This window comes from Chanos chanos, chromosome 16 (genome assembly GCF_902362185.1).
Source record: "Chanos chanos chromosome 16, fChaCha1.1, whole genome shotgun sequence".
NCBI lineage: Eukaryota > Metazoa > Chordata > Actinopteri > Gonorynchiformes > Chanidae > Chanos > Chanos chanos.
The window spans coordinates 15003982-15114863 of NC_044510.1; the positions used below are offsets into that span (position 1 = coordinate 15003982).

Below are 110882 nucleotides of genomic sequence, written 5' to 3' on the forward strand. Positions count from 1 at the left end.
AATGGATTTTTGGGGGAATTGTGTAATTTGATTTGCACAACATGCCTACCATGTTGAAGATGCAAAATGTTTTTTATTGTGAGTGTGGGAGAGACTGCCAAGTCAGGGCCAGATATGACCGAGTCCCTTCTCCACACTAAGTGCTCTACTTCCTACACTAAGAATTTATTTTTTTAAAAGGATGAACTAGGATTCAAAAAGCAGTCAAAGTCTTCAGGAGTCCGATGCAGGGTAAGTTTATTGCATTCAGTAGTGAACAAAATACAACAAACTGAGTCAGGTCCCAGGGAGTGACTGAATATAATACAGAAAATCATGGACTTGTATCTAAAATTTTACCTTCATGCTAAACCTGTGTATAAAATAAGCGCATAACACGGTTGTATGGTAACACCCCTTACATCATCCGTTTTTGCATGGTCCAACCCATTCGCTTCCAGAAATTTCCCCAAATTTTCCCAGAATTTCACTATTCCATACATTACTGTTTCCGACTTCCTTTTTTGGCTAAGTAAAAATGATGAATCAGCCATGTCCTTACTTTGCTTTGGATACTCAACCATGTCCCCAATCTCACCTCAGATATTTTACCCCTTTGACACAGGTGTTCGTTATCAAGCGATGGGCTAGTCCATGCAAGGCGGACACTGAAGCAACTACGCCCCGGCCATTACTTATGCTTCCCTGTCACTATAACCTAGATTTTACCCTTTTCATATTGCCCTTATGTTTTGCTGATTTTGCATCTTCCTTTTTTGGTATACCGAGGCCCTCTTTCGTTGGCTTCAACTTACAGAGGCCTTCTTCCATTTCCCCAACATGAGACAAACAAGAAATAAGACAAAAAAAACTCCCTAGAAAACTTGAGCATGCATAACTATTCACTCCCCAAAGTCAATACTTTGTAGAGCCAGCTTTTGCAGCAATTACAGCTTGCGAGTCTCTTGGGGTATGTCTGTATAAACTTGGCACGTCCAATGACTGGGATTTCCCTCTACTTAGCACCATCCCTGTATTTAGCACCATCCACAATTTCTTCAGTTCTGAGCGGCGTCCCACTCCCTGTTGATGAAAAACATTCCTATAGCATAAAACTGCCACCACCATGCTTCACTGTGGGGATGGTGTTCTCGGGGTGATGAGAGTTGTTGGGTTTGCGCCAAACATAGTGTTCAATTTTAGTCTCATCTGACCAGAGCACCCTCTTCCATATGTTTGGTGAGTCACCCGCATGCCTTTTTGTGAACGCCAAATATGTTTTCCTATCTTTTTCTTTAGGCAATGGCTTTTTTCAGGCCACTCTTCCATAAAGCCCAGCTCTGTGGAGTGTATGGCTTAAAGTGGACCTATGGACAGATACTCCAATCTCCGCTGTGGAGCCTTTCAGCTCCTTCGGGGTTATCTTTGGTCTCTTTATTGCCTCTCTGATTAATGTCCTACTTGCCTGGTCCTTGAGTTTTGGTGGGCAGCTCTCTCTTGGCATATTTGTCATGGTGGCATTTTCTTTCCATTTTGTAATAATGGATTTAATGGTGCTCTGTGGGATGTTCAAAGTTTGGGCTATTTATTACAACCCAACCCTGATCTGTACTTCTCCACAACTTTGTTCCTGACCTATCTGGAGAGCTCCTCGTCGTGCTGCTTGCTTGGTGGTTCCCCTTACTTAATGGTGTTGCAGACTGCGGGGCCTTTCAGAACAGGTGTACATGAATATGAGTGTGACAGATCATGTGACACTTAGATTGCACACAGGTGGACTTTATTGACTAATTATGTGACTTCTGAAGGTGATTCAGGGGCTTCATAGCAAGGGGAGGGGGAGGGGGAGGGGAAGGGGTGGTGAATACATATGCACACATCACTTTTCAGTTTTTTATTTTTTAAGTCTTTTTCCCCATTTCATTTCACTGATTTGGAATATTTTGTGTGGGTCCATTACATAAAATCCAAATAAGAATCTATTTAAATAATGCAACAAAACAAGAAAACCACCAAGGGTGGTGAATAGTTTTGCAAGGCACGGTAACACAAAAATTCAATTTGTCAGTTTTATAGGATCAGTATTTAGTTTATACAATGTTCAGTGTCAATTTGCTATTTAGTCTTTGTTAAAGTTGGGAAGTAATGTACATTTCTTCGTAAAAATATAGCCAGTACGGTTGTTTCAAGATTATTGCAAGAATATCTTCAATTACTGATCACTGTTGATATTACTTATATTTTATTAGATTTTTATGATATAACATTAGTTTTCAATCTTGCATTCTTCATTAGTTGGATCAATCTTGCATTCTTCAACTAACAAATCTACGAACCAAACGCAGTTCAACACTGTCATCTACTAACCCCATCTAAACTGCATTGTGACATTAAAATGCTCCACTCAGAAAAATGGTTCTGCGCAGAATAATAACAGTATACGGGATCTGATGGTAGAAAACAATGGAGGCTCCTCCTAGTGGAAGATATCAGGAGTGCACAGAGCAGAACTGGGGGGGTTATTCCAGAAAGCAGGTTTAGTGAAGTAGTAAACTTCCTAATAGAAGAGCCCTATAGCTTCATCCTCCTAGCAAAACAAAGCCAGAAAGTATTCGCTTTCTGGAATACTCCCTAGATATGCAATACCCCTACCAGTGCTTTGTGTTTATTTGATACAGATGACAACACACAGAGCCCATGGCACTAGCTGAGAGTGTGCTCTTGTCAGACTGGAGCAGTTAAAAAGACAAATCTATCATGTTTTCGTCCTGTTACAGGGTCTCAAGGTTTTTATTAAAAAAACAGCTAGTGATTCTCAGACAGTGCTCTTCCTTTTTTTAATCACTCTTGAACAATACATAGCAGCAGTGTTCTTTTAATAAAATGTGAAGACAGGGAAACCATCCTAGAATTTTGTCACGGGCTAAAGGAGATTCTGGATGCATGTGCAGGTTCCTCAGTTTATTAGAATGAAACAGGCTTAACAAAGGAACTTACAGGTCCAAGATTCGAGTATACACAAGATACAATTCAATTCCACGCAACCAAAGAGGGAAAAACTGGGCGTATTTATACAGAACAGAAAAAGACTAGGCTAACCAAAAACAGGTTTGACTAATGATATAATTAACAAGGGGAGGCATAGGAACCCTGGTAGTAACACAAAAACGAGCAGCAGAGAGGGAGAGAGAGAGAGCAAGGGCTTGACAGATTTAAATCTCTGTCAAAAACAGAAATTAAACTAATAGAATACATACCCCCGGTAACCTAAAAAGATTGCAATTAATAATGATGCAAATGATTAGAGTAAAATAATGGAAATTCCACAGGAATAGAGAGGTAGAGGGACATTTAAATTGACTGTGTATCGTGTTATTGACTGTGTAAAAAAAATGTAATGCGAATTCTTTGACTGAGTTAAATACTTCCATGTATCGTTACTTGTTTTGACTAAATATGTTCAGAATTTTATGTTTTATTTCTTTTGTTTGTAGGCCATAGATAACAGGGTTCAAACCAGTTGGAATAACATGAAGCATGATGGTAGCCATCTTCCTGTAGAATGTGTAATCAGGGAAACGGTGCAATACAATAGCAAAGCATGCGCAGGTTAGGACGATAATGTACACTAGCAAATGAGTACTGCATGTTGTCACAGCTTTACTGTTCAAAGCACTGTTCTTGCTGCGCAAACACACCTCAGCTATTCTTACATACGTGAGAGCGATGCTACCCACTGAGAAAGCCCACAGCACCGCAGTAAAAGCTAAGCCATATATCTGGTTAATTAACAGGTCCTCACAAGACAGCTTAAACAGAGATGGGTTATCACAACTGGGATTTTCAATGGCTGATCTACAGTGGGAGAGTTGAACGGTAAGGCCCAACAGAATTCCCACCAAAACAAATGCCACTCCCCAGGCAAATACAGTCAGTTTAATCACCATTTTGTTGGTCATGATAGCGGGATATCTTAAGGGGTTGCATATGGCCACATATCTGTCATAGGCCATGATCATCAGCACAGTGTGAGAGGTTGTCCCAAACACATGGGTTCCATACGCTTGAATTACACATTCAGAGAAGGTGATGTATCTCTCGGATGCTGGCTTGACAACATCATAAAGCAAACGAGGTATCATGACAGAGGCACCCAGTGCATCGTTTACTGGTAGATTACACAGTAGAATATACATAGGCTCATGAAGGGTTTTCCCCATAGTGATGAGGACAAGCAGTCCAATATTAGACACCATGATGAAGACATAGGCTAGGAGAAAAAGGATGAAGGCTGGATAGAAGGTTTGTTCTGTAACTATCAGTCCCTCAATAAACAAGATGTTATGGTGAAACATTGCTATCTCTGTTTTGTTTTCCATCTGGTTTCAAAAACAACCTGCAGAAGAAGAAAGAACACATTAACCACCGTTGACAAAATACCTGACTGGAAATTCTAGAGAAGTCTAAAAACAAATCAAGGCCAAATTTTTTAAGGCCGCATAAATCCAACACCAATAGTGAATCTCAGAGCTTTACAAAAAAGCTCTGAAAATCATGCACTCATAAAAACCAAACTACTGAAATAATCTACAAGTTATACTCTACCACCTGAAACAGGTGTAACAGGTTGTATGTATATCTTTAGTTTAATGAGTTAAATGCATAAGTAACTAAATGAATGTTTCTTTATTTAAGTTTAAAGTTCTCTATAAAATAAAGTCTGCACTCACCCTAAAACATTGACAACTCTTACTGAAAGCAAAACTTTTATATGGGGGCATCAGACTGTCACCATCATTAACATAACATTACTCAGGGGAGCGGATACAGTTGTAACCCACATGAATTAATTCCACACTCTGTAAGCCAGTTATAGATAGCTCCTTTAGAGGGCGCACTTCCGAAAAGAAAAAAAAAAAACCGACAGCACAGCAGACATGCAGGAGTTGAACTGATCTGGCGCAGACACTAACGGACATTTCAGAACAAAGCCTATTAGTATGACTTACAGGAGTCAGTAAATTGATTCAGTCAGTTTTTTTTATTTCATAATTCACGATTACTCTGTGTCAGAGAAACGTGTAAATTAACTTTTCTCACGTCTGCATTTGTTGAGCGAAACTCCGGTGAGTTGTTTCTTTTCTTGTGCTATGCTAGCAAATTCGCTAGTCATGTTAGCATGGTATTAGTATAGTTAAGTGAATGATAGACCTGGGACTAAATTCGTTGCGAGTTTTATTTTGGGGAAAAAAACATTTGGAGTAGTGTTGTATGATTGTCGATTGTATGAACTTGTGTAAGACTGGTAATCTTTATGCATGTGTGTGCTAGTGCGTCGAGTGATCAGATGTATGCTACTGTAACAGACCCTTTTGAATGTGTAATTCGATACTGTGCTCTCTTATTGCTACACTGTATTTGAATTTCTGTTATGTTACAGGAAAAAAATGCAGATTTTCTAAGTGTACGTTACAAATGTGAATTTAGGTATTTCATTAATTAAGTTTTCCTGCATTTTGTTCTTTCTAAGTGCATCCCTTGTTCAGTTAAAGAAACAGCGAGGGAGTTTTTTGTAACTAGGTTGTAAGGTTGCAGAATTAACCATAATGAGCGTATTCTGTGCCATTTAGATTGGTTTTTTTTTTTTTTTTTTTAAAGGAGACTTTTACCACAACTAGACGGTATATTAGATGGCGAGCCAGACCTAGCGGTGAGCGCATGCTGAGATAGTGTGAGGAGTTCCTGTCAGCAGACAACTTCCGTCAGCTAAGAGACTCAGACAGTGCACTGCAACTCTATCTTTTTTTTCTTTTTTTTTTCACACACAATCACATATACATTTCCACATACACTTGGACTTGTGTCTACAGCAAAGAAGCCTACTCGGGTAGCAACTGTGGGACTGAAAACAGTTATTCTTTTGTGTTTATTTTTTTTGTTTTGTTCCCTGAGGCCTCATTGTCAGTTTTGTAACCTGTTGTGCAATTCATGCTTAGAAGTGAATATATTTCTTTTCCTTTAATACATACTTACCTGTTTTCTACCAAACCATATTCTTGTTGTGCTTTTCTGCCCGCTTACTATCCTCCTTCCCGAACCTAGAGACGTGGTGTTAACTGTGCTGTGCCCATTAGTTATCAATTAGAGAGGAGACCACCACGTTACACAGTCATAGTCTGTTATTGTCTGGATTGAATCTTGAAGGTGTCAGGAAATCGCATAAACCGTATGCATATTAATAGATGCGGGCGATCAACCCACTGACGCAACACAAGTTAGCAGACAGAGTCAGGTTAAGACATTTTCAATCTTAAAAGAAAAAAAAGTACAAAAGTGCTTTCAGTAACAAAACAACACAAAGACTTCACATGACTAATGAACTTTCTTGTAACTTATAAATGTATTGGCATAGTGCACTGCTGAAGGCACATCAAATGCTAGAATGAGTATTCTATATAACATCTATCTAACTTGCCCAAATCTTTTCTATTTGTTTGTTAAGACACCAACGAACCACATTCATCGTTTTAATACTCTGTGGGTGCAAGCTAAGAATTGTGATAAAATCTAATTTGAAGGAACCAGCCCTACAACCCAACACCCAAATACAATTTGTTCCAGAGAAAGACTGGATTAAAGAGTGGTAGCTGACCCTCGTTACAGAACAATATCAGAGTAAACAAGGCGGACACTGTGATGAGATGGCTCAAGAATCAGTAAAGAAGAGGTCATGTCTCTTAGAGTAATGAGAAGATAGAAAAGTTCAGGCAAGGAAAGAAGAAATACTCTCTTTCTTCTAGTATATGGAGAAACAGAAGTGCAAAGAGAGGAGAAAAAAGAGGCATGGAACAGAAAGAATCAAGACAAAAGGGAGGCCCTAGGAGCCCAACAACACCAGTTAGACACGAGGAAGTTGAAGAAATGGGTCGTCCACCACTCTATACAGACAGCGCTGAGGCTTGGATGCTTCCCAGCTTTGCTGATGGCAAAGATCATCCAGACAGCTACTTGCAATGTTTAGAGAGGACTTAAGATGCAGTAAACAGACTTAAGGCTGAATGGATTTCAAAGCCAAGCACATTTCAGAGGAAGAGATGTATCTGAGGCCTCTGAAAATGCAGCTGTGGACTACAACTGAGTTAACCCATTAAGGCCGGATACAACATTTGTGAGATCCCTTTAAGACCATGTGCGACGTTTGCATGCTTCTACCTTTAGAGCTGGATGCGTTTTAGATGATGTCATCGTTTTCAAGACCCGTTACCAATGAAATGCATCGTGATTCGCTGAAATACATGTGAGGAAGGCAAAATACTCTGTTTGTTTTTAGCCCGTCTTAGCCTCTTAGTCTCCATTTGGACCACAAAAACGTTTCTAAAGTTACGCTTCAGACAGTGACAATGGCTTAGTACCTGAGCGAGAAACATTGATGTGCTGTCCTCGCTCAGGAAAACAAGCAAAGCATTTTGTGCTGAAAACAAAGAAACGAAAACAAGCATTTCACCTTCCGCACGTGTATTTCAAAGAATCATCGGTCAGGGCTCTTGAAAACGATGACATCACCTAAAACGCACTGACATCACATCCGACTCTAAAAGGAGATGAACAACATGGTCTTAAGGGGATCACGCAAATGTTGCATTCGGCCTTAATGGGTTAAAGAACCCATACTATGGCAATGTGATGTTACTGAACATGGATCCTGGAAACCGTTCCACAGTACATAGCCTGAGACTAAGGCGAGAGAGGATCATCAACTACTTGCTCAAGTGGACAGAGTTGTCAAAGACTGAGAACATCTTCTGGAGACAGGTGTTTTCATCACATCACATCACATCACATCACATCCCTACAGATAAACTTAGCAGTTCATCTCATGGCTCTACAGAAGCCCAACAAAAAGGCACAGATTTCAGACCATTTACTGACAGCACATGTAAGGCAGCTGGCTATCAAACACTGACCAGCAGGATGCCTGAAAATTCAAGAACTAGAGTCCACAGGCAAAAACTACCTAGAAAGACAGAGTAGCAAAAATTGTCCCATTTTGTGCTACGTTTGTGACAAGCTAGTATAGGTCATTTTAATATCAGGAGGAAATGTGTTTCAGAATCCTTAGAGGGATATAAACAACATGTTGAAAACTGGAATTATCTGGGAATCTTCGTCAGCATATTTGACATCTGTTGTGATTTTTTTTTTTTTGCCAGAAGGATAGCTAAAACAGCATCTTGGTGGACTGCATTGAACTCGATCACATTATAGTTCCTGGCCAGAGCCTTTTATCCCAGTTGTCAGTTCTGTTCCCAAAAGGTTTGTCAAGACTTTACCGACACATTATCAAACTGGACCAAAAGTAAATATCCACAAAACAGAGTTATGAGGACTCTTCGTACATGAATGAATTTGGGAGAACCACTGATATGTGCGTTGGTGGTATAGTGGTTAGCATAGCTGCCTTCCAAGCAGTTGACCCGGGTTCGATTCCCGGCCAACGCAGCTGTTTTATGCTCAAGATAGCACCGTGCTTCCAAGAGCCTGTTGTAGCAGCTCCATGTGTCTTTGTCCTTTTTATTGCATTTTTATTGTTGTATTTAGTACTTGTGTTCAAATAGATTGTTTTATGCTACTGGACATCATCCAACACCAAGATGCTTTTTCAATGGTTTGGATACATTTTATTGCTCTCCTTTGCCCTTGGACCACTTCTAATGACTGGAAGCCTCGCCTGCAACTCTGCTGGCATTATCTACACTTGCGATCAGCTGATTGCCCTGCAGTGGTTGACTACTGTGGCCGGAGGAAAGCCCTAAATTCTGGAGGAAGTATGGAGAAGACAGCGGGGATGCAGAGCCGGTGTTAAATGGAGAATGAAGAGAAGGAGAAGCAGCATGTGACGTAATTCACTCAGTAATTGTGAGACTGCAAACAAAATACCCAGGCGCCTTCAATCACAGGTGATTTTAATCATGCCTCTTTCTCCACCGTCCTTCCCTCTTTCTACCAATTTGTCAAGTGCTCAACTAGAGAAAGTAAGACTACTGTATGCAAGTGTGAAAGATGCCTACAGCTCCACTGCCCTGCCCCCTCTTGGCAGATCAGACCATAACTCAGGGGCCATCCACACGACAACGGTAAAAATGGAATTTTTGTGAAAACAGAAAAGTTTATCCTTATGTCCCAACCCTTATGTTGCCGTGTAGACAGGCGAATACGGAACCTTTAGAAAACGATGACAGCACTGGCACTCATTTACGAAACAAACGTACGACAGAAAACTGGGTATACGGTCATTTCCACGCAAAGCTCGGCATTTATCAATATGGATGTGAGCGGATGCTACGATCAAATCTCACGTCAAATCTCAACTCACGTACGCAAGTTTTGGAGTCACAGATTTGCGGTGCAGCATAGTGGCAAGTCAGAGAATTGCTATTAGACCATATATTCTGACTTGCACCTAAGCATATACATCACTTAAAAATATGTAGCCTATGGCAAAATATCTTATTCCTCAAAGTCATGGAAATTTATTGATAAAAATGTGTATGAACCCTGACTTCCTGAGGAGGCTCAGGTCCTTCAATGTTTGCAACACGATGCTCCACATGTCCTATCAGTCTGGTGTTACGAGCACCATCTTCTGTGCTGTGGTGTGCTGGGGAGAAGGCATCACAGCAAAGGGCACCATCATACTGAATAAACTCATAAAGAAGGCTGGGCCTGTCATTGGATCCAAGCTGGTCACACTGGAGGAGGTGATGGAGGACACAATGTTGGCAAAACTGCTGGTGATCCTGGGCAATGCCTTCCACCCCGTAAACAACATGTTAGCCAAGCTAAAGAGCACCGTTTAACAACAGAGTTACTCAACCTCAGTGTGTAAAGGAGGGATGCAGGAGGTCATTCCTGCCGGGTGCTCTCAGACTCTACAGTTCACCTGCTTTTGCCAAGCCTGCCGACACTGAACTGCTCCTGGACTAAACTTGCAACACTATCTGTACCTGACACTCTGCTCTTTGCACATCAGGACTTCCAGAATACTATAGAGATATATCTGATCACTCAAATATGTCAGGACTGATTTTTAACTGGGACTTACCTTTTTTACTCACTATTCTAATCACTTTGCTCTCTGCACACTACAGGATTGACTGTTCCTGGACGTTATTTATCCTCAGCACTTTATGCCTTCATCTGTGCCTTATTCATAACCGGACTATCAGTCGATATCCCCACTTACCCATTCATTACTCTTTCTGCTTATTCATCTTAGCCAGATATTACTCAGACTTCCTATTTTGTTGCCTCCCAACCTGGAATTAAAATGGATTTTTGGGGGAATTGTGTAATTTGATTTGCACAACATGCCTACCATGTTGAAGATGCAAAATGTTTTTTATTGTGAGTGTGGGAGAGACTGCCAAGTCAGGGCCAGATATGACCGAGTCCCTTCTCCACACTAAGTGCTCTACTTCCTACACTAAGAATTTATTTTTTTAAAAGGATGAACTAGGATTCAAAAAGCAGTCAAAGTCTTCAGGAGTCCGATGCAGGGTAAGTTTATTGCATTCAGTAGTGAACAAAATACAACAAACTGAGTCAGGTCCCAGGGAGTGACTGAATATAATACAGAAAATCATGGACTTGTATCTAAAATTTTACCTTCATGCTAAACCTGTGTATAAAATAAGCGCATAACACGGTTGTATGGTAACACCCCTTACATCATCCGTTTTTGCATGGTCCAACCCATTCGCTTCCAGAAATTTCCCCAAATTTTCCCAGAATTTCACTATTCCATACATTACTGTTTCCGACTTCCTTTTTTGGCTAAGTAAAAAATGATGAATCAGCCATGTCCTTACTTTGCTTTGGATACTCAACCATGTCCCCAATCTCACCTCAGATATTTTACCCCTTTGACACAGGTGTTCGTTATCAAGCGATGGGCTAGTCCATGCAAGGCGGACACTGAAGCAACTACGCCCCGGCCATTACTTATGCTTCCCTGTCACTATAACCTAGATTTTACCCTTTTCATATTGCCCTTATGTTTTGCTGATTTTGCATCTTCCTTTTTTGGTATACCGAGGCCCTCTTTCGTTGGCTTCAACTTACAGAGGCCTTCTTCCATTTCCCCAACATGAGACAAACAAGAAATAAGACAAAAAAAACTCCCTAGAAAACTTGAGCATGCATAACTATTCACTCCCCAAAGTCAATACTTTGTAGAGCCAGCTTTTGCAGCAATTACAGCTTGCGAGTCTCTTGGGGTATGTCTGTATAAACTTGGCACGTCCAATGACTGGGATTTCCCTCTACTTAGCACCATCCCTGTATTTAGCACCATCCACAATTTCTTCAGTTCTGAGCGGCGTCCCACTCCCTGTTGATGAAAAACATTCCTATAGCATAAAACTGCCACCACCATGCTTCACTGTGGGGATGGTGTTCTCGGGGTGATGAGAGTTGTTGGGTTTGCGCCAAACATAGTGTTCAATTTTAGTCTCATCTGACCAGAGCACCCTCTTCCATATGTTTGGTGAGTCACCCGCATGCCTTTTTGTGAACGCCAAATATGTTTTCCTATCTTTTTCTTTAGGCAATGGCTTTTTTCAGGCCACTCTTCCATAAAGCCCAGCTCTGTGGAGTGTATGGCTTAAAGTGGACCTATGGACAGATACTCCAATCTCCGCTGTGGAGCCTTTCAGCTCCTTCGGGGTTATCTTTGGTCTCTTTATTGCCTCTCTGATTAATGTCCTACTTGCCTGGTCCTTGAGTTTTGGTGGGCAGCTCTCTCTTGGCATATTTGTCATGGTGGCATTTTCTTTCCATTTTGTAATAATGGATTTAATGGTGCTCTGTGGGATGTTCAAAGTTTGGGCTATTTATTACAACCCAACCCTGATCTGTACTTCTCCACAACTTTGTTCCTGACCTATCTGGAGAGCTCCTCGTCGTGCTGCTTGCTTGGTGGTTCCCCTTACTTAATGGTGTTGCAGACTGCGGGGCCTTTCAGAACAGGTGTACATGAATATGAGTGTGACAGATCATGTGACACTTAGATTGCACACAGGTGGACTTTATTGACTAATTATGTGACTTCTGAAGGTGATTCAGGGGCTTCATAGCAAGGGGAGGGGGAGGGGGAGGGGAAGGGGTGGTGAATACATATGCACACATCACTTTTCAGTTTTTTATTTTTTTAAGTCTTTTTCCCCATTTCATTTCACTGATTTGGAATATTTTGTGTGGGTCCATTACATAAAATCCAAATAAGAATCTATTTAAATAATGCAACAAAACAAGAAAACCACCAAGGGTGGTGAATAGTTTTGCAAGGCACGGTAACACAAAAATTCAATTTGTCAGTTTTATAGGATCAGTATTTAGTTTATACAATGTTCAGTGTCAATTTGCTATTTAGTCTTTGTTAAAGTTGGGAAGTAATGTACATTTCTTCGTAAAATATAGCCAGTACGGTTGTTTCAAGATTATTGCAAGAATATCTTCAATTACTGATCACTGTTGATATTACTTATATTTTATTAGATTTTTATGATATAACATTAGTTTTCAATCTTGCATTCTTCATTAGTTGGATCAATCTTGCATTCTTCAACTAACAAATCTACGAACCAAACGCAGTTCAACACTGTCATCTACTAACCCCATCTAAACTGCATTGTGACATTAAAATGCTCCACTCAGAAAAATGGTTCTGCGCAGAATAATAACAGTATACGGGATCTGATGGTAGAAAACAATGGAGGCTCCTCCTAGTGGAAGATATCAGGAGTGCACAGAGCAGAACTGGGGGGGTTATTCCAGAAAGCAGGTTTAGTGAAGTAGTAAACTTCCTAATAGAAGAGCCCTATAGCTTCATCCTCCTAGCAAAACAAAGCCAGAAAGTATTCGCTTTCTGGAATACTCCCTAGATATGCAATACCCCTACCAGTGCTTTGTGTTTATTTGATACAGATGACAACACACAGAGCCCATGGCACTAGCTGAGAGTGTGCTCTTGTCAGACTGGAGCAGTTAAAAAGAGAAATCTATCATGTTTTCGTCCTGTTACAGGGTCTCAAGGTTTTTATTAAAAAACAGCTAGTGATTCTCAGACAGTGCTCTTCCTTTTTTTAATCACTCTTGAACAATACATAGCAGCAGTGTTCTTTTAATAAAATGTGAAGACAGGGAAACCATCCTAGAATTTTGTCACGGGCTAAAGGAGATTCTGGATGCATGTGCAGGTTCCTCAGTTTATTAGAATGAAACAGGCTTAACAAAGGAACTTACAGGTCCAAGATTCGAGTATACACAAGATACAATTCAATTCCACGCAACCAAAGAGGGAAAAACTGGGCGTATTTATACAGAACAGAAAAAGACTAGGCTAACCAAAAACAGGTTTGACTAATGATATAATTAACAAGGGGAGGCATAGGAACCCTGGTAGTAACACAAAAACGAGCAGCAGAGAGGGAGAGAGAGAGAGCAAGGGCTTGACAGATTTAAATCTCTGTCAAAAACAGAAATTAAACTAATAGAATACATACCCCCGGTAACCTAAAAAGATTGCAATTAATAATGATGCAAATGATTAGAGTAAAATAATGGAAATTCCACAGGAATAGAGAGGTAGAGGGACATTTAAATTGACTGTGTATCGTGTTATTGACTGTGTAAAAAAAATGTAATGCGAATTCTTTGACTGAGTTAAATACTTCCATGTATCGTTACTTGTTTTGACTAAATATGTTCAGAATTTTATGTTTTATTTCTTTTGTTTGTAGGCCATAGATAACAGGGTTCAAACCAGTTGGAATAACATGAAGCATGATGGTAGCCATCTTCCTGTAGAATGTGTAATCAGGGAAACGGTGCAATACAATAGCAAAGCATGCGCAGGTTAGGACGATAATGTACACTAGCAAATGAGTACTGCATGTTGTCACAGCTTTACTGTTCAAAGCACTGTTCTTGCTGCGCAAACACACCTCAGCTATTCTTACATACGTGAGAGCGATGCTACCCACTGAGAAAGCCCACAGCACCGCAGTAAAAGCTAAGCCATATATCTGGTTAATTAACAGGTCCTCACAAGACAGCTTAAACAGAGATGGGTTATCACAACTGGGATTTTCAATGGCTGATCTACAGTGGGAGAGTTGAACGGTAAGGCCCAACAGAATTCCCACCAAAACAAATGCCACTCCCCAGGCAAATACAGTCAGTTTAATCACCATTTTGTTGGTCATGATAGCGGGATATCTTAAGGGGTTGCATATGGCCACATATCTGTCATAGGCCATGATCATCAGCACAGTGTGAGAGGTTGTCCCAAACACATGGGTTCCATACGCTTGAATTACACATTCAGAGAAGGTGATGTATCTCTCGGATGCTGGCTTGACAACATCATAAAGCAAACGAGGTATCATGACAGAGGCACCCAGTGCATCGTTTACTGGTAGATTACACAGTAGAATATACATAGGCTCATGAAGGGTTTTCCCCATAGTGATGAGGACAAGCAGTCCAATATTAGACACCATGATGAAGACATAGGCTAGGAGAAAAAGGATGAAGGCTGGATAGAAGGTTTGTTCTGTAACTATCAGTCCCTCAATAAACAAGATGTTATGGTGAAACATTGCTATCTCTGTTTTGTTTTCCATCTGGTTTCAAAAACAACCTGCAGAAGAAGAAAGAACACATTAACCACCGTTGACAAAATACCTGACTGGAAATTCTAGAGAAGTCTAAAAACAAATCAAGGCCAAATTTTTTAAGGCCGCATAAATCCAACACCAATAGTGAATCTCAGAGCTTTACAAAAAAGCTCTGAAAATCATGCACTCATAAAAACCAAACTACTGAAATAATCTACAAGTTATACTCTACCACCTGAAACAGGTGTAACAGGTTGTATGTATATCTTTAGTTTAATGAGTTAAATGCATAAGTAACTAAATGAATGTTTCTTTATTTAAGTTTAAAGTTCTCTATAAAATAAAGTCTGCACTCACCCTAAAACATTGACAACTCTTACTGAAAGCAAAACTTTTATATGGGGGCATCAGACTGTCACCATCATTAACATAACATTACTCAGGGGAGCGGATACAGTTGTAACCCACATGAATTAATTCCACACTCTGTAAGCCAGTTATAGATAGCTCCTTTAGAGGGCGCACTTCCGAAAAGAAAAAAAAAAAACCGACAGCACAGCAGACATGCAGGAGTTGAACTGATCTGGCGCAGACACTAACGGACATTTCAGAACAAAGCCTATTAGTATGACTTACAGGAGTCAGTAAATTGATTCAGTCAGTTTTTTTTATTTCATAATTCACGATTACTCTGTGTCAGAGAAACGTGTAAATTAACTTTTCTCACGTCTGCATTTGTTGAGCGAAACTCGGTGAGTTGTTTCTTTTCTTGTGCTATGCTAGCAAATTCGCTAGTCATGTTAGCATGGTATTAGTATAGTTAAGTGAATGATAGACCTGGGACTAAATTCGTTGCGAGTTTTATTTTGGGGAAAAAAACATTTGGAGTAGTGTTGTATGATTGTCGATTGTATGAACTTGTGTAAGACTGGTAATCTTTATGCATGTGTGTGCTAGTGCGTCGAGTGATCAGATGTATGCTACTGTAACAGACCCTTTTGACTGTGTAATTCGATACTGTGCTCTCTTATTGCTACACTGTATTTGAATTTCTGTTATGTTACAGGAAAAAAATGCAGATTTTCTAAGTGTACGTTACAAATGTGAATTTAGGTATTTCATTAATTAAGTTTTCCTGCATTTTGTTCTTTCTAAGTGCATCCCTTGTTCAGTTAAAGAAACAGCGAGGGAGTTTTTTGTAACTAGGTTGTAAGGTTGCAGAATTAACCATAATGAGCGTATTCTGTGCCATTTAGATTGGTTTTTTTTTTTTTTTTTTTTAAAGGAGACTTTTACCACAACTAGACGGTATATTAGATGGCGAGCCAGACCTAGCGGTGAGCGCATGCTGAGATAGTGTGAGGAGTTCCTGTCAGCAGACAACTTCCGTCAGCTAAGAGACTCAGACAGTGCACTGCAACTCTATCTTTTTTTTCTTTTTTTTTTTCACACACAATCACATATACATTTCCACATACACTTGGACTTGTGTCTACAGCAAAGAAGCCTACTCGGGTAGCAACTGTGGGACTGAAAACAGTTATTCTTTTGTGTTTATTTTTTTTGTTTTGTTCCCTGAGGCCTCATTGTCAGTTTTGTAACCTGTTGTGCAATTCATGCTTAGAAGTGAATATATTTCTTTTCCTTTAATACATACTTACCTGTTTTCTACCAAACCATATTCTTGTTGTGCTTTTCTGCCCGCTTACTATCCTCCTTCCCGAACCTAGAGACGTGGTGTTAACTGTGCTGTGCCCATTAGTTATCAATTAGAGAGGAGACCACCACGTTACACAGTCATAGTCTGTTATTGTCTGGATTGAATCTTGAAGGTGTCAGGAAATCGCATAAACCGTATGCATATTAATAGATGCGGGCGATCAACCCACTGACGCAACACAAGTTAGCAGACAGAGTCAGGTTAAGACATTTTCAATCTTAAAAGAAAAAAAAGTACAAAAGTGCTTTCAGTAACAAAACAACACAAAGACTTCACATGACTAATGAACTTTCTTGTAACTTATAAATGTATTGGCATAGTGCACTGCTGAAGGCACATCAAATGCTAGAATGAGTATTCTATATAACATCTATCTAACTTGCCCAAATCTTTTCTATTTGTTTGTTAAGACACCAACGAACCACATTCATCGTTTTAATACTCTGTGGGTGCAAGCTAAGAATTGTGATAAAATCTAATTTGAAGGAACCAGCCCTACAACCCAACACCCAAATACAATTTGTTCCAGAGAAAGACTGGATTAAAGAGTGGTAGCTGACCCTCGTTACAGAACAATATCAGAGTAAACAAGGCGGACACTGTGATGAGATGGCTCAAGAATCAGTAAAGAAGAGGTCATGTCTCTTAGAGTAATGAGAAGATAGAAAAGTTCAGGCAAGGAAAGAAGAAATACTCTCTTTCTTCTAGTATATGGAGAAACAGAAGTGCAAAGAGAGGAGAAAAAAGAGGCATGGAACAGAAAGAATCAAGACAAAAGGGAGGCCCTAGGAGCCCAACAACACCAGTTAGACACGAGGAAGTTGAAGAAATGGGTCGTCCACCACTCTATACAGACAGCGCTGAGGCTTGGATGCTTCCCAGCTTTGCTGATGGCAAAGATCATCCAGACAGCTACTTGCAATGTTTAGAGAGGACTTAAGATGCAGTAAACAGACTTAAGGCTGAATGGATTTCAAAGCCAAGCACATTTCAGAGGAAGAGATGTATCTGAGGCCTCTGAAAATTGCAGCTGTGGACTACAACTGAGTTAACCCATTAAGGCCGGATACAACATTTGTGAGATCCCTTTAAGACCATGTGCGACGTTTGCATGCTTCTACCTTTAGAGCTGGATGCGTTTTAGATGATGTCATCGTTTTCAAGACCCGTTACCAATGAAATGCATCGTGATTCGCTGAAATACATGTGAGGAAGGCAAAATACTCTGTTTGTTTTTAGCCCGTCTTAGCCTCTTAGTCTCCATTTGGACCACAAAAACGTTTCTAAAGTTACGCTTCAGACAGTGACAATGGCTTAGTACCTGAGCGAGAAACATTGATGTGCTGTCCTCGCTCAGGAAAACAAGCAAAGCATTTTGTGCTGAAAACAAAGAAACGAAAACAAGCATTTCACCTTCCGCACGTGTATTTCAAAGAATCATCGGTCAGGGCTCTTGAAAACGATGACATCACCTAAAACGCACTGACATCACATCCGACTCTAAAAGGAGATGAACAACATGGTCTTAAGGGGATCACGCAAATGTTGCATTCGGCCTTAATGGGTTAAAGAACCCATACTATGGCAATGTGATGTTACTGAACATGGATCCTGGAAACCGTTCCACAGTACATAGCCTGAGACTAAGGCGAGAGAGGATCATCAACTACTTGCTCAAGTGGACAGAGTTGTCAAAGACTGAGAACATCTTCTGGAGACAGGTGTTTTCATCACATCACATCACATCACATCACATCCCTACAGATAAACTTAGCAGTTCATCTCATGGCTCTACAGAAGCCCAACAAAAAGGCACAGATTTCAGACCATTTACTGACAGCACATGTAAGGCAGCTGGCTATCAAACACTGACCAGCAGGATGCCTGAAAATTCAAGAACTAGAGTCCACAGGCAAAAACTACCTAGAAAGACAGAGTAGCAAAAATTGTCCCATTTTGTGCTACGTTTGTGACAAGCTAGTATAGGTCATTTTAATATCAGGAGGAAATGTGTTTCAGAATCCTTAGAGGGATATAAACAACATGTTGAAAACTGGAATTATCTGGGAATCTTCGTCAGCATATTTGACATCTGTTGTGATTTTTTTTTTTTTTGCCAGAAGGATAGCTAAAACAGCATCTTGGTGGACTGCATTGAACTCGATCACATTATAGTTCCTGGCCAGAGCCTTTTATCCCAGTTGTCAGTTCTGTTCCCAAAAGGTTTGTCAAGACTTTACCGACACATTATCAAACTGGACCAAAAGTAAATATCCACAAAACAGAGTTATGAGGACTCTTCGTACATGAATGAATTTGGGAGAACCACTGATATGTGCGTTGGTGGTATAGTGGTTAGCATAGCTGCCTTCCAAGCAGTTGACCCGGGTTCGATTCCCGGCCAACGCAGCTGTTTTATGCTCAAGATAGCACCGTGCTTCCAAGAGCCTGTTGTAGCAGCTCCATGTGTCTTTGTCCTTTTTATTGCATTTTTATTGTTGTATTTAGTACTTGTGTTCAAATAGATTGTTTTATGCTACTGGACATCATCCAACACCAAGATGCTTTTTCAATGGTTTGGATACATTTTATTGCTCTCCTTTGCCCTTGGACCACTTCTAATGACTGGAAGCCTCGCCTGCAACTCTGCTGGCATTATCTACACTTGCGATCAGCTGATCGCCCTGCAGTGGTTGACTAGTGTGGCCAGAGGAAAGCCCTAAATTCTAGAGGAAGTAAGGAGAAGACAGCGGGGATGCAGAGCCGGTGTTAAATGGAGAATGAAGAAAAGGAGAAGCAGCGTGTGACGTAATTCACTCAGTAATTGTGAGACTGCAAACAAAATACCCAGGCGCCTTCAATCACAGGTGATTTTAATCATGCCTCTTTCTCCACCGTCCTTCCCTCTTTCTACCAATTTGTCAAGTGCTCAACTAGAGAAAGTAAGACTACTGTATGTAAATTGCATCACAGCAAAGGGCACCAACATACTGAATAAACTCATAAAGAAGGCTGGGCCTGTCATTGCATCCAAGCTGGTCACACTGGAGGAGGTGAGGGAGGACAGAATGCTGGCAAAACTGCTGGTGATCCTTGGCACCCCGTAAACAACATGTTAGCCAAGCTAAAGAGCACCGTTTAACAACACAGTTACTCAACCCCGGAGTGTAAAGGAGCGATGCAGGAGGTCATTCCTGCCGGGTGCTATCAGACTCTACAATTCACCTGCTTTTGCCAGGCCTGCTGACACTGAACTGCTCCTGGACTAAACTTGCTGCACTATATATACCTGACGCTCTGCTCTTTGCACATCAGGACTTCCAGAATACTATAGAGATATATCTGATCACTCAAATATATCAGGACTGCTTTTAAACTGGGACTTACCTTTTTTCTTACTATTCTAATCACTTTGCTCTCTGCACACTACAGGATTGACTGTTCCTGGACGTTATTTATCCTCAGCACTTCATGCCTTCATCTGTGCCTTATTTATAACTGGACTATCAGTCAATATCCCCACTTACCCATTCATTACTCTTTCTGCTTATTCATCTTAGCCATTGTGTTCATGTACCTGTTGAGATTTGTATTTTAATGTATCTGGCTGCTATGATGATTTGATTTCCCTCCGGGGATTAATGAAGTCAACTATCTATCTATATATATGTATAAACTTTATTGAAGCTCACTGCAGGTCTGGACAATGTTGACTTCTACATTGATGACATCCTTGTACTCAAACGGGCAAACTGGGTTAACAATGTGATGCACTAAAGAAGCTGTTCAAGTGTTCAAGTGTTTGGGCTGTGTAAAGACAAGATCAAGAATGCACCGAGACCAGAAATCCTTCTGTGGTCCCATCAGATACCATGCCACTAATGGATTTAACAATGAAAAAACAGACAAATCCTTTACCATGGGAGTCGGCAAACAAAAAAAGCATGAGCAACCCTCAAACATGCTTTCCTCCAAAAATGTGTTCTGATACTGCAGATGGATCATAGGCCCCTGCTCTACTTCAGCAAAGCCGAATTCCCTAACAATTGAATTATGAGATAAGCCATGTATTTACACATCCTCAGCATTAAGAGATGGTCCAACAAAAGGAGTGGACAAGTTTGGCATTGATCACTGAAGTAGTGTTGTGAAGATGTTGCAATTTGAATTTTCAAATTTTGTACATTTCTCTTTAAGGGGGGAGATACAGTGCCTTGCGAAAGTATTCACGCCCTAAGCATTCTTCCTATTTTGTTGCCTCCCAACCTGGATTTTTGGGGGATTTGTGTAATTTGATTTGCACAACATGCCTACCACGTTGAAGAGGCAAAATGTTTTTTATTGTGAGACAAACAAGAAATAAGACAAAAAAAAAAGAAAACAGAAAACTTGAGCATGCATAACTATTCACCCCCCAAAGTCAATACTTTGTAGAGCCAGCTTTTGCAGCAATTACAGCTTGCTTGCGAGTCTCTTGGGGTATGTCTCTATAAACTTGGCACGTCCAATGTCGGGGATTTCCCTCTGCTTAGCACCATCCCTGTATTTAGCACCATCCATAATTTCTTCAGGTCTGAGCGGCGTCCCACTCCCTGTTGATGAAAAACATCCCCATAGCATAACACTGCCACCACCATGCTTCACTGTGGGGATGGTGTTCTCGGGGTGATGAGAGGTGTTGGGTTTGTGCCAAACATAGTGTTCAATTTTAGTCTCATCTGACCAGAGCACCCTCTTCCATATGTTTGGTGAGTCACCCGCATGCCTTTTTGTGAACGCCAAATATGTTTTCCTATCTTTTTCTTTAGGCAATGGCTTTTTTCAGGCCACTCTCCCATAAAGCCCAGCTCTGTGGAGTGTATGGCTTAAAGTGGACCTATGGACAGATACTCCAATCTCTGCTGTGGAGCCTTTCAGCTCCTTCGGGGTTATCTTTGGTCTCTTTATTGCCTCTCTGATTAATGTCCTACTTGCCTGGTCCTTGAGTTTTGATGGGCAGCTCTCTCTTGGCATATTTGTCATGGTGGCATTTTCTTTCCATTTTGTAATAATGGATTTAATGGTGCTCTGTGGGATGTTCAAAGTTTGGGCTATTTATTACAACCCAACCCTGATCTGTACTTCTCCACAACTTTGTTCCTGACTTATCTGGAGAGCTCCTCGTCGTGCTGCTTGCTTGGTGGTTCCCCTTACTTAGTGGTGTTGCAGACTGCGGGGCCTTTCAGAACAGGTGTACATGAATATGAGTGTGACAGATCATGTGACACTTAGATTGCACACAGGTGGACTTTATTGACTAATTATGTGACTTCTGAAGGTGATTCAGGGGCTTCATAGCAAGGGGAGGGGGAGGGGGAGGGGAAGGGGTGGTGAATACATATGCACACATCACTTTTCAGTTTTTTATTTTTTTAAGTCTTTTTCCCCATTTCATTTCACTGATTTGGAATATTTTGTGTGGGTCCATTACATAAAATCCAAATAAGAATCTATTTAAATAATGCAACAAAACAAGAAAACCACCAAGGGTGGTGAATAGTTTTGCAAGGCACGGTAACACAAAAATTCAATTTGTCAGTTTTATAGGATCAGTATTTAGTTTATACAATGTTCAGTGTCAATTTGCTATTTAGTCTTTGTTAAAGTTGGGAAGTAATGTACATTTCTTTGTAAAAATATAGCCAGTACGGTTGTTTCAAGATTATTGCAAGAATATCTTCAATTACTGATCACTGTTGATATTACTTATATTTTATTAGATTTTTATAATATAACATTAGTTTTCAATCTTGCATTCTTCATTAGTTGGATCAATCTTGCATTCTTCAACTAACAAATCTACGAACCAAACGCAGTTCAACACTGTCATCTACCAACCCCATCTAAACTGCATTGCGACATTAAAATGCTCCACTCAGAGAAATGGTTCTGCATAGAATAATAACAGTATATGGGATCTGATGGTAGAAAACAATGGAGACTAGGCTAACCAAAAACAGGTTTGACTAATGATATAATTAACAAGGGGAGGCATAGGAACCCTGGTAGTAACACAAAAACGAGCAGCAGAGAGGGAGAGAGAGAGAACAAGGGCTTGACAGATTTAAATCTCTGTCAAAAACAGAAATTAAAGTAATAGAATACACACCCCTGGTAACCTAAGAAGATTGCAATTAATAATGATGCAAATGATTAGAGTAGAATAATGGAAATTCCACAGGAGTAGAGAGGTACAGGGACATTTAAATTGACTGTGTATCGTGTAATTGACTGTGTAAAAAAAATGTAATGCGAATTCATTTGACTGAGTTAAATACTTAAATGTATCGTCACTTGTTTTGACTAAATATGTTCAGAATTTTATGTTTTATTTCTTTTGTTTGTAGGCCGTAGATAACAGGGTTCAAACCAGTTGGAATAACATGAAACATGATGGTAGCCATCTTCCTGTAGAATGTGTAGTCAGGGAAACGGTGCAATACGATAGCAAAGCAGGCGGAGGTTAGGACGATAATGTACACAAGCAAATGAGTACTGCATGTTGTCACAGCTTTACTGTTCAAAGCACTGTTCTTGCTGCGCAAACACACCTCAGCTATTCTTACATACGTGAGAGCGATGCTGCCCACTGAGAAAGCCCACAGCACCGCAGTAAAAGCTAAGCCATATATCTGGTTAATTAACAGATCCTCACAAGACAGCTTAAACAGAGATGGGTTATCACAACTGGGATTTTCAATGGCTGATCTACAGTGGGAGAGTCGAACGGTAAGGCCCAACAGAATTCCCACCAAAACAAATGCCACTCCCCAGGCAAATACAGTCAGTTTAATAATCATTTTGTTGGTCATAATAGTGGGATATCTTAAAGGGTTACATATGGCCACATATCTGTCATAGGCCATGATCATCAGCACAGTGTGAGAGGTTGTCCCAAACACGTGGGTTCCATACGCTTGAATTACACATTCGGAGAAGGTGATGTATCTCTCGGATGCTGGCTTGACAACATCATAAAGCAAACGAGGTATCATGACTGAGGCACCCAGTGCATCGTTTACTGGGAGATTACACAGTAGAATATACATAGGCTCATGAAGGGCCTTCTCCATAGTGATGAGGACAAGCAGTCCAATATTAGACACCATGATGAAGACATAGGCTAGGAGAAAAAGGATAAAGCCTGGATAGAGGGTTTGTTCCGTAACTATCAATCCCTCAATAAACAAGATGTTATTGTGAAACATTGTCATCTCTGTTTTGTTTTCCATCTGGTTCCACAAGAATAAAACCTGTAGAGGAGGAAAGAATATAGTAAGTCCTGTTCGTAAAATATCTGAAGGAAAATTCTTGGGAACAGGTCTGACAAAAAGTTCAAGATCAAATGTTTTTAGATGCCACAAATGAAATACTTATAACAGTGTATTAAAGATCTAAGAAACTCATCCACAAAACCCAGCTATATCAAATTATGTTGCACCACATGAAAGTGTAAAAGGTTTGGTGTATCACTTACGCTTAATAATAATAATACATGAATGTATTAAGTTCTTAACAATATGGCACTAAGTAAAATGTAAGCTATACTCCCACCTCTCACTAAAACAGGACTTTATATGAGACTGTTGAACTGTCACCGTCCTGTCAGAACATTCCTCATGGGCACATGCTCACTTCGAAGCTATTTTTGTCCGTATGGACCTTTCTGGTGTGATTGGTATTACAAAACAATGATGCCACACAACAAAGGTTAATAGATGAAGTCAGATCAGGCAATACCTGCAATCTTAAAATCTTTTACATTTGATAATCAAACTGACTGATGATTCAACCTGACTTCAATGTTTCACATGTTTTACACACAAACACACTTTGGAACATCTATCTATCTATCTATCTATCTATCTATCTATCTATCTATCTATCTATCTATCTATCTATCTATCTATCTATCTATCTATCTATCTAATGTCCTAAGGAGGAAACAAAAACAAATGCTACAATTAGGGTTCTGATTTCATCTTAGAACACATTCCTGTTTACATGATTCGTAGTATTCCAGTTAAAGAGTATATCACTGCCTGTATGTGGAGTGACTTCTCCATATTTGACATATATGACATGTACCTTAGAGAAAATGTTACTTGTTATTTTTTACTTATTATTATTACAAGTTACTTACTTATTTGGGTCTGCCCTTTTCTCTTGCATTTGTAGAGGACTCGAGAGATGCCGTAAGACTTTTATTCTGAAATTTGCATACCCGCGCTGAATTAGCCGAATATTATATTTCGTGGTCGTGTCATCAAGAGGTATAGAATTTGGGCTGGATAATGGCAAAAGAGAGAAGAACGCTGCTATGTATTCGGTCATAAAACGAGAAGTTTTTTTCTTTCGAAATCCTTAAATTGGGACTTACTAGCGAACAATTCCCGGAGTTGAGTGGACTTGGTAGTTACAGTCTGCAGTGCGTAGCATGGTTCTGCTTTAGAGTCATGGGAGATTGTTTACTGGGAGCCTAGCTACGTCTTGTAACAACGGATCTACAGGGAGTGGACTTCGGACTGATAACGGCTGCGGTTTCATGTCCAGTCAGTGCTGAGAAGTATATCCCCTAATGCTGAAAAGCAAAGGATACGCTTGTTTTCCCGTTTGTTAAAAATATAAGACCCACGGCGTGCTCGGAAAATTCTGAAACTAGGCTCCTAGTTCGAACGAACTGTCTGCGTGTTAATCCAGTGAGAAAGAGAGCTGTGCTTTGTGTTGAACTGTTTGGGAGAAGTGGGTGCTTTGGACATCGTGGGTGGTTGATGGGGACTGTGGTGATGGCCACGCTACCGCGCTCGCCATTTTGTGAATTTGGGATCGTGCAGAGTTCTACGCAGGCATCCTCACACCAGCCCCAGTGAGAGAGTAACCCTGCCATCCGCACACCTTCCAGCATCTCACCCCGACGCGACAGACTGGTAACTGAGTTCCATTTATTACTGGCTATTAGATTCAAGATTCAAGAGTTTTATTGTCATGTGCACAGCAAAACAGGCAGTTACACTGTACAATGAAATTCTTACTTTGCTCATCCTCCTTTACCAGACGAGTGTGAATAGACAATGTATAAATAAGTAGAAAAAAAAAAAATCTTATATGTAAGATGATATAAATAGCAAAAGAACTTATAGAAAAACAAGAGAAGTGAGGTAGATGAATGAATGTGCAATGTCGCAGTATGTGCAAGGGGGCAGAGAGCAGCAGTCATAAAGTGCATTGTGCAATATTACATGATGTCAGTGGTGGGACAGCAGCGCTAACAGCTGTCTTGTGTCAGCAGAGTTAATGTTCGTTGAGTAGTGTGTGTTTTCAGTAGATGGCCCACCAGTCAAAGAGGTTGGAAGGTTAATGTTCGTTGAGTAGTGTGTGTTTTCAGTAGATGGCCCACCAGTCAAAGAGGTTGGAAGGGGCCATGTGTGAAAGAGTCATTCACAAGCCTGATTGCCTGTGGATAGAAGCTGTTTGTCAGTCTTGATGTTCTGGACTTCACACTTCTATAGCGCTTGCCTGATGGTAGAAGTGTGAATAGGTGATGTTGGGGGTGTGTTCTGTCCTTGATGATGCTATGGGCCCTCCTGATGACCCTGGTGTTGTAGGTGTCCTGCAGCAGGGGGAAGGCTGCTCCTGAGATGGACTGAGCAGATTTAATCACGCGCTGGAGCGCCTTCCTGTCCTGAGCAGTGCAGTTTCCATACCAGACTGTGATGGAGCTGGTAAGGACGCTCTCGATCGTACTCCTGTAGAAGTTGCTGAGAATTTTGGCTGGCATGCCAAATTTCCTCAGCCTTCTCAGGAAGTACAGTCGTTGTTGGGACTTCCTGATGATGTGCTGTGTGTTGTGAGACCAGGTGAGATCCTCACTGATGTGAATGCCGAGGAATTTGAAGGTTTTCACCCTCTCCACCTCAGTCTCACCTATGTGAAGCGGTGTGTGCAGCTCCCCTCGCCTCCTTGGGTCAACAATCATCTCCTTTGTCTTGTCTGTGTTAAGGGAGAGATTGTTGTTATGACTCCAGGCCACCAGATCTGCAACCTCCCTCCTGTACGCTGTCTCGTCCCCCCCAGTGATCAGTCCTATGACTGTTGTGTCATCAGCAAACTTGATGATGCTGGTGTTGTTCTGGGAGGACACGCAGTCGTGCGTGAAGAGAGTATACAGCAGGGGGCTCAGCACGCAGCCTTGGGGGGTCCCAGTGCTTACCGTATTAAGGACTGAGCTATTGATACAGTTTGTGGAAACGGGAGGTTAATGTTTTAATGATTTATGGAATGTTCTACTGTGAAAAGGGATTGTGAAAAGATTATGTTATTGTTATTTTGGAAAAGAGTAAAAGGTAAAATTTTGGGGAATACATTGGAGTGGAGTCATTAGTTAGCATTTAGATATTTTGTCCTTCTGTGAAAGGAGGAATGTTTTGTTTTGATTTCTTGTTTAATACTGTGATTATTTACAAGATAACACCCTCAGTTCATTTTTTTTATTTCACTGGTATTGGCTCAATTAACCCCTTTTCTGAAAATACACAGAGACTAAGGAAAAAATACTGAAATTTGTGTTCATTAATTATTGTAGTTTTGCTTTTAATTACTGTTCATGTGTTTTTGTGATATCTTTACCTAGGAGTAGGGGCGCCTCACCTGTCTTGCTAGATCTGGGGAGGGCGGGTCTATTGCTAGGTTTAACTCACAGTTCACTTAACAGGCACTGTACACTTCAGGTTGCCACCATGTCACAGCTATTTCCTGAAGCCGCCCTTGTCACATCTTCTAGCATAAACACTAACTACTCTTTGCAGTAGGATAGGTACAAACATACTTACACACGTGGGTACTGAGGCTAAAAGCATTGGGTGTGGGGACCCAGATCCTGTCACTACTCAGTCTTCCTAGGTAAGGTCTTACAGATATCCCCTACAAGGCAGTGGCATAATCCCCCCCACTGCTACACATTTCCCCACCATTGAATGACCCCAACACCAATTTGGGAAGGTGAGGACTATGGCATGCATCTGAAATCTGATACCTGCCAGTGAAACAAATTGCAGGTTCATCAGGAATTGAACCCAGGAAGTGAGAGAGTTTGGTAATGCTAAAAGTTGAATAGGGAGCGACTGGATGAACTTGAAAAGGTGGACCTAAACGCTCAATACACAGTAAATAAAATAACAAAGTAAGCTTTACTGAGGGGCTACGGGAAAATGGAGAGGCTTGATCTCAAGATGTCCACAGAGAGGTAAGAAATTCAAGACTGGGCAATGAAATACAACAAAAGCAGCACGTAAATACACAGAGTGAACAAAAACACAGATGCGAGGTTATTAACACATGAGAGCGCAAATGAATTAAACACAGGAGAGGAACATAAAATCAAAACAAAGTACTAAACACAAAAATCTGTTTTGTCCCATGGCAACCAGCAAAGGGGAACAACAGCCAGTGTACAAGCAAAAACCTGTCGCTGAACGTGACGGTGCGGAGCCCTGATCCAGTTGACCCTCCAAAAATGCAGCCAATTGTCTTGTTTCACTGTGCCACCAAGGCACCTGACTAAACACAGGAGAGGAACATAACAGAAAAAACAAAGTACTAAACACAAAAATCTGTTTTGTCCCATGGCGACCAGCAAAGGGGAACAACAGCCAGTGTACATGCATGTCACTGAACGTGACGGTGCGGAGCCCTGATCCAGTTGACCCTCCAAAAATGCAGCCAATTGTCTTGTTTCACTGTGCCACCAAGGCACCTGACTAATAAAGTTTTAAACTGAGATTAAAGAGGTGTAGTCTGAAAATGATCTATAAATGTTCCTTGCAGTTCTTGCATACATCCTGCTGCGGTTACTCATCAAATTTTTTTCAGCCTGTGTAATGCACACGGACATGGCTTCACTTCTTCCCACTCCAGGGGCGGATTTAGGCATGGGCGACATGGGCACCTGCTCATGGCAGCATCTTGCTGGGGGCGGCATGAGGCACCCGCACAAAAAAATTCGGAATGGTAACATTTGAGCGATTGGTTTTCTATCGCTAATTTGCATGTCTCGTCAATGATACCATGTCACTGTGTGGGTCAATTAACCTTGTTGGAGTGGGCACCCTGGTTCGCCTAGGGCCCCATACAAGCTAGAACTGCCACTGTCCCACTCCATATTCTTCTTTATTGATTTCTTAATTTTCAGTGTTGGGAGTAACAAGCTACAAAGTAAAGTGTTACTGTAATTATATTACTTGTAATAAAGTAATTGGTAACATAACTAATTTTTTTTTTTTTGAGTAACTTTTCATTAACTCTAGCCTCAGACAGTCCAGCTCTCTTCACTCAACCTTCCATGTCTGAAATGCATAGTTACAGATAAAGACAGCATCATAGCTGAGAACTCCCTGGTATGCTCTGTGAACCATCATACCAGAAAGAGAATGTGTCTGAGCCTGTTCCCTGAGCCTGTTTCACCTGAGTCTCTGGCTGCCTTCTAGGCTTCTCTGTCTTACTTGGCTTCTCACTGTGGGGTCATAGCTGCCACTGCCACTTCTGAGGGTACCAACACTTGCTTATGATCTTAGAGTTCACCTCTTTGAGTAGATCGCTTCCAGGGGGCATGGGAACAATGGTGTTCTCCTGTGCAGACATGGAGCACCAGTTTCTGTGTTTCTCATGCAGATCGTAAGCTCATAATTGCTACCACGGCACCTTGTAACACCCAGGACAGCAGCTAAGTCAGCTCAGCTGATCACTGTTGATTTTAATTATATTAATTCGATTTTTATAATATAATATTAGTTTTTCCAATACTTCAGTGTGAATCAATCCTGCATTCTTCTACTATAAATCTACAAACCAAACCCAGGTCAACATTGTCATCTACTATTCTAATCTAAACTGCATTGCGACAATAAAATGTTCCACTCAGACAGATGGTTCTGCACATAATGATAACAGCATATGGGATCTGATGGTAGAAAACAATGGATGCTCCTCCTAGTGGAAGACATCAGGAGTGCACGGAGCAGAACTGGGGGGTATTCCAGAAAGCAGGTTTAGTGAAAACTCTGAGTTAGCTCCGAGCAAGTAGTGCTCCTAATAGAAGAGCCCTATTGCTTCCTTCTCCTAGCCATAGGGCTCTTCTGTTAGAGGGTTTACTACTTACTACTTACTGTGAGTTAACTAACTCACAGTAAACCCGCTTTCTGGAATACCCCCCAGATATACAACGCCCCTACTAGTGCTTTTGTGTGTGTGTGTGTGTGTTTATTTGATATAGATGACAACACACAGAGCCCATGGCACTAACTGAGATTGTGCTCTTGTCAGACTGGAGCAGTAAAAAGACAAATCTATCATGTTTTCTTACTGTTATAGGTTCTCAAGGGTTTTATTAAAAAACAGCCTAGTGATTCTCAGACAGTGCTCTTCCTTTTTTTAATCACTTCTGAACAATACATAGCAGCAGTGTTCTTATAATAAAATGTGAAGACAGGGAAACCATCCTAGAATTTGTCACGGGCTAAAGGACATTCTGGATGCATGTGCAAGTTCCTCAGTTTATTAGAATGAAACAGGCTTAACAAAGGAACTTCTTGGAACATACAAGTTCAAGATTCAGACTTTGAGTATACACAAGACATTGACAATTCAGTTAACCAAAAACAGGTTCAACTAATGATATAATTAGCAAGGGGAAGCACAGGAAACAAGGGGAGGCATAGGAACCCTGGTAGTAACACAAAAATGAGCAGCAGAGAGCAAGAGAGAGAACAAGGGTTTGACAGATTTAAATCTCTGTCAAAAACAGAAATTAAACTAATAGAATACATACCCCCTGGTAACCTAAAAAAGACTGCAATTCACAATGATGCAAATGAATAAAAAATCATATTACTCTTTTGTTTGAATGTCAGTCATCTGACTCTCTGTCATCATACACATTTTAACCACTGCCTTCAACTACCTGGAAATCTGACAGAGTAAAATAATGGAAATCCCACAGGAAAAGAGAGGTAGAGAGACATTCAAACTGACTGTGCATTGTGTAATTGTGTAAAAAAAAAAGGGAATGCAATACAATGCAAATTCATTTGACTGAGTTACATACTTAAATGTATCGTCACTTGTTTTGACTAAATATGTTCAGAATTTTATGTTTTATTTCTTTTGTTTGTAGGCCATAAATAATAGGGTTCAAACCAGTTGGAATAACATGAAACATGATGCCAGCCATCTTCCTGTGGAATGTGTAGTCAGGGAAACGGTGCAATACAATAGCAATACAGGCGCAGGTTAGGACGATAATGTACACAAGTAAATGAGTACTGCATGTTGTCACAGCTTTACTGTTCAAAGCACTGTTCTTGCTGCGCAAACACACCTCAGCTATTCTTACATACGTGAGAGCGATGCTGCCTATTGAGGAGGCCCACAGCACCGCAGTAAAAGCTAAGCCATATATCTGGTTAATTAACAGATCCTCACAAGACAGCTTAAACAGAGATGGGTTATCACAACTGGGACTTTCAATGGCTGATCTACAGTGGGAGAGTCGAACGGTAAGGCCCAACAGAATTCCCACCAAAACAAATGCCACTCCCCAGGCAAATACAGTCAGTTTAATAATCATTTTGTTGGTCATAATAGTGGGATATCTTAAAGGGTTACATATGGCCACATATCTGTCATAGGCCATGATCATCAGCACAGTGTGAGAGGTTGTCCCAAACACATGGGTTCCATACGCTTGAATTACACATTCGGAGAAGGTGATGTATCTCTCGGATGCTGGCTTGACAACATCATAAAGCAAACGAGGTATCATGACTGAGGCACCCAGTGCATCGTTTACTGGTAGATTACACAGTAGAATATACATAGGCTCATGAAGGGTTTTCCCCATAGTGATGAGGACAAGCAGTCCAATATTAGACACCATGATGAAGACATAGGCTAGGAGAAAAAGGATAAAGCCTGGATAGAAAGTTTGCTCCGTAACTATCAATCCCTCAATAAATAAGATGTTATGGTGAAACATTGCCATCTCTGTTTTGTTTTCCATCTGGTTCCAGAAGAACAAAATCTGTAGAGGAGGAAAGAATATAGTAAGTCCTGTTCATAAAATATCTGAAGGAAAATTCTTGGGAACAGGTCTGACAAAAAGTTCAAGATCAAATGTTTTTAGATGCCACAAATGAAATACTTATAAATGTGTATTAAAGATCTAAGAAACTCATCCACAAAACCCAGCTATATCAAATTATGTTGCACCACATGGAAGTGTAAAAGGTTTGGTGTATCACTTACGCTTAATAATAATAATACATGAATAAATTAAGTTCTTAACAATATGGCACTAAGTAAAATGTAAGCTACACTCCCACCTCTCACTAAAACAGGACTTTATATGAGACTGTTGAACTGTCACCATCCTGTCAGAACATTCCTCATGGGCACATGCTCACTTCGAAGCTATTTTTGTCCATATGGACCTTTCTGGTGTGATTGGTATGACAAAACAATGATGCCACACAACAAAGGTTAATGGATGAAGTCAGATCAGGCAATACCTGCAATCTTAAAATCTTTTACATTTGATAATCTAGCTGACTGATAATTCTAGAGTGAAAAAAAACACAGATGCAAGGTTATGAACACATGAGAGCGCACATTTGATAATCAAACTGACTGATGATTTAGCCTGACTTCGATGTTTCACATGTTGTACACACAAACACACGTTGGAACATCTATCTATCTATCTATCTATCTATCTATCTATCTATCTATCTATCTATCTATCTATCTATCTATCTATCTATCTAATGTCCTAAAGAGGAAACAAAAACAAATGCTACAATTAGGGTTCTGATTTCATCTTAGAAGACATTCCTGTTTACACGATTCATAGTATTCCAGTTAAAGAGTATATCACTGCTTGTATGTGGAGTGACTTCTTCACATTTGACATATATGACATGTACCTTAGAGAAAATGTTACTTGTTAGTTTTACTTATTATTATTACAAGTTACTTACTTATTTGGGTCTGCCCTTTTCTCTTGGATTTGCCCACCGTTGAATGACCCCAACACCAATTTGGGAAGGTGAGGACTACGGCATGCATCTGAAATCTGACACCACTTGTTTTTGCCTGCCAGTGAAACAATTTACAGTTTGGTATTTGGCAGACGCTTTTAGCCAAAGTGACTTACAATAAGTGCAACAAAGTGCAGGTTCCTGAGGAATCGAACCCAGGAAGTGAAAGAGTTTGGTAATGCTAAAAGTTGAATAGGGAGCGACTAGATGAATGTGAAAAGATGGACGTAAACGCTCAATACACAGTAAATAAAATAAAGTAAGCTTTACTGAGGGGCTACGGGAAAATGCAGAGGCTTGATCTCAAGATGTCCACAGAGAGGTAAGAAATTCAAGACTGGGCAATGAAATACAACAAAAGCAGCACGTAAATACGCAGAGTGAACAAAAACACAGATGCGAGGTTATTAACACATGAGAGCGCAAATGAATTAAACACAGGAGAGGAACATAAAATCAAAACAAAGTACTAAACACAAAATTCTTTTTTGTCCCATGGCGACCAGCAAAGGGGAACAACAGCCAGTGTACAAGCAAAAACCTGTCGCTGAACGTGACGGTGCAGAGCCCTGATCCAGTTGACCCTCCAAAAATGCAGCCAATTGTCTCGTTTCACTGTGCCACCAAGGCACCTGACTGATAAAGTTTTAAACTAAGAGGTGTAGTCTGAAAATGATCCATAAAGGTTCCTTGCAGTTCTTGCATACATCCTGCTGCGGTTACTCATCAAATTTTTTCCAGCCTGTGTAACACACATGGATATGGCTCCACTTCTTCCCACCCCAGGGGCGGATTTAGGCATGGGCGATATGGGCACCCGCACAAAAAATTCGGAATGAATTTGAGTAATTAGTTTTCTGTCGCTCATTTGCATGTCTCGTCAATGATACCATGTCACCGTGTGGGTCAATTAACATTGTTGGAGTTGGCACCCTGATTCTAGTTTGTGAGCTAGGTAGGTTACTGCCTGGTAAAGTCTCCCACTCAGAAGTACGAGATGGGGAGGGGGGTGGGGTTCGGTTGACCTCAGGTCTCGCCTCTGGGAGCCCGAGGTAGGGAGAGCGGGGGAGTCCCTAACTTTGTGCAGTGCAGGCAGCCTGCGGGTTACGAACGAGATCCGTTCCCTAAGTCTGTCTTTAAGTCAAATTTGTAGCTAAGTCAGAACAGGTACATACACAGTATGAACAGCAATGTGATCCGACATATATTTCTAAGTTTTGGGGGGTGGTGCCTTTCTTTAGCTGATCCATATAAACTCTGGACAAGAGTAAGCAGAAACACATTCCCGCTCATAAATTGGGGAGCTCATAGCCAGCCCAATCCACATTATTTTTGGATTAATGTTCGACTCCTGGTTATGATGTCACTCCTTACCTCCAGCAAATCTTATGTCTAGTTCGCAAGGTACGTAACTTGATAATGTTTATTAAGAAGGGGGCGAAGCGTACACTGGCTGTGCAATGTACAAGATTTACTGGACTATTAAAACATCCTTTCCTGAGTTACAGATGGCTCTCCAAAAAAATCTTTTTCATGCTGAATATTTAAATTTAACCTATAAATGGATAGTTCCGGTCTTGGGTGCTAAACGGTCAATAGAGTCTTCCAGTGATGTTAAAATACATGATTATATAAGTAGCTATGATGCGACACACACCTGTTCACCTTAATTGTGTATCTGTAATATGACCCCCCCTACTTTCGAGAAAACCTGAAAATACAGTGTAGCCAACCAGGACAATAATGAGAGCTTTAATGTTACTTTTACTCACAAAATACAGACAACACAACTATCAGCCAATGAAGATACCAAAACGTATTACTAGCTACCTCAGAAACTACTAGTAGATAACCATTGAAGCTAAGTGACAACATCTCGATTAAGGTAGCTAGCTACACTAAACAAAGTAATTTATCGTTAGATGGCTAAGCTTAAGTCTTTACCTGTGTTCCTACTTTGCACCAGGCTATTGCATTGAAAATAAAGTAATGAGAGCACTATGTTGTTTGTCCTTGTATTTTTATGTAGTAAATTGGGGGGTTCGTAATTTTAGAGAGCAACTCAAAGTAATGAGTAGTGCAATTACTTTTCAAAAGGAATAACAAGTAAAGTAATCCCATTACAATTTAAAGAAGTAATTGGTAACTTACAACTATTTTTTTTTTGAGTAAGTACCCCAACACTTAATTTTTCATTACTCTAGCCTCAGACAGTCCAGCTCTCTTCACTCAACCATCCATGTCTGAAATGCATAGTTACAGATAAAGACACCATCATAGCTGAGAACTCTCTGGTATGCTCTGAGAACCATCATACCAGAAAGAGAATGTGTCTAAGCCTGTTCCCTGAGCCTGTTTCACCTGAGTCTCTGGCTGCCTTCTAGGCTTCTCTGTCTTACTTGGCCTCTCACTGTGGGGTCATAGCTGCCACTGCCACTTCTGAGGGTACCAACACTTGCTTATGATCTTAGAGTTCACCTCTTTGAGTAGATCGCTTCCAGGGGGCATGGGAAGAATGGTGTTCTCCTGTGCAGACATGGAGCACCAGTTTCTGTGTTTGTCATGCAGATTGTAAGCTCATAATTGCTACCACGGCACCTTGTAACACCCAGGACAGCAGCTAAGTCAGCTCAGCTGATCACTGTTGATTTTAATTATATTAATTCGATTTTTATAATATAATATTAGTTTTTCCAATACTTCAGTGTGAATCAATCCTGCATTCTTCTACTATAAATCTACAGACCAAACCCAGGTCAGCACTGTCATCTACTATTCTAATCTAAACTGCATTGCGACAATAAAATGTTCCACTCAGACAAATGGTTCTGCACATAACAATAACAGTATATAGGATCTGATGGTAGAAAACAATGGATGCTCCTCCTAGTGGAAGATATCAGGAGTGCACAGAGCAAAACAAAGCCATAGGGCTCTTCTGTTAGGAGGTTTACAGCTTACTCTGAGTTCACTAAACCCGGTTTCTGGAATACCCCCCAGATATACAACGCCCCACTAGTGCTTTTGTGTGTGTGTGTGTGTGTGTGTGTGTGTGCATTTGATATAGATGACAACACAGAGCCCATGGCACTAACTGAGAGTGTGCTCTTGTCAGACTAGAGCAGTAAAAAGACAAATCTATCATGTTTTCTTACTGTTATGGGTTCTCAAGGTTTTTTTTTTTAAAAAACAGCTAGTGATTCTCAGATAGTGCTCTTCCTTTTTTAATTACACTTGAACAATACATAGCAGTAACGTTCTTAAAATAAAATGTGAAGACAGGGAAACCATCCTAGAATTTGTCACGGGCTAAAGGAGATTTTGAATGCATGTGCAGGTTCCTCAGTTTATTAGAATGAAACAGGCTTAACAAAGGAACTTACAGGTCCAAGATTCAGACTTCGAGTAAACACAGCACAATCAAAGAAGAGAAAACTGGGGGTATTTACACAGAACATCCGGACCTGTACCAGCAGGTTCAGAGATGGCTTTCCCCCCCAAGCATTCAGGCTACTGAACTGTTGACAGTAACACCTGGACACACTCCATACACACATATTACACACTCCCCAATGCTTGGACCCTTAAGACCGATTACTGTTTACACTGCTGACATCAGGCACTTATTTCAACTTATTGCACTGTACACCTGCACCACTTCTCTCACTGTTTACACTATGACTGTTTACACTCTTGCCACCTGGCACTTTAAAATTGTTACACTCTCATCAGGCACTTTAACTTGCTGTAATATTGCCTGTATATTTTACTGTATTTTTATCTTTCTATATATTGTACATGTACATTTTTTGTATTATCTTATTTGTTCTATCATTTTATTATATTGTCTATTCTACTTTTTTTTTTTTTATTATGCAAAGTTGAGTTGGCTCCAAGTCCAGAAATTTCATTACTGATATTGATATCTGCATTGTTATCTGCTACATGGCAATAAACTTGAAACTTGAACAGAACAAGACTAGACTAACCAAAAACAGGTTTGACTGATGATATAATTAACAAGGGGAGGCATAGGAACCCTGGTAGTAACACAAAAACGAGCAACAGAGAGGGAGAGAGAGATAACCAGGGCTTGACAGATTTAAATCTCTGTCAAAAACAGAAATTAAACTAATAGAATACATATCCCTGGTAACCTAAAAAGGATTGCATTTCACATTGATGCAAATGAATAAAAAAATCATATTACTCTTTTGTTTGAATGTCAGTCATCTGACTCTCTGTCATCATACACATTCTACCCACTGCCTTCAACTACCTGGAAGTCTGACAGAGTAAAATAATGGAAATTCCACGGGATAAGAGAGGTACAGGGACATTTAAATTGATAGTAAAAAAAAAATGCAATGCAATGCTAATTCATTTGAGTTACATACTTGCATGAATCGTCACTTGTTTTTACTAAACATGTTCAGCATTTTATGTTTTATTTCTTTTGTTTGTAGGCCATAAATGATGGGGTTCAAACCAGTTGGAATAACATGAAACATGATGCTAGCCATCTTCCTGTGGAATGTGTAGTCAGGGAAACGGTGCAAAACAAGAGCAATACAGGCGCAGGTTAGGAGGATAATGTACACAAGTAAATGAGTACTGCATGTTGTCACAGCTTTACTGTTCAAAGCACTGTTCTTGCTGCGCAAACACACCTCAGCTATTCTTACATACGTGAGAGCGATGCTGCCTATTGAGAAAGCCAAGAGCAACGCACTAAAAGTTAGGCCACATATCTGGTTAATTAACAGATCCTCACAAGACAGCTTAAACAGAGATGGGTTATCACAACTGGGATTTTCGATGGCTGATCTACAGTGGGAGAGTCGAACGGTAAGGCCCAACAGAATTCCCACCAAAACAAATGCCACTCCCCAGGCAAATGCAGTCAGTTTAATCACCATTTTGTTGGTCATAATAGTGGGATATCTTAAAGGGTTACATATGGCCACATATCTGTCATAGGCCATGATCATCAGCACAGTGTGAGAGGTTGTCCCAAACACATGGGTTCCATATGCTTGAATTACACATTCGGAGAAGGTGATGTATCTCTCGGATGCTGGCTTGACAACATCATAAAGCAAACGAGGTATCATGACTGAGGCACCCAGTGCATCGTTTACTGGTAGATTACACAGTAGAATATACATAGGCTCATGAAGGGCCTTCTCCATGGTGATGAGGACAAGCAGTCCAATATTAGACACCATGATGAAGAGATAGACCAGGAGAAAAAGGATGAAGGCCGGATAGAGGGTTTGTTCCGTAACCATCAGTCCCTCAATAAATAGGATGTTATGATGAAACATTGTCATCTCTGTTTTGTTTTCCATCTGGTTCCACAAGAACAAAACCTGTAGAGGAGGAAAGAATATAGTAAGTCCTGTTCATAAAATATCTGAAGGAAAATTTTTGGGAACAGGTCTGACAAAAAGTTCAAGATCAAATCCTTTTAGATGCCACAAATGAAATACTTATAGTGTGAGTGTATTAAGGTTCTAAGAAACTCATCCACAAAACCCAGCTATGTCAAATTATACTGCACCACACGAAAGTGTAAAAGGTTTGGTGTATCACTTACGCTTAATAATAATAATAATAATAATAATAATAATAATAATAATAATAATAATAATAATAATACATGAATAAACTAAGTTTTTAACACTTTGGCTCCATGTAAAATGCAAGTTACACTCCCACCTGTCTCTAAAACAGGACTTTATATGAGACTGTTGAACTGTCACCATCCTGTCAGAACATTCCTCATGGGCACATGCACACTTCGAAGCTATTTTTGTCCGTATGGACCTTTCTGGTGTAATTGGTATGGCAAAACAATGATTCCACACAACAAAGTTTAGAAGATGAAGTCAGATCAGACAATACCTGCAATCTTAAAATCTTTTACATTTGATAATCTAGCTGACTGATAATTCAAGAGTGAACAAAAGCACAGATGCAAGGTTATGAACACATGAGAGCGCAAATGAATTAAACACAGGAGAGGAGCATGAAAGAAAAAACAAAATACTAAACACAAAAATCTGTTTTGTCCCATGCCGACCAGCAAAGGGAATAACAGCCAGTGTACATGCATGTCACTGAACGTGATGGTGCAGAGCCCTGATCCAGTTGACCCTCCAAAAATGCAGCCAATTGTCTTGTTTCACTATGCCACCAAGGCACCTAACTGATAAAGTTTTAAACTAAGAGGTGTAGTCTGAAAATGATCCATAAAGGTTCCGTGCCGTTCTTGCATACATCCTGCTCAACAAATTCTTTCCAGCCCGTGTAATGCACATTGACATGGCTTCTCTTCTTCCCACTTCATATTCTTCTTCACTGATTTCTTAATTTTCAGTGATGGGAGTAATGAGTACCAAAGTAACATGTTACTGTAATTATATTACTTTTCTTCATAGCAATGTAAAGTAGAGTATTACAGTTCAAATGTCAGTAATCACATTACAGTTACTGGATTTTTAAAATGTCTTTTCTTAATTTGCACGCGCCTTTTCAAAAGAATGTTTTTTGTGCTGAATATTTAAATTTTACTTATAAAACAGATAGTTCTGGTCCTGGTGTGCTAACTGGTTAATAGAGTGTTCCAGCAATGTCAAAATACATCGTTATAGAAGCAGCTATAACTAGGGATGGGTATCGTTCAAAAAATTCGATACCGGTACTGGTACCGATACTTTGACTTCAGTACCGGTTCCTGAACTATACTTTTTTTGATACCAATTTTATGAAATCCATTTCAACTAAAAGAAAATTACATTACATATCATGGTACAAATCTTTAGTTTTATTTTACAAGTACTTCGTATTTTTACACATTCAAAGCTGCTTCATATCATATAAATCTGTTTACCACAGTGTGGTGTCTGTTTCTCTTTAGTTTTATGTTTCAGCCCCTTGGCATTCTTCCACTCACAGCAGTTTTACAGCATAAAAAATAAACCTATTTACCACAACTTGAAGTTGTCTGTTAACATAATATCAATAAATAAAAATGTATAAAAATCGAACTGAGAACCTTCAGAGTACCAGACGACTGCTGTACCTCCTGAACCACTGCTGCCCCAACAGGAAATATTAGTAAAGTACAAAGCGCTCTACGTCAAGCCCTTTTTGGACAGCTGACCAATCACAAGTGAAGTAGTGAGATCTGTCGTTTCTCATAATAACCACCAAAAATGGATAGGGTAGTGGTGGAGAAGTTAATTGTGCCAGTCTCTGAGCACAGTGAACTGTGTGACATGACAGTTCAACTGTATCACAACATTCATCATAAAGAGGTGGTTTGGAGTCAAATTGGATAGTTCCTAGGAGTTTCTGGTAAGTGTTTCTGTTTAACTTGTCATCTCCCGCCTGGACTACTGCAACGTTCTACTGGCTGGTTTGCCGGCCTGCGCCATCAGGCCGCTCCAGCTCGTGCAGAACGCCGCTGCACGCCTGGTATTCAACCTCCCTAAGCACTCTCATGTCACTCCACTGCTTACTGCACTCCACTGGCTTCCGGTAGCAGCCCGCATCCAGTTCAAGACACTGGTGCTGGCCTACCAGGCCACAAGAGGCTCTGCCCCATCATACCTTCAGTCTCTTATAACGCCTTACACCCCAACTAGGACCCTCTGCTCCACGTCCTCCGAACAACTGACGGTCCCCTCACTCCGGGAACCCGGCAGCCGCTCCTCCCGACCACGCCTCTTCTCTGCCATTGCCCCGAGGTGGTGGAACGACCTCCCCCATGCAGTCAAGACTGCGGAGTCTCTTACCATCTTCCGCAGGAAACTGAAAACCCACCTCTTTAGAACACACCTGTTCCCCCAATGCCTAACCTCCCTTCCATAGAGAAAAAAAAAAAAACCAAAAAAAAAAAACCTTTGTCTTGTATTTCTGTTTGTAAAAGTATTCCAGGGGCGCAATGCGAAATGGCAATTTGACGCTCAGTCTTATTATGATCTCTGTTGAAGGTATTAGAAATCCGACTGATGCACCAATTGTAAGTCGCTTTGGTAAAAAGCGTCTGCCAAATAACTAAATTGTAAATTGTTTACTGCTTGTCATTAGCAAAACTAGCCTGTTAGCTGTTGTTGTTATGGCAACAAAAGACACTCACAATTGCTTTTTGGAACAAATGCTGCCAGCGTTTTTTTTTTTTTTTTCTACCTGAAAAACTGCATCTGGCAAGCATTTTTCATCCAAAGAGAAAAAAAGACACTATGTTGTGGGTGAAATTCTCAGCCTGGGCCAAATGAGACTGAGTCTAACATTGAGTCAGATGCAGTGTAAGTTTATTGCATAGTTCAAAAGGCATACAACAAACTGAGTCAGGTCCCGGGGAGTGACTGGCGCCTTCTCACAAAGCACCGGTTTTTATACACGTTATCTCAAAAAAAAAGATACACATTATGTTGTCTCTTTGTAGGTGGGGCGCCTCTGCCAGCCCATCTTCACAGACCCCTCTCATCGCTGGTTTATGTTACTTTATTATTGTTTAGTTCCTTTACGTTTACCATACGTCATCACCAATATTTACTGCCCTGCTAAGTGGTGGAGTAAGATATATCACAAACCTGGAATATTTCACCTTCTCCATATATTATGACTGACCACAACACTCTGGCAGAGGTGCCATTCTTTCCCCATATATTATGACTGACCACAACACTCTGGCAGAGGCGCCGACTTTATCTCACATGCTGTCCCCTAAAGGGCCACACAGGTCTCTTCTTTCTGAACAAAGAGAACTTGATGTTTCTTACCATACAAAGGATTGTATAGTTATAGTTGTTAATATAAACGATTACATTGATTGACCCCTGTAATAATGAATACATTATTGTTACATTGTTTATCATGGTTACTACAGTGGTTATCTTAAAGGAGAGTAATATTTCTCCAACAATGTGTGAACATGCCGTAGACATTTTTACACCTATTATGCGACGCACGCTGTTGATTGGCTTTGCACGCGAGGCCACTCAAAATACAGTGACACATACACAGGGGAGCCCTGTCTCTGGGTGTAACGTAGCGTTTTTCCTGCATGCCTCTGCAACGCGTTTGTGTAACGTTACGTTACCCGGCAAATCACCAGCATCGTTAGATCTTGGTATAATTATGCTGTATGCTTATTGGCTCACTGATGCTGATGAGATTTACTCCTTAGATATCGAAATTTGGTACTGAATGACCCAGGCATTTTTCGATACTTGATAGTATCTAAGCAGTTCGGTCGGTACCACGGCACCTTGTAGTAGCCACGACAGCAGCTAAGACAGCTCAAGTGGATCAGTATTTAGTTTTTACAATGTCCTATATCCATTTGCCATTCAGTCTTTGTTAAAGTTGGGCAGTAATGTGTACATTTCCTCATAGAAATATAGGCAATATGGTCGTTTCAAGACTGCTGCAAGAATATCTTCAATTACTGATCACTGTTGATTGTAATAATATTTTATTAGATTTTTAGAATATAATATTAGTTTTTCCAATACTTCAGTGTGGATCAATTCTGCTTTCTTCTACTACAAATCTACAAACCAAACTCAGGTAACGCTGACATCTACTAATCCAATCTAAATTGCATTGCAATAATAAAATGCTCCACTCAGACAAATGGTACTGCACATAATAATAACAGTATATAGGATCTGATGGTAGAAAACAATGGATGCTCCTCCTGGCAGAAGATATCAGGAGTGCACAGAGCAGAACTGGGGGGTATTCCAGAAAGCAGGTTTCGTGAAAACTCAGAAGAAGTAGTAAACCTCCTAATAGAAGAGCCCTATGGCTTCATTCTTCTAGCAAAACAAAGCCATAGGGCTGTTCTATTAGGAGGTTTACTACTTACCAGAGATGGCAAAAGTAAAAGTAGAAGTACTCTTGTTAAAAAAAAAGTGCTCTAAGTAGAGTTAAACTGACAACCGTTTTTGAAAAAGTGTGAGTGACTATTTTACTCTTACTTAAAGATATTTCAACACTACCTGGAATCATTTTTTTTTCTTTTATCAAAAGTACTTCAATTTTTGCTTTTGCCATCTCTGCTACTTACTTACTCTGAGTTAACTAACTCAGAGTTTTCACTAAACCTGCTTTCTGGAATGTCCCCCAGATATGCAGCACCCCTATCAGTGCTTGTGTGTGTGTGTTTATTTGATATAGATCACCACAACAAGCCTATGACACTAGCTCAGTGTGTGCTCTTGTCAGACTAAAAGGAGAAATGTATCATGTTTTCTTACTGTTATGGTTTCTCTGCAAATTCTAAAATATCACTGCATGATGAATGATTGGAACAACAATTCAGCATCCATCGCAGAGCCAAGTATCGCATAAAGTGACTCACACACATAAATAAAAGCTACAACTTCATACATACAAAATCAAAGTACACATGGAAACAATATCTAGATTTTACTTTTACAAGTTGGTCAAGGTTCTTTAAACAACAGCTAGTGATTCTCAGATAGTGCTCTTCCTTTTTTTAATCACTCTAAATGATACATAGTAGCAATGTTCTTAAAATAAAATGTGAAGACAGGGAAACCATCCTAGAATTTGTCACAGGCTAAAGGAGATTTTGAATGCATGTGCAGGTTCCTCAGTTTATTAGAATGAAACAGGCTTAACAAAGGAACTCACAGGCCCAAGATTCAGACTTCGAGGAAATACAGCACGTTGACAATTTGAAATCTACACAATCGCAGAAGATAAAACTGGGAGTATTTATACAGAACATCTGGACCCGTACCAGCAGGTTCAGAGATGGCATGGGTTCACATGGGTTCCATATGCTTGAATTACACATTCGGAGAAGGTGATGTATCTCTCTGATGCTGGCTTGACAACATCATAAAGCATTCAGGCTACTGAACTGTTGACAGTAACACCTGGACACACTCCATAATCACATATTACACACTCCCCAATGCTTGGACCCTTAAGACCGATTACTTTTTACATTTCTGACATCAGGCACTTATTTCAACTTATTGTACTGTACACCTGCACCACTTCTCTCACTGTTTACACTATGACTGTTTACACTCTTGTCACCTGTCACTTTAAAATTGTTACACTCTCATCAGGCACTTTAACTTGCTGTAATATTGCCTGTATATTTTACTATATTATCTTTCTATATATTGTACATGTACATTTTTTGTATTATCTTATTTGTTCTATCATTTTATTATATTGTCTATTCTACTTTTTTTTTTTTTTTATTATCCAAAGTTGAGTTGGCTCCAAGTCCAGGAATTTCATTACTGATATTGATATCTGCATTGTTATCTGCTACATGGCAATAAACTTGAAACTTGAACAGAACAAGACTAGGCTAACCAAAAACAGGTTTGACTAATGATATAATTAACAAGGGGAGGCATAGGAACCCTGGTAGTAACACAAAAACGAGCAACAGAGAGGGAGAGAGAGATAACCAGGGCTTGACAGATTTAAATCTCTGTCAAAAACAGAAATTAAACTAATAGAATCCACACACCCTGGTAACCTAGAAAAGACTGCAATTCATATTGATGCAATTGAATATAAAAATCATATTACTCTTTTGTTTGAATGTCAGTCATCTGACTCTCTGTCATCATACACATTCTACCCACTGCCTTCAACTACCTGGAAGTCTGACAGAGTAAAATAATGGAAATTCCACAGGATAAGAGAGGTAGAGGGACATTTAAATTGATAGTAGAAAAATGCAATGCAATGCTAATTCATTTGAGTTACATACTTACATGTATCGTCACTTGTTTTTACTAAACATGTTCAGCATTTTATGTTTTATTTCTTTTGTTTGTAGGCCATAAATAATAGGGTTCAAACTAGTCGGAACAACATGAAACATGATGCTAGCCATCTTCCTGTGGAATGTGTAGTCAGGGAAACGGTGCAAAACAAGAGCAATACAGGCGCAGGTTAGGATGATAATGTACACAAGTAGATGAGTACTGCATGTTGTCACAGCTTTACTGTTCAAAGCACTGTTCTTGCTGCGCAAACACACCTCAGCTATTCTTATGTACGTGAGAGCGATGCTGCCTATTGAGGAAGCCCACAGCACTGCAGTAAAAGTTAGGCCACATATCTGGTTAATTAACAGATCCTCACAAGACAGCTTAAACAGAGATGGGTTATCACAACTGGGATTTTCGATGGCTGATCTACAGTGGGAGAGGCGAACGGTAAGGCCCAACAGAATTCCCACCAAAACAAATGCCACTCCCCAGGCAAATACAGTCAGTTTAATCACCATTTTGTTGGTCATGATAGTGGGATATCTTAAAGGGTTGCAAATGGCCATGTATCTGTCATAGGCCATGATCATCAGCACAGTGTGCGAGGTTGTCCCAAACACATGGGTTCCATATGCTTGAATTACACATTCGGAGAAGGTGATGTATCTCTCTGATGCTGGCTTGACAACATCATAAAGCAAACGAGGTATCATGATTGAGGCACCCAGTGCATCGTTTACTGGTAGATTACACAGTAGAATATACATAGGCTCATGAAGGGTTTTCCCCATAGTGATGAGGACAAGCAGTCCAATATTAGACACCATGATGAAGAGATAGACCAGGAGAAAAAGGATGAAGGCTGGATAGAAGGTTTGTTCCGTAACTATCAGTCCCTCAATAAATAAGATGTTATGGTGAAACATTGCCATGTCTGTTTTGTTTTCCATCTGGTTCCACAAGAACAAAACCTGTAGAGGAGGAAAGAACATAGTAAGTCCTGTCCATAAAATATCTGAAGGAAAATTCTTGAGAACAGGTCTGACAAAGTTTAAGATCAAATGCTTTTAGATGCCACAAATGAAATACTTATAGTGTGACAGTGTATCAAGGTTCTAAGAAACTCATCCACAAAACCCAGCTATGTCAAATTATACTGCAACACATGAAGGTGTAAAAGGTTTGGTGTATCACTTACGCTTAATAATAATAATAATACATGAATAAGTTTTTAACAATTTGGCACCATGTAAAATGCAAGTTACACTCCCACCTCTCACTAAAACAGGACTTTATATGAGACTGTTGAACTGTCACCATCCTATCAGAACATTCCTCATGGGCACATGCACACTTCGAAGCTATTTTTGTCCGTATGGACCTTTCTGGCGTAATTGGTATGGCAAAACAATGATTCCACACAACAAGTTTAGAAGATGAAGTCAGATCAGGCAATACCTGCAATCTTAAAATCCTTTACATTTGATAATCTGGCTGACTGATGATTCAAGAGTGAACAAAACACAGATGCAAGGTTATGGGCACATGAGAGCACAAATGAATTAAACGCAGGAGAGGAACATAAAAGAAAAAACAAAATGCTAAACACAATAATCTGTTTTGCCCCATGGCAACCAGCAAAGGGAATAACAGCCAGTGTACAAGCAAAAATCTGTCGCTGAACGTGATGGTGCGGAGCCCTGATCCAGTTGACCCTCCAAAAATGCAGCCAATTGTCTCGTTTCACTGTGCCACCAAGGCACCTGACTGATAAAGTTTTAAACTGAGACTACAGAGGTGTAGTCTGAAAATGATCCATAAAGGTTCTGTGCAGTACTTGCATACATCCTGCTCAACAAATTTTTTCCAGCCCGTGTGATGCACATGGACATGGCTTCACTTCTTCCCACTTCATATTCCTCTTCATTGATTTCTTAATTTTCAGTGATGGGAGTAATGAGTACCAAAGTAACATGTTACTGTAATTATATTACTTTTCTCCGTAACAATGTAAAGTAGAGTATTACAGTTCAAATTTCAGTAATCACATTACAGTTACTGGATTTTTAAAATGTCTTTTCCTGATTTGCACGCGCCTTTTCACAAGAATGTTTTTTGTGCTGAATATTTAAATTTTACTTATAAAACAGATAGTTCTGGTCCTGGTGTGCTAACTGGTTAATAGAGTGTTCCAGCAATGTCAAAATACATCGTTATAGAAGCAGCTATAACTAGGGATGGGTATCGTTCAAAAAATTCGATACCGGTACTGGTACCGATACTTTGACTTCAGTACCCGTTCCTGAACTATACTTTTTTCGATACCAATTTTATGAAATCCATTTCAACTAAAAGAAAATTACATTACATATCATGGTACAAATCTTTAGTTTTATTTTACAGGTACTTCATATGTTTACACATTCAAAGCTGCTTCATATCATAAAAAATATAAATCTGTTTACCACAGTGTGGTGTCTGTTTCTCTTTAGTTTTATGTTTCAGCCCCTTGGCATTCTTCCACTCACAGCAGTTTTACAGCATAAAAAATAAACCTATTTACCACAACTTGACGTTGTCTGTTAACATAATATCATAAAAATGTATAAAAATCGAACTGAGAAACTTCCAGAGTACCAGACGACTGCTGTACCTCCTGAACCACTGCTGCCCCAACAGGAAATATTAGTAAAGTACAAAGCGCTCTACGTCAAGCCCTTTTTGGACAGCTGACCAATCACAAGTGAAGTAGTGAGACCTGTCGTTTCTCATAATAACCACCAAAAATGGATAGGGTAGTGGTGGAGAAGTTAATTATGCCAGTCTCTGAGACAGGGAACTGTGTGACATGACAGTTCAACTGTATTAGAACATTCATCATAAAGAGGTGGTCATGAAAGGTGGTAAAGAGGTGGTTTGGAGTCAAATTGGATAGTTCCTAGGAGTTTCTGGTGAGTGTTTGTGTTTACTGCTTGTCATTAGCAAAACTAGCCTGTTAGCTGCTGTTGTTATGGCAACAAAAGACACTCACAATTGCTTTTTGGAACAAATGCTGCCAGCGTTTTTTTTTCTACCTGAAAAACTGCTGTGGCAAGCATTTTTCATCCAAAGAGGAAAAAAGACACTATGTGTGATCATGCCATAGACATTTTTACACCTACTATGCGACGCATGCTGTTGATTGGCTTTGCACGCGAGGCCACTCAAAATACAGTGTCACATACACAGGGGAGCCCTGTCTCTGGGTGTAACGTAGCGTTTTTCCTGCATGCCTCTACAACGCGTTTATGTAACATTACGTTACCCGGCAAATCACCAGCATCGTTAGATCTTGGTACAATTATGCTGTATGCTTATTGGCTCACTGATGCTGATGAGATTTACCCCTTAGATATCGAAATTTGGTACTGAATGACCCAGGTATTTTTCGATACCTGATAGTATCTAAGCAGTTCGGTCGGTACCACGACACCCTGTAGTAGCCACGACAGCAGTTAAGACAGCTCAAGTGGATCAGTTTTTAGTTTTTACAATGTCCAATATCCATTTGCCATTCAGTCTTTGTTAAAGTTGGGCAGTAATGTGTACATTTCCTCATAGAAGTATAGGCAATATGGTCGTTTCAAGACTGTTGCAAGAATATCTTCAATTACTGATCACTGTTTATTTTAATAATATTTTATTAGATTTTTAGAATATAATATTAGTTTTTCCAATACTTCAGTGTGGATCAATCCTGCATTCTTCTACTACAAATCTACAAACCAAACCCAGGTAAACACCGACATCTACTAATCCAATCTAAATTGCATTGCAACAATAAAATGCTCCACTCAGACAAATGGTACTGCACATAATAATTACAGTATACAGGCTAGGATCTGATGGTAGAAAACAATGGATGCTCCTCCTAGCAGAAGATATCAGGAGTGCACAGAGCAGAACTGGGGGGTATTCCAGAAAGCAGGTTTCGTGAAAACTCAGAAGAAGTAGTAAACCTCCTAATAGAAGAGCCCTATGGCTTCATTCTCCTTGCAAAACAAAGCCATAGGGCTGTTCTATTAGGAGGTTTACTACTTACCAGAGATGGCAAAAGTAAAAGTAGAAGTACTCTTGCTAAAATAAAAAGTGCTTTAAGTAGAGTTAAACTGAGAACCATTTTTGAAAAGTGTGAGTGACTACTTTGCTCTTACTTGAAGATTTTTCAGGAGGGATATTTCAACACTTCCTGGAGTAATTTTTTTTTATCAAAAGTACTTCAATTTTTGCTTTTGCCATCTCTGCTACTTACTTACTAAACCTGCTTTCTGGAATGTCCCCCAGATATGCAGCACCCCTATCAGTGCTTGTGTGTGTGTGTGTGTGTTTATTTGATATAGATCACCACAACGAGCCTATGACACCAGCTCAGTGTGTGCTCTTGTCAGACTAAAAAGAGAAATGTATCATGTTTTCTTACTGTTATGGTTTCTCTGCAAATTCTAAAATATCACTGCATGATGAATGATTAGAACAACAATTCAGCATCCATAGCAGAGCAGAGTATCGCGTAAAGTGACTCACACACATAAATAAAAGCTACAACTTCATACATACAAAATCAAAGTACACATGGAAACAATATCTAGATTTCACTTTTACGAGTTGGTCAAGGTTCTTTAAACAACAGCTAGTGATTCTCAGATAGTGCTCTTCCTTTTTTTAATCACTCTAAATGATACATAGCAGCAATGTTCTTAAAATAAAATGTGAAGACAGGGAAACCATCCTAGAATTTGTCACGGGCTAAAGGAGATTGTGGATGCATGAGCAGGTTCCTCAGTTTATTAGAATGAAACAGGCTTAACAAAGGAACTTACAGGTCCAAGATTCAGACTTCGAGTAAACACAGCACATTGACAATTTGAAATCCACACAATCAAAGAAGAGAAAACTGGGGGTATTTATACAGAACATCCGGACCTGTGCCAGCAGGTTCAGAGATGGCTTTCCCCCCCAAGCATTCAGGCTACTGAACTGTTGACAGTAACACATGCACACACTCCATACACACATATTACACACTCCCCAATGCTTGGACCCTTAAGACCGATTACTGTTTACACTGCTGACATCAGGCACTTATTTCAACTTATTGCACTGTACACCTGCACCACTTCTCTCACTGTTTACACTATGACTGTTTACACTCTTGCCACCTGGCACTTTAAAATTGTTACACTCTCATCAGGCACTTTAACTTGCTGTAATATTGCCTGTAAATTTTACTATTTTTTTTATCTTTCTATATATTGTACATGTGCATTTTTATATTATCTTATTTATTCTATTATTTTATTATATTGTCTATTCTACTTTTTTTTTTATTATGCAAAGTTGAGTTGGCTCCAAGTCCAGGAATTTCATTACTGATAATAATGTCTGCATTGTTATTTGGTACATGGCAATAAACTTGAAACTTGAACAGAACAAGACTAGACTAACCAAAAACAGGTTTGACTAATGATATAATTAACAAGGGGAGGCATAGGAACCCTGGTAGTAACACAAAAACGAGCAGCAGAGAGGGAAAGAGAGAACAAGGGTTTGACAGATTTAAATCTCTGTCAAAAACAGAAATTAAACCAATAGAATACATACCCCCTGGTAACCTAAAAAAGACTGCAATTCATAATGATGCAAATGAATAAAAAAATCATATCACTCTTTTGTTTGAATGTCAGTCATCTGACTCTCTGTCATCATACACATTCTACCCACTGCCTTCAACTACCTGGAAGTCTGACAGAGTAAAATAATGGAAATTCCACAGGATAAGAGAGGTAGAGGGACATTTAAATTGATAGTAGAAAAATGCAATGCAATGCTAATTCATTTGAGTTACATACTTACATGTATCGTCACTTGTTTTTACTAAACATGTTCAGAATTTTATGTTTTATTTCTTTTGTTTGTAGGCCATAGATAACAGGGTTCAAACTAGTTGGAACAACATAAAATATGATGGTAGCCATCGTCCTGTGGAATGTGTAGTCAGGGAAACGGTGCGAAATAAGAGCAATACAGGCGCAGGTTAGGAGGATAATGTACACAAGTAAATGAGTACTACATGTTGTCACAGCTTTACTGTTCAAAGCACTGTTCTTGCTGCGCAAACACACCTCAGCTATTCTTATGTATGTGAGAGCGATGCTGCCTATTGAGGAAGCCAACAGCAACACACTAAAAGTTAGGCCATATATCTGGTTAATTAACAGATCCTCACAAGACAGCTTAAACAGAGATGGGTTATCACAACAGAGATTTTCGATGGCTGATCTACAGTGGGAGAGTCGAACGGTAAGGCCCAACAGAATTCCCACCAAAACAAATGCCACTCCCCAGGCAAATACAGTCAGTTTAATCACCATTTTGTTGGTCATAATAGTGGGATATCTTAAAGGGTTACATATGGCCACATATCTGTCATAGGCCATGATCATCAGCACAGTGTGGGAGGCTGTCGCAAACACGTGGGTTCCATATGCTTGAATTACACATTCAGAGAAGGTGATGTATCTCTCTGATGCTGGCTTGACAACATCATAAAGCAAACGAGGTATCATGACTGAGGCACCCAGTGCATCGTTTACTGGTAGATTACACAGCAGAATATACATAGGCTCATGAAGGGCCTTCTCCATAGTGATGAGGACAAGCAGTCCAATATTAGACGCCATGATGAAGAGATAGACCAGGAGAAAAAGGATGAAGGCCGGATAGAAGGTTTGCTCCGTAACTATCAGTCCCTCAATAAATAAGATGTTATGATGAAACATTGTCATCTCTGTTTTGTTTTCCATCTGGTTCCACAAGAACAAAACCTGTAGAGGAGGAAAGAATATAGTAAGTCCTGTTCATAAAATATCTGAAGGAAAATTCTTGGGAACAGGTCTGACAAAAAGTTCAAGATCAAATGCTTTTTTGTATTAAAGATCTAAGAAACTCATCCACAAAACCCAGCTATGTCAAATTATACTGCAACACATGAAAGTGTAAAAGGTTTGGTGTATCACTTACCCTTAATAATAATAATAACAATAATAATAATAATAATAATAATACATGAATAAAATAAGTTTTTAACAATTTGGCACTAAGTAAAATGTAAGCTACACTCCCACCTCTCACTAAAACGGGACTTTATATGAGACTGTTGAACTGTCACCATCCTGTCAGAATATTCCTCATGGGCGTATGCACACTTCGAAGTTATTTTTGTCCGTATGGACCTTTCTGGTGTGATTGTTATGACAAAACAATGATGCCACACAACAAAGGTTAATAGATGAAGTCAGATCAGGCAATACCTGCAATCTTAAAATCTTTTACATTTGATAATCAAACTGACTGATGATTCAGCCTGACTTCGTTTCACATGTTGTACACACAAACACACTTTGGAACATCTATCTATCTATCTATCTATCTATCTATCTATCTATCTATCTATCTATCTATCTAATGTCCTAGGGAGGAAACAAAAACAAATGCTACAATTAGGGTTCTGATTTCATCTTAACACATCCCTGTTTACATGATTCATAGTATTCCAGTTAAAGAGTATATCACTGCCTGTATGTGGAGTGATTTCTCTACATTTGACATGCATGATATGTACCTTTGAGAAAATATAACTTATTACTTGCACTTATTATTATTACAAGTTACTTATTTATTTGGATCTGCCCTTTTATTTGGATCTGCATTTCCCCACCATTAAATGACCCCAACACCAATTTGGGAAGGTGAGGACTACGGCATGCATCTGAAATCTGACACCACTTGTTTTTGCCTGCCAGTGAAACAAGGTGCAGGTTCCTCAGAAATTGAACCCAGGAAGTGAAAGAGTTTAGTAATGCTGAAAGTTTAATAGGGAGCGACTAGATGAACATGAAACATGAACATGAAAAGATGGACATAAACGCTCAATACACAGTAAATAAAATAACAAAGTAAGCTTTACTGAGGGGCTACGGGAAAATGGAGAGGCTTGATCTCAAGATGTCCACAGAGAGGTAAGAAATTCAAGACTGGGCAATGAAATACAACAAAAGCAGCACGTAAATACGCAGAGTGAACAAAAACACAGATGCGAGGTTATTAACACATGAGAGCGCAAATGAATTAAACACAGGTGAGGAACATAACAGAAAAAACAAAGTACTAAACACAAAAATCTGTTTTGTCCCATGGCGACCAGCAAAGGGGAACAACAGCCAGTGTACATGCATGTCACTGAACGTGACGGTGCAGAGCCCTGATCCAGTTGACCCTCCAAAAATGCAGCCAATTGTCTTGTTTCACTGTGCCACCTGTGGTATCTTAGGAGAGATGACCGACGCAGACAGTCTTTTATGATATTTATTTTTCTCTTCTGAACGGGAGTACAAATGCAAAAGTGGCACTTCGACATCCAATTACTATCTCACTCAAAACTTTCTTCTTTTTCTCTTTTAGGTTTCACAACGAACATCAATACAGGACAGCGCCACCCGGTGATTACACCAGGTAAGGTGTTTTACATATACATATTCACGATATTATATCTCCCCCCTCTTTAGGCTAAATGATTTCCTAACACAACTTTGCAGTTTCAAATAATAACAAAACAAGAATAATCCTCAATTCTAACAATCTCATTCATTAACAAGTGTACCCATTACCATCTATAAAGGTGTACCGCTTTTTATATATATATATATATATTTGTACACATATCAAAGGCGTCCACTTTGCCAAACACCAATGACAAAACAAAAGTTACAGTATGATAACGGTTGCCTTACAACTAAACCTTATGTAACACATCAATTTACAAACAAAAATTGTTCTGAACATTTTGCTGTTGTACTTTTTTTTTTTTCATTAGGTTATGCACTTATCTCGCAAAGTCTCTCAGGTAAGCTGGAGAATTTCTCTCTCTCTCAGACCGTCTCAAGGTTGTAGTTTGGGGGTTGCCCTGGACTCACAGCTTTTCCAGGAACAGTTTGTACTGTCTCCCTCGACTCTGCCTCCATGGAAAAATCCTTAGTTGCCAGAGGAGTCAGGGTCACTGAACCCTCGGAACCGTTTGACACTTCTTCTGGGACCCTCTCTGGATCCGGTTGCAGAGGTTCCTTAGTGTACCTTGCTCTCATCTGGTCCACATGCCTGCGCAGACTTTGACCATTACTGATGACCACGCTGTATGACACTGGACCTGTACAACTGTTAATGACTCCGGGAACCCACTTCGGACCATAACTGTAGTTTCGGATGAACACTTCATCACCAGGTTGGAAATTTCTCAGTTTGGTGCCTGGATCATGAATTTGTTTCTGCCTCAATTGCCTCTCTTGTATCTTTGCTTTTAGATCCGGTATCAACAGGTCAAAGGTCGATCTTAGTTTTCTGGACATGAGCATCTCAGCTGGAGAATTTCCTGTTGTGGAGTGAGGGGTAATTCGGTAATTGAACAGGAATCTGGAAAGCTTTGTTTCAACTGTCTTGCCTGGCGTTTTCTTTAGTCCATCTTTTAAGGTTTGTACAGCCCTCTCGGCCAATCCATTCGATGAGGGATGGTATGGAGCTGATGTGAAATGGCGGACACCATTTTGCTTCAAGAATCCCTCGAATTCAGCACTAGTGAAACATGATCCATTATCTGTGATGAGATATTCCTGTATTCCATGTGTGCTGAAACTTTGCCTTAGTTTCTCAATAGTCGCTTGGGAAGTGGATGAGTTCATGGCATAAGCTTCCATCCATTTTGAATGTGCATCCACAATCACCAAGAACATCTTCCCTAGGAAAGGGCCTGCATAGTCTGCATGTGGTCTAGACCATGGTCTCTCAAGCCATTCCCATGGATGAAGTGGAGCCAATGGTGGACTCTTCGCATTCTTTTGGCATTCCCCACAACTGCTCACTTCTCTCTCCACCTCTTTGTCCATCCCTGGCCACCATACATATGATCTTGCCAATCCCTTCATTTTGGACATTCCTGCATGTGTGCAATGTAACTGTCTCAACAGGATTGTTCGCCCTTGTTGAGGTACGATCACTCTTGCACCCCACAAGACACAGCCCTCTCTGACACTCAAAGCTAGCCTTCTTGCGTAGTATGGTTGCAACCTGGAATCTGTTACTACCGGCCATCCTTTCAGAACATATTCACGCACCTGTGACAAGATCACATCTTGAGCTGTCCATTTCCTAATTTGTTCTGCATTCAGGGGAGCGGTGTCTAACAACTCAAGCATCAACACCTTGTCCTCCTCCTGCTCTCCCTCATCCCCCGACTCAGGCACAGGCAGTCTGCTTAGTGCGTCCGCATTTGCGTGCTGCTTTCCCGTTTTGTACACAATTTTGTACTCGTAGGCTCTAAGCCACACAGACCAGCGCTGTACCCTTGGAGATACCATTTGTGGTACTTGTTTCCTCTCATTGAACAAGGTTATCAGGGGTTTATGGTCAGTGACAATAGTAAAAATCCATCCGTACAAATACTTGTGGAATCTTTGGACCCCGAAAATCACTGCCAGTCCTTCTTTGTCTAGTTGGGAATAGCGTCTTTCTGCTGGCGTCAGGGTACGTGACATGAACCCCAACGGTCTTTCACTCCCGTCCTCCATCTTGTGCGATAAGACCGCTCCTACCCCATAAGGAGAAGCATCACATGAAAGAATAAGCTCTTGACTGGCTGAGTAGTGCACCAACACATCTGCAGATCTCAACAGCGCTTTTGATTTTTGGAAAGCCTTCTCTTGTGGTTCATTCCAACTCCATTTTTCATCCTTTCGCAGGAGCTGATATAGTGGAGCTAACAATGTGGCCAGATTAGGTAAGAACCTGCTATAATAGTTAAGTAAGCCTAAATATGCCTTTAACTCTGTGATGTTTGTTGGAGCAGGTGCTTCCTCGATGGCCTTAACTTTGGTCTCCATAGGGCGCAAGCGTCGTGCATCCACAATGTGTCCCAGGTACTGCACTTCTGTTTCCATAAACGTGCACTTGTTTCATCTCAGTCTCAGGCCGGCTTCTTCCAGCCGCTTCAGTACTTCTCCCAAGCTCCTCAAATGGTCTTCCTCGGTTGTCCCTGTGACTATGATGTCATCCAAGCAACTGCTACCTGTGTTACCCCTTGTAGCAGACTCTCCATTGTCCTCTGGAATATAGCTGGTGCTGAGGAGACCCCATACGGTAAGCGACTATATGTAAAAAGTCCTTTATGTGTATTTATGGTCACATATTTCTGGGACGGCTCATCCAACGTAATCTGTTGATATGCATGACTCATATCTAGTTTGGAAAACTTCTGTCCTCCTGACAGCACTGCGAACAAATCTTCCAGCTTGGGGACTGTGTATTGCTCTAATGAAGCCACCTGATTAACTGTCAATTTATAGTCCCCACACAACCTGACTGTGCCATCTGGCTTCAAAATGGGAACTACTGGGGCCGCCCATTCGGAATATTTAACAGGTGTGATGATGCCCTCTTTCAATAATCTATTAATTTCTTGCTCAACTTTCGCTCGCATGGCATAGGGGACAGATCGGGGCCTATAAAACTTTGGGGTGGCATTTTCTGCCACATGGATGACTGCGGAGTTTCCCTTCAGTGTGCCCAATTCTTCTTTAAAGACTGAGGCATGTCTCTGAAGTACCTGCTGCAGTGTCATTGATTCATTATGGGTATACTTTATTTCTACCCAATTTAACTGAATTTCTTCCAGCCAGTTCCTGCCGAGCAAATTTGGCCCTATACCGTTGACCACCACTAAGGGTAAGGATGTTGTCTGCTTTTGATAAGTAACTTTGACCCTAGCTACTCCCAAAATATGGATTTGCTCCCCCGTGTATGTTTTTAGACACATCTCAGTTTTCTCTAATGTTGGGCTGACTTGGGTCTTGCATATTTTCTTGTACTCCGTTTCATTCATGACTGTGACACTACTTCCAGTGTCTAGCTCAAATTTGACTGGATGCCCTTCAATTTTCATGTCGACCTGAAATGGCTTCACTCTCTTTGTGCTTGAGGCTGTTACACTGTTCAGCGAATAGGTAAGCTCTGTCTCATCTTCTTCTTTCTCTACAGCTAAGCTATGTGCTCTGTGAGTATTAGATTTTTCAAAGGCATGCTGTCTCTTACTCATTTATTTCTCGGGTTTTGCATGCCCTTGCAATATGACCTATTTTTGCACACTTATGGCATTTCTCATTCTTGAATTTACATTCCGTCGCAACATGTCCCTTGCCTTTGCATCTATAGCACTCAACAAGTTTCTCGTGCTCCATTTTCTAACTCCCGTGCGAGCTTTTACTCTCTGCATAGATCTTATTGCATGTCATGGCTGCTGGCTTCCCTTGTATGTCTTGTGCATGTTTATTTGCGGTTTCCATGGCCAATGCGATTTTCGTAGCGTTCTCAAAAGTTAAGTTTGGTTCCGACAACAGCCGTCTTTGTATCTGATCATCATTTATGCCACACACTAATCGATCTCGAAGCCTTTGGTCCAGAGTAGCTCCTTAATTACAATCGTGAGCAAGCTTTCTGAGTTCAGCCACATACTCCATTAAGGTTTCAGTGGGTTTACGGGAGCGAGAGTCGAATTTAAATCTTTGCACGATCTCACTAGGTCTGGGGTTAAAATGGTTTTGGAGGAGACTCACCAACTCTTCGTATTTTTGGTCACTGGGTTTTGCGGGGCTCAGAAGATTTCTCATGAGGCTATATGTCGGTGCTCCCACTGCACTGATGAAAATAGCTCTCTTCTTGTCATCATCGTCAATTTCGTTAGCGATGAAAAACTGTTCCATAATTTCGCAGTATTCTTCCCAGGTCTGTAACTTGGAATCAAATGTCGAAAGAGTCCCTATCGTACCCATCTTCTTTCCCTCCTTTTTTTTTTTCGAAAGAATCCTAAATTGTCTACCTAGCGTTTTATCCTACCCTCACTTCCAGCCGATAACTTCCACTGCATTCACCGTTTATCTCGTTGCCAATTTTATGTGGTATCTTAGGAGAGATGACCGACGCAGACAGTCTTTTATGATATTTATTTTTCTCTTCCGAACGGGAGTACAAATGCAAAAGTGGCACTTCGGCATCCAATTACTATCTCACTCAAAGCTTTCTATTTTTTCTCTTTTAGGTTTCACAACGAACATCAACACAGGACAGCGCCACCCGGTGATTACTCCAGGTAAGGTGTTTTACATATACATATTCACGATATTACAGCCACCAAAGCACCTGACTGCTAAAGTTTTAAACTGAGACTAAAGAGGTGTAGTCTGAAAATGATCCATAAAGGTTCCTTGCAGTTCTTGCACACATCCTGCTGCGGCTACTCAACGAAGTTTTTCCAGGCTGTGTAATGCACATGGACATAGCTTCACTTCTTCCCACTCCATATTCTTCTTCACTGATTTCTCACGTTTTGATGTTACCTTTATTCACAAAATACAGATAACACAGGTATCAGCCAATGAAGATACCAAAACGTGTTACTAGCTACCTCAGAAACTACTAGCATTGAAGCTAAGTGACAACATCTCGATTAAGGTAGCTAGCTACACTAAACAAAGTAAGTTATTGTTAGATGGCTACGCTTAAGTCTTTAACTGTGTTCCTACTTTGCACCAGGCTATTGCACTGAAAATAAAGTAATGAAAGGACTATGATGTTTGTCCTTGTATCTTTATGTGGTAACTTAGGGAATTTGTAGTTTTAGAGGGTAACTCAAAAGTAAAGTAATGAGTAGTGTAATTACTTTCCAAAAGGAATAACAAGTAAAGTAATCCCATTACAATTTAAAGAAGTAATTGGTAACTTACAACTACTTTTAGGACCAGCAGTTCTGCGGTGCCGTGCCGGTGCCAGTTTTTTAGCACCGGCACCAGTATTTTTTAAGTGGAAAAGCGCAGCCCCGGTGCTTGATTAGGCACCGGCACCGGCACCGCGTTAATGGAAAAGGGGTATGTGGAGTCACAGCTGCCACTGTCACTGCTGAGGGTACCAACACTTGCTTATGATCTTAGAGTTCACCTCTTTGAGTAGATCACTTCCAGAGGGCATGGAGAGAATGGTGTTCTCCTGTGCAGACATGGATCAACAGTTTCTGTGTTTGTCATGCAGATCGTAAGCGCATAATTGCTACCACGGCACCCTGTAGCAGCCAGGACAGCAGCTAAGACAGCTCAGGTCTTAACCTTTGCTTGGTGCCCTGCTTCTCTCCTTCTTTGTCTCCTTCAGCGAGACCATCTCTCTGGAGAAAACATCCACAGACCTAGAATTTCTTGTACAGTCAGAGGATTTCCAAGTGTCCCTGATGAGACATTGCTGCATCTTCTGATGTTTGAGCTACTAATTTAGTGACACTGGAACAGGTATAGTTTAATGACATGTCCCTGATTTGGACATGCACTGCCCCTCCTTTGGGCCTCGCTGAATTTTACAAGGCCCGCTGGTTTACGGCTGGGATATTTGTGCTCATTACCCTTGAAATCTGCATCCTACTTGAACTGTTTGGCATCACTGCCAGATCTTTTCTTTAGGCATCACTTTAGAAATCAAGATCTGCTTTCACTCAGACTGTCACAGCAGACAACAGTCAGCACAGTTAATGAGGCCTGCACTCCTCGTGCTGTTATGGTACTATGTCTGGAATTCTACCCGTTATCACCATCGAAGCGACATCTTCAAGGTATTCCACAAGATCAAGGCCCTACTTCCGTAACAAACAAAAAGGCCACGCCCACCAAATCCTTCCCCGTTGGCACGGGAACAAGACTTACAAACATCTCTACGTAATATTCCAATGCAACCAAAATTTAACGCCCATGGTGATTGTGCACCAAAGGTGGTGACTGTGCACCTTTTCATGAGAGATGAGTGTATAGTGTCTGTGAAACTTATTACAATTATAAAACATATGTAGATATCAGGGCTGTCACTGGTGTCATGAATTTGAACTTGAATCCCCACAATCTTTTTCAGTTTGCTTTCAAATGTTTATTTTTAAACTAGGCCAAATATGTGATGGGGAAACCATATGGTGAACACACAGGCATGACGTATACAAGTTATTCAGCACTATGTTGGAAGACATGATATTGAAAATGTAACTTATTAGACATTTAAAGGAAGATATATGTCTAATAGTTAAATCCATGGTTTATCAGTCGCATGTTTGTATTTAGGAGAGTTTTCACATATGTATATGTATATATACACATAAATAACAAACTAACAACACTTAAGCTTAAACCACTTAATATTCATGTTTAGCAGGCATTAAGATCCAGTTAACACTTCCTGAGTGGATTTCTTTTGAAATGTCAAGATTCAGAGGCAAGCACACACAGTAGCTGGTAGGACAGTAATGCATAAGGGGTGAAATAAATGAGCTATTTGTGCAAAGATGGTTTTCTCCCATAGCAAAGGAAGACAATTTCAGCTGAATAAAATTCCTGACTACCTCACTACCTTTATCTTGGAAAAAGAAAAAGAAAAAAAAGAGCTGTAGGACTCTACTATAGTGTTTTGTCCTCAAGGAGGGAATTATACTAAGGCTTTGTTTTGGTGGTGAATCTGTGCAAACGTATTGTAACTTATGAAATTATAAACTTATAAAATTATACTGTAACTTTGTTTCTACAAAAAAGATGGGTAAACTTTTGTCTTATTTCTTTGGTTTGCAAACCATATATTATGGGGTTCAGGCTAGGTGGCACAACATGGAACATGATACTAGATAGTTTTCTTTCATCAGAATACTGAGGAAGCCGGTGAAGAAAAACTACAGTGAATCCAGACACCAGCAAGATTATATAAAGAGACAAGTGAGTGCAACATGTTTTCAGAGCCCTGGTGTTTAATACCTTGCTTTTACTTTTCAGGCACACCAAAGCAATTTTTAGGTAACTAAATGCTATACCTCCTATAGCGAAGACAGCCCCAATAAATGTAAAAACGAGCCCATACACATTATTGATCAATACGTCTTCACAAGACAGTTTATATAACGATACATTGTCGCAAAAGGGATTTAGGATGGTTGACCTACAGTGAGACAAACGTACAGTGAGGCCCAGTAAAATTCCCACTAAAACTAATGCCACTCCCCACACTGATGCAGACATTTTAATCACTGTTTTGCTGGTCATGATTGTCGAGTACCGTAAAGGGTTACATATGGCCACGTATCTGTCAAAGGCCATGATCATTAATATACCGTGAGATGTTGTGGCAAACAAGTGAGCAAAGTAAGCCTGAATCACACATTCAACATATGTTATATATCTGTCTGAGGTTTCCCTGAAAATGTCATTCAGTAAACGTGGCACAATGACAGTGGTGCCCAGTGCGTCATTCACAGGTAAGTTGCAAAAGAGGATGTGCATGGGCTGATGGAGACTCTCCTCCATTGAGATGATCATGATAAGTCCAATGTTAGATATCATGATGAAAACATATGCCAGAAAAAGAAGAATGAAAGCTGGATAGGCTGACTGGTCTGTCACTTTTAGCCCCTCCACAAGAAGAATATGGTGTTTGAATGTTAGGTTCTCCATCTGATGTTCTGTGGTGTCACAAATCCTCAAAGTAGAATAGCATCAAAAATGGGAGGAAGAATGCTACTTGTGGTAATGTCTACGTATGTTTATAAATACACACTCACAAAGAACTGAGCTGTTCAGTTATATGCCTTTGCTTATACTTCCACTATGCAACAGAATAGTAAGTACAGTAAATTCTCAAATAGTGGCCTTTATTTACCTCGGCCGAAGAAAGAACCAGGCCTTTATTTGAGACAGGATATTATTAGAGACACGCCATTATTTATTGTTCTTCTGTTTCCAGCTCACTGGCCGACATGTCCCTACCATACCTATGCCATCTAAAATCAGAAATTTTCCCTTCTGTAACTTTTTCCAAGTACCATTAAGATGTGCCGTTATCTGAAATAACTCACAGAGATGATGAAATAACACATCGTTAGAGCATAATTACCGTATGTTGTACTGATGTAAATAATGCTGTGGAAATATGATGAATTTACCACCTGAGCCTTTCTGTAATTTTTTTTAATCCAGTCTGTATTTGGAACCAGCCATTATTTGCCCAAACAAGCAGCACCCCTTACTATAATTAGAAACCACCGTAATTTGGAAGCCATTATTTGCCCAAACAAGCAGCACCCCTTACTGTAATTAGAAACCACCGTAATTTGGAAGCCATTATTTGAGAATTTACGGTATACTACCGTTTACATTTTGTCAGGAATAAGTTGTATTAATTTCTCAGCCACTTCAATACATATCATATCTGGCTATGATCAGTGTTGTTGAAAATCATCCTGGATTGGGTTCTATTTACATTATAATCTAATATAATATAATATAACCCAGTAGAATAGAATAGAATCTTACCATGAGCTAAGACTGAGGAGTCTCAACTTAGTCTAGTATTCAAGCTTCACTGTGCACTTTCTACTCTGCTGTTATCTATATAAACCAACATCAGCCTCAAGGGATGTGGTTTGGTAATGTGCGTCATACGTGACGTGTCTTCACAGAGTGAAAGATCACATTAACCCATTAAGGCCGGATGCAACGTTTGTGTGGTCCCATTAAGACCGGGTGCGACGTCTGCATTCTGTAAGTGCTCGATCCGTCCCGGCTACCTGATCTGTTCTGCATATGCACGCGTTTAGGGTTAGGGTAATGCTGCATTCCATTTACCTCAGAACTCGGAGCGGGGAATGATGTCATGCCGGAGTTGACTGCATTCCCAAACAACAACTCGGAAAACCGTTTTAGCCAGGTTAGCTGTCGTTAGCCATTGTTAGCAATACCAGTTGATAACAACACATTATTTTGTGCATGCAAACACCGTAGCAACATGTCCACAGTCGTATTGTATGTACCACTGATTTAATGAGACACGACTAAGACAGAAGTGTCATTAAACAGTAAACTACTACAGCTTTCACTACTTCACCACTGGGGGCAGCCATCTTGGATTTTTAATTTGGGGTTGGTGAGGTTCCTCTGACTTTCTGATTTGGAAATCTGACTTGAGGGGGCGTTCCCGTTGAAATTTCCGACTGGGAACTCGGAAATTCCGACTTCCGAGTTCAAATGGAACACATCATTAGGGTCAGGGTTAGTTGACTTTTGCGCCAGTGAGCACATGTGCAGAACGGATCAGGCCACCGGGACAGATCAGGTCACACACTTGTGTTTTCCTTAACAAACAGATACACTGAAAATAAATACGAAATAAGAGGAGACAGATGCGTTGACAGGGTTCATAAAGGGAGGACATGCTTAACTTATTTTCTACTGTATACTGGGGGATGGATTGGTATTTTCTCAGTATTTGGAGGGACACAATATGTTCATATGGGGGACACCCCATATGAACAGAGGACTTATATCACTCCTCCTTAAACCTAATAAAGACCCAGTTCTTTGCTCAAGCTGTCGCCCATTACCTCTCATTAATACAGGCATTAAATTCATCACTAAGGCACTAGCTATAAGAGTAGAAACCATCATTCCTTCTATAATACACCCTGATCAAACAGGCCTCATTAAAGGCAGGCATTCATCAAATAACATGCGCTGCCTGTTCAGTCTAATCAGTATAGCCAAAAACAAAACAAAATAAAAAACAATACAGTTACCTTGTCATTAGATGCCAAAAAGCATTTGACTGGCTTAACTGGACACTTCTGTTCTCCACATTAGAAAGATTTGGTTTTGAGGAGTCATTTATTCAGTGTATAAAATTTTGTACAACTTACTCACACCATCAGTAATCACAAATAGTATAATTTCACAACATTTTACACTTCACAAGGGTACAACACAAGGATGCCCAATCTCACCCCTACTATTTGCACTGTTTATTGAACCCCTAGCAGCTGCCATCCACCAAGAAACCCAAATCACTGGTCTCACCGCTCTGAACACAACCCACAAGGCCAGTCTATATGCAGATGACCTACTAGTATATACATAAAATCCTCTAACAGCACTTCCAGACATTTCCAGTCTGACTGAGACATGTTCCATCATCTCGAAATATTCAGTCAACTGGTCTAAATCCATTATTCTCCCAGTTAACCAGGACTTTTACTGGAAAAATAAAAAGCCAAGATTTAACTCTCAGTACTTCAGGAAAGCAAGCTGCTTAGCAGCTTTAATGCTCCAAACTTTTCCCATTACTTCTGAGCTCATCAGTTAAAGTACATAATGAAATGGACATATTCAGATATGTAACGAGATCCTTGGCTTAAAATTGAACAGTCAGTATATGAAGAACTCTCCATTTAAGACCTACCACTCCCAATAAATCAAAAAATATAACTGCTATAAGATCATCACCATTTCAACAACTCTGGAAGCCTGGTGGAAAATCAATAAGATGATCAGCCATCCTGTGTGTGTGTCTGTGTGTTAGCTGACTTTAGAAAATGAGCATTTCTGATAAAAAAAAAAAAAATACAAAAACCTAAAAATGAAAAAAAAAATGGACATGCACTCTTCTGAGGCACATAGGTACTTGTACTGTAGTGAGGGCTCAGAGGTGAATGAAAGTTGGAATTCCCCTTGCTCTGAAGTTGAACCTTTTTTTTACATTTTACCGAAATGCCGTTCTCTTCTCTTTGCCATTGTCCATCGCTTGTACCTAACCTATGTTTTTTGGCTATTGTATTGTCACATAAAGTGCCCGTTTTAAAAGTTTGGCTCCGTCTGCAGGCCAGATTATCTTGAATTAGGTGTGGTTGAAATTTGAGCCTATGTAGGAAAAACACAGAGGGTCCTTTAGCTGAAAGTAACATACGTACCAAAGACAAGTGTAATACAGTGGCTTTGCATGTCAATGCTTCCTCTTCATGGTAGATGTACACTGACTATGTTCAGATGCCGTGAATTAGAGGGGACAATAGGGTACAATATAAACAACGTCACTGAAAGGCCTTAATCAAGAAATGACCTGAGGTTTTTTTTTATTTCATGTCTGAGTTGAATTTTTGCTTCATGCTAATTTGTAACACTCCCAGTTAGCAGACAGTCTTATCCAGAGCAATTAACAGTGGGGCCAATTGCCAGGACAATCTCAGAATAAAGTGCCTTGCTCAAGGACAGAATAGAGGTAGTCCCTGGGATCGAATGCCTAACGTTTCTCTTGGAAGCCTAGATTAACCACTAGGCTGTCACCAGCCCAACTTTTTTTTTTGTAACAACGGACTTCTTACTGACTTTCTGTTTTTCTTGCCTTGAAAAGGCTTTCTGTTGTGTTATTATGCACGATCACCCTCTTCGAATTATGTGAACGAGGCAGGCAGGGCTAACATATTGAATCTTAGCTCTCTCGACTCCACCTACCCTGACATCACAGACCAAGTGACAGAGCAAAGGGCACCTTTTTACCCCGAAATAGCCAATGAACACTTTGTTGTTTACTTAACTGGAAACGTTGTCATACCTTAAATGAGTGTAATGGAGATTCTTATTTCAAATGTAGCCTACGTGCCCAGAGTTCTCCCACGGTGGTCCGTCATTCTAACAAAGTCTACAGCAGTGAAGTGAGCTGAACGAAATGCACTTTTTGAGAGTTGCTTCCTCCAGTCAGCTGAACAAAAGGCCAAAGTAGACCACAGTGAAGACATGATGAAAGAGTACCCGCAGTCTTGTGTAACGTATAACCAATTAATTTTATAAAGGTAGCCTATTTAGAAATGGGAGGAAAAAAAACGCAGTTATCACAACGCTTGAATATCTGAGTCACTTCACTTTGGGTGGAATTGTAGAAATTTTGCGTGTACAAACATTGAGCGATTACCATAAAGGAAAAAAAAAAAAATCTAATCCTTGACTGCTGAGCTGAACACTTTGATATTCTTTGTTATAAACTAAACCCCTCTGATCCCTCCATCTTTGACAGTCCTCCAAACTTCCAACCAGTCTCTGACCTTGACGACCCCCCCCAGAGTTCACAGAGATCCTCTGGGCAATCAGAGGCCTAAATAACTGAGGCGCACTGAACTGTAGTGACTCTTCTTTCTTTCTTTCTTTCTTTCTTTCTTTCTTTCTTTCTTTTTCTCATTTCTTATCTATTTATTTATTTGTTATGTCATTCTCTCTTTTTTTTTTTTTTTTGGTTGTCTTTTTTTCCCTCATTCGTCCATCCGTTAAACTACTGATGTGTCCTACATGTTCAATTTGTCTTACATGTTTTAATTTGTCTTTTCCACTCACCTCATCCCTGTGTCATCCTGTAGATACAATGTTTGAAATCGAGGACTTGGTGTTTGGTGATTGAATGGGATGGAGGGAAACTGCCATACATTCCTAAGATGTAATACCAGCCAACACGTTTATGTGGGCCCCACATGGGTTATGCTTGGGCTACATAGGTACCAAATGGACATGGGCCCAAAATGGGCATCTTATTGGGGGCCAACTTGGGTCAACTAAGTAGGTCCCACATGGGCGAACCCAGGTGGGCTCCCTGTGTGGGCCCTAGTTGAGTCACCTAATGGGAAATGAGTACATGGGCTCAGAATGGGCAACATAAATGGGGCCCATTTGGGTTTATCAAATGGGTTAGACGTGTGCAGTCAGTCCCATATAGGCAGATTACATGGATCCAAGGTAGTACACAAATAGGTAATCAGTATATGGCTTCACTGTCCTCCTGTAGGTCCACAAGGTTCTCATGTTGAGACCACCACATTAGTCTACGAAACTTGTCATTTCTACAGGAGGACAGTGTGTTGTGATGGCTCAGTGATATAAGCTGCTGCCCCCTTGCTCAGAACATTACAGGATTGAATCCATGTTGTACTTTCTTTTTTTTCTCCCAAGTTATTCATGCACACATATAAGGCACCAGTTTCACTTTCACGCGCTATAAGGCACAGATTTACTATTGGTCAAGGTTAGGTTTAGGATTTGGGATGGGTTAGGGCTAAGGTTAGGTTTAGGGTTTGGGATGGGTTAGGGCTAAGGTTAGGTTTAGCTTCTCTTTAGCACCCATAGTGCAAAACATACCCGAGAGTACATATTTGTGTCTCTGCAGAAACGTGGTCAGAGGTATGTATATCCCGTGAGATTGTATATCCCATTGACCTCCTCAGAGGTTTCACTGATCTGTACCTCACTCACTCATTATCTAAGCCGCTTATCCTAGTTGGGGTCGCGGGGACCAACACATTCCACAATGTTTTGAAGTTAATAATGTGTTAGGGACCTGAATAACAATGTGTTGGTGTTTGGGGGAAGCTGTAGATGAGTGTGGGGTTTGTGAAGAGCAGAGTGATCATGTGTTCTGTGTTCCTGTTCCTCTTCCTCTTTATATAGGCTGAGATGCAGTGAAGTCTCTGACCACTGCACAGTGGAGAGAAAAAGGCCCGGGCCATCATTTTGCCATTTTGCAACAGGCTTCAGTTCTGTGGGAACTCTTACACTGAGGTAGAGCTTCAAAGTCACCAGTCATTCTAGAGAGAGAGAGAGAGAGAGAGAGAGAGAGATGTGGAGACAGTCCATATTCACACAAAGCTACTGAACAATCATATATAATCACCACGTCATACAGAAGGCGAGAGGGGACAACACTAGATTTTTTTTCTCTCAATCCTTTTTTCTCAGCACTTTTTTTTTTTTCACCAGAACAGTAACATGACCTCAACACAGGTCAGCAAACAGCCAGATGCTGCACTCACTCTAACACAATTAACAGTGGAGGATTCCTCAGACTCCACAGTTGATTCATTCATAAGATCACTCACACCACTTTCACTGAGGACTCAAGCCATCAGAAATGGCTCCGTGTCTCTCTGTACTGAATAAATTACGCATCAGGGCGCAGCCTGCAGTCCTGGGTGCGTGAACAGAACGAGTGAGTCATGACATACAGCAGGAGAGAAGAGAGAAGAAAAAACAGTTGTGCAGAGGAAAAAACATCTAGAGATGGCCATGATACAGTTAATGCACGACTTCATATTAAAACATACAACCACAGTAAGCTTTACTGTTTACTACTGTTACTTAGAATACCATTACTATTTCTCATGATTACCCACCAGTATGTAACCTATGTTACTGTAACTATGTTCTGTAACTAACCCTGTACTCTGTCTGACATTGCTATGATGGTGGAATGATTTCTTGCATTGTGATTGAGTAAACTGGAGCTTGTCCATTGTCAATGTGTTTTTATCATGTGCTTTATCATTCTGAATGTTCTCAAAACGATAAAGCATTAGAACATTCGTATCATTATTCTCATCACCCAGTAAGCTTCACCAAATGTGCTGAAACTGTGTGTATTGCCATAAACCTTTCTTAAAAAGATTTCAATTCTTAATAATAAACTGAATCACGAAACCAGTGTCACTGTTACTGTTCATGGAATCCACTTGGAAATCATGTCCAAAAATTACTCACCATTACTGCAAATCCAATTGAACGTAATTCCAATTACAAATCTAACATTTCAAAGTAATTCTGTGTGTGCTTATCTGAATCTGTCTGCATGCAATACCACTCTGTGGCCACTGGGGGCGCATGTGTTGATTCTGTCTGATGAAACCCCTCCCTCTGGCTCTACTCTATTTATAATCCTGTCACAGCCAAGCAGCTGATCTGTGGCTCCAGAGACAGACTGTTGTGATTTAGCCTTACACACAGTCATGAGTTAGCATGCTACTACAGTTAGCTTATCCACCAGGCCCTTACACAGGTATGTAGACTACATATTATCACAGTGTTTCAGACCATTACAGATCTCTGCTATCACATAAAGTACCTGAGCACTCAGAGTTCTAGATTATGTTTTGTGAATGCTAGCAGCTATATTAGTTAGCTGCTTCACTGGTTAGCAGCTGTGATAGTGAGTTGCTTTATGTGTTGGTAGCTACATCAAATAGCTGCTTTATGAGTTGGCAACCTTAAAAGTTAACAGTTACATCAGTAAGTTGCTTTATCAGTTAGTTGTAGATGCTGTTGCACTGGTATGAGAGAGCAGCTAATCACAATCTTGCTACAGTCAGTTCAAGTCACAGCTGTAGCACTAGATGAACTGTACTGCAGAACTAGAATGAGAAACTGAATGTATACATATACTGATGTTAGCTAATTTACAAATGTGATCACTGCTAAAACGTGTGTGTGTGTGTGTGTGTGTGTGTTGATACACACCCCCTCCAGCCCCATGTCAATCTCCCAGATTACTCCCACTCTGTATCTGAGTGGCGTGGAGGCCCTCAACCAGTCAGCGCTGACCCACAGACGCATCACTCTCCTGGTGAACGCCAGCGAGGAGTACCCCTGCCCCGAGTACCCGGGGGTGGAGTGTGTCTCCGTGCCCGTGCAGGACCGGCCCCAAGCCCGTCTGGACCCGCACTTCGACGGCGTGGCCGAGCGGATCCACCTGAACCGCGGCGGCAGCTCGCTGGTGTACTGCTCCGCGGGGAGGAGCAGGTCCCCCTCCCTGGTCATGGCGTACCTCATGAGGTTCGAAGGAGCCTCGCTGCTGGAGGCTCACGGCCGGGTGCTGGCCGCTCGGCCCTTCATCAGACCCAACGCCGGCTTCTGGAGGCAGCTGCTCCAGTACGAGAGCAGGCTGTACCACATTAACAGCGTCAGGATGGTGGCCACCTCTCAGGGGGTCCTACCAGAGGCCGTCCAGCCCACACAGGACTCTACGTACCTCCTCAACCTCTAGATTATGACTCTAAAGACCAATCACACCAATGACTGGAGGATAATGGACATGAGTTGGTTCTGAAAAGGGCATGTGTGTGTGAGTGTGTGTTTGTGGGGGTTTTTTTCTGTGTGTGTGTATGTATGTCACTTTCTGTAATATGTCAAAAACACAGAGAATTCCTGAATATGCTAAAGACCATGTGAACTGATGAATTTATAAGTTATTTGACTGTAATTTACTTCCTGATCACGCTAACATATAAAACACTGCTATACATCATACTATGTCATCTTGAGCCCTATTTATTTGTTTGTTCAGTTATCAGAGTATTCATTTATTTGGAGTAGTCCCCGTACTGTAGTATAGAGATTGCGGAAACCTTTGGGGGTGTCTCACAAGCTGGGTCACACCTTCTTTCATTATATGGGGGACACAAGAACGTGTGTGTGGTGGAATATGTGGACGACATGGACAGTCCAGGAAGTGGGCACCCATAACTCCTCAGCACAGTAAGTGACTTTGTGTGTATTTGCTAATGTGTATGCATGAGTATGAGAGCTGTGTGTTTGCTGGCTGGCTGAGCTGAGTTTGATGCTCTAGATGAGATTTACTGCACCTCTCTCTCTCTCACATGAGAGCTGTTTGCACATAGAAAGATGACGGTGAGGCTACAGACACCACATTCTGGGCCACCGGTTTGATTGTATAGCTTTACAAAGGGACTGTTTGTTAGTGAAACATTAACCCCAGTCCCAGAGCATGGTATAACTTTAATCACTGACAAATCTTCATTATCAGATATTATCGGGACGCTATACAAATACAAGATCAAAGCGGTTACCCTGGCATATCGCGCCGCCCAAGGCAGTTTTCCTAGACTGATTTGATTTCAGACTTCTCATTTGAAATCTTAATTTTGATTCTCAGATGATTTCATTTTTTTTTCCTGCATCCTTTCCCCTTTTAACAGAGACTGAGCATTAATGGAGTCTGTGAACTGTAAGTCAGATGTTTACTTTTATGAAAACAGTGCGAGCTGCTGTCAGAGCCAAGGGCTGAGCACAGTTTTGGTAGAAAAGTGTATTGTATCCTCAAGTCACACAAACCCATTAAAGAGCCTGTCTCTGTAGCCCAGTATACTCAGCTCTTATATGGCAAAAGACAGAAGAGACTTTTGCGTTGATCATGAGTTTGGCATTGTCATAAATCTGACATGGTATGTTGTGGAGACAGTAGAGTGTAGGGTGATTATACTATATTGCAGAATGACAACGGAAAAGCCTTCACAATTTACTGTGTTCTGATACACCTTTGTTATGCAAACAGTCAGAGTTTCAATGCCAGTGGATCTTCATCAGGTCCTGTGCTATAAAGCTGTGCTCGCTCTTCCTTCCATATTCTGCCTAAGGGCTTTAGCCCAGCACCCACTGATGTCTCTGCAGATACTGAAAATTCGGCCATGTTATCCGTCTCCCTGTTCATGAGCGCAAGAGGGTTATGGGTAAGATTTTTGTGTTGCAGTTGGTGAGTGTTAGCGAGCAGCACAGCTGTAAAAAATGCTCTTTGAGACTTGAGGGCCCTTTTGCGGTCACCAGCTGTGAACAGCCTGTGACACACAGACAGTAACTCTCCGTTCATTGCCTCCACTGTGTTCTGAGGCTGCTTAGATTTTGCAGAATGATGATGTGGAGCCTCAGTACTAGAGACCTCTAACAGTGACAGTGCCTGTCCAGACCCATGAGTCACGTGGGCAGAAGTCATATTGGAAGGCACCCACTCACCAATACAACATACAGAGACAGAGAGACAGAGATGTTATGTTCATCCTTTTATTCATATATTTACGTGCAACACCCTACAATATTCATTTTGGCTCGACCCAAGTGTCTCTCACTCAAAGGTATGTGGGGGTAACAAAAACAAAATATTTAGTTCCTCTTGTTACGAAAGAGAGAGAGAATCACAGTCACAAGCTGAGTGGTTCTTCTGGGGCTAAATTACAAGTTTCAAGTTTCAAATGTATTTGTCGGGTGTCAATAACAGCAGCAGAGCAGGGTTATGACAATGAAATGTGTTTGGTTCCAGGCATCCTCAATCTGAATTAAACATAAGTAAAAATAGTAAAAATATATAAACTATAAACAATAAATAATGACATATAACTGTTAGTAAGTAGTAAAATATACAATAAGGGAAAAAAAAAACTGTAACGGTAAGATCCAGTGAGTAGCGGTAGCAGGTGAAATAAATACTCTGTAAAGTAAAAGGTGGCGAGAGGGAGAGAGAGAGAGAGAGACTGACTATTCCACAGTCCAGGGTTGGAGGGGGGGGGGGGGGGGGGTAATGAAGTCCAAATTATTGCCTCATTCAAATTTAAATTATTTAACGTTTTTGCTTGATTTTCTTTGATTGTACTGTAAGATTTTACTGATGCTCACGTTAAACTTGTTTTGCTCACTCAGTCACCTATGAAGAAAAAAAAAGAGAAATTATTTTAAAAACGAAAAACGACTGTCTTGTGATATGCCTGCGTGTAAACTAACTTTTATATATTCAGAGTTACTTTAATATCTTCAGAATTACATTTATATATTCAGCTTTATATTTATATAGTCGGAATTATATTTATATATTCAGACTTACTTTTATATATTCAGAGTTATCTTTATATATTTGGAATTACATTTATATATTCAGAATTACATTTATATATTTGGAATCATATTTATATATTCGGAATTACATTTATATATTCAGAATTATATTTATATATCCAGACTTGCATTTATATATTCAGCTTTATATTTATATATTTCCTGTTTGGCCCCTCATTTTATATATATATATATATATATATATATATATATATATATATATATATATATATATATATATATATCTTGCTTTTTATAACGCCTTGATCCTGCTGCCTGGTTAAAGCAGGAAAGCCCATGACAAGGACCATAAAGCACCAGACCAGCCGATCGGACGATGTCTTGCATCACTGTTTCAGCAACACAGACTGCGATATGTTCCGAGAGGCATCAAACAACAACATTGAGGAATTCCCTGAAATGGTAACTGGATTTATTTCTAAATGCATCGATGACGTTGTGCCGAGAGTTACTGTGCGAACTTTTCCTAACCAAAAACCGTGGGTAAATGGTGAAATTCGTGCGTTGCTTAAAGCGCGGACTGCAGCCTTTGACCTACAGGACTGCAAGCGACCTCAGTATGAACAAGAAAATCTGATGAGAGACAATGCAGGGACAAAGTGGAGTCTCTCTACCAGGGTCCCAACACAAGGAACATGTGGAGTGGACTAAAAACGATCACTGACTACAAAGGGAAAACTAGCAGTGTTGGGGAAGTGTCTGCTCCTCTCCCTGAGGAGCTGAACGCTTTTTAAGCACGCTTTGAGAACAACGCCCCATGCCTGGCTGTGGATCTGAACCAGGATGCTTACACACTGCAGGTGTCTAGGGCAGATGTGTGCGAATCCTTCAGGAGGATAGACATACACAAAGTTCCCACATCCCAGGACGTGCTCTCTAGGTATGCACAGACGAGCTGGCGGAAGTGTTCACTGACATCTTTAACCTTTCACTGCTGCAGGCTGCTCTCCCCACATGTTTTAAGAAAACCACCATAGTTCCCGTACCCAAAGTTGTCTGCCTACATGACTACTGCCCTGTTGCACTTACATCTGTCATCATGAAGTGCTTCGAGCGGTTAGTCAAATCACACATCACAACCTCTCTGCCAGCCAAACCTGCTCCGGTTTGCCCACAGACCTTACAGGTCTACTGACGATGCCATCGCCCTCACCCAATGCCTCAGACTACAAAGCCCTGCAGAGAGTGGTCAAGACAGTGCAATGCATCACCAGGACTGATCTGCGGGCCCTGCAGGACGTTTACGCCCACACCATCTTAAAGGACCGCAGTCTCCCCAGCCACAAACTGTTCTCTTTGCTCCCGTCTGGAAAATGCTTCAGATGCATCCGGACGACAACAATCAGGCTCCTTCCTCGCTTTAAGAGTGCTCTGGAACCAAACCCATGGCCAAATACAAGCATTTACCGCCGACACTGAACCTGACCTGCGTCACGACACTATGATGTCACACAGCACCTGCTACGCTGCAACAAAACCACGCCACCTCACACACTGCGCTTGACCGTCTGTAAATACCTTTTATATATATCAGGGATTTCGCTAGGATTTTTTTTGCAGGTCAGGTGTCGGGGAAAGAATTTACTTTACCAGTCAAATATGAAACTTACCGGTCACGCTTCAATAACAGGTACATGTTACAAACGCAAATATAATGTAGGATTATACCTAGGTTGATGAAAGAATGACAACAACCTCAAATCCGTTTGAGAATTTAATGAACACTAACAATGAAGCATAACGAACAGTACCGATTGAGCAAAACCTCAACATTGTTGGCTATGTAGGCTATTACAAAACATCTGTAGCCTGTTTTTTTTTTTTTAAAAAGGCTAGGCCTACATGGCATCAAATGTAGCTCATAGGCTACCAGGTAAGAGTCAACCAAGACTAGCACCAATTCACCTTGGTAGTGTGCAGATTAGTGGTGCTGGAGTTTCACAGTGGGGGAGGGGGGGGGGCAAGAACACAAGGCTTATAGTCAGCTCAATCCACCTTATTTTAGGATTAATATTTGACTCCCAGTCATGGTGTCACTCCGTACCACCTTCCAATCTTATTTCTAGATTGCAAGTTAGGTAACGTAATAATGTTTAAGAAGAAGAGTGAAATGTACACTGACTGTGTGCGGTGTATTTTGTTGATTTGTGAAATCGGAATGACCAACAGAGATTACTTGACTGTAAAGCACTTCCATCTGACATAGGCTCCCTAGATGCTGAAAATACATTCCTGTCCCACTGGTGCTTTGAAGGCTTCAGCTCTCCAGCTCCAGTGTCTGTGTTTTGGCAGTTTTGATTGCATCAAATTAGAAGTTGTGAAGTTGCAGTGTAGCATACACTATGACATTCTGGTATCGCCATTGCTTTTAGGCTTTCCGTTTCTTTCGGAAACTGCGGGAAAATGGTGCATTTAGTTGCCAGAATAAAGAAAATTTTCCCCAGTGGAGGAGGCCCCCGGACCCCCCTACAGGTCTGGGTTTGGCCCGTGTTCTTGCCCCCCCACTTTGAAACTCATTCCGCCGCTACTGGTCTGCACACCACCAAGGTGAATTGGTCTTGGTTCTTGGTTGACAGTATTGGGGAATGGGTAATGTGTTGATGCTCGCGTGCCAAATCAATGGATATTTATCTTTGTTATTCCTTTTGATATGTATGAGTCTTATATTTGTATATATCTTTTATATTTATACAGTTTTAAATGTTCTGATTATTTATATTTGTTGTCCCAAAATTCTGAATAAAAATTACAGTTAGTGCAGAATGGGGCTTTTTCTTTCTGGTAGGGGTGGAGGGTTCACCCAGGGCACCATACAAGCTAGAACCACCACTGTGTATAAGGATTATTACCAGACATTTTGACCGGCAAGTTGTTCATTTATCATTTTTTAAAAATAAATTTTATCAGGCAAAGACCAGTAATTACCAGCTAACGGAAACCCTGACACACACACACACACACATATATATATATTCAAAATTCATTGTGCTTTTTTTAAAAAAAACTGCATACTCTAACTGAGAATCCATTATAGCGAAGGTGTACACAGAAAAAGAACTTCCAAACAGACCTCCTGGTTAAGACTTTTTTTCTTTTTTTGTTTTTGGTTTACAAGACAGAAGATGATTTCCATAGGTAAATTAATATATTGATTTGTGTTAGACTGGACCGTACTGTCATACAATACACATATAACAGTTTGCACTGATGCTCATTCAGCTGGTGCTCTTATCACTGTAAGCTGTACAATACTGTATTACAGTACAATACAGTACAGTACTGAAAGAGGTATAATGTTGAAAAGCCATGATTTATCATTCAGATGTTTGTCTTTTTCAGATTATACTTTATTCACAGAAAAAAAAACAAAATAATAATGAACCAGCAACTCTTTAGCTTATATCACTTAATATTTGTATTCTGAAAGCTCTAAGATCCAGGAGACTGTTACTGAATGAATTTCTGTAGAATGTCAAAACTCACACTAGCAAATCCACACTAGCTGATCTTGGTAGGATGTGAAGGCTAAGGGACAAGAGGGGAAATAACTGTACCCTTTGTGTGATGGTGATGTTCTCCTATATCTAAGCACAGCGGAAGGAAGGGCATTTCAGCATTTCCCTTTATTTTGAGAGGAGTCTACTAACATGTTTGCCCCCCGTGACAAAATTATACTGTAATTTTATTTCTATGAAAAACATGGGTAAACTTTTGTCTTATTTCTTTGGTTTGCAAACCATATATTATGGGGTTCAAAAAAGGTGGCACAACATGGAACATGATACTAGATAGTTTTCTTTCATCAGAATACTGAGGAAACCGGTGAAGAAAAACTATAGTGAATCCACACGTCAGCATGATTATATAGAGAATCAAATGTGTGCTGCATGTTTTTAAGGCCCTGCTGTTCAACACCTTGTTTTTACTTGTTAAACACGCCAAAGTTATTTTTAGGTAAGTGAGAGTCACGCTTCCGATAGAAGAACCTAGCAGTATCACTGTGAAAGTTAGCCCATACACATTATTGATAACCACGTCTTCACAAGACAGTTTAAATAATGATGCATTGTCACAAAAGGGATTTAGGATGGTTGATCTACAGTGCGACAAACGTACAGTGAGGCCCAGTAAAATTCCCACCAAAACAAATGCCACTCCCCACGCCGAAGCAGACAGTTTAATCACTGTTTTGCTGGTCATGATTGTCGAGTACCGTAAAGGGTTACATATGGCCACGTATCTGTCAAAGGCCATGATCATTAATATAGTGTGAGATGTAGTTCCAAACAAGTGAGCAAAGTAAGCCTGAATCACACATTCAACATATGTTATATATCTGTCTGAGGTTTCTCTGAAAATGTCATTCAGTAAACGTGGCACAATGACAGTGGTGCCCAGTGCGTCATTCACAGGTAAGTTGCAAAAGAGGATGTGCATGGGCTGATGGAGACTCTCCTCCATTGAGATGATCACGATAAGTCCAATGTTAGATATCATGGTGAAAACATATGCCAGAAAGAGAAGAATGAAAGCTGGATAGGCTGACTGGTCTGTGACTTTTAGCCCCTCCACAAGAAGAATATGGTGTTTGAATGTTAGGTTCTCCATCTGATGTTCTGTGGTGTCACAAATCCTCAAAGTAGAGTGGCATTAAAAATTGGAGCAAGAATCCTTATAGAGTAAAATATAATACAATGCAGTATCACCGTAAACCAAGACTGAAACGTCGAGGCTCAGTTTACTGAGTCAATTTCTGCCCTGTTTCAATTTATATAAACCAACGTGAGGGATAAGGTTAGGTGATGTACATGTCAAGGGACATACTTCTTCACAATGAAACGTGAGATCGGTTTCATCATGATTTCAACATCAATATTCATTTAATAGCTTTCACACAGAGATTGAATTTAACCACTTTATTTTGTACGATGGACTATTAGGGCATTATTGAGGGGGGAAAAAAATTCAGAGATTTCAGGGATAAGGTTGTTATATTACGAGAATAAAGTCGTAATTGAGAAAAAAGACATACTATTACAAGAATAAAATTGCAATTTAATGATAATAAAGCCATAATATTTCAAGAAAGAAGTCATAATATTATGAGAATAAAGCCATAAAGTTTAAAGAAAAAAATCCTAACAAAAGAGGCAATTTGCTCCAAGTCTGTGTGGTTCTTTGTTCGGTAAACACACAGTTTCTTGCACAATCTTTTCAAAGTTCTGATACTTATGACTATGTGGTGCTGATGTGCCAAAAGATTAAGTATTCCCTATACTAGAGTATAACTTCACAAGATGCTCCATGTTTCTCATTTTAATGCAGGCGGCAGGCTGCTCTTCAAATATTTTCCCTCTAAAATAACACGTAGCCTAAAATGACTATTTTCTCGTAAAATTACGACCTGTTTCTCGAAATCTCAGATTTTTTTTTGCTCAGTGTGGTCCTAATACTCCATCGTAATTTTGATTTAACCACCTTAGTATATCAACAATTTCCTCACTGTCTGCAGTCATTTTCTCACACCACACAGTTTCTGTTGTTGTGTCATATCTTGATGGTGCAACCGAAAAATACATCTATTAAATGATTGGCTGTTTGCGTGTCACTTGAAGCACGCTCCATTATCAAGGGATATGATAGGCCGTTTATGAACCGGGAGGGGAGGGGTATCATGTTTGGGGTTTGTTCATGCAACCAAACTTTGCATATTAGTTATGTGCTTTCCTGGCGGTTTGCATTTAATGCATTTAAGTGAAACTATCGAACAAACCATCAAACAGATTTCTTATTGCTATTGGTGAAGTGCCAATTGCGCTACATATCACTATCGTTTTATTGCCGAGGCCGAATCAGGCTATAGTTAAAACTGAGGGGACAAAAATTGTATCTGGGGACCCTTTATCAGTAGCCCCTTCTGCCCCCCCTCACCCCACCAACCCTGGCACCAGCCCTGCAGAAAGCCTGTTCACTTCCTAATAATGCTATTGTACTGAAACCGGCTGCAAGTCACCTAGAGGGCGGTCACGAGATATTCTTCAATGAATGGAAGAGAATGGAGTTAAACAGCTAAAATAATTATTTAAACCTGCTTCTTGACAAAAAGCCCAAATTTATTTAAAACTTTGCAAATACAGTATCGATTATATATCAGAATTGAAATGAAAAATTCTAGTGTCCATTCGTTTTTCTTACAGGAAAGATTTTGCCTATAAAACGCTAGCATTCTGATAATGTACGTTGATTGGTGGGTTAAGGATTTATGACTGATCACAACAGGACATTCTCCCTCAATGGCACCCAGAGTCTTCGGAAGTTTTTGAAATGAAGTCCAATGAAAATCGAAAGGAGGACCAGGAGGATCTTCGTATTTGACAGCTAAATGTAGATCTGGCTAATGTAATAGTATGCTAACTAGTCAAGGTGGTGAATGCCGTAAAGTAGCTCATCACAGATACTCACAGAAAGGTATTTAACTACCACTTAAAAACTGTAAAAAAAAAAAAAAATCTAAAAATGGAACTATGTCTGTCGTCTCGGCCCCTTACATCAAAAACATAATGAAAATTGCTAGAAAAAATTTACTCTGTGAATGTTACATTTTTGATGCTACAGCGCCATAGGCCCTCATTCATTCTGGACTATCTTGTGGACGCCACCTATGGAACAGGAAGCCCTGAGAGTGGAAGTTCGCTCCTATTTAGAAATTCTCTGTTGCTACCGATGGGGCGCTGTTGGACAACAGTAACGTTTCCAGAGTAGACACAGAGTTAAAATTCACTGCGCATAGCTTCATTTCCCGGGGGGATGCTCACCATTTCCCGTCGGCGCGCGAACTCCCGAACACCAATGGAGACGGTGCCTATGGTCGGACCCAAGGAACGGATGCAGGCCAAAGCCGATCAAAAGTGAACTTCGAATCTCCACGAATTATGATTTGTCATGCAATGATTTGTCTCTTTATTTGTGCTGAAGGACAAAGCATTGTTGGAATCAGTCAGGTATTGTTGGTTCACATCTGTAATCAAAGCACAGCGAAACCTGAGCAGAGACACGCGAGGCTTCTGAGGAACTAGTGCAGTATAGCCATGGTGGCAATTAAACAGCCACCAGGTGTGAGAACAAAAGAGGCTCCCTCCTCTGACAGAAGTTATGGCAAAGACTCTTAATGCCACCCAGGCCTCCACAAGCAAGGAAACAATGCTGTAAACAGGAAAAACTGCTTTCAACACCGAGCAAACTTGGATAATTAGTCACTTCCTCTTGATTAAAGATGTCACTGTCCCTACCTCTTGATTAAATGTGTCCCATTTTAACAATTTATTAAAATTAGAGGTCTATTTATTGCACTTACAAGTTTGCACATTTTGATCACATGGAGTCATACGTTTGCACATACAATTAATGTTTGCCAATATCAATATTTGAGTTTTCAGATATCAAATGTTATGTTTGCAGATATAAGTTTATGAACGTGTTCGCATCAGTCTGCAGGTCCAGATTCAGCATTGGCATGCAGAACACAACATGAATGTAGGATAGGAAAGAGCACATGTAGTTTTGGCAAATTTAGGTGAGTTCTGTTATAAAAAAAATAAAAAATTGTGTGTGTAAATACTTGTCCTTAAACATTTGAATAATTATGCATTCATGAATTTTACATATGGGACAGTATGTTTATCCACTTTGATCAGAATGAACTCTTTCCAAACCATCCCAGTTTAACAAACAGCACATAATAAAGAACGGGTACTTTGTGCTTTGAAATGGACAATTCATTGTTTAGGCTATGTCACATCCATAGAATGAATCATTTGGATGTGAAAGCTGAAGTGCAAACACCCACTACTGATACTACTGGGCTTTTAGTGGTTACGAGGTGAAATAACTGAACTATTTGTGTACTGGTGACCTTATGCACTACGCAAGGAAGACAATTTCAATTAAAGACCATTTCTGATGTATTCTCACCCTCAAGAACAGTTTATTTAGGAAAGATGTTAGATGAACCTATTAAAAATTATGCTGCCACTTTATTTCTTTGGAAAATGTGAATGAACTTTTGTCTTATTTCTTTGGTTTGCAAACCATATATGATGGGGTTGAAAAAAGGCGGCACAACATGGAACATGATACTAGATAGTTTTCTTTCATCAGAATATTGAGGAAACCGGTGAAGAAAGATTATTGTGAATCCACACGTCAGCATCATTATATAGAGAATCAAATGTGTGCTGCATGTTTTTAAGGCCCTGCTGTTCAACACCTTGTTTTTACTTGTTAAACACACCAAAGTTATTTTTAGGTAAGTGAGAGTCACGCTTCCGATAGAGGAACCTAGCAATATCACTGTGAAAGTTAGCCCATACACATTATTGATAACCACGTCTTCACAAGACAGTTTAAATAATGATGCATTGTCACAAAATGGGTGTTGGATGGTTGATCTACAGTGAGACAAACGTACAGTGAGGCCCAGTAAAATTCCCACCAAAACAAATGCCACTCCCCACGCTGATGCAGACAGTTTAATCACCATTTTGCTGGTCATGATTGTCGAGTACCGTAAAGGGTTGCATATGGCCACGTATCTGTCAAAGGCCATGATCATCAGAGCTGTGTGAGAGGTTGTCCCAAACACATGAGATCCATACGCTTGAATTACACATTCGGAGAAGGTGATGTATCTCTCTGATGCTGGCTTGACAACATCATAAAGCAAACGAGGTATCATGATTGAGGCACCCAGTGCATCGTTTACTGGTAGATTACACAGTAGAATATACATAGGCTCATGAAGGGCCTTCTCCATAGTGATGAGGACAAGCAGTCCAATATTAGACACCATGATGAAGACATACGCTAGGAGAAAAAGTATAAAGGCCGGATAGAAGTTTTGATCTGTGACTGGCAGTCCTTCCAACAAAAGGATGCTATTTTTATAAATAAGAAGTTCTGTTTTGTTTTCCATCTAGTTTCCAAAAACCTGCAGGGGTGGAAAGAATACTTTAATTACTGATAATACAACACCAAAATATTACTGCAGTGTGAGAAGATGCACCAAACAGTTCAGCAAAATAAGCTTTTTTTTTTTTTACACCCATTACATAAATGATTTATCTATAGCTTCCCTAAAAATAACTTTCAGCTAGCAAGGTATAAAGAAAGTGGGGCCTACTGCATCATCCAAGATCTCTTGAAAAAAGAGAAAGTACATGGGCTCATGGAAAGTCATCTCAACTAACATCAGAAGGAAAAGTTTCATTGCGAAGACATAGACCAAAATGAAATCAAGGCAAGGCTGACCACTCTGTCAGTGTCAGTCCCCCTCCCCCCACAAACAGAATGCAGTCTGATAACGAATACGTTCTGAATGTCTGAGAACAAATACGTTCTGAATGTCTGCAAACGAACAGGTTCTGAATGTCTGAGAACAAATACGTTCTGAATGTCTGAGAACAGGTACGCTCTGAATGTCTGCGAATGAATAGGTTCTGAATGTTAGGTTTTTCACCTGCTGTTCTACGGTGGAAGGAGAGTAGCACTGAAAACTGCAGCCAGAATCCTCCATATTGCAAAGAAGATGTTTTTTTCTCTCTTTAATTATCCTATCTATCTTTCCTCTCAGTAATGAGATGATCATTTAACCGCTGTTGTGGAATCAATTTGTATTGTTTTTCTGTCATTCCAATAATGATCACATATTTGTCTTAGATTTGAGTTAGTTTTGTGACTGGTTATTATCAGTGTTGTTGATTTTAACAAAGAATGAGTGATTGAAATGGTGAAAACACAAGAAGTGCAAAGCAGCTATACTGTCTACAGTAAAACAACTGGCATGAAATACATGAAGTTCATTACTCTAAGATATTACTTCATAATGTGACCACATGGAGGTTGTTCATTTTCAAAAATTGATATTAATCTATTCTTACTGTTAAATCTACATAAAGACATTTTGGATGGAAATTAAAATTGGTAATGAAGCAAGATTTTTGAATTTCCACAAACACTTTCAGCAAACCTAGGTCTCAATTTCCTATTTTATTTTTTGTATAATATAATATAATATAATATAATATAATATAATATAATATAATATAATATAATATAATATAATATAATATTACCATTGACTGACACCAAACTCTCTTTACTTACGAGTTTTACCTCCCTCACTGCGGGCCATGCATTCTGACACTGCCTTTTTATTGATAAACCTACACCATCCCCAAAGAGACTAGATTCATAGCAAACCATGCAGGACAACATTTCCTATGATACATCTCTGTTTAATTAACTGTTAGAGGAAAAAAAAACACCCAGACTTTTCAGACTGTCTATCACTCCTCAGTGGAAACTGCGGTGCAATAGTTATTCTCTTGACTTATTCTCTTGACTGTGTAAGTACTCCCACATCAGTCCCTTACTGCTCGCAGGTTCTGTTCACCTACCGTATAGGTTTTCACCTCTTACTCCTAACATATATTAACATATATGCAATAACCTTAATAAATGGCAGACACGTATGTTGCAGAGATAGATTTTCATCGTTACCATTTTTTATGATAATATGCTTCAAGTTTCTATTTTTTGTCTCACTGGGGCTGCCAGAATCCATACTCCTTTCACCAGGTACCTACGTGAATAAGTAAAAGGGGTGATTATAATTCACTTACTTATTTATGATAAACTGAGAATGATTTATTTATTTATTTATTCATTTTTAATAGATGCTTATCTTTTAATGGACGCACACTGAAGGTGGGGAAGAACATAGAAAAACGATTTTGAAGCTATTTTTTTATTTTTTTTATTTTGATACATAATTCACTCTTTTAGGAAGGTAAAATAGTATTCAATGTTTTGATGTACTGTACTCAACTGTAGAAATACTACAATGTTAAAAGGAGTGTTCTGCCATTGCTCATTTGTTGAGCAGTTTTCTACGCACACATCTGCTATCTCTCTCAATATGCCAAGTGAGGATGAACTCACCTTGCTGACTCACAGACAGACCTCCAATACTCTGATCTTCAAAAATAATTATATCAGGAGATCAGTAGCTGAGCTGTAGTGTATCACACTATGGCTACTGCTATGGTAAAAGATTTCATCCAGACTCATAGACTAAACTTTGACCCTGTCACCAGGACTACCGTTTAAGTGTATTCATGCAGTTTTTGTACAAATGGTTTCTTTCTCGCAACCCTGTCGCAACCCAGACTATATCTGCAGAATATCCTCACTGTTATATAACCTGATGTCATTTTAGCCAGAGATATCTTTTTGCAACATGAATTGCCACATAGACCTCACACTTTCCCCTCAGCAGTATTTCTCTTCCATTGATGCTTAGTTTGACAGAAAAGCCAGATACAGGTACAATCTGAATGATTTACTGTTAGCACTGCTTATGGACTGACCATGTTACAAAAGATACTTTTTGTTTTTGATTCATTCTTCATGATTAACTGCATAAGCATAAACTATGTTGCTCAAAAGTGTGACATTTATCATAGTTTGTGTGTGTCACTGTTCGGGTTATCTTCTGTAATTGGGCAAACGGGTTGTGTGACTAAAACAGCGCAAAAAAGCAGAACTACATTTAACAGACAAAGCTAGCTCAATAAGAGAAAGATTTACTACAGTTAAATCTTATGCCCATCTGTGTCAGGGCATCACCTTCTTTGAACTACATATCTGCACCATCACACGTCTGATCTCAGTAGACTGCAGTCCATAGATAACAGGATTTAAAATCCCAGGAACGATGTGAAAGAGAAGGGCCGCCAGTTTTCTATATTCTGCATACTCAGGAAAGCGATGGAGGGTAATTATAACAAACCCAGAAACCAACATAATCAGATATACAGCCAGGTGAGTGCTGCAGGTTTTCAAAGCCCTGCTATTCAATGTTCTGTTCTTACTGGTCAGACAGACAGCAGTAATTTTGATATAGGTCAGTGCAATGCTGCCCATTGAGGAAACAAACAGTAAAACAGTGAATGCCAAACCGTACACATTATTGATGAACACAGGTTCACATGATAATTTGAACAGCGACGCATTATCACAGAAAGGATTCGTTATCATTGTCCTACATCGGTTTAGTCTTAAGGTAAGCCCCAACAAGACAGCGACAAAAAACATTGCCACTCCCCAGGCTGATGCAGTAAGTATGACCACCATTTTGTTGGTCATGATCGTTGAGTATCGTAAAGGGTTGCATATGGCAACGTATCTGTCAAAAGCCATGATCATCAGCACAGTGTGAGAGGTAGTCCCATACATGTGAGTACAGAATGCCTGAACAGCACATTCAGTAATAGTGATATATCGCTCAGATGGCGGCGTGAGAATGTCAACCAACAAGCGAGGAACCATGATAGAGTTCCCAATCACATCGTTGAAAGGCAGGTTACAGAAGAGAATGTACATTGGCTCATGCAGGTTTCTCTCCACTGATATCAGAATGACAATTCCTACATTAGTCACCATGATGATCACGTAGAAGACTAAGAACAACAGAAAAACAGGATACGCGGATTGGGCATTGACCTGCAGTCCTTCAATTTGCAAAATTAAGCTGTTATATGTCATGTTCTCCATCGAGCAGGACAATGGATGAAAGGTTGGAAATAAATCTTTTTAACAAAACTTTCCTTTAAAAGAAGATGAGAGAAGACAGAAAACAGAAAGATCAATAATAAGTTTGAAAAGCAAAGTTAAAATGCCTGTTGAATGACATTCATGTTTTACTGCGTCAGTAATACCCAAATGTAAGCTACAAAGCACTGCAGAAAAATTCTTTAAATATAAGTGACACCCTTTCTTCACCCTTTCTGGTGGTTGAAGTCTAAAGAGAGTCTAGAGAAGCTGATCAGATCTGAAGGCAGATATGCAACAAAACGCAGAATGACACGCTTTCTGAGCTGGGCCATTTTATTAGCAGCTGCTGTCCTTTGACAATTGATCACTCCCAGGTCGTTGCCATGTTAGCTGACTCAAGGGTGAGGACGTAGGCGTGGCATTGTAACATATTTAGGGGCCAAGCGGCGAGGCTGCTGGAACCCTATTGCAATTGTTAGTAAGTTCCACTATTATTATACTTCGTCACATGCGGGTCTATGGCAGCCCCTAGAACCCCTTGGTAGATTTTTGTGAAATTTGGCACATTGATAGAGGACAGTCCAAGGTATCCAGGCACCAAATCTGGGGTCTCTCCATCCATCCCTTTAGCGCCACCAACAGGCCAAATATCAAGGTACTTTTGTGGTACTTAATTGCTCATAACTTTTGATTCGTTTTTCCTAGAGTTGTGATCTTTTTTTTTTTCCTGATGGCGAGTTGAATGCACCCATTGCCGTCAATTTCCGCCTCACTAGATTTTCCGCCAATTTGAATTTTTCCAAAAACCTACTTTTGCGAACTAGTCCTAGACCGTTGATCCTATCACCACCAAATTTGGTTCATATCATCTCGAGCCCACTCTGGCCAATAATCATCAGGTCAAATGGTATTGCCGCTGTCGTCCAATGAATTTCGATGGCGAAAGCTCCAAACAGGAAGTGAGCATATCTCAGCAATGCTTGCATGGATTGATACCAAACTTGGTACCATTCATTTACATGTCCCCACCGAGTTTCATAAAATTTGGCCACATGGTGGTGCTACAGCAGACAAACACGTAAAAATGTATTAAGATACCCATAACTCCAAGACAAAAAGCCGATATTTCAGCCAAACGTCTTGTGAGTTATCACATTAAAGGACCCTAGTTGAGAAATTATGAACCCTCTGTGTTGTATTTTGTTCTGTAGCAATCTTGGTATTATCCTTTTTTTCTCTGATTTTCTATGGCAGGCCATGGGAGTGCTATGTGGATTTTCTTGGCATCTGCTAAGGCTCTAAGAGTGGGGGTCAGCCTGCCCACACTGTGATGGCCTTGTGTCTTGTTTCAGGGTCGTTCTGATTGCTTGTCTACGTCGTGCCTATGAGCTGCTTGGCCCCGGCAATGCTGCTTGCAGCTATATTATTATTATTATTTTTTATCTCTTTTGTTTGAAAAATGCCCATGAAGTTCTTTTCATTTCCCTCTTGCCAATTAGCTGGTGCTGAGTGAGAACCAAAATGGACAGAGCTGTGTGTCCCCTTACACTGAAAATACATCAGTGTGTTTGTGACAAGCAGAGACCTGTCAAAATATGTTGTGTCTTGATTGGAAAAAGTGAGCAAAAGTCCTTCAAGAGGGTTCTAGAACGCAAGAGCCACTGAGATCATACGATACCTGAATCCTCACATACAGTTTATCATACAAGTTACAGTACCACTCTTGGCATAGCTCCAAAATAATGCATCTACACTGAGGACTAAGACACCCCCTCCTCCCATCACTATGTTTGTATTCTCTACAATGTCCAGCAGGGGGGGGGGGGGCGGCAGGGGGCCGGCACATCACAGAATCATAAACAAGTTATGAGTGCTGGACTCGTGATAAACAACCAGTCTTCGTTAAAAAAAAAAAAAAAGAGAAAAAAGTACATTGAACTCACTGTGGAGTGTGAAAGAGCCCTCTTTGGGACTGTCTCAAACGTGAGAGGTGACATCATTGGGCAGAGTCACAGTCACAGGGCCACAGGAGCACCAATGACATGAAGCAGTGACTAAATTCGGTGTCTTCTCATCGCGATAAAAGGAGACAGAAACAGAAGGCAGACGGGCTGAATTATGTTCTTGCATTAATGTTCACTCATGCCTAGTTTTAAATACACATTTTGTGAACATATATTCTGTAAACTGTCACTGGATAGAACATTTAACACTGTCCACCAAGAAACAAGACCTGGTCAACAAGAGTTGGTAGAAACTGTAAAGGGAGCTCATGCAGTCAAATGACTCAAATGTTTTGTCTCTTTGGCGCATGGAGTCTCTAGGCATACCTCCATCAGGGACCTACCCTGTATTCATAGCAGGGCTCTTCACCTACTGCTTCATCCTAACCTGTAACATCACTGTTCTGTTGGCCATCAGCCTGGACCATCAACTGCACAAGCCTATGTATGTGCTACTCTTTAACCTGACTCTGAACGACATGATGGGGGCTTCAGTCCTCTTTCCACAGCTCATCTCCAGCATCTTATGGCAGAACCGTGACATTTCCCCAGCAGCGTGCCTGATCCAGGCCATACTGGCTCACCTCTATGGTGCAGGCACCTTCATAATCCTCATTGCTATGGCTTACGATCGCTACATTGCCATCTGCCGCCCACTCAGCTATCATTCAGTCATGACTCCAAGCAACCTGAAGAAGATCATAGTGGCCATTTGGGCCACTGACGCCACCGTCATAGGCATTCTGTTCCTGATGTTGTCACGCTTTCAGTTCTGCCGAAACCAAATCGTCGATATATACTGTAACAATCCCTCCATTGTGAAGCTGATTTGTGATAATACCAGTGTTAACAATTATTATGGTCTGGCTCTGACAATAGTCCTGCAGGGAGGAGCAGTCACCGTGGTGATGTTTACCTATATCCAGATCCTAATTACTTGCTTATTCAACAAGCAGACAGACACAAAAAGCAAAGCCGTCCGTACATGTGCAACCCACCTTCTGGTGTTCATTTTGTTTGAAATCGTGACGTTTTTTGCTATCATTTCTCACAGATTTGATCGGACATCACCCTACCTACGCAGGTCTGTGGGAGTTTCCATCTTAGTATTTCCACCCATTCTGAACCCCCTCATATATGGACTTAACACTAAAGAGATCAGGAGTAAGGTCATATATATGCTCAGGAAACACCGTATCTCCAACCAGAAATGATGAAAGTCTCAGTTGTTTATTCATGGTACAAAGAAATTTGTCATAGTTTGCTTTTGTTATATATAACCACACCGATAAAAGGTAAAAATATTTCAAATTTTCTTGAACAAAATGTAATAGTTTTGTTGCCTAAGTACACCATCACCAACTTCAATTTTATGAAGTATCAGTCATTAAGTCCGCATGCATTTTCCCAGACAGACGCATGATTTATATGTTGTTGTGTTTACTGATGTTCTGATGTTGATTAAACCTTGAGATAAAGATATATTAATTTAATCTGGAGAAACAGAGCTATAACCTTTATTATATGTAAGTGGTAGATGCTGTGAGTCAAGTTGAACATGTCCTTTGTGAAGGGGTGGAGTAAACTCTACTTGAAATGTAAAAATAAATACAGTACTACCAACTGTTTCAAGCAAGCCAAGCTAAATAAAGACAAACTGAATAAATAAATGAATAAATTAATAAACCTCATCAGACCACTCTGCCTGTCTCTCAGCCCTTAACCAAGGTATAAAATATGTTCTATTACCACAAAAGTATTACTCACTCAGTTTAAGACATAAATGTTTCATGTTGAGAAACTTTCTCATGAAATGGAGTAGCTCGGTACCAAAAAAAGTGATTACTAGAGTAAATGTTCAAATAAATAAGAGTGAAAATTTTAGAAAAAAATGGAAGTACAAGACATTCCTTAGATGTTCTGTTGCTCAATGTTTTTGACTTTTGCCCCAACTCATCTAAATTTACAATTTTTTAATACTGGGAACCCTCATCAACACTACACTGAACATGAGTAGCATACAAATTTGATAAATGTTAGTAAGATTAAGAGATAGAAGTGCTGTCCCCATCAGTGTATTAAGAAGTGTGCGTTGAAGTATGGTGTGAGCATGTCTGCAGAGCTCATTAACAGATAGTTTGAGTGTGTTTTTAATATTCTGAGGCAACATTCTGGTACTCCTTCATCCGAGTTCTGATAGATAACTAGGAAGCTTGTTTGTTGCCTACTTAGTGTGAGCCAAATGTCTGGAGTTCACGTGAGCAAAAAAGTAAGCTTAAGCTATGGCTCTTTTAGGATGTCTCATTTTCAAACTCCATTTTGGACTGTTTCACTAACTGACAAAATACATGTTTTTTTTTTTATCCAAACACCAAAGCATGAGTTATCACAATTACTAATCTTGTGAAGAGATCCATTTTCACTGGTGGTTTGCTACTTGATTGACAGATGTCCTATTTTACTTTTAGAGACTTTGAGTCCTACTTTGTTGTATGTCGGCATGTTTCATACATGGACAATGGAAATAAATAAAGTACAAATGAAAAAAAGTTAATAAAACAATGATTTGATAAATACATATCTGCAAACATATCACTTCTGACCTCTGACTTCATTTTTTCAGATTAATTCATTTACATATTTTTGTACAAAATGTATTTATTCTGTTCTTATGACTCGAGTAATTTGAAGATGATTTGGGGAAATGACAGTACTAACAATCAGTACGGTTAGGCCCTGACATCTGTCTTGCAGAGCAGTACAGCAGCAGTTGCTTTGTTCGCATATATTCATATCCTAATTACCTCTTTAGAGAGCTTAAGTAAACTTAATAGAGTAATATTAATTATGTCCAACTGCATCAAGCAAACAGAGGAAGATGCACATCCAAAAATAACGAAGCAATCAAGTATATAATACTTTTGATACTACCTCCCTGAAAAGAACACCCAGAATCAAATAACATTTTGTAACTGACGAAGCATTAATCATGAGACTTTCTCAAGGGCACATCCATTCATATCATATGACTGATAACGTAATTAAGACTCAAAATTAAAATCAGAGCAACTTCATTCACCAAACAATGTGTGTGTGTGTGTGTGTGTGGGGGGGGGGTGTTAGGGCACATGAAGGAACATGGGGCTCCAAGTGCACAGCAGCAAAAAGTGGTAACACACACGTCAACATCAGCCCAAGAGACAAAGGTCATTGTCAAAGGCAGAACAGGAAATTTGTTTAAAGTGGGGAATTGTGCAAATATATATAAATATTTGTGTAGACTGGAGGGTATGTAACATATATCCTTGTGAAAATACCAGTGCACGCCAACTCCCCATAGGGGAATGCCATGAACACATTGTTAGCTGGTTATGCTCAGTTGTCCACGGTATACAGTTTTTCCATGAGCTGGCAATGGTAGACCCAAGGAACTTAAATGTCTCAGCTGTAGTGACAGTAGAGCAATGGATGGTAAGTGACTGATGGGCAGGTGGGTTCTTGCAGAAGTCCGTTTCCATCTCTTCAGATTCTATTGTATTGAGGTTGTTATCAAGGTGTAGAGTGTTAAAAAGGCCAGAACCAGAAAAATGTTGTATTCATAAGGCACCACCCCTCAGTTTGTGTTTCTTTTACGGTGAACCATACAGTTATATCGTTATAGCGATGTATATCCAGACCACTAGAGGGCGCTTTAGGGAGTGATGGGAACAGGACGTGAGTAGTGGCTTAACGGCAGAATAAACTGCAGAGAAAAGCCGTTGCAACGGAAGTGTTATGGGCTTTATTGAATGCCATCACAGGTTGGTGAATTCATGTGTATGTCACAAACAAATCTGCTATGTTAGAAGCCAATAGCCTGTTAAAGGGTTATATCAAAAACTTTGTGTTTAAAAACGGTGTATTTCATGTTTAAAACGTGTTTGTTGGGAAATGCTTGATGGCGCTACATGCCAAAACAAGGGGATTAGCCCCGACCGTTGAATTTAATTGAGTGAGTGAATCGCGCGCCAGCAGGACAACAAAATGATGATGAGTCGCATATGAAACGATGTGTAGCCTAGGTATCCAAGATAGTAGTCATTGTAACGGTCTAACTATGGCTGTGCAGTAATGATGTCCTCAGCACATATTGTTATTTGGGTAATACAGTCTTTCACAGTGAACAGAGGTTCGCTGGTCAATTGTTTTGATGCATTCCATAGTCTATATTTCTAATGTGAGTTTGTGTATTGGAGAGTGAATATAGTTTCTCTTGCTGTAGTATTTTTTAAAATGACACGTGTTAATGGAAACTGTGTGTGTGACCTTTTCAAATGAAAGAAACAGATTACGGTAGGATCACAAGTATTTGTTCTTGAGGGGGTATTGTAATTATTCTTTGTTTAAGTTGTAAAGTTATTTGAACTGCTCACCTTGTGCCTTGTTAAGGGAAGTAGTCAGAACACCAGATGCACTGTGGGAACTGATATTGGATTGCTAATTAGTAAGTCTTGTTGTGGTGAATATTTGAACGGCAGAATAAACTGCAGAGAAAAGCCATTGCCACGAAGTGTTTTGCTCTATTGAATCCCATCACATGTCATAGGTGTGTGTCATAGAGCCTTGCTCGGACCCCAGCGCGGCAGATACAAAGGCACTAAGGGGCCCAGCATCACATACTGTCCTCTGTCTGTCCGGAGATCTGTTACCCATGCACATACAGAGGGGGAGATATTTACCTGGGAGAGCTTGGAGTGGAGCAGTGTCAACATGATTGCTGAGGCAGAACTGAAGTTCGCAAACAAGAGGCTAATGTAGCAGCAAGGGAAGTGGAGATGGTTAAAGACAAAATGCAGCCCCAAGTTAAAGGCATCCTCCAAAGACCAGTTTGACCTGTCAGCAAACTGAATGGGGGTCCAGGAAAGTATCTGTGTTGTGTTTAAGATATGACACCACAAGGCATCCAAATGTCTTCATTAAGACAAAGGGAAGTTAAGGATATCAGTGTATAGAAAGAAATAAGGTCATCTTGCCACTGTTATTATGCTTGCAGTTGTTTGTCTTATTAAAGACTATCTGGCTATGTACTGCAGCAGTTAAGTACAGATGTCGTTTCACATTGCATTGTCAACCAATAGCCTTACATGTGTAACGACAGGAACCAAAAGTGACATACACTTAAATTTCCCCGTAAGTTAGGAGGGGAATTCATCATTACTATACTATATATTTACTATGTTTATCTCAATTAGTGTTGATTATTCTGTGAATTATTTGTTGTATAGTCAATCAAGGAGGATACATGGGAAAAGGTTGAAATAACGACAGGTTTAAAGGCAAAATTTGTTCCTCTGTTTCCAGCTCCAGCTCACTGGCTGACATGTCACCGTCACTTATTAGTCCAAACACTGGTGTCGTCTGCGAATTTTATGATGCTGCTGTTGTCAAATTTGGCAACACAGTTGTGTGTCAACAGGTTGTGCGATTGGGGACAGAGACAGCACTGAGGCACGTCAGTCCTAAGAACTAATGTAGATGAGTGGGGCCTGCCTGTCAGAAAATCAAATAGCCAATCACAGATAGAGTTGCTCAGACCAAGACCTCTGAGTTTCAACACCAGCTTGGATGGTACAGTTGTATTAAAAGCAGAGCTATAATCTATAAACAACATTCTGACATAGTTATTTTTCTTTTCAAGGTGCACTAAGGCAGTATGCAGAGCAAGTGAGATAGTGTCATCTACAGATCTCTTAGAACGGTAAGCAAACTGTAAAAGGTCAAGGCTAGAAGGAATGTTACATTTTATATATGATATAACCAACCGTTCCAGGCACTTCATAATAACAGAGGTCTAAGCAATAGGCCGGTAGTCATTAAGGCAAGAGACGGGTTTTCTTGGGTGTAGATACAATGGTGGTTTTCTTGAAGCACAGTGGAACACATAGTGACAGGGACAGGTTAAAAATGTCAGTAAAAAGCCGAGATAGCTGAGTGTAGCATGTCTTGAGGACATGGGAAGGGATGCCGTCTGGACCATGGGCCAACAGCTTTACCAGCCTTAACCTTTTTGAAAGATTTACTCACGTCAGCCTCCGTCACGTCTAGAATGACTACACTGGGTGGACACTGTGCCGCTGTCACTGGGTCCAAGTTGTGAGTTTCAAAGCGAGCGTAAAAGTTGTTAAGCTCATCCAGGAGAGAGTCAGAGGTGTTGACTGCCACACTAGAGTTAGATTTGTAGTCCATAATCGTCTGCAGCCCCCTCCACATGTGCCACGAGTCACAGCCACTGTAGTTGTTTTCCAGTTTGTCCCTATATTGTCTTTTTGCGGCTTTGATGGCTCTCCGTAGGTCATACTTGGATTTTTTGTAACGTTCCCCATCTCACAATTTAAAAGAAGTGGTGCGCTCCTTCAACCTCAGGTGAATGTCATTGTTAATCCAGAGTTTCTGGTTGGGGTAGGAGTGAATAGTCCACACTCGGATACAGTTATCCACCCAGAATCTAAACATCCAATGACCGATTCAGCATACTCATCCAAACTCGAGGCTGAATCCTTAAAGACTGACCAGTCTGTTGATTCGAAGCATCCCTGAAGTTAGGATTCATATTCTGTTGTCCAGCACTGTACTGTCCTCACAGTGGGCTGTGCACACTTCACTTTCTGGTTGTAGTTGGGAGCAAGAGCACTGACCGGTGGTCAGATTTCCCAAAGTGGGGTCGTGGAATATCCCTATAAGCTGCCTTACCCCGCATTCACACCGGCAGCGACTTTTTGTCGCGGAATCGGCAAGTCGCTGTGTCGTTGTTGCTTGCAGTCGCCTAGCTGTCGCTTGCAGCCAGCTTGTGGGTGCTGCTAACATAGTTTTGAGGAATCGGGCTACAAATGTATTGACAGGAGATTTTCCTTAAAAAAGTATGTACTAATATTATAAAAATATATGTTATGCATGCTATATGCATCTTGGAGTTGCATGTTTGTATTTTGTGAAAGGCAGGCCTATTAATATATCGCCCAATATATGCGTGAACAAATCAGGTTCATTCCCACAGAAAATACATTTATGGGGTAATTTATTTTATTATAAATAGTGTGATCTTGCTTCAAACACTACCGTTTCACCATGGGCCGCAAAGTAGCATTTGCAATCGCTGCTATCCATGCGTGGATGGGAACCAAAATGCTAATATAGGAATTAAAGTTTGAGAAAATGTTTCACAGCAAAAGAACATAAGAGGAACACATCTGCCCTCTGATTGGCAGTCGCTCGACTCTGTCGCAGCTCAATTGCATAAAGTTGAACGTTGCTCAAATTTCTTTTGTCACCAAGTCACGGTGATTTTGTCGCCAGGCGACTAGTTGCGCTGTGTCGCTCAGTATCGCCCAGCAACCATTGGAAATGAATGGCTTCCTGTCGCTTTGTCGCTTGTTGTCGCTGCCCGTGTGAACGCAGGGCTAATCATGGAATAACAGTGATCAAGAGTCTTATTGCCTCTGGTTGAGCAGTTGGCATGTTGGTAAAATTTTGGGAGCACAGATTTCAGGTTACAGTGGTTAAAGTCCCCCGCCACAACTGAAATGGCCTCAGGGTGCAAGTTCTCCTGCTTGCTAATGGTTCCGCACAGCTCTTCCAGCGCTGCCGCTGCATTCGGTTGCAGCGTTGTATAGACAGCTGTTAGCAACACGTAGGGGAATTCCCTTGGGTGATAGAATGGCCTGCACCGTATTGTTAGTTGTTCCAGCACTGACAAACAGGACTGGGAGACTTTTTCCACGTCAGTGCACCATGCGTTGTTGATAAGGAAGCGTACACCACTTCCCTTTGCCTTGCCAGTAGTCGTCATGGATGTCAATGCGGTGCACAGAAAAATTATCTGGTTGTATAGCCCTATCAGGTGTATCAGGGCCCAGCCAAGTCTCAACGTAGCCTCACCAAGACACCACCTTATTTACCTCTCCTCCGGCGGCACTGTGGGCGGCCACTGCTCTGTGATGGTACCTGTTTTCTGTGGACAATCTCTTTCGGCAGGTCCCGCGGTTTCCAGCTGTCGAGAACGTCTAATCTTATGTCCAGTAAAGTTTTGCAGTCGTAGACAATTGTGCAAGACGTAATTTGTGCAAAAAAAGTGACATGTATCACGAAAACATAGAACGGCGCCATCGTGGATCGTGCTCGTGCACACACAGTCCTGCAGCGACCACAATCCATGTGAATCAGAACACTATCGGTATGATATTCCTGTTAAAAAGTGAGACGAATAGCAACAGAGTGGTGAGCATAATTAGTATATGTTGTGCCATTATTTGAGACCCAGTTTTTATTTGAGAATTTACGGTAATCGTGTCGCAAAAATGTGGCTGAAGGCAAATGTGGCAAATGCAAGGTAACATGCGTATATTGCTTTTTCCAGACTCTTTTATTGCCTGTAGAGAATTCAAGAATTTTCATGTGTTCTGGTGGCCTTAGCTAGTGCACTTGTATTTCCATTGAGTAAATACCTTTTTTTATGAATGCCTGCCTTCTGATGCAGGCTGACTACTGTATCCTTTTACTGGCTGATGGAGACAACGCACAAACATATAGATGAACATTGAAAGCCTGGCATCCCACAATTCTGATATCTGTCCTATCATCTTAATGGCCTGCATGACACAGACCTGGCTATTTGAGTCACGCAACTAATGAAGTTCTGCTGTTCAGTGCAGTAAAATAAAATCTTTCTGTCTGTGATCCACTAAGCATGGTCATGTCAAGCATGAGACACCAGAGCTGCTGTGTGAATCCATCTACTTGCAAAGTGTTATTTCTTATCCAATTCAATAGGTCTGTGCAACAACAAATACCTATGTTACCGTAGCACGGCGTTAGTCCTGTGATAAATGATGTTAAAGAACATTTCTAAAAATGTACAAGTATTTGAAGTTAAGAGCAGAATAGGCATATGAAACATCAGCATTAAAACAAGCGTTCAAACAGGAACTGTTTGAAATTCAAATTCTGTTGAAATTGTGCATGATTAGTCTAATGTCCAAAAAAAAAAAAAAATGGTGGTTGACTACTGCATTTCTCCTCCAATGGTCCTCACAATACTGATTTTGTCTCAGGGATTTCAAAAAAGCCAGACACATTACAAGCATAACCTTAACTTTCTTGCTCTTTAATTACGGCAGTGTCTTCTTCTTGTTCCTGTGTTTACATGATGCTTGCTTAATGCACCACACTAAGTGCGTAAATCTTTTGTTTGTTTGTTTTTTTGCATGACACCTGTCCCGGTTTCTGCACCCTCTAACCTTTATTTTGTTGTTCCCACTCATGATATTTGACACCCCCCCCCAGAATACCCAAATTACATACTAATTCAAGCGATCATGCAAAAATCCACCTCATGCAGGTGAATAGTTCATCTCTGCTTCTTAATTCATCAGTTCATATGTTTTTTTTTTTCTTCTTCTTCTTTTTTTTGCACTCACAACTTTACACACTAAAACACCATAAATCTGTTCATAAATAAGTATGTGCTGACATTAGTAGATATCATGCAGTTGAATTCAAAAATGTGTAACTCAAAAATCTGAAATACACAAGAGCTTCATGCACTGGGATCCTCAGACAACACTGCCACACTGCCTTTTTTGTGGCATGGATTTTAAATCTCTTGCCTGAACAAAACGGTACTGTTTTGTAAATAAAAATACTGGAAAACTAATATTGGAAATTGGAAAACTAATCCCTCAGTGTATTTTACATTGTAGCTTTGTTATGTTATGAAACTCAAATTTAAAAAACGGAAGTAAAGTTATTGAAATCAATCTCAATTTCTGAGGATAAACTTTTGGGTTAGAAAAAATGGATCTTTTATCTGTATAATGCATCAGCATTGACAAAGTTTAGCACTCAACTAGTTTGCAAAAAACAGTAACTTCCATAAAAAGACACTGATAATCATTTACTCTGGTGTTGATTATCCCGCAAATCTCTAGTTTAACTGATAATCAAGGCGGATTAACAGGAACAGGTTGAAATCAGTGGTAGATTTAAAGGGGAGGTTTGTTCCTCCTCTGTTTCACCAGCCGCCACTGGCCTACACACATATGAATGTGTGTGTGTGTGTGTGTGAGTGTGTGTGTGTGTGTGTGTGTGTGTGTGTGTGTCTGTTTGCGTGTGTGTGTTTGCGTGCGCGCGTGCGTTTTTGGTTTTTGGCCTACGGTTTGGTTTGCTTCACAATTTGACCTGAACAAAAATGGATGCATGCTATTTCAGAAGAAAAATGAATAAAACTACAAACTACATTTTCTGACCTTTCACAGATCAGTGTGCAAGTACTTCAATATACGAAAAACAAGTTCCCACTTACAGAAGTGTAGAAATTAGATCCACTATTAGTTTATGTGGACTCATATTCCATAATTATGTCCAGAGTGATGATACCATGCATTTTGTCATTATTTCAAATGGTTACAGTGTTGAGACTGTTTTGACAGCTTTGTAATCATCCACGCAGTTAAATCTCACATGTACAGCATGATAAGCACAGTGATTACATTTTCTCACACTGAGAAATAGGAAGAAAAAGAGAGGGCGTACTGACATCAGTGTGGAATGTTCTCATATATTAAGAATATTTATTTCCTGTGGTTTGGCATTATGTTTGAAAAACAAAAAAACATAAAAGAAAGAAACAAAATGTACACGTACAAGAGCTGAGATGAAAAAAAAAATCCACTGTTCACTACACATTTTCCAAGGACTATACAAAGAACCATGTTTTTTGGGTTTGGCACAAAACTGACACACTCCTTATACACACACATGGGATAATTCTTATTTCTTAAGTAACAAAATAAACAAATAGTCCTAAATAAAGCAGTAAGAGCATTGGAGTCCTTGATAAACACCCAGTCTAACTTCATCAAACCTACAGTGGGTCACAGTCTCTATAGCGACTGAAGTGGCTCTCCTGGGGTTTTTCCCAATTTCGAAGACAATATAAGAGTACATGACACTGTGGAGTGTCTCCATCAGAGGACAACAGATGAATTCATGACATATAATAGTTATGTAACTGAGTCAGTGTTTTTTCATTGCTTAAAGGAAATGAATAGAAACACATAAAGGGAAACAGGTGTGAATGTAAAAATTCTTTCGTCTTCTTGCATGTATTTAGCATGCAGACCATTTATAAGCCATAAAACTGCATCGCCACACGCATAGCATAGTATTCTTCAAACAAGGTGAATAACTCAGAAAGACCAGAAATTATAAACAGGCTACATGAAGTCAACTGACTCAAATGCTTCGTCTCTTTGGCGCATGGAGTCTCTAGGCATCCCTCCATCAGGGACCTACCCTGTATTCATAACAGGGCTCTTCACCTACTGCTTCATCCTAACCTGTAACATCACTGTTCTGTTGGCCATCGGCCTGGACCACCATTTGCACAAGCCCATGTATGTGCTACTCTTTAACCTGTCTGTTAACGATGTGCTGGGAGCCACAGCCCTGTTTCCACAGCTCATCTCCAGCATCTTATGGCAGAACCGTGACATTTCCCCAGCAGCGTGCCTGATCCAGGCTATACTCGTGCACATTTATGGTACAGGTGCCATAATCATCCTCTCTGTGATGGCGTATGATCGCTATGTGGCCATCTGCCGCCCACTGCTCTATCATTCAGTCATGACCCCCAGTAAACTGAGGACAATCATAGTGGCCATGTGGGCTTTTACCATCATTGTCATCGGAGTTCTGTTCCTCATGTTGACTCGATTTCGGTTCTGTCGAAATTTGATAACTGATACATTTTGCGCCAATCCTTCTCTGACAAAGATGATTTGTGAAGATACCAGTGCCAATAACTACTATGGTCTGGCGCTGACAGCTTTCCAAGTGGCATCAGTTGCTCTCGTGGTGTTCACCTACATCCAGATCCTAATTACCTGCTTGTTTAATAAGCAAGCAGACACAAAGAGCAAAGCCGTCCGCACCTGTGCAACTCACCTTGTGGTGTTTATTACGTATCAAATCAATGTATGTTTCTTTATTTTTTCCCACAGATTTCAGCAGGTATCACCCTACCTACGCAGGTCTGTGGGAGTTTCCATCTTAGTATTTCCACCCATTCTGAACCCCCTCATATATGGACTTAACACTAAAGAGATCAGGAGTAAGGTCATATATATGTTCAGAAAACACCATGTGTCCAGCCAAAAATGCTGAATTCTCGATTTTAAAGCCATTTGATGTAGAAATTCATCAACATTTACAGTAATCACGTGATGACACGGATAATAAAAAGTTTCATTTCCATTTTACTAGTTATGTAAAGACATAAAAAAACATATTCCTGACCAGATGTGTGTCTTTACGTGTTGTAGTGTTTACTGAACATTGTAAACTACATACAATAAACAAATAAAAATGTGTTTCTTTAATCTGAACAACCATTTCTACAAGCTTCCATGTGAAGAGTAACTTATATATTGTTGAGCCAGTCAAGAGGCCTCTAACCACCTAACAGCCTCATAGAACTGGAGTGCACTCCTCTATATCAGCAAACATACTCTGTCCTGTTGGACATTTGTGTTTGTGAAAATAATAAAAAGGTGCAGAGATGGATTTTGGTGCAGTCTTGTTTTATTGTGGCTCAGTGGTGGTTACACACAAAGAAGGAGAGGAGAGGATACGCTTCACCACAGAACTTTACTGTGCACAACATGTTACTGCGACTAAAACAAAGCAATGCCTTGGGCAAAGATATACAGTACACAAGCACCACAAGGACCTATGACCTTGTCTACCATAGATAAATGCACCTAAGATTCGGTAATATGGAACCATTATCCTCTGCTTAACCCTCAACTCCATGTCACGTGTGAATTACTATTTAGTTCTGTGAATGGGTGGATATATAGGAATACGGATATGGAGATACAGGGATGCATACATGTCGTATGTACACGTGGACATGTGAACATTCGTGTTTGGGGATGTCTTTGTGTGTGTGTCTCTAACTCTAACACTACAGAGAATATTTTACTTGGTCCCGCATCTCCCCCTTCCTGATCATTAAGAGTTCTAATTATTACTACTGATTAACATTAATATATGAGCAAATCATTCATCAAATCCTCTGTTCATATAACAGGTGGCCAATCCATTATCCATCTACATCCTCAGAGTGAGGAGGTCTAAAAGCTTCAATCTGTGTACCATGCGAAATGGGGAGGAACGTGTTATATTCAAACAGGAATTAAAGAAACTCTAACAAGCCTGTAGCTTGTCTGTCATTGCAGGGTAGTAATAGTTTGAATACCTCACCACTAAAGTCACCAAATGAGGTACAGGAACAGCACTGCTCCCAAAATCAACAGTAGGACATTTAACACATCATGAGCCATAGGCCACAACCCCCCCTAAGAGATTACTAAGCCAACTGAACATGTATCACCTTGGATGGACAGGAGATAGTCCAAAGCCAAGCGATTTTGTAAGATCAGCGTACAGTGAGACTGCAGAGCTACAGAGATGTTCCCTAGAGCAGCAACAGTGTCATGAGCAAGCTTCTCTATTTTATATAAAAATGCATAACACCGTAACTAGGAATTAATGCACCTCATACCCTTGTCCACCATATTTGGTCAAAGATAAAATGTTCTACACAACTTAATGAACTTCCAGTATCACAACGGTGTGTAGTCTTGGCTAATGTTAGTTGTATCATAACTGATGTCCTTAAATCATGATCAACACTGTGTCGCCAAGTAAAATTACCTTGTGATTGTGGTGTGAAAGTCAGAGTAATACCTGCAGGTTCATGCAATACCTGGAATGCCATCTGGTGACCAGGTGTGGTCAGTAAACACCATCAAATTTCAGAGGCTGAATGTCAAGCTAATAAGATTTGAGTACCATCAAGAAGACTAAAAGAGCGTTTGGTGTAACTTCCCACTTGAAGTATATGTGAATGACCATACTCAACGTCAGTCAATGTGACAAGTCATTTATGTGTCTGATTTGGGAAGCTACAGGAGTAATGGCTCCAGTTGACAAAAGTGATTAATGTATAGCAGCCGAGACCATGCTACAGGATTAGTTATGCACCTTGTGACAGAGTCATAGCTGTTAGCTTGTATGCTTGTATGAGAGAGCACAGTACTGTGTATTTTATGAGATATAAGTACATAGGCCAGTGGATTTCCCTCAGGGCTGATGATTCTCCATATTGCTCAATGCACCGGGACAAAGTTAAAAGTGTCAAAACATCAGACGTACTAATTTGATATCGCATGGTTTCACGCCTGGAACAAAGCAGTTACCTACTCCTAAATCGGTCATGTTCTGAGGAGACATTGAGAGAGCCATGTTTTTTGTGCAAGAGCAAGCAAGTATCAAAATATGATATTTGATGAGCTACCCATGGTATTCCCACTCCCAACACTTCGAACATGTGGTACACATACCATAGAGCATGTAATGTGTTTTGTTCAATATGCTCTCAAAGAAATCATCTTTTGGATTATTTGTCAATGCTAAAGAGCAATCAAACACACAATAACGTGCCTCATGATGATTTCGTCTTCTTGTCTCTTGGCTGATATGACCCTTTGCGAGTCATAGACCAGCAGCGTAAGCTTGACAGGGAGAGGTTACTTGCCCTTCACCTAGAAGCGATGAATCTCGTCTCGTCTAATCAGTAGTACACAAAGCAGAGGTGTATCGAAAGACTAGGGCAGGTTCTGGTGAACTGGCTATGTGGTTTACAGTCTAGAACATCCAGAATTAAGATCTACACATGACCAATACACTTACTGAGTGATAAAGGTTAACTCTAGTACTTGGTCAGCAGCTAGCTCTATTGAAGGCTCAAAATTGTGACCCCATCACTGTTGATAGGATGAAGTAAACCCTACAGCGAGAACACAGGGGTCTGCAAACAGCTGTGTAATAAGCCGCCCTCTTGAGGTGAACTGGAGGACTTGCAAACTAAGATGATTTCCTGACCCGTTCAAGCTTCTTGGTTTACTAGAGCATTGGTTTCCTAATAGTCAGGTGTCATTTGTGGTCGGAAGACGTCAGTGAATCTCAGATCTGGAAAACACAAGGGCAAAAACAAACATACTGAGAGCCATAACATAGTTCTAAGGATTAGATAAGGCCTCTAAGGCGGGGGCTAATCAGAGTCCAGGCAGAATCTATCATGGTATGACTAGCTGGCTATCTTCACCACGAGGTGGCCCCTGAGCTTCTAAATGGCTCAGTTTCCGCCCTCTGGGGGGCTCTCTCAATGCTTTGGTCACAACAATACTGAAGCAGGAAGTCAGAGAGGAAGTGGACATCAGCATCACGCAAATCTGGTGTACCAGGAAGCTTCATAAGTCGCCCTGTGATGATCTTATAAGGGCTGAGTCTTGTGATCTGACTAGTTGTTGTTCTCATACTGCAGAGCACCACAGGGAGAGCATCAACCTATGAAAGTCTTTTTGAGTGCACTTTAGCTGATTGCCGTTTCAGGATGTCATTGGCCCATTCCACCATTCCAGATGATTGCGGATGGTGAGTGCAATGTAGGGACAAATAAACACCTAGTAGTCGACAAACTTCCCGACACACCACCTGCGAAATGTGTGCCTTGGTTTGAGTCTACAGAGTCAGGGAGTCCCCATGGTGTGCACCAGCATTTTAGCAGTGTAAATAGCCACTCCTGTCTTTGTAGGATATTCTTCTATCCATCTGGAGAATTTATCTGCAATGACTAGGACATCTTGTTTCCCTTTTCCCTTTGGCAGAGTGATGTAATCTCTTGTAACTGTCTGAAGGGTCCAGGTGGTGCATCATAGGACCCCACTTGGGCCCCAGGAGAAGGATTGTGTTATTGACAGTTTTGACAAGCATCCTTAACGTTCCTAGCTTCTGTTCTAGAGTCAGGGTTATACCAAACTGAGGAGAACCTTGAAGCCATGGCTTTAGCTCCAATGGCTTTAGCTTCAGATAACAGCTTCAATGGACGTGGTAGGATACATGCTGCTACCATTACTCAGCATTTATCAGCAATACTAGATGACATAATGTTGAAACCTTCTATTTTAAGTTGCAATTTTATATCATGAATTAATGATCTACATACATTTACAGAACTTGAAAAAAGGCTGCTTACAGGTTTCAAGAATGCACACACATGCCTATAAACAATGACAACACGTAAATCCCAGTTCAGGAGAACCAAGTTGTAATATCGGTAAAACCGATATGAGGAGGCCGATACCGATATGAACCGATAAGTGTCAAAAGGGGCCGAGCTTGGCCAATATATCGGCAAAAACCGATATGTCAGTCGACCCCTAATGGTAATGGGTCACAGTTCCTCTGTTTTGTTGATGGATAATGTTGTATTACCACTACTTGAACTCATATCAGTGTCACTTGAACTCCTATCAGTGTCACCCCTCCTAGTGGCATCTTTGGCAACTTCATCTGCATTTCCCCTACCAACCTCTTCCTCCTCCTTCTTAGAATAGGCCTTGACCTTAAGTACTGCTACCATGGTGGGAGGGCTGAGGGCGTCTAGCAATTGGGCTACCTCTTGTCCATTGTGTATTGGTGCACTGGTGGCTGTCAGGCATCCTCTTTGTCTCCATAGGGCTCCAAAGTGATGGACTACCCCAAAGGCATACCCGGAATCAGTACAGATATTGCTTCCCTTGGCCTCTCTCAGCACTTGTATGAAGTGTATGATGTATATGAAGCTCTGCTCGCTAGACTGAAGTACCCACCGGTAAAGAGCCACTAGCTACTGGTGATAAAGGGACAAGCGACTGTTCTAATGGCCTGTCCACTTTCATTTTTGACTTCTCCTCTACCAGTTTTTACAGACCGCTGGGATCTCAGGGTCAGAGGTTATAGTGCCAACTGGACACCTGAATCATCTTCCTTCTCGCTTCCTTCATTGTCCTCATATGCCCTTGGGTCATCAAACAGTTCTGCCAGATTATTTCGTTCTTTGAGCAGATACAGAGTAGACACCACTGACGGTGGTTTTCACTTATTATGGGCGCTATCAGTGGAATTGGAACAGTGCCCATGCAGCTGCAGATACAGACATGCTGCCTGTTTTTTTCATACACAGACCGAAGAAAGTTGCTGGATGCTTCTTTCAGTCGATCCATTTCATGTTGCATCCTATCCTTGTGTGACTTTAAATCATGTTGGTGAACTCTAGAAAGAGCCACCACAAGCCATCTCATTTTCTCTGTGCCATCCTTCATGCGTTATGCTTTTCCCCGTGCCCATTTAATATCATCAGGATGCCACTGATTATTCTTGGAAAGTTTGATGTTATACTTTTGACATGTCCCTCTCTCTCTCTTTAACAGCTGAATTACCAAATGTGAATTAAACCATTTAACCAGTTCATCCTAGACATCAGACTGGGGTACAGAATTCTCCCCTTGTATCTTGTGTCTTTCTCTGTGCGGCCCATACTGTTTACAGGTTACATAAACAAAGGTTCACCACTTCTTTCAACTAGTCTTGACATTGTGTGTTTTGTTGTTATTTCAAGTGGTTACAATGTTGACACTGTTATGACAGCTTTGTAATCATCCACCCAGTTACAGCTCACATGTACAGCAAGATAAGCACATTCATTCATTCATTCATTCATTTTCTTAGCTGCTTATCCTAATTATGGTTGTGGGGGGTGCTGGAGCCTATCCCAGCATTCATTGGGCAAAAGTCGGGGAAACACCCTGCCCAGCTCGCCAGTCCATCGTAGATGATAAGCACAGAGAATATATTTTCTCACAGTGAGAAATAAGAAGAAAAAGAGAAAATGTACCAGCACCAAATTATTATTAATATTATTCTTAAAAATGAACAAACTATAGAATGTTCTCATATATTAAGAATATTTATTTCCTGTGATTTGGCATTATGTTTGCAAAACAAAAACATAAGACAAACACTCTCACTCATTACCTAAGCTGCTTATCCTGATTAGGGTCGTGTGGGGCGCTGGAGTCTATCCCAGTGCTCATAGGGCAAAAGGCGGGGAAACACCCTGGACAGGTCGCCAGTCCATCGCAGGGCAGACACACAGACGAACACACTCACACTCACATTCATACCTAGGGGCAATTTAGTGTCTCCAATTCACCTAAAAGCAAAGCAAAAAACATAAGACAAACAAGCAAACAAAATCTAGACATGCCAGAGCTGAGATAAAAAAAAATCCATGACTCACTACACATGTTCCAAGAACCACAAAGAACCACAATTTTCAGGTTCAGTACTAAACCGTCACACTCCTAATATAAATGCAAGGGATAATTCTTATTTCTTAAATAACAAAATTAACAAATAATCCTAAATAAAGTAGTAAGAGCATTGGAGTCCCTGATAAACACCCAGTCTAACTCATATTTTCCATCAAACCTACAGTGGGTAACAGTCTCTATAGCGACTGAAGTGGCTCTCTTGGGGGTTCTGACTTCAGAGACAGTATAAGAGTACATGACACTGTGGAGTGTCTCCATCAGAGGATGACACATGAGCTCATAACATATAATACTTACGTAACTGAGTCAGTGTTTTTTCATTGCTTTAAGGAAATAAATAGAAACACATAGAGGCAAACAGGTGTGAAGGTAAAAATTATTTGTCTTCTTGCATGTATTTGGCATGCAGACCATTTGTAGGCCATAAGCCTGCATCACCACATGCATAGTATAGTATTCTTCAAGCAAGGCGAATAAGTCAGAAAGACCAGACATTATAAACAGGCTACATGAAGTCAAATGACTCAAATGCTTTGTCTTTTTGGCGCATGGAGTCTCTAGGCATCCCTCCATCAGGGACCTACCCTGTATTCATAGCAGGGCTCTTCACCTACTGCTTCATCCTAACCTGTAACATCACTATTCTGTTGGCCATTAGTCTGGACCACCAGCTGCACAAGCCCATGTATGTGCTACTCTTTAACCTGTCTGTTAACGATGTGCTGGGAGCCACAGCCCTGTTTCCACAGCTCATCTCCAGCATCTTATGGCAGAACCGTGACATCTCTCCAGCAGCGTGCCTGATCCAGGCTATACTCGTGCACATTTATGGTACAGGTGCCCTAATCATCCTCTCTGTGATGGCCTATGACCGCTATGTGGCCATCTGCCGCCCACTGCTCTATCATTCAGTCATGACCTCCAGCAAAGTGAGGACAATCATAGTGGCCATGTGGGCTTCTACCATCATTGTCATTGGAGTTCTGTTCCTCATGCTGACTCGATTTCGGTTCTGTCGAAATTTGATAACTGATATGTGCTGTACCAACCCTTCTCTGACAAAGATGATTTGTGAAGATACTAGTGCCAATAACTACTATGGTCTGGCACTGACATCTTCTTTTGAAGTGGTGTCAATCGCTATTGTGGTGTTCACCTATGTCCAGATCCTAATTACCTGCTTGTTTAATAAGCAAGCAGACACAAAGAACAAAGCCGTCCGCACCTGTGCAACTCACCTTGTGGTGTTTATTACGTATCAAATCAGTTTATGTTTCTTTATTTTTTCCCACAGATTTCAGCAAGTATCACCCTACCTACGCAGGTCTGTGGGAGTTTCCATCTTAGTGTTTCCACCCATTCTGAACCCTCTCATATATGGACTTAACACTAAAGAGATCAGGAGTAAGGTCATTTATATGTTCAGGAAACACTGTGTGTCCAGCCAAAAATGTTGAATTCTCGATTTTAAAGCCATTTGATGTAGAAATTCATCAACATTTACAGTAATCACGTGATGACATGGATAATAAAAAGTTTCATTTCCATTTTACTAGTTATGTAAAGACATAAAAAAACATATTCCTGACCAGATGTGTGTCTTTACGCGTTGTAGTGTTTCCTGAACATTGTAAACTACATAAAATTTTGACATGTTTTTATTTAATCGGAACAACCACGTCTACAATCTTACATATGAAGAGTAACTTATATATTGATGAGACAGTCAAGAGGCCTATAACTACATAACAGCTTTATAGAAGTGGCGTGCACTCCTGCATATCAGCAAACATATTCAATCCTGTTGGGCATTTGTGTTTGTCAAAAATAATAAAAAGGTGCAGAGATGGATTTTGGTGCAGTCTTCTTTTACTGTGGCTCAGTGATGGTTACAGACAAAGAAGGAGAGGAAAGGATACGCTTCACCACAGGACTTGACTGTGCACAAGATGTTACAGTGACTAAAACAAAGCAATGCCTTGGGCAAAGATATACAGTACACAAGAACCACAAGAACCTATAACCTCATCTACCATAGATAAATGAACCTAAGACTCACACCAAAGACTTCAGTAATTCGGTAATAGGGAACCATTGTCCTCTGCTTAACCCTCCAGTCCATGTCATGTGTAAATCACTATTTAGTTCTGTAAATAGGCAGATGTGTAGGTATGTGGATATGGAGATACAAGGATACATACATGTCGTACACACTCTGGGCATGTGAACATTTGTGTTTGGGGACAACCCCCCCCCCCCACACACACACACACACACACACACACACTTGATTTCCCCCCTCTTGATCACTAAGAATTCTAATGATTACTACAGATTAACATGAATAAGTGAGCAAATCATTCATCAAACCCTCTGTACATATAATAGGTGGCCGGTCCATTATCCATCTACCTCCTCAGAGTGAGGATGTCTAAAAGCTTCAATCTGCATGCTAAGCAAATGGGGGAGGAAAGTGTTATGTTCAGACAGGTTCTAAAGACGCTCTAGCAAGCCTGTAGCTTGTCTGCCATTGCAGGGTAGTAATAGTTTGAATACCTCACCACTAAAGGTACAGGAACAGCACTGCTCCAAAAATCAGCAGTAGGACATATAACACATCATGAGCCATAGGCCACAACCCCCCATAAGAGATTACTAAACCAACTGAACATGTATCACCTTGGGCGGACAGGAGATAGTCTAAAGCCAAGTGATTTTGTAAGATCTGCATAGGATGAGAATGCAGAGCTACAGAGATGTTCCCTAGAGCAGAAACACTGTCATTAGCAAGCTTCTGTACTTCATGCATCAGCGCTCCAATCTGATTTACAAATTACATAACACCAAAACTCGGAATTAATGCACCAAATACTCTAGTCCACCAAATTTGTTCAAAGATAAAATGTTCTACACAACTTAATGAACTTCCAGTATCATGACGACGTTTAGTCTTGGCTAATGTTAATTGTATCATAACTGATGTCCTTAAATCACTGACATCAATGACCTGTAGTTGATGTGCCAGGTGATTTATGTGGTAAACCAATGTCCACCTACCACTAAAGGGGGCTGGTAATTCATTGTAAGTTCATTGTGTGTCTGCAAGGCAGCCGAGACCATGCTACAGGATTAGTTACACAACTTGTGACAGAGTCATAGCTGATAGCCTGTATGCTTGTATGAGAGGGCGTGGTACCGTGTACTTTCTAGAGGTATAAGTACTTAGGCCAATGGATTTCCCCCAGGGCTGATGATTCTCCATGTTGCTCAATGCATCAAGAGAAAGTTAAAAGCTGTCGAAACTTCAGACATACCACGTAACACTAGAAGTGCCGCGCCGGTTTGACCTACTTATACCTTGAAGTGCTGAGTGCCGGTCATTTGACCGCTGTGACTACCTACTAGGAGTGCCGTGCTGATTTTACCTGCTTATAGCGCGGCTAGGTGGTCAAAAGACCGCCGAGTCATTAAACAAGGACACTGTTACTGACACATAATGATCGCTAGATGGCGCTTCTTGCACAAAGCAAATAGTTTGCTTACAAGATCAGCTCGCGTTCGGCCTGTGTATCATTCATTTCAGTGTTAATAGTCGGTTATTATTTCATTAGAACGTTTGTTGGCCAGCCCTTCCATCATTCAACATAATGCTTTGATTACTTATTTGTGGCAACTGTGTTTCCAAAGGCATAAATTCCAGAAGACGTCTTGATCAAATCTGACTGAGAAAACCATCTGAACAAGGCTAGTTCGGGCAACTTTTTCATAGTATTTGTTCTTTAATATTTAATCGTCTACCATGCAGAATTAGTTCATTATAAGGGATGTCACACACGTTGCGAGTTAGTCTGCGGTTGGTCTGTAAATGTGTAGCCCGACTTTATTAACATTCAGTTGTTGACTGACAATGATCACGTCGTTGTCCATAGTGATTAATTTATTGTAAGGGCACGGTCCATGTAGTGCAAAAATTAGAAACAATTGTGACTGTAAATTAACTGTTGTAGGGAGCGATTACAGATTTGGACGTTCTAATTGTTGGGCGACATGTTGGGTGACGGAGTAAGCTATAAACTGGAATTTATGCTTACTCAGTAGAACAACCTATCGGAATGACAAGACAGGCAGTAATAAGGTGAGAATTACAATGCGTCTACATCACAATTTGTGGAAGTTTAGAGTGTGAGACTGCTTTGGGTGGCGCTGGAGGAGTGCACTAAAGTGTTTCAGTTCTGAACTCATCTGTCTCCGTGAAATTATCGCTTATACCACATAATAAGCCCAGCCGAGCATATCAAACTTTAGACTTGCATTTTAATAAATTTATTATCTATCACAACTAACAGATCATTCTATGCAATGATAGAAGCAAACACTGCGACTTTTCAAGGCAGTCAGTGGGCTATGAGTAGCCTGATACCTAGCCTGCCAAGTAACCTACGAGTAACACCTCCCAACCCCCTCCCAATAGAGTGCCATAGAGTGCCAAAACTAGTTCATACCACGAGTAGCCTACCACCATCTATCATGAGTCTTAGCTAGATCTAATTCCACACATGTAATAGAGAATGTAGGCACAGCTTGGAAATGAATAAATATGCATGGATTTTGCAATGGATTTTCGTAAACAAAGCTGTGTCGGGTGTGTAGTATTTCAGAGTAAATAGTGTAGCATAAGATGGGCAATTTTTACCATTTATTGAAACTAAATTACAGCATGAAAAAAAACCCTTTTTGGTAAATTGACAGCTGTGTAGTTTATTTACAGTAAATACTTAAGAAAGAATGAATTATACATTATACACGATACACGAGATAGTGTATGCAGTGAAAAATGTTTTAAGTAAATAAATAGATAACAAAGTACTTTTCAAGCACTTATTTAGTAACCTATGTGTCGGGATGCTGTAACCCCCTTTTCACAGCCTGTTCAAGCAGGGAATGTTGTACCTCGCTGTTTTGTGTTCCCTTTTCAAGCAGAGAGATATTCGACCGACAGCCTAGAACAATAGCATAGGTGTGATCCCAACCCCCTCCTAACGACCGCGTCATGAATCACTTGGTCAACTGACCAACTCAGAAGTTCCCTTCAACGTAGACCAAAAGATTGTTTGCCAGTGCCAACGAGGTGAAGAAATTTTCAGCCAACTGCCGGCCTACTGTCATCTTTCCCTAGATAGGGAATTACATTCAACATGTATTTTGTTTCAACGTCAGCGGCCACCCAGAATTTAATAGCAAATTAGCCCGGTTTAATGGCCATGTACTGTGTGAAACGACACAGTAACGACTTGATAGGGAACAGTTGTTCATCTACAGTTATGTTCTCACTAGGTGTGTAAGAAGCAATACTTTATCGAAAATCTAATATCGAGAATTTATGTGTCACAAGGTAGGCAGCACTTATATTCTTCTCATCAAAGCGCAGATAGCGCATGACATCTTGGAATCTATGTCGAGACATCTTACTCTGAAAATGGGATTTCCCACGTTAGCAGACCAGTAGTCATCCGGGTTCAGGCTTTTACCGCCTATAATACCTTTCAATTAAAGGAGACCCACAGTTTGAACTTATGGGCATCATTTCGATCAGTTTCTGCTTCAGAGTATTTCTGAATCTTTCACCACATTTCTGTGTCAATCAAACACACTAAACTGCTCAATGGACTTGTAATATTGTCCTTGGCATAACATGTGGGTCCTGGGGTTTCTCTCATGATATTGCACTCTCGCGCTCTATCCCGAGGGTTGCCAGCAGTTTGTTCAACCCAAACTGTGCCGTCTCTTGCGTAGGGTGTTATTATATTGAATGTATTAGCATTCGCAAGTTCCTGCCAACTATCTAAATCATATAATAATTAGTTATGCCCCTGTATGAGAAACAAAAAGGCGTTTATTATACGTTTATCCGCTTTACAAAACATTTGTATTTTAATATTGTGAATGACATGAGAATAAAGCTTACCATAGTCTACACACAAACCATCAGTCATATTATGACTAATTACGCATGGGCAAGTAGGCTAGTGCAAAAATTAGTGACAATTGATACGCCCATGTAGGCCTACATGAAACAAAAATGCGCTTCATAGTTATTAAATTATTGTCGTCATTTTTGCACATTATGTAATATTAATTTATAACTCTTACAACTCTCGATATATATATATATATATATAAAACCCTGATATATATATACAGACAGAAAATTAGTACGAGCGAACCCTTGCGCCATCTGCTGAGAGAAAAGAGAATCGCAGCCTTGAAAGGCAGGAAACAACATGGTCGAACGCGAGGC

General features: G+C 40.4%; 15 protein-coding genes, 2 non-coding genes and 1 pseudogene across 17 annotated transcripts; 6 read left to right on the forward strand and 12 right to left on the reverse strand.

Moving 5' to 3' along the window:
* Positions 1 to 3416: 3416 nt before the first annotated feature.
* On the reverse strand, positions 3417 to 4358 carry LOC115829420 (olfactory receptor 52N4-like). The gene has a single exon (XM_030793524.1). The coding sequence runs from the start codon at positions 4356 to 4358 to the stop codon at positions 3417 to 3419; it is 942 nt and encodes a 313-aa protein (XP_030649384.1).
* A 4048-nt stretch (positions 4359 to 8406) lies between these two features.
* trnag-ucc (transfer RNA glycine (anticodon UCC)) lies at positions 8407 to 8478 on the forward strand. Its single transcript has one exon. It is a non-coding gene; the product is annotated as a tRNA-Gly (tRNA).
* Positions 8479 to 13721: 5243 nt separating this feature from the next.
* On the reverse strand, positions 13722 to 14663 carry LOC115829429 (olfactory receptor 52N4-like). Its single transcript, XM_030793535.1, has one exon. The coding sequence runs from the start codon at positions 14661 to 14663 to the stop codon at positions 13722 to 13724; it is 942 nt and encodes a 313-aa protein (XP_030649395.1).
* Positions 14664 to 18714: 4051 nt separating this feature from the next.
* trnag-ucc (transfer RNA glycine (anticodon UCC)) lies at positions 18715 to 18786 on the forward strand. Its single transcript has one exon. It is a non-coding gene; the product is annotated as a tRNA-Gly (tRNA).
* A 3920-nt stretch (positions 18787 to 22706) lies between these two features.
* LOC115829421 (olfactory receptor 52N4-like) lies at positions 22707 to 23648 on the reverse strand. Its single transcript, XM_030793525.1, has one exon. It carries the CDS (start codon positions 23646 to 23648, stop codon positions 22707 to 22709), a length of 942 nt encoding a protein of 313 aa, XP_030649385.1.
* A 6878-nt stretch (positions 23649 to 30526) lies between these two features.
* On the reverse strand, positions 30527 to 31468 carry LOC115829423 (olfactory receptor 52N4-like). The gene has a single exon (XM_030793526.1). The coding sequence runs from the start codon at positions 31466 to 31468 to the stop codon at positions 30527 to 30529; it is 942 nt and encodes a 313-aa protein (XP_030649386.1).
* Positions 31469 to 36913: 5445 nt separating this feature from the next.
* LOC115829406 (olfactory receptor 5AC1-like) lies at positions 36914 to 37855 on the reverse strand. The gene has a single exon (XM_030793506.1). It carries the CDS (start codon positions 37853 to 37855, stop codon positions 36914 to 36916), a length of 942 nt encoding a protein of 313 aa, XP_030649366.1.
* Positions 37856 to 44298: 6443 nt separating this feature from the next.
* Positions 44299 to 45240, reverse strand: LOC115829427 (olfactory receptor 8U1-like). Its single transcript, XM_030793533.1, has one exon. The coding sequence runs from the start codon at positions 45238 to 45240 to the stop codon at positions 44299 to 44301; it is 942 nt and encodes a 313-aa protein (XP_030649393.1).
* Positions 45241 to 50190: 4950 nt separating this feature from the next.
* Positions 50191 to 51132, reverse strand: LOC115829425 (olfactory receptor 56A4-like). The gene has a single exon (XM_030793531.1). It carries the CDS (start codon positions 51130 to 51132, stop codon positions 50191 to 50193), a length of 942 nt encoding a protein of 313 aa, XP_030649391.1.
* A 2124-nt stretch (positions 51133 to 53256) lies between these two features.
* Positions 53257 to 57201, reverse strand: LOC115829227 (uncharacterized protein K02A2.6-like; annotated as a pseudogene).
* A 2751-nt stretch (positions 57202 to 59952) lies between these two features.
* On the reverse strand, positions 59953 to 60891 carry LOC115829228 (olfactory receptor 146-like). The gene is made up of 2 exons (XM_030793287.1): positions 60552 to 60891; positions 59953 to 60422 (listed from the first exon to the last, which is right to left on the reverse strand). The coding sequence occupies exons 1-2, from the start codon at positions 60889 to 60891 to the stop codon at positions 59953 to 59955; spliced, it is 810 nt and encodes a 269-aa protein (XP_030649147.1).
* A 7095-nt stretch (positions 60892 to 67986) lies between these two features.
* LOC115829825 (dual specificity protein phosphatase 14) lies at positions 67987 to 69091 on the forward strand. Its single transcript, XM_030793989.1, has 2 exons — positions 67987 to 68074; positions 68542 to 69091. Exon 2 carries the CDS (start codon positions 68546 to 68548, stop codon positions 69056 to 69058), a length of 513 nt encoding a protein of 170 aa, XP_030649849.1. The 5' UTR covers positions 67987 to 68074; positions 68542 to 68545; the 3' UTR covers positions 69059 to 69091.
* Positions 69092 to 75384: 6293 nt separating this feature from the next.
* Positions 75385 to 76323, reverse strand: LOC115829401 (olfactory receptor 146-like). The gene has a single exon (XM_030793501.1). The coding sequence runs from the start codon at positions 76321 to 76323 to the stop codon at positions 75385 to 75387; it is 939 nt and encodes a 312-aa protein (XP_030649361.1).
* A 3412-nt stretch (positions 76324 to 79735) lies between these two features.
* LOC115829416 (olfactory receptor 52N4-like) lies at positions 79736 to 80686 on the reverse strand. The gene has a single exon (XM_030793516.1). It carries the CDS (start codon positions 80684 to 80686, stop codon positions 79736 to 79738), a length of 951 nt encoding a protein of 316 aa, XP_030649376.1.
* A 2702-nt stretch (positions 80687 to 83388) lies between these two features.
* LOC115829414 (olfactory receptor 4E1-like) lies at positions 83389 to 84327 on the reverse strand. The gene has a single exon (XM_030793514.1). It carries the CDS (start codon positions 84325 to 84327, stop codon positions 83389 to 83391), a length of 939 nt encoding a protein of 312 aa, XP_030649374.1.
* Positions 84328 to 86599: 2272 nt separating this feature from the next.
* LOC115829881 (olfactory receptor 52K2-like) lies at positions 86600 to 87544 on the forward strand. Its single transcript, XM_030794052.1, has one exon. It carries the CDS (start codon positions 86600 to 86602, stop codon positions 87542 to 87544), a length of 945 nt encoding a protein of 314 aa, XP_030649912.1.
* A 10039-nt stretch (positions 87545 to 97583) lies between these two features.
* LOC115829229 (olfactory receptor 52E4-like) lies at positions 97584 to 98528 on the forward strand. Its single transcript, XM_030793289.1, has one exon. The coding sequence runs from the start codon at positions 97584 to 97586 to the stop codon at positions 98526 to 98528; it is 945 nt and encodes a 314-aa protein (XP_030649149.1).
* Positions 98529 to 105093: 6565 nt separating this feature from the next.
* On the forward strand, positions 105094 to 106041 carry LOC115829230 (olfactory receptor 52K1-like). Its single transcript, XM_030793290.1, has one exon. It carries the CDS (start codon positions 105094 to 105096, stop codon positions 106039 to 106041), a length of 948 nt encoding a protein of 315 aa, XP_030649150.1.
* The last annotated feature ends 4841 nt before the right edge of the window (positions 106042 to 110882 follow it).

Excerpts from the sequence above, each read along its gene's own strand:
- LOC115829406 (XM_030793506.1), bottom strand. The coding sequence starts at position 37,855 with ATGGAAAACAAAACAGAGATGACAATGTTTCATCATAACATCCTATTT.
- LOC115829401 (XM_030793501.1), bottom strand. The coding sequence starts at position 76,323 with ATGGAGAACCTAACATTCAAACACCATATTCTTCTTGTGGAGGGGCTA.
- LOC115829228 (XM_030793287.1), bottom strand. The coding sequence starts at position 60,891 with ATGGAGAACCTAACATTCAAACACCATATTCTTCTTGTGGAGGGGCTA. Across the intron at positions 60,423-60,551 it reads GTTTGCCACAACATCTCACG|TGGGAATTTTACTGGGCCTC; the intron begins GTATATTAATGA and ends CATTAGTTTTAG.
- LOC115829230 (XM_030793290.1), top strand. The coding sequence starts at position 105,094 with ATGAAGTCAAATGACTCAAATGCTTTGTCTTTTTGGCGCATGGAGTCT.
- LOC115829429 (XM_030793535.1), bottom strand. The coding sequence starts at position 14,663 with ATGGAAAACAAAACAGAGATAGCAATGTTTCACCATAACATCTTGTTT.
- LOC115829825 (XM_030793989.1), top strand. The coding sequence starts at position 68,546 with ATGTCAATCTCCCAGATTACTCCCACTCTGTATCTGAGTGGCGTGGAG.
- LOC115829421 (XM_030793525.1), bottom strand. The coding sequence starts at position 23,648 with ATGGAAAACAAAACAGAGATGACAATGTTTCACAATAACATCTTGTTT.
- LOC115829420 (XM_030793524.1), bottom strand. The coding sequence starts at position 4,358 with ATGGAAAACAAAACAGAGATAGCAATGTTTCACCATAACATCTTGTTT.
- LOC115829427 (XM_030793533.1), bottom strand. The coding sequence starts at position 45,240 with ATGGAAAACAAAACAGACATGGCAATGTTTCACCATAACATCTTATTT.
- LOC115829423 (XM_030793526.1), bottom strand. The coding sequence starts at position 31,468 with ATGGAAAACAAAACAGAGATGGCAATGTTTCACCATAACATCTTATTT.
- LOC115829414 (XM_030793514.1), bottom strand. The coding sequence starts at position 84,327 with ATGGAGAACATGACATATAACAGCTTAATTTTGCAAATTGAAGGACTG.
- LOC115829425 (XM_030793531.1), bottom strand. The coding sequence starts at position 51,132 with ATGGAAAACAAAACAGAGATGACAATGTTTCATCATAACATCTTATTT.
- LOC115829881 (XM_030794052.1), top strand. The coding sequence starts at position 86,600 with ATGCAGTCAAATGACTCAAATGTTTTGTCTCTTTGGCGCATGGAGTCT.
- LOC115829416 (XM_030793516.1), bottom strand. The coding sequence starts at position 80,686 with ATGGAAAACAAAACAGAACTTCTTATTTATAAAAATAGCATCCTTTTG.
- LOC115829229 (XM_030793289.1), top strand. The coding sequence starts at position 97,584 with ATGAAGTCAACTGACTCAAATGCTTCGTCTCTTTGGCGCATGGAGTCT.